The following is a 143714-nucleotide window of genomic DNA, read 5'->3' on the forward strand; positions in this document are numbered from 1 at the left end:
AAGGTGCAAGCTCCAGTCTTGAGTGCTTGCCTTGTTATGCCTTATATTGGTCCTTTGTGTTAAGTGGCTTTCCCTGGCATTCTCATCAGCAGCAACTAGAGGATGCTGATGACGCAAGAGGTTCTTTACCAGTATGACATGATCTTTCTCCTGTCTCTTTGTAATTGTATAAATCATCCCTAACTGCATTATTGAGTACATTCTTTGTATTTTCTTCTTGTGGGGATTTTTGGTTGGTTGGTTTTGCTGTTTTTAAGACAGGTTCTTAGGTGCATGAGTCCTGACTAGTCTTGAACTCACTTTGTATTGGAAAATGACCTTGAGCGCCTAGTCCTTCGGCTCCCAAATGCCAGGATTGCAGTGAGGTGCTACTATGCTCAGCAGAAGGTAATGTGATGAATTCCTGGTAGTGGAATGATTTGAAAATTACTAGTCAACAAAAGAGGACGATATAACCAGAAAGGTTCAGTGAAATGCATATTTGTCATTCTTTAGTTACCATTTTTTGGGCATGCGGTGCATCCCATGCCACAGCATAAGAGTGGAGGTGAGGGGACAATTTACAGGAATTGTTTCTCCCTTCTACCTTGTGGGGAATGAGAATCAAACTCGGACTCCAGAGTAAGTCCCTTACCCAGCAAGCCATCTTACTGGCCCTGCCATTTGTCATTCTGGCTGTCCTATTTGTAATCTCTTGAAAACCCTTCCTGAGTTTGGGAATTTTCTTTCAGTCCCCCGTCCTAAGAGAGACACTGGCTTTCCAGCTTGCCTGCACATTATATCAGGGAGAGAATATGGAATCTTCCCCTTAGCTTGGAACTTCAGCTAGGAAAAGCTTGGGGAATTGATTCTCAACCTGTGGGTCTCGGCCCCTTTGTAGAATTGCATATCAGATATTTACATTATGGTTCATAACTAGCAAAATTACAGTTACAAAGTTGCAACAAAATTTTATGGGCATCACCACAATGTGAGGAACTGTATTAAAGGGCTGCAGCATTAGGAAGATTGAGAACTGCTGCTCTAAGGCATCTATCTTCGCTTTGACTTGTAAGAAGCAATTGACAGCTAGAATTCCAAATGACAAATCCTGAAAGATGCAGGTGAAATTAGCAAGGACTCACCTTCCCTAGCCTGAAAATCCGGTAACCCCAGTTACTTGGTCAAACATTTAGCCAAACTTACTTTACTCTGAAGTTGAGAAGAGAGTAGTGTTGGTGTGTGTTGGACTCAGACTGCAGGGCTCTCTCTGGTCTGCTCACTGTTGCCTTACCTGAAAATAATAGTCATGTCTGCTTAAAATTATTAGAAGGATTCAGTAGGTGATGTATTCTCATAATCTGTTTAAACAGTTAAGTTTTGCTTTTCCTCATGATTCTGGAGGTGGAAATATAAGGCCAAAGTGCCAGCTTAAGATCTGGCGTGGCCCCGTGTTCATCCGCGGCTGCCTTCTTTGCACATGTGTGAAGGACTAGCATTATATATCATTCTCCATTACATTCTGGGATTTCCCCAGCCCCCATTTACTCACATTAAGTGCATTAATCGTTCTGTGAAGTTTTAATGGGCTCTGACAAATGTTCAGTACTGTGTATTCATCATTGGTATACAGACTCATTTCGCTGCCCTAAAAAAAGCCTCTGCTTCACCTACTGTTTTCAAACCCAACCCCACCTCCATCCTGGTAATGACTGATGTGTTTACCATGAATAGTTTTGAATTTTTTGGGGTGCCATATAATTGGAATCATATAGCACATGCCTTTTTCATACTAGCCTCTCTTACTTAGCATTGTAAAGGCTTGACATGTGTCAGAAATCCCATCTCTGCACTTGGGAACAGCCTGGACTGTATAGTGAGATTCTGTCTTCAAAAATTCACCCATATCTTTTTGTGGCTTGATAGCTTGTTTATTTTTGTTTGCTGTTTGTTTGTGACAATGTCTGATAGAGCCCAGCTGGCCTTGAACTCTTCCCGATCTATCTCTGCTTGGGTTGCTGGGCTAACAGGAGTTGTCACCAAGCCCTGAACTAATTTATCATGAACTAATTTACATCCTTTGTGTAGCCTACACTGTACTCACCTGTTGAAGGACGTCTTGATTACTTCTGGTTCTTGGCAGTTACCAAAAAAGCTGGAGGTTTTGTTGTTTTGGATTTACTTATTATGTATACAGAATTCTGCCTGCATGTATGCCTACACACCAGAAGAGGGCACCAGACCTCATTATAGATGGTTGTGGTTGCTGGGAACTGATCCCTGGAAGAGCAGCTGGTGCTCTTAACCTCTGAGCCATCTCTCCAGCCTCCAAAGCTGGGGTTTTTTAGGACTGTGATTGTCAGGCTATGTTGTTAAGACTGTTTCTCCGTTTTCACTCTGGGTATATACACATACCCAAGTTTCACCAATTTTTAGCAGAACCCATTTAGAGGAAAACTCTTGAATTTTTAGCTCTTTTAAGTGTCTTTTCTTACCCTCTCAGAATCATCTATTCCCTGCCTGTCTTTATTTTTGATTGCCTCTTCTGTTGTATTTGGTTACAAATTAAATGTCTTCTCTTAGGCCTAACAGAGCCCGTTTATTTTAGACCATTTATGGCCCTTGATGCCCTTGGCCACTCCCTCCTTGAGGTGTGACCTCTATTCCTGTTACTGTGTCTGTCACCGTTGACCCCCTTTCCAGTGCTTCCACCTACTCTCCTGACCTTCAGTCTCACTTATCCAGTCCCCCTTACAGAAGGAGGACTGCACCGTAGACTTCAACCCCTCATTAACTACGTCATGCCCCACACTTGGCTAGTTTTTCTCTTTATAAGCTTCTCGTAAACTCTAATTTGGAGAAAAGCATCTCTTAATCTGAGAAACCTAGGAATCTTCCTAGAATCTTCCCTTTTATCCCAGTCCAGGTGGCAGTTGAGATACATTGCTTTTCTTTCCCATCTTTCATGTTAACCCAGTGGAGTGCTTTTATTGCAGATCCTCCTCATCTCTGGTCTTTGGCCAGGCATCGGCCCAGAGCCTCTGCTGCTCTCCCTGTTCTAATATTACACTCCTCCAGTCTGCTCAAGGGATGCATGAGCCGTTCAAACCACTCCTATATATAAGAATCTCATTCTCCATAGCCAGCTCTGGGTGTACAGACAGTGTGAATGGAGTGCTTCTCACTACCCCTGGCTTATTTATTTCTGTCCTGTGACACCCTCACCTTCAGTCTGGCAAGAAAAACCACTGGCTATTTTTGGTCATCCTTCCCTCAGCCTAGGATATTATTCCTTCCATTTTTCCATCCTGTACCTAGGGAGACCCTACTCAAGGGTTTTGGTAACACAAGCCTCATAATGAAGAAAGTCCCCACCCTGTACTTCCCCACTTTTAACTTTTTGCTGGATTGCTTCAGACATCTGCCTCTGTGTTTCTAAGTCTGTCCTTGTGAGGCTTCTGCCTCTTTCTGAGCAGGTGTCTAAGGTCCGTCTGTACTCAGACTTCATTTCTATTCATGCTTCAAACCAGTACAACCCAAAGAGTAGATCCAGAAAGAGACATTGACTCAAGAAATAGGAAAAGGAATCCCCAGCATCATGTAAATTTGTTCAGTTCAGAAAATGATCTACGAGAGCCAATCTTTAGTTTTGAAGGAATGAATTTGTTGAGTATACAACAGGCCTTTAATCCCAACACTTGGGAATCAGAGGTAGGCAGATTGCTGTGAGTTTGAGGCCAGCCTGGTCTACAGAGTGACCTATTACGATTAGCGATTAGTAACTCTTTAATAAACTTCTTATATCCAGCAATCTTACTCCCCAACAATCTGCCTCCTGTTCTTTTGAACACGCCCCTTCCCAGCATCCAGAGCCTTTTAATTTTATTTATTTATTTATTTTTAGCCTTGTTGCAAAATACACTCTTGAGCTGGAGAGATGACTCAGTGCTTAAGAATACTGCTCTTACAGAGGTCCACATTTCAGTTCCCAGCACCCACACAGTGGCTTCCAACCGTCTGTAGCTCCAGTTCTACATGATCCAGCACCCTCTTTGGACCTCTGCAGGCAACAAGCACACATGTGGTACACAAATATGCATATAGGCAAAACATTCATACACATAAACAAATCCTTTTTAAAAAAGTACTTGTCGGGCAGAGACAGGCAGATTTCTGTGAGTTTGAAGCCAGTCTGGTCTACATAGTGAGTTCCAGGCCAGCCAGGACTGTGTAGAAAGAGACCTTGTCTCACAGAAACCAATAAATAAATGAATACATTCTTTGGACAAGTTTGGAAAGAAGGAAGGTGATTTCTTAGCAACATATACATACATGTGTGTATATATGTATATATAATGCCTCCAACATCCCGTATATGTCCACTTTAAAGAAACCCAACTGTGACTCCTTTGTCCTGTCAGGTGACTCTCTCTTGGAGCACCTTTCTATTTTCAGTAAACCTAACGTGGCTCATCCTGAAATTCCTGTCTTTGTCAAAGCCACAAACCTAAGTCTTGCCTGGGTGGAGGCCTCTGAAATTCGCACCTCATGTCAAGCGTGGTGGCATTTAATTCCAGCACTTGGGAGCAGAGGCAGGAGAATCTCTGTGAGTTTGAGGCCAACCTGGTGTACATAATGAGTTCTGGGCCAGCCAAGGCTACATAGTGAGACCCTGTCTCAAAAAGAAATAATTAATTTTTTTTTTTAAAAAAAGGCAGCTTAGGCAGTTGCATGTGTGCCAGTGTGCCATTGAGCTGTGACCCTTGCAAGTGACATAAACTAAAACTTGTTTTAATTGGCAGCAGAGAAAGATCAGAGAAATATTTCGTGTGTAGGATGTCTTGGGTTTGTTGCAGTTAAGTTCTTTTTTTTTTTTTTAAAGAACTGAAAGACAGGGAGGGAGACAAAGCAACAGTTAAGATTATTGGCAAGGAATACAAATTCCTTGAGCAAGAAGGGCCCCAGACTGGGAATCCACTGATTGTGATGTGGGATCCGGGTTTTTCTTGGGTTCAAGTTCCCACTCCTAATGACCTATTGGTCCTCAGGTGTCCTGACCGTCTCTGGTTTGAGGATTGTGTCTCCTGTTTCCACTTGTGGCTGTTCAGTTGCTAGTACAGCTCAGCCCCCATCTTGGTGCATGAACACAAACAGCTGCTGGTTGATTGGGGTTTGTCACTAATCTGGGTGGACCCCCAACCTCCCTTTTCCTTATGGTGTAATGGGGAAAGAGAAATTTGCTACAGGGGAAGAAAAATTTCCCTGCCCCCTGCCCTGGGGCCTGCAGCTTCGGAGTCACACACAGGATAACAGAAAGACTGTTATATTCATGTTCTTTTAAAAGTTACATGAGCTGTGATACTTTTAATGTTTCTAGGGTACAGGAACTTCTGGGTTTGATAATGTTTGGGCTTTTTTTCTTTCGTGATCACCTTTTTCCTGTTCTCACACAATATTCAAATACCTATTAGTAAATTCTATTTTCCTCTTTTCATGCTAGTGTATGTTTCTCAAATACTTAAATTTCTTTTCTAAGAAGAGAACCATTTCAAAGGTTCTGAAACACTAAGATAGCACCGACCCATGGAGAGGTTTGTAGCAAATCCTCATGGGTCCCTGGCTTGCTGATCTTAACTGGAAGACTGGAATCCAAAAGCTATGTGCATTGCTCCTTTCTCTCAGAAAACTAAGGAACAAGTGGAATTAAATTCTGATACTTTGTCCCCTCCTCCCCCCTCCTCCCCCCTCCTCCTCCTTCTCCCTGGAAGAAAACTAAACTGGTGAAGACATACTTCAGAGTAACTTGCAATCCCAAGGGTCAGTCAGGAATCAAGAAGCAAAATCATGTTGATGTCAAATCATTTCAGAAGTAAACCGGTGACAGTTGAAACCTCCTGCCTCAGCACCTGTAGAAACTAGAACTGCAGGAACATGCCTCCACCCAGCAATACACCTTTTGTTTATTTTATATTTAATACATAGCTCAAGTTGACCTTGAACTTGTAACCCTCTGACCCAGTCTCCCTGTTAGCTATGATTATAGGTATATACCACCATGATGGATTTATAGATTCTCCGATGGTATTTTATGCTTTTAATCCCAGCACTTGAGGCAGAGATGGGAGGACCTTGAGTTCAAGGCCAGCCTGGGCTAGTTATGAGACCCTGTCTCAACTCCCGCCATAAAAAGGGTCTCAGGTTCCCTATGGGCCTCGTCATGGGGAGATGCTTGTGATGCTCAGTTCAGGTGGTGTATGATTCCCACTTTTGCTGCAGTTTAGCAGCCATACTCTTTATAACAAGGACTGCAGGAAAGAGGCAACACTCCTCACCCCACCCCACCCCACCCCCAGCATTCTCTTTAAACCAAAGTAGGACTTCCTCCTTGTGTCCTTCAGGCTTCCCACCAGTCACCCACACAGCCTCTTATTCTGAAGCAAGTTCCTTCCTGCTGATGACACCTTCGGGGGCAACCCTGAAGATCTTGCATCCCAAGACTGAAATAGCATTTTTAATTGAGCAGTGCCATTGCATTTGCTGTGCTGTTCAAGGGCTTAGAGCAAGCTTACGTGTGCTGAGAGAATTCCTCCTTGCAGGGTGCAAAGAGGAAGAGGTTGCCATAAGACACTGAATCAGTTTTGAAATGAACGTGAAAATACCGGGTGAGGGGGTCGCCTTGCAATCTGCTTTATCTAATGTTAGCAGATGCCGCACTGAGGACAGATTTCCATGGTAGAATTCCTACCTACCGTATGTATAGTCCTGGATTCAAAACTTGAGGAAGGATAGGGGGAGGAAAAACAAAAAGAGACGCTAAAAGAGGCAGGAGGATCTCTGTCAGTGTGAGGCCAGCCTGGTCTAGAGACCTAGTTCCAGGACAGCCAAAGCTACAAAAAGAAACTCTGTCTGGAAAAAAAAAAAAAAAAAAAGAGAGACCACAATTTTGGTGCTCAGTGAGTAAAGGCACTTGTTGTGAAATCATGAGGATCTGAGTTTGAGTCCTCAGTATATTAATAAAAAGCTTCGCAGGGCCGCACATGTGTGTACACCTATAACCCTAGCATGGTGGAGGGTAGAGAGGGTGCTAACTCTGTCTTGCTGCCTGCCAGCCTAGTTCTAGGTCCAGTGAGAGATCCTGTCTCAAGGGAATAAGGTGGAGAGTGACAGATGGGACACTCGAGAATACACACAGACAGACGGACAGACAGACAGGTGGCATCTCTCAACCTGTCTACGAAATAAGGAGTTCAAGGTTATTCTCAGTTACATAGTCTGAGGTCAGCCTAGGCTATAGAAACTCTCAAAACACCAATAAACAAAACAAAAATGAAACAACAAAAAAGACAAAAGGTAAACTTGAATAAAGGAGTTTAGAGTGGAAATTGAGTTTCACAACCCTGTCCCTATCTACCTCTTTGCATAGAACATTGTCTCTCCTAGTGGAAAACAAAAAACAAAAATAAAAAAACAAAAACAAATTAACACCTCTAGCTAGAGAGATGGCTCAGCTGGTTAGAAGCACTTGCTGCTCTTCCAGAGTAGACAGGTTCAAGTCCCGGTGCCCACATGGTGGCTCATAACTTTCCACAACCCTGGTTCCAGAGGCTCCAAGATCCTCTTCTGGCCTCCTTGGGTAAAAGACATGCATGCATATACAAAAAAAAAAAGTCTCAGCACATTATCCCACTCAACTCAAACCCCTGCCTGACTGGGGGCTGGGCCAGCTTCTCCTGTAGACTCATGATCCAGTCAGTCACAGCTGAAAGGCTTGTCTGTCCCCGTCACAGCAAATAAAGAATGATGACCTGTCACCCACTCTGCCCAACTGGCTCCATAGTAGGACACTTCAAGTGGCTGTTCTCACCTCTTGCAAGTCTCCATATCACTTAGACTGCAAACCAAGAGCAAATAATAAATCACCCAGCAAGCTTGGTGGTGCACAACTGCATGCCAGCACATGGGGGCTGATGCAGGATTGCTGTTGCAGGCCAGCACATGGGGGCTAATGCAGGATTGCTGTTGCAGGCCAGCCTGGGCTGTATAGCAAGACCCTGTCTCAAAAAAAAAAAGAATGAAACAGCAATGTGTATACATTTTTCCTACTTTATAGTAAAACTGTAATGCCTTTGGTGAGTGGGTCTTTTAGCAGGTGATAATATAAGTCATTATTTACCATCATATGGCCAAGACCCCTGATTTTCTGGTTGACTGCCTCCACTCTGCCTCTTCCACAGTCTGTTCCACACTTCAGGGGCTGTTCTCCGGAGCCCCCCATTTACTGCGTTTATTCATTTGCTTTGTGTGCATGTGTGTGTCCATGTGTGTCATGGTGTGCATGTGGAGGTCAAAGTTTAGGACAGGGAAGATCACAAGAGGTGTGAAGAGCGCTCTTGCAGTCCCCTGCACACTTCCTAGCTCTAGTCTTCATGCTCTGTTCATCTCATTTCATTGCCTAACCCGTCTTAAACTGTGGGTGTACATGGTCTTGTGTAACTGAATGTAAGAAGTGCACAAAATAGCAGTAATCAATGGCCACTGACCACTCAACAACCAAAAATGTATTTAAAGTCGAACTTGTAACGGATCTGAGGGGTTTCTAGCAGGCTTGTTGGTGTTGCCCCACACAACTGCTCTGCAAGGTTGATTCTGACCACCACAGTGTGCTCAGTTTGCATAGATATGCCCTCACACCAGCCAAGACAGCCAATGCTGCTGCAACCCTGTAGCTTAGAGTTAAGACTATTGTATGCTATGCATTGCAGTGTTTACTGTTCATGGGAAAATTCCAGCTCTTACAGTAACATAATCGTTACATTACAGCTGGGTCTTCTGCAGGAGTAGACAGTGCTCTTGACCTCTGAGTCTCCTCTCTCAGGCCTCTAACCATTTCTGAAATGACCCTAAGCATTCTTCTGCCCTTAACTGCACACTCATGCAAAGCAGCTTTCTCAACATCTCTAATTATCAAATCGAAATACTGATTAACTCTGAAAAGCATTGAAGATGCTCTACTCTCTACAGTATCAAATATGCAGATATTTAATTTTTCATTGTAAAATTAAGTTGAAATTAGCACACTGGTCTCATTAGTATGCAAATTTACTCTTACCTTTAATAAAGCATGAATTTATGTATATATAGTGTTTATATGTGTTTTAAAATCTCTTATGATTTATTATCAGTAAATGTTTGATTTATTTCCATATTTTATATACCTGTATATCTGGCGTTGTGTGAGGAGTTCTTAGGTAGAAAAGGGGTTGTGAATGGGAAAGTTGAACTGGTCCTGCTCCAGTCAGTGAGGAAGGGTACTCTCCTAATTCCAGATCAAAATAGGAGAATATTTAGACAGAATTCAGCTTACCTAGACTTTTGGCAATGACTTAATTATGCCAGGCTTTATTATAGGTCTGTAGCTACTGGAGAAAGGTGATTGGGCACTAACTGAAATAGCCCTGTGGCAAGCAAGCATGGTTCAGTGTGAGCCCTCACACTCGGGTGCTCTCCAGAGAGTTGCTGTCAACAGTTCATCTCTTGTAGCATGTATCCAGGTCTTGTAGCATGTATCCAGGCACAACCCACACTGGCTAAGACCTGACCTAGTGCCTAGTGAAGTCAGCCAGCCTCATGAAGGTCAGGAGGCTCTGGAAGTAGCTGGGGTTTCTCCATTGAGTAACAAGAACTCCTCAAATGGACTGACCCAGGGTCTTCTAATATATAAGAAACCGAGCTCTTGGGACAGGACCCCCTCGCTTTCTGGTCATAATGGGATTCTTTCTTTCTTTTCTTTTTTGGTGTCTTGAAGCAGAGACTCAGGTAACCTCAGATGGCCTTGAACTCTCAACACGCAGGGTGACTTGCCAGTACCTCCAGAATGCTGTCCACTACACCTGCTTTCTTCCTCCCCCCCCCTTTCTTTTTAATGATTCTAGGGACTGAACCTAGAGCCCAACACATGCTAGACACGTGCTCTACCACTGAGCTGCATCCCCATCTCGTACTTGCTTCTTTATTGGGTAAGAAGTTGCTTTTGACCCTGCAACATTTCCTTTAATGTGGAAGAATGTGAAGGAAGCTCATAGTTTTGATATTTGAAGGCTAAATTTATATCTTGTGTGTGTGTGTGTGTGTGTGTGTGTGTGTGTGTGTGTGTGTGTGTAGCATTTTAAGAAGTTGTAGCCAGATGATGGTAGCACATGCCTTTAATCCCAGCACTTGGGAAGCAAAGGCAGGTGGATCTCTGTGAGTTTGGGGCCAGCCTGGTCTACAGAATGAGACCTTATTTGAGAGAGAGAGAGAGAGAGGGAGAGAGGAGAGAGAGAGAGAGAGAGAGAGAGAGAGAGAGAGAGAGAGAGAGAGAGAGAGAGAGAGAACTTGAGTATGCAATGGAAGGCCTTATGGTCATATTTAAATTTAAAATATATAACTGGGTAACTGATGTAGATTTTCGATAAAGCTGAAAAGTTCAGATCAACAGTATGGAAAAATAAGGAGTTAAAATTCCCTGTAAATATTTAAGAATGCTTTGAGAAAAAGTATTTTTAGAAATTAATTTTATGTTTTCTTTAAAATTTTAAAGGAAGTTTGTTGACTATTTTTTTTTTTATTTAGCCCAGCCTCATATAAACTTGTTTTATAGCTGAGGATGACCTTGTACTCCTGATTCCCCTGCTTCTACCTCCTGAGTGCTAAGGGCTCTCTCTCTCCCTCTCTCCCTCCCTCTTTCCCTCCTTCTCCTGTAGCCCAGGCTGGTCTGAACCTGCTGTGTAGCTGAGGATGACCCTGGACTCCTGATCCTGTCATTTTCCACGAGCTGGGACCAAGGGCATGCACTACCCCATAGGACTAAATAACTACATTTCTCAATAGGACTGTTCACCAATGTCTTTCTTAATAGCGACTCTTAAAGTTGTTTTTAATGTACTGGGGGTTGAACCCAGGGCCTCACACATGCTCACTAAGCATACTCAGTGATAAAATGTTAGCATTTTCTAATCAAGTTATTTCTAATCAAGGTAGAAACATGGAGTTCAAGTCAAATGTAAAGGCTTAAAATAATCACTGCATTGAATTTGAGTAAAGTGAATATTAACTGGATGAAACTAATCCTGAGCAATCTTGTCTACATAAGGGCCACCCTCTATTATTATAATGAAAATTATAGTTTAACCCGTTTAGATGTTTTAAAAATAACCTGCTCATGACATGTGACTAGTGACAAATATTCTTTGCATCTTATGGGGAAAGAAACACTGGTAAATTTAGGAAGAAGTGACCACAGCAGGGGTCCCAGGAATACCCCCTAGGGCAGTGGTGCTCAACCTTCCTAATGCTACCACCTTTAATACAGTTCCTTGTTGTGATAACCCCCACATAAAATTATTTTCATTACTTACTTCATAACTGTAGTCTTGCTACTGTTATGAATTGTAATGTAAATTTATGTTTTTCTGATGGTCTTAGACAGCCCCTGTGAAAGGGTCTTTTGATACCAAAGGGGTTGTCTACCCACAGGTTGAGAAACGCTGCCTTAGGGCATACCGATCTTGTCACCAGAATGGACTTGGTCACAATCTTTCCCCCACTGGCTTGATTCTCTTGTTTTCTTTCTGTTTTGTTTTGAACCGGTCTCATGTAACCAGGTTGGTCTTGAACTCCTGATCCTCTGGATTCTACCTGCTGAGTCCTGGGATGACAGACATGAGCCACATGCCTGGTTGGTATGGTTTTTATCTGTCAGTTTGGCCACTGAAGTGTCCTTATTAGGGGTGGGGTGAAACTTCGCAATGAAGAGTTGTCTTTTCCTCGTGGAAATGATGAGGTGACATGAATGAAGCCTGCGGAGCTGTCCTCCCCAGAAGCCAGGCAGCAGACAGGAGCAGCCACTCCACCCCTGAGATGGTGAGCCTGATTTCTGGGAAAAAGGCAGCGGGGCTCCTCAGATGTAAATAGGTCATTAAGACTCAATTTGCTAAGACTGAAGGCTCTGGGTTCCCAGGGGGACTAACCCCAAAGGACTGTGACGTCTTTACCTTAGCATGCGGCTGGAGGAGAGGACAAAGTGCCCCAGAGAAGGATGCTGTGGTAACAGCAAGCAAACAGACATAGAGGTGGGACTCTGCTGTGCCCTTGTCTGGCTTAATATCTAGGTCAAGTCATTCCTCCAGTGGAGGGCAGCTCTGTTGTCAGTGAAAGTAGGATGAAGTCTTGCCTCTGAATCAAAAGTTGTCAGGGCTAGGTTTCATGGGGCAGACTTGTAATCCTAGGCACTTGAGAGCCGCTGCAGAAGGGTCAGGAGTTCAAAGACTGCCTGAGTGACTTATAAGTGCCTGTCTCAAAATTTGAAAAAGAGCGGGGCAGTAGTGGTGCACATCTTTAATCCCAGCACACGGGAAATAGAGACAGGTGGATCTCTGTGAGTTCGAGGCCAGCCTGGTCTACAGAGCGAGATCCAGGACAGGCTCCAAAGCTACAGAGAAACCCTGTTTTGGGAAAAAAAATTTTTTTTTTTCAAAAGGAAAAGAATATAGAGGATGTAGTGTAGGGCTACAGTTCAGTGGGAGAAACCCTTGTCAAAGCCCTGGGGGTCCTTATCACGATGAAAACACACACACACACACACACACACACACACACACACACACACACACCAAAAAATAATAATAATAATTATAATTTTTAAAAGTTGTTGGGATGCTATGAAAGTAACCCTATGAAGTCTGTAATCTTGCACAGCAAAGGAAACAGCCAAGAGGCAAGCCATACAAGAAGAGGAGGTAATGCCAGTGACATCTCATCAGGAAGCAGGTATCTGAATATAGAAGGAACTCCACAAACTCCACAGCAAAAGCAAGCAAGCAGTCAGCCGACCAACAGTGGACAGACAGTAGAGCTGGGAGACAGTTCTCAGAAGAGAACAGACAGATAACCCACAAGTAGATGCGACACATTCAACATCACCTTAGGGAGATGAATTCAAAGCCACTAGGAGGCACCACTTACCCCAGTCTGAATGGCTGTTATGTGTGTGCCTGTGAGGACGTGGAGGAAAAAAAACCCTTCAGTGTTGTTAGCGGGAATATGAGTCAGCCGTTACGGAAAACAGTGTGGAGGTTCCTTAAAAACTAAGAATAGACCTGTCACATGATCCAGTATTCCCACTACCAGGTATATCTAGTCTATGAAAATAAAAGCAGTATATATGCACTGTGTCTTACTTTGTTGTTTCTGCTGTTTTAGATAAGGACTCGGTATAGCCCAGGCTGGCCTCGAATTCCTTATTGTAGCTGAAGAGGACTTTGAACTTCTGATCCTCCTGCCTTTACCTCTTAAATGCTGGGTTGCAAGCAGGTGCCACCATGTTCCATTTATGTGATATTGGGGGTAAACCCAGGGTTTGGGGCATGCTAGACAAGGATTTTACCAACTGAACTATATAGTCCAGGCCTTATTTGTTTTTTGAGACAAACTTAAACTATGAAGTCCAAACTTGCCTGGAACTCACTATGTAGTCCAGACTAACCTCAAACTCTTAGTGATCCTCCTGCATCAGCTTCCAGAGTGTTAGCATTATAGATGTACTATGCCCTGTTGCAATCAGTATTTTTGTTGTTATTTTCTGTTGTTGGTGATTTTTTTTTTTTAAATTTTTGAGACAGGATCCCTCTCTGTAGCCCTGGCTGGCCTGCAACTCACCATGTAGACCAGGTTGACCTTGAACTCACAGAGATCCACGAGTGTCTGCCTCCCAATTAAAGGCATGTACCACCACTCCTGGCTCTTGGTAATTTTTTTTTTTTGAATAGGGTCTCATGTAGCCCAGGCTAGCCTTGGACTCAATAGGCAGCCAGGGATGGTCTCAAACTCCTTATCCTGCCTGTACCTCCAGTGCTGTGGTTACAGGCACATGTCACTATAGCTAGTTGAAATTAATATATTTTAATTTTTAAAAAGATGTATTTATTTTTATTTTATGCATGTGAGTGTTTGCCAGCATCTGTAAGTTACACATAGTTGTGAGCCACCATGTGGGTGCTGGGAACAGAACTTGGGTCCTCTGGAAGAAGAGCAAATACTCTTAACCACGGAGCCATCTTTCCCACCTTTAAAATAAATAAGTAGAAGAGATAACTCACTCCCCTGTGCTCTCTGCAGTCCTATTTCCTGTAGACATTCAATGGAAAGAACTTGTCAGCTGATGAGCACATAACAGAAATGTGGTACAGATCCACAACTGAATACTTTCCAGCTGCGAGGGAAGAGATGGGAAAAGGCTCATCAACATGAAAATAATAGTTAGAAGCAAGAGGTTCTGGTCTGTGATTACATCAGTCCAGTAACAATGACTGCACCTTTCATAAAAGTTTTCATCACAAAGAAGTGTTAAGTGGCTGGGCACACCAGCCCATGCCTTTAATCCCAGCAAGGAGGCTGGGGTGAGTGGATCTGTGAATTCTAGACCAGCCTGGTCTACTGTAGTGAGTTCCAGCCAAGGGTACATAGTGAGACTCTGTTTTAAAATAATAAAGGAAGGAAGGAAGAAGGAAGGAAGGAAGGAAGGAAGGAAGGAAGGAAGGAAGGAGAGAGGAGGAAGGTGAGGAAGAGGGGGAGGAGACAGAAAAGGAGGACCCAGACATAGAAGTAGATGCCTGTAATCCCAACACTCAGAAGGCCAAGGCAGAAGGATTGCCAGGAGTTTCAAGATATTCCCCACGGAACTGGCAAACAGAAGAGGAGGCATTCACATTAAACCTGGGGTAAGCATCACACATTGTATGTGTGGGTCAAAACATCAAGTGACCCCATTAATATGTGCAATTTTTATGTTTTTATATTTCTGTTCAATGTTGATTCATAAATAAAGAAAAAGAGAAAACTTGATTGCATTCTGACCTAAGGAGGGTTTCCTACAGTAGACGAAGTTGAGCCATGAGTCTTGTGTGCTCTACTCCTCCCGTAGCTCCATCTCTACAGTGGCTCCATCCTGTCACCTGGTGAGATTCAGAGGTACCAGGGAAGCCTTCTGCAGGTGCCCTTTCTCTCTGAAGCAAGTGTGTGGTCTAGGGGCACACATTTCCAGAAGCACAGCGTTAGGCTGCACCTGCAGGATCTTAGTCAGGCAGTTCCCGGCACCCACCTCAGGTGACCCTCCAACTCCCAAGGACTCCCTGCATGTATGGGTTGCACATAAACGCATGGCAGGCACACATACATACACACAAGTAAGTAAATCTTGGAAAAAAAAATCTCTTTCGAGACCAAATCCAATGCTGACTTCAGCAGAGGAGGAGAAAGGATAACTAATTGAATCCTTCCCATCAGGGATGTACATAAAAGTTGATATGGATGGATAGAGATAATATGGATGAATTGATTTACTGAGACAGTCCCAAAATGCATCCCAAACAGACCTTGAAATTGTTATGTAGCCCAGGCTGCTCTCACACTCATGAGCCTCCTACCTCAGCCTCCTGAGTATTACAGGTATGTGCATTACAGATATGAGCATTACAGATACATGCATTACAGATGTGCATTACAGATATGTGCATTACAGATACATGCATTACAGATATGTGCATTACAGATACGAGTATTACAGATATGTACATTACAGATATGTGCATTACAGATATGAGCATTACAGATACATGCATTACAGATGTGCATTACAGATATGTGCATTACAGATATGAGCATTACAGATATGTGCATTACAGATATGTGCATTACAGATACGAGCATTACAGATATGTGCATTATAGATACGTGCCACTACACCAGGCTCAGGATTTGAATTAAACAGATTATTTGCAGAGAAAGGATATGCGATTTGTGAAGCCAGGTCAGGCTGGCTGAGGCCATGGACACGCCCACAGCCATTGCTGCATTAGGCCCATCCCCTCCCAATGCAAACCAGCTGCCAATTGATCGCTGATTGTTTTAATAAATCACTAGCAGAAGAGGGTAGAATTCTAATAGATGCTCCACATTCCCAGCTCTTGCATACAAATCAACTAATTTACAGGGTTTTGCAGATGTAATTAAAGTCAATTAAGTAACAATTGACTTTAAGATTGTCTGAGGCAGAGGGCTGGAGAGATGTGAGGGTAGACTGGGGATATAATATTATATATTATCAGTTGGTGGAGTGTTTGCTTAGCAGGAACAAAGCCCTGGGTTCCGTCGCCAGCACCTCATCAACTTGGTATAGTTTGCCCATGTCTGTAATCTCAGCACTTGGAAGGTAGAGGCAAGAAGATCAAGTCAACTTCAGTGCAGGAGGTAGAAATGAGTTGGAGGCCAGCCTGGGCTACAGACTCTGTCTAAAAGGGGAAAAAAATGTTGAGGGGAGTCTGAGTCCCTTAAAGCAAATTTTTTTCTAGAAAATGTCAAAGTGTAAAACCCCTGGATGAATTCAATCCCTGACCCTGGCCACCAGAACACCACCACATGGTGGCAAGAAACAACTTCCAGGGGTGGCGTTGGGCTGACGACATGGGAGAAGAAGGGTGAGGGAAGTGAGATGCTCTTCTGTTTCAGCCAAACGAATCTCAGGGCTGTGCTCAGTTATGTGGATTAGCTCACCCAAGCAAGGGATGCCCTTTAGAGGTGATCAAGAGTCCCCCCCAGTCCTCTGTGTGGCCTAGAAACCTCACCAGAAGGCTAGGAATGCAGATACCTGGTGTGTGTGTGATCCAGCTACCTTTAGGGAGTTAATTTAAATGTCCACCCAGATTGAGAGACCCTGTAATCCCAGCACTTGGGAGGCTGGCGAAGGAGGATTGCAAGTTTGAAGCCAGCCCAGTTTGCATGGTGTAAGGCCCTGTCTCAAAACAACACCAAAAACAAAATCACGAAGGATTAGGGGTGTCGCTTAGTTGGTAGAGTGCTTGCCTAGCTCTAGTATGTGCAAAATTGATCCTAACACCAAATAAAGAGGGTGTCGTGGCACTTGCCTGTAATCCCAGTGTTCAAGAGGTGGAGGCAGGAGAATCAGAAACTGAAGGTCGTCCTTGCAACATAGCAGTTTAGAGAAGCCTGGACTATGTCTCAAAACAAAACAAAAAATTATGGCCCTCAGGGCACACAATGATTTCACCGAAGGTGACAATTTTGCAGTGACAGACAAAGAAAAGGTGGAGGAAGTCTGGAGCCTGGCCGTGTCTCCTCAAGATCCCTGGCAATTAGGTTAGAGTTTTAAAACACCGCTGTGGTGAGCCAAGATCGCCCGAGGAGCCTTCTAATCGATACGCATTAGACGGGGCCGATGAGGCAGCGGCCCAGTTGAAAGTTTAGTGAGTAATGATGAAATTACATTCTCTGACTCATACTATATTGTCAAGGCCTGAGGACATCGTCCCAATTAAAAATGGCTTCAGATCCATTCTCCGTGTCTGAAAATCCTCACAGGCTGTGTTCCATACTTCTGCTGCCTTCCTCCAGTACTGGCCATGCTAACTTTGTTCTTCAGCTCTGGATGGCTCAACAGACTCACCCGTCCTTGGCCCACCCCATCATCAGGAGTTTCCCTTCCTCCCTCCTTCCCTCCCTCCCTTCTTCCCTTCCTCCCTTTCTCTTTTCTTCTCTCCTTCTTCCTTTCTCTGTCTCTTTCTGACTCTGTCTCACATAACTAGGTTGGCCTTGAACTCACTGTGTAGCCAAGAATGACCTTGACTATTGTCCTGTTTCTGCCTATGGAGTGCTGGGATTACAGGTGTTGGACACCCTGCTTGGGTTTTATTGTTATTATTATTATTATTATTATTATTATTATTATTATTATTATCATCATCATTTGTTTTTAAAGATTTATTTATTTATTTTGTACTCAGTGTTCTGCCTGCATGTATTCCTGCAGGCCAGAAGAGGGCACCAGATCTCATCACAGATGGTTGTGAGCCACCATGTGTTTGCTGGGAATTGAACTCAGGACCTCTGGAAGAACAGCCAGTGCTCTTAACTGCTGAGTCATCTCTCCAGCCCCTGTTTGTTTGTTTTATATGCTGCTAGAGATCTAACCCCAGGGTTTGTGTGTACAAGGCAAGCACTTTACCAAGAGAGCTCCATCCCCAGTCATCACTGGGTGTTTTCCCACCAGCCCCTCCTAGCAGGTGTCTTGATGCTTTCTTCGAGGACACACCAGAAGCACCCTGAGTTATTTAACACTGCCAACCATCTTTATTGGCCGATTCCAGTTGGTAGCAAGAGAACAAATGTTCCCAGGATTGTTAAACAACAACTGAAATCAGGGGGTGCTGTCGTTACTTGAACATGGAATGGAACAAAGCCAGCTGTGGTGTTCTGTGTCTTCTGTTCCCAATTAAACAACAGAAGAGAGGTCAGAACATGTCAGTCAGACCTGTTTTCACTCATAGGCCTTCGCATACTAATTGTGTGGGGGCTCCCCTCCAACAACTCAGTCTCCTGTTCTCCGGACACCAGATGGTCATCCTACGATCCTGTCCCATTCTGACGGAAGCCACAGTTTGAGAGGCTCAGCATAAGACCCAAGAAAGTATTACAGAATGGGGTGGCTGGACAGGTGGCTCAGAGGTTGAGAGCACTGGCTACTCTTCCGGAAGACCTGAGTTCAGTTCCCAGAATCTACATGGCAGCTCACAACCTTTTGGAACTCCAGTCCCAGGGTAGCTGACATCTGTCTTCTGGCCGGTGTAGGCACTGTAAAAGGTGGTGTACAGACAAGATGCAGGCAAAACACCCACGTACATGAAATAATACAATTTAAAGAACTTTAAGGGTTGGAGATTTAGCTCAGTGATAGAGCGCTTGCCTAGCAAGCACAAGGCCCTGGGTTCGATCCTCAGCTCCAAAAAAAAAAGAACTTTAAAGTATTTGAGGCAGTGGGTAAAGGCACATACTATCTGGCCTGATGACTTAAATTTTATCCCTGGGCCCCATATGGTGAAAAGAGAGAGCCAACGCCCACAAGCTGTCCTCTGACCTCCATATGTCTGTGGCATGTGTGTGCCCACACACATACACACAAACACAAGTAAAATAAATGTACGAAGGAAAAAAAGGAGAGTGTTGAGTATCTAGCTTATCCGTACTTCTGTCCAAACTGGCTGTAAAATCAAATGCCTTACCCTTCTTAAACTCTTGCCTTCATTTCCGGGTTCAGTTACTTACTAGAATAACTCAGAACTGGAGATGGCCATTTACTTAGTATCACAACTTCTTATTATGAAAGGTTTGAGTCAGGAGCGGCCACTGGGAAATGTATAAGGATAGTTAAGTGTGTGGGGTTGCAAAGAGCTTCTCTGGGCTTACCAGCTGGGAATCAAATGGAATTTGATTCCCCACCCCACCCCCGGAGCTGAGGACCGAACCCAGGGCCTTGCACTTGCTAGGCAAGCACTCTACCACTGAGCTAAATCCCCAACCCCCATCCTAAGCCATTTAAATGGAGGCTTTCTTGCACTGCCATAGTTGATTAAATCATTCATCGTGGGTGATCAATTCTGCTCTCCCCACTGGTCCCGGGACTTTGGCTGAGGGTGCCAACCCCCTAATCATATCTTAGACTTTCCAGCCCCCAGCTCCCAGCTTGGAACCTCAGTTCCCAGCTATCTCATTGGCATATAAATGAACTCATCAGCCTGAAGCTCTAGGCTAAGAACTTAGATGAAAGACCAAATATGTATGTATGTATGCCTTACAGTGTGGCCATCAGCGATGGAGTCTGTAAATGAATGAGTTCACTGGGGTAGAGGTGCCAACAGGAAGGAATAGTGCATCTCAGCAGACACCTGCTCTGTCTCTACTGCAGCAACTGGGATGAGACACCTGACGTGTGCATTCTGTGTAACAGCCTCCAGACCTTAGCAAAACTGACTACATGATGGAAGTACCATTCAGGCTGTAAAACACAGCACACAGACAGCACCACCAGCCAAAACAAAAACAAAGTCCTATCCATCACCGTCCATTCTTCTGGGAACGTCTCTAAATGTACTAGCCTTCCTTTTTTTACTTCTGTAATTCCACCTCTCGCTAATTATTCTTGTTAACTGAAGTATGTCAATGCAGGACATGTTTTTTGTGCTTAAAAGCTCACCCTGAGAAAGGCTTGGAGCTACAATAGGATCCTGAACATTCAGTGTTGTTGCTGGGAGGCTAATAAAGACTTTCTATTGGCTTAAACCCTTGTCCAAGTAGCCTTCTCTGGTGGATACCCTACAACAGTCTATCTGTCATACTCTTTTTTAAAACATTTGGGGGGTGTGTGTGTAGAGGTCAGAGGAAAACTTGTGGAAGTCAGTTCTCTCCATCTACCAAGTGGCAGAGATCCAACCTAGTAGTCAGGGCTGGCAGCAGGTGCTTTTATCCCCTGGGCCATCTTTCTGGCTCTTGACATACTCTTTATCTGGATCAATTGGCCTTAGATGAAGTCTTCAGTGACAACCAAGTCCATGAGGCTAAGTCCACATCCACTTCACATCATAATCACAGCAGGGAAAAGGTCAGAGGGAGTAGACCGTCACCCATGGCCCGGAAACTGGAACTCTTCCCATAAACCTCAGCTCCCTACTCCTGAGACAGACTGGAATCCACATTTCCAACAACAGTGGTCTGAGAGCTCATCACCTGTTCTCAGGCGAGAGAGATCCCTTTGCTGTTGGTTGAGAAAGTTCTACAAGTAGGAACAAAAAGGTGAGAGCAGAAAAAGAATCATCGCCTGCAGTCGTAAGGCAAGCGCAGGAATTCTTCCCAGAGCAACAGGATCCTCGAGCAAAGCAAGTGTGGAGGTTTACCCAAGGGGCGCACATGTTCAAGAAAGGACTTCATGAGAGGCTCATTCCTGAGCATGCTCCCAAAGGTCATAGTTCAACCAGGGAAGATCATGGACATGCATTTTTGGACATTCTTTTTTTTGTTTTGTTTTGGTTTTTCGAGACAGGGTTTCTCTGTGTAGCTTTGCGCCTTTCCTGGAACTCACTTGGTAGCCCAGGCGGGCCTCGAACTCACAGAGATCTGCCGGCCTCTGCCTCCCGAGTGCTGGGATTAAAGGCGTGCGCCACCACCGCCCGGCAGCATTTTTGGACATTCTTAGTTTAAGGTCTAGCACAGATATTTGAAAAATTCTTAGTTTAAGGTCTAGCACAGATATTTGAAAAATTATTCTGGTGCACAGGAGCACATTTGGGCATGCTTAGCTCATATTGTAAAGATGGTGGACGGTGCCCCCACAGGCATGCGCAACTCAAACCATAACATTCTAGGTAGAAAAAAAGGAAAGGGCACTTTGAAGGTGTATTTCTGTAAGACTGCCCTTAGAGGTGCCTGTCTCATGAGGCTGCTAACAAACCTTCATTTGAGACTCGCTCCTCATTCTTGAGGGGTTCAGGATAGACGTCATTCTTCTGAAAGTACTTAGCAGTGGAGGGGAGGGCCTTGTACATTCATAATGAATTAAATGTAACGTGTTTTCTGAAGTTACACATATTTATTTGTATATGTGTGGGCAAGTGTGCCAAGGTACATGTGCGGAAGTCAGAGGACAGCTTTTGGGAATTTGCTTTCCCCTTCTGGAATGTGGGTCTTGGGACTGAATTTGGGCTGGTAGGCTTGGCAGCAAGGCCTTGACCCTGGAAGCCACCTCTGTCCTAAGTTAAGTATGCTTTATCGCTGGCTCCGTTTCCACATCAGCATGTGCTTTAGAGCGTGTTCCCTGGGGAAGGACCTTCCATACAGCATTTTAAAAGGCTGGAGCTTGAGTTTCTCTTTGGGAGCAGCTCTGCTGCGAACTAGAGCAGGAGATAGAAGTGTTAATCAATTTTCATGAGCTTTTTGACACAGTTTGGCCATTGTAACCTTACATGTACAGTTGGCTCTTTCGGCTCTGCCGGATGACTGAGGTCTCCATGTCGTACGTCACCCCTGTTTTACTCCTGGAAAAAAAATCCATAAAATCGAAGAGATATTAAATTCTCCTGGGGCAGATGGCAGGACTGTAAACACCATGTGTCAAGTTCTTTCCAGGCAGCATGCCTTTGGCTTGCATTGTCTCTTCCAACGGGTACAGGTGGCTCACTGATGTGTGCTAGCAGTTTGGGTGTGTGAGCTTCGCTCTGTTCTTCTTTAAATGTGACATCTTTATTGCTCCAAGAAGCTGGCCGTGCAGGGTGTCTTTTCTGTAGAAGTGGACCTATAAGCAGATTTAACAATTGCTTAGGCCAACCTTTCTAGCTTACCTTGATCTTTTTGCCTTTACTCTATCGTCTTTTCTGTAGGATGTAGCAAACTTAGAGAGGCAGAGGTATACACAAAGGCAGCTGGAGAATTTCTCCAGTCCCAGCTGCATGCTTAGTGGCATGGTCTCTCATTATTTACACTTTTCTTTATTCTTGAACAACGACATGCGATCATTTCTAGTGTTATTTCCAGCCTCCGACTCCCTTTTTATCCCCACTAGACGTCCTCTTCCCCACCCACGCCTTTTCTTTTTTCTGATAACCCACTCAGTCCAGTCAGCGCTGCCGGTGTGTACACAGGTGTGGGACTATCCCCTGGAGCCTAGGAATCCTCCCAGTGACGCTCCCCCAGACAGAAGGAGTCTCCCTCCCCAAGCAACTGTCAGCTGCTGGTAACTCCTCATTAAGGAGTGGGGCCTGAGTATGATCTCATCTTCCCAGCTGTGCTGGAATTTTGGCTGGTACTTGGGTCGGTCTTGTGCAGGTAACTGAGTTTATGCGTATAACAGCCATGTTGTGTCCTGAAGGCAGCATTTCACCATGCTCTTCCCCATCCTCTACTCTTACATTCTTTCTACCCCCTCTTCCTCAATGTCCCCCAGATGATGGTTGAGAGGAGGTCTTCTCATATCAGTTTAAGTCTCCCCTCTGATGCCTTTGCCATATCCAGCTGGTGCTTTCATGGTTCCTTAGTGCCTGGAGCAGTAAGGACCTCCTTTTCCTTATTCAGTTTCCTTCTGACGGCACTAGGAAAATCTGCCTCTTTCCAGAATGAACAGGAACCACAAGAAAGTATATCTACGTCTTCCTATACAGTTAATGCCCTCTCTTTTCTTAATTCTGGTGCCAAAGTCAGGTCTGTTACCTCAGCTGAACAGAAATTCGGTCAGATCGATGTACTTGATGTTTACCATTAGCTGTGGAATTGCACTTGTCAACACACCACGAAGGACCCTTTGGCTGGAGTGTGTCTAAATTATTAGCTCCAAGCATTCTTGTGTTAGAAACTCCGTTATCTAACACATACAAATTTAGAGAATGATTAGATTAAGTGTCTGGCAATGTGCTTAAAGTCAGATGGTACCTATACCTGGTCTTATAACATTTACCTACTAGATGGTTGTCTTTCTTCAGAAGATTGGGAACCTGGCTTGGGGTCTAGATGGTCAGTGACTGTCCTGTAGTGTAAGTAGTAGATCCATTTCTTTTTTCTTTCTTTTCTTTTTTTTCTCAAGACAGGGTTCCACTGTGTAGGCTTGGTGCCTGTCCTGGATCTCACTCTGTAGACTAGGCTGGCCTCGAGCTCAGAGATCTGCCTGGCTCTGCCTCCCGAGTGCTGGGATTAAAGGCATGCGCCACTGCTGCTGGCCAGTAGATCCACTTCTAAGACGGGAATAAGATACTTACTGATTTTGGTTGGTGTACTGCTGTGAGTTTGAGGCCAGTCTGATCTACAGAATGGGTTCCAGGATAGCCAGGGCTACACAGAGAAACCCAGTCTTGAAAAACAAAAACAAAAACAAAAAGTATTTGGCTCTAATATTCAGTGAAATTCAGTATTTCTCTCTAGCTATAACAAAGGTAACCCAAGGCTCTTCATGGGAAATCTAGACTATACTAAAGGGAGCAAGACAGGGTGTGGAACCTTTTAGGCCACAACACAAATGCAAAAACAAAAACAAAAAGGCTAAGAAAAAAACAAAACAGCCCAAGAGAGAAAGTCCATCTGTTCGTCCTTCCTTCCTTCCTTCCTTCCTTCCTTCCTTTCTTTCTTGTTTTTTTTTTTTTTTTTTTTTTTTTGCTTTTCGAGACAGGGTTTTTCTATGCAGCTCTGGCTGTCCTGGATCTTGCTCTGTAGACCAGGCTGGCCTCCAACTCACAGAGATCCACATGCTTCTGCCTCCCAAGCGCTGGAACTAAAGGCGTGCACTGCTGCCGCCCCCACCACCCAGTGAGAAAGATTTCTTACTAGCAGCAGATAAAGAACACTTGAGGGTCATTTCCAAAGCAGTGCCCTCCTTGAAGAAAGGAAGCATGGGGACTTGGGACAGAGGTTTTGACCATCTTCCTGCCTCAACCTCCCCAGGGCCAGGGCTGAGTAGTCTATATACTCATATAGGAAGGCACTTTCAGGGCAAGCACACTCCTGAGCATTCTCAGTTATAGGTTACAGTCTTGAACATGCTCAGTTTAAGGTCATTGTTCAAGAAGTAAAGATGGTGGACACATTTGGGGTGCATGCTTAACTCATGGTAATGGAGCAGATGTTCAAAAGCATACAATGGCAGCAGGAATACTTTGGGGACATAAAGGTGGCAGACGGTAAAGCCTTTGGGCGTGCACAGCTTTCATTGTAAAGATTTAGTTGGAAAGAAATAGTACAGGACACTTTGAAGGTGTATTGGTTTAAGAATTTGACCCTGACTCACTTACCTACCAGGGCAGTGAGTTTCCACCTCAGGATGGTTACTTCCTTCTGTGTGGCATTTTCTTTCTTCAAAATGAAGGGTGGCGTTTCAGTGAGAACCTGTGAAACACAGCAGACTAAGACCCTGATTCTAATTAGAAGAAGAAAGGAAGAATGGAAGGACACCCCCATACTCACTCCACCCCCCCCCCCACCCCCAGCTGGTTGGAATTTCAGCTCACCTGGACAGGGCTGGTCATTGCTTGGAGAGGCAGCCTCTTGTCATTTGAACGAATATTTTAAACACTAGAAGTTCAGGTGACTCTTGCTTTCTTCAGAGTGAAACACAAAATAACATTTTCCAGCAAGGCGTGGTGGTGCATTCCAGGAATGCTCTTGGGAGTATGAGACAGGAGGAGCAAGAGTTCAAGGCCAAGCCTGATCTACTAGAGAGTTCAAAGCCAGCCTAGACACAGGAGAACCTGTGTCTCAAACAAACAACAGAAAAAGGAAGGGAAGAAGGAAGGAAAGGAAAAGAAAAGGAAAGAGAAAGTATCCCGATTCCTTTGACAGAAATTAACTTTCTGAGGTGGAGTGTCTCACAGGCTGGTTTTGAACTACTGGACTCAAGCCAGAGCTTTCTATGTGCTTTGACTACAAACTGAGAATTAATTTTTTTATTCTTTCTTTTTTCCTTGTTTGTTTTACGAGGTTTGCTTGTGTAGGCAAGGTTGGCCTAGAAGAGGCAGTAGTCCTGCCTCTGGCCCTCAAGGACTCGGATTAATTACCAGCCTGAAGACACCATACCAGGCTTGATTAGTAACGAAAGCCTTAATTAACCAAAAACAGGATCCTGCTTTGGGACATTTGGATTGACCAACTATCAAGGCATTTGCCTTACTGTCGACCTCCCAGAGGCAAAATGTACTGAATAAAGCTGCCTCCTCCTCCTTCTCCTCCCTAAGCGACACTTTCTCTTGACAGATTATCAAGTGGTGGGTGAGGAACTGTTTCAGACTCTGGAGAAACAAACCATTCATTCACCCCTGTGGATCTTAAAGATGGACACTTTCATCGGGTGTTCCGGGTGTAGGTGCTGGGGGCAGGACGCTGGGGCAGGAAGGGTGCTAAACTAGCTTAGTACGAATACTGTTAAATATGAGTTTGTCTAGGTTGCTCCTCTCAGCCTCTATTTAGTGTCTATACAAGTCAACCAGCCATTTGAACGCCTCAACTTTATTAAGGCAAAAAAAAAAAAAAAAAAGATAAAATTCCTCCAAGTCCCTTCCTTCCTTCCACAGCCCGAAGGAGCTGATGGATGAGCTAATTGTCATCCCCTTCCAGGTGGTTTTCCTCCATGCTTGGCATCTGCATCGGCAGGCGGCACCTCCAGGGCTCTAGGCTCAGGGCGGGACCCGGTCGCCCACCCTGGCCTCCCGGCCGCCGCCCGCAGGCGCCCAGAGCGCACGGGTGACGCGACTCCCGCGCTTCCTGCTCTGCGGCGGGGCCTCCTCCGCACTGTGACGTGCCAGGCTGTGACCAAATATGTCCCTTTCCCCTCCCTCGCCGGCCCCATCGCCCGCAGGCCGCCTCGAGCCTCGGGGCTGCCACTTGGACGTCAGCCTGCCCAGGTGTCGCGGGCCAGCCCCCCCGCGCAGCGTCCTCGGCGCGATGCCCTTCAGGAAAGGTAGGGGGTTCCCGGGTTCTCCCCAGGTGCGGAGACCCTTGTCCCCTCGGGGATTCCGCCTTGCCTCCTCCCATCCTGCACTGGCCATCCTGCCGCGCGTTACGCCCCTTCGCTCGGCGCTGTCCCCTCCAGCCCTGCGCTGTCCCCTTGAGCCTCGTAGTGTCCGCGGCTACACCACGTGGATGCGGGAACCCCCGCTGGGCTGGGAGGCGGAGAGCGCAGTGCTAGTGGAGGTACTTCTAGCGAACCCCAGGATCCTACGGCGTCCCAGCCCCGGAAAGCAGGCAGAACAGCCAGCCGGGAATTTCAGCGTTTGTTTCTGGGAAACTTGGGTCATTGTGATGGCCGGAGCTCGGCAGCCTGGGGCGGATAGGAGGGAGACTGCAGAGGGGAGGAGGCCGCGGCGTGTGCAAGGCAGATCCCAGGCTAGCTCTGCCTTCGCATTGTCACCCTGGGGAAGTCATTTTTTTTTACCCCGCACTTTCAGTTTCCTCCGCGGCAAAATGGGCACAGGAAGAGAGCCGGCTGTGGGAGGACCGGCAGACAAGTATACAGAAGCAAACCGGTGCCCCGCTGAGGTCGGTCTGGCAGCCACACGCAGTGCCCGTCTAGGCTTTGCAGGCTCTGCCCACTGCCACTGCTGCATCTGAGCTCATTCACCTTGGCATTCTGCCCCGGAGGCCAGGAGATTCCCATGGCTCACTGCGGGGGGTCGCCAGAGTATTTGGTCCCATTTTACAGGCAGGGCTATGAAGGCCCAGTGAGTCTCCAAGCCACTGTTTAGAGCTGGGCGGGACCCCGGGCCACGATGCTCAAGTCAAAGCCTTGGAATGGAAGTAGGGGCTGCAGAAGGGTAGAGTGACTGGGAGACTTTTCAAACTGGGACTCTCTGACCTCTGCAGCTTGGTGGCACGTGCCTGTAATCCCGGTGCTTGGGCTGATGGGGGAGGGATGGAGGCAGGAAGATCAGAAGTTTAAGGCCATCCTAAACTACAAAGCAAGTGGGAGGTCCCCTGGGCGACTTGAGACCTTGCTGGAGACAAACAAAAACCGCCTAAGGCTCTCCCACTGGGCCTGCGGACTTGTGGGTAGGGACGGAAAGAAAGCCTGGCTCGCCAGGTGCTGGGGCTGTCTAGTGTGGCTCTCCGCCTCCACCCACCTTTCTTGCCAAGCTTCTCTTCTTTCATAATTCAGGTGAATGGGCAGGTTATTTCTGTGGTTGCTGGGAGGCTATGGTGGCCTTTGTCCCTCATAAGCACAGAGTGCTAAGGTACCATTCCCAGCTCCGGGCTGTGAAGGGGGCAGGCTCACACTCCTATGCTGCTGGAGATAACGTAAAGGAAAGAACTCGGTCAAAGGGCAGGAGTGATAAGTTCTCTCTGGTCAGCTGGTGATGTAAGCCCACAGCCACTGTCCTCAGGGTCTCTGTTGCCCCATGCATAATGTGACCACTTTGTCCCCGGACCGCCTGTCTTGAGGGTGTCAGAGTCCTTATCTCACCTCATTAACTGCAGTGCGAAGAGTCATTGATGACACACTTACTCACTTCTCTCATATTTATGACCTTGTGGTCTCTGGTGGGCAAATTAAAAGAAGGCAAAGGTGTCTGTTAGCCGTCACAGTGCTTAGGGGATGGCCTTCCAAACGGAAGTAATTATACTCTTCAATTTTTTTGGGGGGGAGGATGAGGGAGTGGGTCGAGATAGAGTCTCACGGTGTAGTCCTGGCTGGCCAGGAGCTCAGTATGTCGACCAGGCTGGCCTCGAAATCGCAGATATCTACCTGCTTCTGCCTCCCAAGTGCTGGAATTAAAGGTATGAGCTACCACGCCTGGCTCTCAGTGACTTTAAAATAAGATTTTGCTTTATAGCTTGTTGTGGTGGTACATGCTCATTACCCTAGCACTTGAGAGGCAGATGCAGGATGAGCAGGAGTTCAGATTTTTAAAGATAGGATAGCGTGTAGCTCAGGCTGGCCTCACACTGGATACACATCGGAAGCAGGCCTTGAAATAATCCTCCCACATCCCAGGTGCTGGGATTTGCAGGCATTCAATGCCATTCCCAGCTAGCAGCTTTTTTTTTTTTTTTTTTTTTTTTTAAGAATTAGCTTATTTAGTGCATTATTAGATTATAAAGGCAAACTATTTGTCAACTGCCAACCAAATTTGGCTCTACATTTGTTCCTAGTTTTAATCTGAAGAACCATTGCCAAACTGTGAGGAAAGTATCACTTTCCCATTCCATGATTACTTTCGGAAGGTCCCAGTGTGTGAGAAACTGCTTGGAGGCCATGCTGTCTGGATCTCCCAGATGCTTGGATTTGAGCCAAGGCATAGACTCCGGTGGGCTTTGAGTCTGAGGCAGAACTTCCTTGCATGTTAAATTGTGAGCTTAAAATGTTTAAATTTTATCTATTTATTTTGTGTATGTGAATATACAAATACACATACACCATGGCACACATGTAGAAGTCATTTCAGGAACCAGTTCTCTGTCTACGATGTGGGTGCTGGGGGTTGAACTCAGGCTGTTAAGTTTGGCTGCAAGCATCGTTACCCACTGAATAACTGATTTGTAAACCAGTTCTAAGTTATAAACTCTTAGCAATATCCAACAAGTAGGAATCGGAATCTCTGGGAGCCGGGGTGTGGTTTGTGTTGGCATCCTGATTAACCATGCTCTGTGACATGGTCAGTTAGGAAAGGGACCGCTGATACTCATCCCAACCCTGGCAGACATGGGAGAACATATGTGTGCACACATACCTATGTTTTTAAAATTCTGAGCCATCTGAACATATCAACTATTCAGAGTACAGTTAAAATTAAGACATGAAAAAGTCTTTGCTGTTTTCCACCCTAAGCCAAATGCAATCAGATAGAGGAGGAGGTTTCTTCTGTGGGCCGGATGGAGGAGGCTTCTCAGTGAGCCAGAGGCTAGGAAGCCTATCCTTTGATATAGTTCTGTCCTTAATATTTATTTTTTATTATTGTGTGTGTTTGTGTATGATGTGTGTGCATAAGTGTGAATGTGCATGGAGGTCAGAGGACAACTTTCAGAGTTGGTTCTCCTTCTCCTGAGGGTTCCAGGGACTTAGCTCAGGTCTTCAAGTTTGTGTGGTAAAGTGCTTTTACTTGCTGAGATACATCCCTGGCCCCCTTTTTATGATTGACAGTCATAAGGCCTGGGACCAGCACTGTAGGGGCCTGGAGGAAACGTAAATCAGGTAAGTAGAGGAGAGTTTGGTAAAGAGCTTTCTCTGAAAGATTGAGTAGGATATAGGAAACCCCCAGAGGTTAGCAAGAAGGCTATGTATCCACCTCAGGCCCAAGATGTTGAGGGGGCAGTGTGGCTGGCTGACTGAAGTCCTGGCCTCTTGTGGAGGATGCAGGCATCTGGTGGGCTGCAGAGAGACCCTGGTGTCCTCTGTCTCTGTTCTCATGGCACCGACAGCTATGAAGCCCGGAGCCTGATGGTACTGTCCCTACAGGTCAATCTGCCTGGCTGCAGTGCAGGGTAGATGTGCCCAGTGGTGGACAGTTGATGTGTTGGAACCACACATATCAACCTTAGGTCCTGGTTTTACGCCTCCCCTGCAGGAAGCACACAGTAATATCGCCTGAATTCCATTAGGGCAAGGTTCAGCAGTCCCATGCCAAGTCATCCCTTCATCCTTGACACTGTGTGCCAGCATTTTCCAGGTAGTAAGTAAACAGACAGACATAGGGCTCCCTCCCTGGAGCGCACCTCCTATGATATCCAGCAAGTGCCAAGAGGAGAAGGTCAGAGATTGGCACAGGGCTATGATGATAGCTCTGTTGGTAGAATTCATGCAGAGCACGCACACACTAGGGCCCGGGTCCAATCTCTAGCGCTACAAAAACTGAGTGTGGTAGTCCACACCTGTAATCCCAGCACTGGTAGAGGATCACACAAGATCATCCTTGCCTAAATAGCAAGTTCAAGGCTAGCCTGAGCTGTCTGAGACCCCATAGAAGGAAGAGAAGGAGGAGGAGGAAAAATCCGAACACAGATTGAGGTGTGGTGACAAATGTCTGTAATCTCAATACTCAGGAGGCTGAGGCTGGCAAATCTTTGTAAAATCAAGGCCAGCCTGCATTACGTAGCAAGACCCTGTCTCATAAAATTAAAACCGTGTGTGCGGTGGTGCAATACTACAATTCTAACCCTTGGGACGGATTTTAGCAAGTTTGAGGCCAGCCTGGATTACATGAAGCCCTGTCTCTAAACCAACAAACAAATAAAGGAGCAACACTCTGCTGCCTTTCTCTGCTCTCCTTAACACTACCTCTAATGTTTAAAAAAAAATCCAGCAAACAAGTCAAATAAAAAGAAGCCCCAGCAGAGAGCCAGTTTTGAGTTTCTGTTTTTGAAGGATGAAAGCCCTCCACCCTCACCTGACACCTACTAAGGAAATGAGACTCTGGACAGAGAGGGCTGTGGCCTGGCCAGCTGCCGTAGATGAAGACGCGGCCTCTCCTTGGATTTGGTGTTGTGGTGGTAGTGAGGTACTTACATCTGTGCATACCTCCTTTCTGACGTGGACTCCAGTGGATGGCGTGTTGTTGTTGTTGTTGTTTTGGCACTTTGTAACACAGGTGGAGTGACTGGTGAAGGGGAATACCCCCTAATACCCTCTGTGGCTCGGGCAATAAACGACCATCAGGATGCTGGCATTACCTAGGCATCTTGTCTCTTGTATGGTCTCCGGGGTGACTGCGGCTGTGGTGAGGGAAGATTTTCAATCCCAGGACTGACTGAAGAAGCAGGGCTGTAGAAACTGGCTTGAGGTTGGCTTGAATAAGGAGAAGTTAGGAAACATGAGTGCTGCAAGCCGCAATAATATGAAGTAGGATTTCAGCTGATATGACAAGCTAATAATACCTGGAAGAAGCCAAGGGCCTTCCAGAGGTCAAGCTGGGGCTCAAGGAGTCTTGGTGATATTGGCTTTTGATTTTCAGCCATTTCTTGCTATGAATTTCTCATGTGCTATTGTAGCTTTTCCATCATTTATTGGGCACCATTTCCCTTCTACTAAGGAATATTTAGATAACCTTCTGTGCAGTAACACAGCCAGGATCCCTAACTTCAGGTCTCTCTGTAATTATCGTCATTAGCAGCATCCGGCCAGGACCACCCCGGACGGACGAAAGTATCTTATCAGAGATACCTTTGTACTCTCTAAGAACAGACTTAAGCATCCAGACTATCTGTTTGTGAAGGCCTGGCAGATGTGCTAATTAAGCTTAACCTTTCCCTTTCCAAAGTCTTATCTCTACTTTTAGATCTACCTTTAACAATTAACTCAGAGCTAAAGGGTTTCTACTTACAGGTCCATCAAGCTGACTCAGGCTGCCCAGCCACCGAGTGCACTCCCCCGCCCTGCCAGAAAGCAGTAGTCAAGATAGCTGGGACAGATAAGGGGCCAAAGGAAAAGAAGGCAGTTTTATTTTCACTCGTTGCTGATAGACTCCTAACACTTTAACAAATCACTTCTAAGAATATAGTTGAGCACATAAAATCCCCCTTGCTCAGATATTAACCAAATTTAGCCCTCAGTTGATTCTACTCCTCATTAGTCACTTCCCTTTGGGGTTGCAGCTGATGGCTGGCAATTACTGTTCTTGTGTGTGGATCTTATTGCCCCTCCTTTTGACCCTGAGGGAATTCAAGCCTGGTGACCTTGCTTTAACCAGAGTGTTGCTATTGCATGGGTATAGAATTGTAAACCTCAGAGACTTGAGAGGACCAGACAGTGAAGAGAAAAGAGAATGGAAGAACTAGATGGGGAAGAACTGGATAAAAACGAACTGAGATGGGGAAGAACTAGATTGAAGGGCTAGAAGAGAGTACTAGAGGAACGAGATGGAAGATGAGGAAGAGCCAGATGGGGAAGAACTAGGTGGGGAAGAACTAGGTGGGTAAGAATGAGATGAGAAAGACCGACCGAGATGGGGCAGAATTAGATGAAGGAATTAAGATAGTCTTAGAGGGAACAGCAGAAAGATGTAGAGAGAATCAGGCAAGAAAGGAGCTAAGTGTGAAAGCAGAAAAGAAGCTGTGTAGAGAGAGAACTGACCCAGAAGAATAAAGTGTGTGGATTAAAGAGTTTCGTGTACATAGATTCATTTCTTGTCATCAAAGATTAGATTATCAACTGGTTGTAGATTCTTCCTGGACCCTGGGAGAGGGCTGTCGAGGGGCTAGACCTCCATAGTCCCCGTTACATGAGAACTGAGCAAACAAAAAGGGGGACAGGAAAGCCGTCAGCTAGACACAGGGAGGAAGTCAGAAAGTTGTGGTTAAGTCAGGGAGCCACTGTGGAGGGAGGTGAGGTGGCATTCACTTCTGCAAGAACTTGACACCTTCCAGGATGGGGAAGTTGGTTATATAGCTCAGTAAGAGAGTGCATGTCTCACATGCAAAAATCTCTGGGCTCTGGGATTTCATCCTCAGCACCACAGAGGAGATGGGTGGGAGGGGGAGGAATATCTGAGTCTCATAGATGACAGGGTATGGCTTAGTCTAGAGCAATAGTTCTCAATCTGTGGGTCGAGATCACTTGAGCTGCATATCAGATATTTACATTACAATTCAAAGCAGTAGCAAAATTACAGTTATGAAGTAGCAATGAAATAATTTTATGGTTGGGGGTCACCACAACATGAGGAACTGTGTTAAAAGTTCGCAGCATTAGAAAGGTTGAGAACCTGGCCTAGAGCCTGGGTTCTTGACTAAATTCCCTTTCAGGCCTAGTGTCCGTCAAACAAAAGTATTTCAAGTATTCTTGCCTGGGCCCGTCATCAGAAGGGACAACAAATAGCAGGCGAAAGTTCCAATAGCAATGATGGGCTGGGGACCTGGCGCGCTGGTAGGACACTTGCCTGGAAGCCTGAGGCTGGGGTTAGATCCACAGCCGCACGAAAACAAAACAGAACACTAGGCGCAGCAGCTCACACCTGGAATCTCCAGCGCACAAGACACAGAGGCTGGAGGATTGCTGACAAGTAGTGAGGTTCAAGGTCAGCCTAGGCTACAGCAGGAGACTCTGCCAAAACATAAAACAAACAACAGCCCCCTAAATAAAAACATGGAGATGGCTCAGTGAGTAGGGGGTCCTTGCCACACAAGCCTGGTGGCCTGAATTTGATCTCCAGGAACCATGTACATAAAGGTGGAAAGAGAAAACCGACTTCACAAAGTTGCCCTGTAATCTCCACACTCATGTCACACATATACATCACACACACACACACACACACACACACACACACACACACACACACGGGGGGGGGGGGGGGGGAGAGATGCACACACGCACACTAATTAGAGTTAAGGGCTGGGTCATTCAGAGCATTCATTCCTCTTGCAGGGGACTTTGTCAGATTCCAGGGGGATCTGACACCCTCTCCTGGCCTCTATGGGCTCCTGCACGTAAACTCACACAGACAAGCATGCTAAGTAAATCTTACAAATTAGAACTGTTCCAGACACGGTGGTGCACACAGGGAGGCAAAGGCAGGCAAATCTCTGAATTAGAGGCCAGCCTGGTCTACATAGTGAGTTCCTGGACAACCAGGGCCCTAGGACACCAGAGAGACCCTGTCTCAAAAGGAAAAAAGGAAGGGGGGGGGCGAGAAAAGAACTATGACCACCTCCCCCCAAAACAAAATCAAAGGCTCGACATGTGATTCACACCTTCAGCCCAGCGCTCGAGACCAGGACCCAATAAGAGAACAGGACTTCAAGATTGTCCTCAACTGCATATCCAGTTGCAGCCTGGGCCATATGAAGACCCTGTCTGATAAAGTTCAAAACCAAAACCAAACCAAAAAAAAAAAAAAAAACAAAAAAAACAAGCAAATAAGTAGATTTTTAAAAACCACACCAAGTGTGAACTCTTCTAAAAGCAAACGAAAGGGGAAACAAACAGGAACCCCCAAACTCTCCCAGCTTCTTCCCAAGTGCTGGGAACTAAACTTAAGGCACTTTGTGTGTGTCCATGATCCTCATCTCCACCCTCAGAGACCCTGATATTAGCATGACTGTTTGAAAGATAAACAAGAAGAGGCTGAGAAGGGTTAGGTAAATTGCTAAAAGCCTCGCAGCAAATGTGAGAAGAGAGCTGGGGCAGAAACCTCTGCCTTCTGCCTTTCCAAGGTGGGCCAGAACTGTCACATGCTGTGTAGTGTGGCCTGGCATGGTCTGATCTGGTATGACATGGTACGGTGTGGTGTGCCATGTCAGGCAGACCCAAATGGTGCACCAAGCCTCCATTAACAATCAAGTTCTTTTTTATTGTTGTTGTTTTTTCGAGACAGGGTTTCTCTGTGTAGTTTTGGTGCCTGTCCTGGAACTTGCTTTGTAGACCAGGCTGGCCTCGAACTCACAGAGATCCACCTGACTCTGCCTCCCGAGTGCTGGGATTAAAGGCGTGCGCCACCACCGCCCGGCTCAACAATCAAGTTCTTTATACAGAGAGAAGTAGAGAAACAGCGTCAGATGCTGGGTCCCTCTGCATCTGTGAGAGATGTGTGCCAGCCCATGAGAGGTGCTTATGACTCTGTATCCCAATTCAGGACCCCTTCTTTTGTCTTCCCAATATGGTCCAAAGAGCAAATCCCAAGACATCCTTAAGGAGGGAGCTGTGTTAGCCATTGAGTCTCTCATCCGATCCTGGACTCCAGTGAAGTGCCGTGTGCTGTCCTCCACTCAGGGCTCTTTAGGAGGATGCATTCAGGGAGCTCTCTTCTTTGGTGCCTAAGAGCCTTATGGGTATGAACTGAGCTCCCTAGATGTGTGTGTGTGTGTGTGTGTGTGTGTGTGTGTGTGTGTGTGTGTGAGAGAGAGAGAGAGAGAGAGAGAGACAGAGACAGAGACAGAGACAGAGAGACAGAGACAGAGACAGAGAGACAGAGAGACAGAGAGAGAGAGACAGAGAACATGCTCAGTGTCCTTCCTCAGGTGCTGACCATCTTCATTTTTGAGATGATTTCTCACCAGCCTGTTACTCTCCAAGTGTGCTAGTCTGGTTGTCTAGTAAGCCCCACAAAGCTGCTTGTCTCTGCTCCCCACACGCTGGGATCACAGCTATGTAGCAGCCTTTTGTTGTTATTTAGAAAAAAAAAAAAGGTGGTTTCTGGGGATCAAACTTAGGTATCCATGCTTGGAGCTACCCCCCTAGCCCTTCCCTGGCCATTTTCAGAGACTGTCTCTGACACCAGCTTTGACATGCTTCCCCCAGAGAAGGAGTCTGAGGAATGACGTCAGCCGTGGGAGGACCTGACATGACAATGGCATCTACAGAGTTCACATCTGAGAACCACATCATCAAATTAGGAAAAGAAATAAACGTCACAAGAACTCTCACGATGTTTTTAGTTAGTTTGTGATCCTGTGTCCAGCTACATTCATAGTGATCCTTGGCTGCATGTGGAACATGGGCCATGGGTTGGACACACCTAGTTCTTGGAACTCATTCAGGTAGGTTTTCTTCTTGTAGAGAGTTAAAATACCAACTGCTGATAAATCCTGTGGGGGGATTGTGGGCCTTTGGAATTTCCAAGCTGCCGTGAACTGAGTCTTCCTTTCACGGTCCCAAGCCACTGAGAATATCCTTCAGGAGAGCCCTTTACTCTCTCCATCCCAGCACTCAGCACAGACACTCACAGTCTCGCCATTGTCTCCATATCTGTGGCAGGTGCCCCTCACCATGTGTCCTCCTCTCCTTATAGGGGGCTGATGAGATGGCCCAGTGGGTAATAGTTCTTGCCACCAAATCTGACAACTTGATTTTGAGCCCTAGGATTCACACAGAGAGAACTGGCTCCTGCAGATTTTGTCCTCTGACCTCCACACATGTATCATGGCGCTCGGGATGTAGTTCAGTTGATACAGTACTCACTTAGCATGCATGAAGCCCTGGGTTTAATTTTAGCACTCAGGAAGGCAAAACAGGATGGTCAGAAGTTCAATGTTATCCTTGACTACACATCAAGTTCAAGACCAGCCTGGGATATATGAGACACTCCCCCAAAAATAACAGCAGAGAAGGAAATCACAAATAATCACAGATGTCATGCAAGAAGAGCAGGAGCAGGCAGGTGAAGACTCTCCTCTTGCCTGACATTCTGCAGGAGCTGTGTGGTCGGAGGGAATGCAGTAGCTCCATGTCTGTTTTACCGTCTACTAACCCAGCCCTCTGACATAAGGGTTCCTGAGTGACCACCTAGAGGGACCACTTATTCCACAGGCTGATGGACATGTTTACAGACCAGTCAGTCTGTAAATATGCTTTCGTCATTTGTGGTCCTGTGAGATGGTTCCGAGACCTGCTTAGGCAGGAAGAGGCAGTGGAGTGACCGGGAAACTAGACCGACAGGTCACCTCAATCAGGAGTCATCTCAAGAAAGCCACTAAGATCACCGGACTCCGTTTACCTAACTGTCAGAGAAGGAGATGTGCTAATGTGCTCCCAGCCCTGATTCTGAGGGCAGTGTTTTCCAGTTGCTTGGATGCTTATCACATACATACACCAAGTGTTTGTTTGGCCTTCAGAGCTTACTGGCTAAACTGAACACAAGAAGAGAACGGAGAGACTCAGTCGGTAACGGAGCTCAATTGGTAGAGTGCTTGTATAGCACACACAGAGCCCTGGGTTTGCGCCACAGTGCCAAGTGTGTTGGTGCTTATCTGTAATCCCGGTGCTTGGGAAGCAAAGGCAGGAGGATCAGGAGTTCAAGGTCATCCTTGGTTACAAGAAGAGTTCAACATCTGGCTGAGCTACTTGAGACTGTCTCAAGGGGGTGGGGGGCAATTCCATTTGCACTTTTGTCCTCCAAAGATTTTGTGCTGGATGTCTGTCAGCATCTGTAGGTGAGAAGCTACGTTTTCAGACAAATGTCATACGAAAGGTCCTGCTTCTGGTCTCTGGATTCCTTTGGCTTTGACTTAACAGCTGCAATGTATGTCGTGAATATACCTTCTCCCTTCACTGAGATTGCCTGCAGCTCTCTGTCTCTCAGAGCAGGCTGCCCTGCGCACAGGTCTGTTGTTACTTCAGGTGCCTGCGGGACAAAGCGCTCTTTGATAGGGTTCCCACAGTCTAAAGTCCCTCCTGCCGTCTAGGGAGAAAATGACTATGCATTTTTAAACTTGGCTGAAAGGTTGGAAGCCCTCGTGTTTTCTTTATATGCCCGATGGCAGGCAACTTGAAATCTACAGAAAATAAGAAAGAAGACAAAACTTGTCCTCGGAAGAAATCAGTTGCCAAAGATTTCCTGCTTGGGAGCGGGGCTAAGGGTGAGAATGTAGCTCAGAGGTTAGAGTGCTTTTTTTAGGACGTACAAAATCCTGGGTTCAGTCCTCAGCACCTCATAATCTGAGAGTGGTGGTGTATATTTATCCCAGCACTTCAGGGATGGAGGCAGGAGGGTCAGGAGTTCAAGATCATCCTTGGCTACATACAAGGATTATTATTATTATAATTATTATTTGAGACAGTCTTTCTGTGTAACCCATGCTGTCCAGAAACTCACTGTGTAGATCAGTTTGGTTTTGAACTCACAGGGATCTGCTGCCTCTGTCTCCCAAGTTCTGGGATTAAAGGGGTGCCACACCATGCCCCCAACCTACATAGAGAAATTGAGACTAGCCTGGGCTACATGAGATCCTGTCTCAAAACCCAAGAAGCTAACTAACCCCCACCCCCTTCCCTCCAAAATGGACTGTGGATGGGGGGGAAAGTGAGAAGAGGCTGGAGAGGAACAGCTCAGGTCTGCAGAGCACTCTCTCCTCCTGCTGACCTGTAACTGTATATACAACACCCCCGGGGGGGAGTGTGCGGGGTGTGGGTGTGTGGGTGTGTGTGTGCTGTGTCTAAGCAAGGAGGCTTGGCTCCGGGGTGTCTCATGCCTGGCAGTCAAGGTACTTCATAAGAGTAGACAGGCTTAGAGTTATCCTGCCCGCTCCTGGAGCTCCTCCTCCAGGTTTCTTCAGAAGTCCTCCTCATGGACCACTCAGCAGACAGCCTCCATCTGTATTTTTTCAGGTACTCTGTCAGAAGGAAGACTGTTTTGACCCCCTGTCCCGAGGAGGATTTTTCAGAGGCTCCAGTGCCCCTGACGCTCAGAGACACTGAGATACCAAATGCTTTGAAGTTAGCTGCTCTTTCCCACGGTGGCATTCGAGACTTTCTGTAACCTCTCTCCCTTAGGCCAATTTGGCCATGCTAGGGGTTCATCCAGTTGCCCTGCACGGATGAGAAAGGGCTAGGCAGTTAGTGGGAGGCAAAGGGGAAGTTGGGAAGATACCTCAAAGGAAGCGTGGACTTTGAAACCGGAAGAGAGAAAGTGAAGGTCCGCTGTGGGATACAGACAGGCTCCAGGGAAAGGCTGCCCTTTGTACTGAGATCTGTGCCTGCTGGGAGCCGGATGCCAACTTAGATCAGTGGGCACTGAAGCATTGGTAGCTGAAGGACAAAACTGCACCCCTGATGGTTTTGTTTAGTTGCACTTTAGAACTAATTCAGGCAGTGTCTTATGTAACCCACGTTGGTCACAAACTTAATACATATTAAGGCTGCCCTAAACTCCTACCTCCTACCTCCCCAAGAGCTGAAGGCAGAGGCATGTGTCACCATGCCCAACTTTCCTGGGGGAACTCTCCTTTCTTTCCTTCTCTCTCTCTTTCTTTCTTTCTTTCTTTCTTTCTTTCTTTCTTTCTTTCTTTCTTTCTTTCTCTTCCTTTCTTCCTTTCTTTCTTTCTTTCTTTTCTTTCTTTCTTTCTTTCTTTCTTTCTTTCTTTCTTTCTTTCTTTCTTTCTTCCTTCTCTCTCTCTCTCTCTCCCTCCTTCTCCTTCTCCTCGTCCTTCTCTTCCTTCTCCTTTTCCTCCTCCTCTTCCTTCTTCTCTTTCTCCTTCTCCTCCTTCTCCTCCTTCTTCTCCTCCTCATCCTCCTCCTTCTCCTCCTTCTTTTTGGTGCTGCTGGGGATGGAGCCCAGGCCCTCAAGCATGCTAAGAAAGCATTCTTCTACTGAACACGTCTCCAGTCCTCATTTTTACTCTTAAAAATTTTGAGACAGGGTCTCACTAAGTTGACCAGGCTGCCCTTCCACTCATTCTATGGGCTGGACAGACTTCGTTCTCACAATCTTTCTGCTTTAGCCTTCCCTCAGAGCTGGCATCATAGGCTTGTGCCATTAGATTCATCTTATTGCAAAGCTTTTTAAAAACATTTTCCAGGCCAGGTGTGGTGACACACGCCTTTAATCCCAGCACTTGGGAGACAGAGGGAAGTGGATCTCTGTGAGTTATAGACCAGCCAAGGACACATAATGAAACCCTGTCTGAAAAAAAAAAAAAACACGTTTTGAGATTCATTAATTTATATTAAGAATTTTTTTTTTTTGAGGCAGGGTCTCTCTACATAGCCCTATCTGTTCTGGAACTCACTATGTAGACCAGGCTGGCATGGAACTAACTGAAATCTGCCTCCCTTTGCCTTCCAAGACTTTTGCCACCATACCTGGCAATTTAATTAAAAAAAGCCACTTTGTTGAGATGTTATTTATTTTTCTTTTATGGGTGTCTTGTGTAGATGTACATCTGTGCACTGTGTACAAGGAATGCCCAAAGAGACCAGAAGAACATGTCAGATCCCCCTGGACCTGGAGTTGCCATGCGGATTCTGGAAACCAAACCTGGGTCCTCTGAAAGAGCAGCTGGTATATTATTACCCACTAAGCCACCTCTCTGGCCCCTGTAATTTAAAATTTAAAACATTTAAACATTTTGTTTTATGTCTATACACCACATGTGTGCATTACCTGCAGAGGTCAGTAGAGAGCATTGGATCCTCTGGAACTGGAGTTACAGATGGCTGTTAGGCCCTTGTGGGTGGCTGATGCTCTTCACCAATCAGCTGACTTTCCAGCCTTTAATCAATCAATCAATCAATCAATCAATCAATTAATTAATTTTTGGAGACAGGGTCTCACTTTGTTACCCTGGCTGGCCTGGAACTCATTTGCCATGTACACTGGGCTGGCCAGGAACTCACAAAGCTCTTCCTTTGGCCCTCCAAGTGCTGGGATTAAGTGAATGTGCCACCATTTATTATATTGTTCTCTGTGTGGATATGTGCAGGAGGGCCAGGAGAGGGCACCAGGTCCCTGGAGCTAGAGTTACAGGGAGTGGTGAGCAGCTTGTTGTGGGTGCTGGATATTAAACATATAGCCTCTGGAAGAGCCAAACACACTCTGTATTCCTGAACTATCTCTCCAGCCCACTGCAAAACTTGTAAAAAAGCTTGATGCCCCAGAAATTCCGATGAATAGTTTTGTTTGCTAATTTGGAAAGCTGCTTCCTGAAACAACTTATCCTTAGGCTGTATGTACAGCACATCCTGCTATTTTCTAGTGTATTCCGTTTCATTGCAAAAGACTCTGGTTTTGCGCACACACGCGCGCGCACACACACACACACTTTAAAATAAATTTATGATACCCTTATAAGTTGATTGGCCCATGCATTTTGTCACAGAGATGAAATGAGTAAGTTGATTCCACGGCCACAATCGTCTATAATCCATGATTTTGAGGTCACTCTTCCATGTACCAGATTATCTGCAGAGGTTGGAAGTGTTAGCTCTCCTCCCTAGCTCCCTTGCAGCTAAAGTTCTGGGTATGGCTTAGGTACTGTGGAGAGTTCTATGTAGCCCAAAGTAAATGGTCTCCTAATGCCTGTATTTTGAAGGCTTGATTCCTACCTTGTGGTGTAGTGATATGTGGCACAAAGGTATTGTTATTATTATTATTATTATTATTATTATTATTATTATTATTATTTATTATTATTATTTGCCTTAGTGTTTGGCATGCATGTGTGTCTGTGTGAAGGTATCATATCCCCTGGAACTGGAGTTATAGACAGTTGTGAACTGTCATGAGGGTGCTGGGATTGGAACACAGGTCCTCTGGAAGAACAGCCAGTGCTCTTAACTGGTGAGCCATCTCTGCAGTCCCAAAGGTGTGGATCTTAATGGCAGGAAGTTAAGTCACTGAGGGCACACCCTTGAAGGGGATATTGGAAGCTCAGCTTCTTCCACCTCCTCTCTTTGCTTTGTGGTCACCATGAGATGAGTCATGAGGCTTTGTACATCATAAGCAAGAAAGCAACCGAACCAACTAATTGTAATCTGAAACCAAAATAAGCCTTTTTTCCTTGTGAATGTATAATACAGGGGGTGGGGGTGAGGCATGGACAGGTGTGTGTGTGGGGAGGTGGGTTAGAGAAAAAGCTTAGCGGTTAAGATCACTTTTTCCTCTTCCATTCCCTGCTCCATTTCAGGCACCTCAAAACTACCTCTAACTCTAGCTCCAAGAGATCCATCACCCTCTTCTGGCTGCGCGCGCGCGCGCGCACACACACACACACACACACACACACACTTTAAAATAAATTTATGATACCCTTATAAGTTGATTGGCCCATGCATTTTGTCACAGAGATGAAATGTTGACTAGCGCACTGAATGACTAGTAAACCAGTGTGAACTGAAGGTAAATGTTGAGGATGCAACAGTGACATGTAGCAGGCTAAACTCATACCTGTGGAGCTTACATCATGACAGAGCTGGAGTGGGAACAAGATCCACAAGAAAACAGGTAAGAAAGTGAACACTGAGGTATAAGACTCTCTCCTGGCCTTCTGGTATACCTTCAATCTCCTGCACATACCCACACACAGGACAACATAATTTGAAAGACCAGGGGGTGTTACATGTGGGGAAGCACCAGGCAGAGGCCTCATGGCTGGAGTGGGCAGCTGAGCACTGAGGAGCTATGCTGCTGCAGAGTGGGTATGGGAGCAGAGCAGGGGTGGCCTCGGGAGGCAGTGGGCAGCTAACATAGGTTCTCCACGACCACAGTAAAACCTTCACCTTTTGTGTACAAGGAGATATGAAGGCCTGGGAGGGTTTTAATGAAGGCAGGTGTGGTGGTTTAAATGAAAACGGCCCCGTAGGTTCACACACTTGCATGCTTATTCCCTAGTTGATAAACTGTTTGGGAAGGATTGGTAGGTGTGGCCTTATGGGAGGAGGTGTGTTGCTGGGGGTAGGCTTTGAGGTCTCAAAAGCTCATCTCAGGCCCATCATCTCTCCTTTTCTCTCTGCCTATGGCCTGTGGATTGGGATGTAAAGCTCTTAGCTACTGCTCCAACGCTAGGCCTTTCTGCTTCCCACCGTGGTGATAATGTACTAGTCCTGGGCAATTGTAAGCAAGCTCCCAGTAAATGCTTTCTTTTATAAGAGTTGCCTTGGTCATGGTGTTTCTTCACAGCCATAGAACAGTAGCTAAGATGGGAGGATTCACTTGAAGTTGTAAATATACATTCGGTTGGGAACCACTTTCCTGAGTCATAGGGTGAAGCTGTTCAATCAGGTAGGTGTTTCAGGCACAATGCAGGCAAGCAGATGATGGTTAGGCCAGAGATGGTGGCACTCGTTGATGGATCTGAGTGGGAGAGAGAGAGAGTGAATCATCAATCCCTCCCACAGTTGCCTCCTACCTGAACTTTAGAGGTGTTGGGGCCACTGTTTTCTTTTTTAGCAGCTGCGCTGGAGTCGAGGTGGTAGACTGCAGTGTGCTGAGTGAAGCCTTCACCACAAGACAGGCACCTACTGTCTTCAGGCCCTCTCTGGGGTTGCCTTCAGTCACCTGTGTGAGGTCACCATGACCTCTCTGAGTGGCTATGCCTCTGAGGTCCTATGTCTGATAGATGTTTTGAACAGCCCACACGAGGTCACTATAACCTGCCTGAGCAGCTTCAGCTTGTGGTCCAAAATGACGGAGATTCAGCAGATAGCCTTCCAGAGAGAACTGTTATGCTTTGAGTCAATTACCATGCAGACTTCTTTTTGTTGGCATCGTTTTATTCTTGTCAAGTATATGTGTGTGGGGTGTGAGTACATGTGTGTTTACATATGTGTTGGTGCACATGTGTGCAGGCACGTATGCTTGTCCACAAGCATGCATGTGGGGGACCAAGGGTGATGTCAGGAATCTTCCTTGATCACTCCACCTTACTCATTGAGGCCGGGTCTCACAGTGAAACCCAGAGCACTCTGGTAAGGCTGGTCTCCATAGCCAGTTTGCTTTGGGGATCTTCTGTCTAAGCCTTTCGAGACCGGAATTATAGCTACGATGCCATGCACACCAGGTATTTATGTGGGTGCTGCATATCTGAACGCTCATCCTCTTGTGTGTGCAGTAAGCGCTTTAACCACTGATTACCGCACTTAGTCCCTGGCCTCCTTTTAAAGAAGAAACTGGCTCAACATGGGGATGAGTGCCTGTAAGCCTAGCACTTGGAAGACAGAGGCACACATAAATAGATAAACAACAACAAAATCAAAACAAGAACTTTTTTTTCATCAACTTGTCGCCTGATAATTGCCTTATAATAGCGGCTGGGCGTGGTGTCACATATCTTTAAAGGCGGATCTCTAGGAGTTCAAGACCAGCCTGGTCTACACAGAGAGTTCCAGGCCATCCAGAGCTATACAGTGAGACTGTTTCAAACCACAGTGACAAAATAACCCTCTTAAAGGAAACTCAGTGTGCACTCTGCCAGGAGTCACACTTTCTGTCACGTCATTTGCGGTAGCTGCGACGTCCCTGGAGAGTGCCAGAGGGAGCCTGTTTCTAGCAGAGATCACGATTTTGTTTGATGCTGCTTTATATGAAAGCTTTGTTACTAACTCGTTAGACTGAACAAAATGTCATAGTCAGCCGGGCAGTGGTAGTGCACTCCTTTAATCCCAGCACTCCGGAGGCAGAGCCAGGTGGATCTCTGTGAGTTCGAGACCAGCCTGGTCTACAGAGTGAGATCCAGGACAGCCAGGGATACACAGAGAAACCTTGTCTCAAAAACAAAACAAAACAAAAACAAAAACAAAAACAAACCCCAAAAAACAAAAACAAAACAAAAAACAAAACAAAACAAAAAACACAGTCACGTGGCATCTACTGCTTTATAGGAAACTGATTTATTCTCTAACCTTATAAAAACTCCCAAACCACTCAATTCAGAATGAATTCCCATAAGTAACAACACGGGCTCATGTTAGGAAACTGAGCAAGGAGACTGTCCTTCTTTAAAATCTGTGGCTGTGTACTTCTTGGCTTCTGTCAGAAACAACTGAATGACCGATAAGACCTTTAAAAACCAGGCTCTAGGCTGGTGAGGTGGCTCTGTGGGTCAAGGCATTTGCTGCTAAGTCTGATGACCTGAGTTGAACCCCTGATACGCACACAGTAGAAGGAGAGAATGTTGTCCTCAGACCTTCTTGTGTCCTTTGGGCACATTTCTCCTGACCCCAACATAAGTAACAGTTAAAGAACACAAACTCTTCCCCAGTTTGGGTGGTGTGTACCGGTAGGCTATGCTGAGGAGGCAGAGGCAGGGCAAAAATCACAAGTTCCATGCCAGGCTACACCTTTGGAGGAGCTGAGAGCGAATAGGATCAGAATGACCGTGATATGAAATGCTCAAAAAATTAAAAATCATGCTGTGTGATCTGGGTAGGGTGGTCCATGCCTGTAATCTCAGCACTCAAGATGAAGTAGGAGGATTTCTGTAAGTTCAAAGCCTGCCTGGGCTACATAGCAAGTTCCAGGCTAATCTGACTTTTGTTCGGCAATGGCACTTATTTCTGTGGAATTGCTAGTTTCAGGGTTAGCTGTAGGTTAGAGTCTATGAGATTGCATCAGGCCTCTGATACAGATGGAAGTGCTGCCTTCCAAATAACGATTTAGATGTGCAGTGGTTGAAAGAACATCAAATATTCATGCTGGTATTTCCTTCTAAACTTGCCTATCTCATGGTAGCTAATACATGTAATCCCAGAATTTAGGAGTCTGAGGCAGGAGGATTACTGGTATGTTCAAGGCCAGCCCAGCCACCATGGCCAGACTCTAGCTATTTTAATTAGGAAAATGAGATTCCTAATGATAACATCTGATGACCCCCAGGAGCAATGGCATTTTGTTAAGGTCACTCAGTGAGGTCAAATACCAGTTCCTGGGCCTCAGAAAGTATCTACACAGATAGGCAAGTTTAGAAGGAAATACCACCACAAATATTTAATGTCCTTTCAACCATTGCCCAGTGAGCATGTACTACTACTTTAAAAAACAGAAAGTAATTTTTGTATCTGGGCATGGAGGTGCACATCTATAATCCAGCACCAAGGAAGTTAAAGCAGGAAAACCTTGGTTTGGAGACCAGCCTAGGCTACATAGCAAGATCCTGTCCCCACATAAAGATAATAATAATAGCAAGGCATAATGACATATATGTATGAAAATGTCACAATGAAATCCATTATTTTGTATGTTCACTAAAAATTAAAAATCTAATTTTTAAAAAAAAAAATTGTTTTTTTTGAGGAGTCTCATGTAGCCCAGACTAACTCACTGTAATATGGTCCTGAACTTTTGATCTTCCTATCTCCTTCTCCCAAGTGCTGGGCTTATAGTTGGGGACCACCACCACATCTGGCTTCCAAAAATTAATTTCATTTGTTTACTTATTCATTTATTTATTTAGAGACAGAGTCTCACCACCTAACTCGGGCTCATCTGGAGCTCCCTATGTAGACCAGGCTGGCTTCTAACTCCTAGAAACCCATCTGTTTCTGCCTCTAGAGAGTTAGGATGAAAGGCGTGTCTCGTTCAAAAAGTAACTCAGACGGCAAAAACAAAACAAACACATTTGTAGATGGAATGTCAACGCATGGAACACTTTTATTCTGCCTATGTTTTCCGAGAGTAGGTATGGGGGTGGGGGCGATGAAGAAGGTTGGTTTATGTCCTGAAGTGGTTATAGGGAAGAGAACCCAGGAGAACCGGACGCCCCAGCCTGGGGTAGGTGAGGAACTCGGTCTCAGAGACCCCATACAGGGAGACAGGGACTCGGTCCTCCACCGTATTCGCCTCCAGAAAAGCGCTAGGCACCACTGCACAGGCTAGGTAGAGAGCGTCCCTGGCCCCAGCATCCCAGAGGGGTCAGCCGGGGACTCCCAGAAGTTGGCAGAGAAGGGGCGTGGCCTAGAGGCAGGACCGCGGGGATTGGCTGCGGCGCACGGTGCACGGCCCACGGCCCACGAGCTGGTCCGCGCACGCCCCTCCCCTCCGGGGCCGAGCCGCACGCTGAGTTCACGTGCCCCTCGGTGCTCTCAGCTGTCTCACGCACGTGGGTGCGCGCCGCGGGGACCGAGGGCTTGCAGCTTCCCGCCGCCACTCGCAGGCTGGGTCGCTTTCCTAGCAAAGAGTTTTCCGAGAAGCCCAGGCAGGGAGCGGCAGTGCTTTGTAAATAACTGGAGGAATCCCGGAGCTGGGTGCGGCCGGGGTGGGCGTGCAAACCCCACAAGAGGAAAACAGTTACCGGGAGAGATCTTTTTTTAAAAAATCTGTTTCCTTTTTTTTTTTTTTTTAAATCTTGAACTTGGGCGATTGCCTAAGAGCACAAGGTGTTTTTAATCTTAGACAGTAGTACAATTGCTTGGCAGCAGGGTGTGCCAACCCTCCTGATCACGGACGCGATGTTCTGCAGAACATTTGTGTAAATAACCCACGGAAACCGCTGTAGGAAGACGGCCTCCGACCATCGATGTTCATTTTGGACCGGAAACGACAAGGCCAAAGTTATCTCTAGGGTAGGGCATCAGCTCTGGAGACCCTGAGAATGCCCCTTACCTTACCCTCTAGGTTCAGAGGTCCTAGAATGCATTGTGTCTGTGATTACACACAGCACTTACCTAAGAGGACAGGAAGAGTTGCTGAGCTGGTGAGGGTGGAAATGTCATTTGAGGCTCCCTTATAAGAACTGAGGATGTTCTGCTCACGGCAGGATAGGGGAGGCACACGACTTCTATCTGCTAGTATTTGGCAGCCTGTGTAAATAGAAGGTTTCGCTGGTCTTAGATGTAAATTTATAGAAGGCAAATTTGAGGTCTGTTACAGAAAAGGATAGGTTTCTGTTCAGGAACCAGGTCCAGCTAGATGTTCACGTTCATTCATGAGGGATGGGTAGCTAAGACTCAGTTTTCATCTTCCATACCCCAAGCCTTTGTGTCTTCATAAAACATCTATCTTTATAGAATAGATGACCTTGCAAAAAGCAATGTTGCCAGGAGGATTTCTGCACGGATTTATCGCTTTGGCCTGGAAGGTTTGTCCAGCCCTCTTGAGCTATGCGGCTGATCTATTTACAGGTGGAAAAGGACTGCCCAGTGCTAAGAAAGGATGCACATCTCCGCTTCACCAGTGATAGCCCTCTTCTGTGGTGGTTTCTCAGGTCACTGCCCTTACACTTACTGAAAGAATGATCCAGAGTGTGGGTTTAAGGAATATGATCATGATATCCACAGCTGTTCACTGTTCCCACTAACCCCTAGCTTTAACTTTCTACCGCTTCACTCCACACAGCTGATGAGATCTGGAAGAGCTGGGGCTGAAGGAGGAGTGACTTTGACCTGAGTGTATGTTACCTGGAAGGCAACACCAAATCCAGTACTCTAAAAAGTCAGGAGGGAGGTGCTGGTCTGATTCAGCTCTGTGGTCCCTAGGTTGTCCGTCGTATTTCAGACTTGAAGGGATATCTAGGTATGATGGTATGAGTGTATAATCCTGTCAGGTAGTCAGGAGGGTCAGGGGTTCAAGGCCAGTCTTGGCTTCATAGCAAGTTAGAGACCAGCCTGGGCTACATGAGACCTTGTCTTAAAAAGATGTACACATACATAAACACAAACAGGCCTGGTCCTGCTCCTGTTATCCATGGTCTCAAGAGGCAGAAACAGGAGGATTATGAGTTGGGGCCAGTATGGGCTACAAAGTGTGAATTCAATTCCTGGGCTACAGAACGAAGCATGAACGTTTAGAGGTGCCAAATGTTTTAGATAAATTTTTCTTTTCGTTCTTTTTGTTTTTAAGACAGGGACTCATGTAGCCCAGACTTTTAAACAATTAAGAACCCATCCTGAAAATACCAAAGGTATTTTTAAAATTTGTTTTTTGTTTTGTTTTTTTTTTTTTGTTGTTTTGTTTTGCTTAGAAGAATTTACCTGAGGCAACATTTATACCTGGTTGCTTCTCTGTACTGAGTACTGTTTTTGTTTTTTCAAGACACTATATATCCTTGACTGTCCTGGAACTGTAGACCAGGCTGCCTGCCTCTGCTGGGATTAAAGGCGTGGGCCACCATGGCCTGGCTGAGTACTTTTTTTTTTTTTTTTAAGAGCCCTGGAAGTAGTGTTGGCCTGTTGGGCATTAGATGGGCCTTAGGGAGAATATATTTTTCATTCTTACTCTTGGACCTGGAAAAGTTAATGTGTCTCCAGGGTTCTAAGTAGAGCAGGACCTTAGTGAGTGGAGGGATATATAGGCAGCTCAACACTAAGCCACCATGAGGTCATTGGGAGTCTAGGAGACTGGTATCATCGTTGAACATAGAGTAGACCTTTGCTTGAGAGACTTGATTGTATTGAGAGTGAATGTGTGAAACTTCTCACTGGTGGCTTGGAGTCATGGTGAGAAGAGAGGAGGGAACTGTTGGGATCTGTAGAAAGCCTTAAAGATACCATGTGCTTTTACTTGGGATGTAGCTCAGCTGCTAGAGTACCTGCCTTCATGAAGCCCTGGGCCACATCCCTAGCACTACTACACCTGGGAGTGGTGACACTTGTCTATAAAATCAGTACTCTGGCGGATCAGGTGTTCAAGTCACCCTCAACTATCTTGAGAGTTTGAAACTAGCCAGAGGAGAATGAGACCCTGTTTTAGAAGCAAACAGCTGGGTGTGGTGACACACACCTTTAATTCTGGCACCTGGGAGGTAGACACAGGTGGATCTTCTGTGTAGTGGTGGCTGTTCTGGAACTTGCTCTAGAGACCAGGCTGGCCTCAAATTCAGAGATCTGCCTGCCTCTGTCTCCTGAGTGCTGAGATCAAAGGTGTGCACCACCACCCTATGTTTTTGTTGTTGTTTTGTTTCTTTTGAGACAGGGTCTCTTTATGCAGTCCTGGATGTCGTGGAACTAGATGTGTAGCCCAGGCTGTCCTGGAACTCACAATTCATCTGCTGCCGTCTCTGAGTTCTGACAGTATGGAAATGTGCCAGCATTATCCGTAACTCATCTTTTTAAGTTTGGTCTTTTTCAGCGGTGAGGTTTGTCATATACACAGTCACTTAGTGCAGTAGCACACATCTTAGTGGAGGTAGCAATTTGTTATCAGGAAAGATCAGATAGCCTATTCAAAGCAGGGATGAGATAGCAAAGACAAGCCAGCACTTCCTGAACCGGAATGTGTGGAAATCACTCGTCTATCATTTCAACTGCAAGTGTTCCATAGATCTGGCTGGAGCCCAGACTTCCCAGAGTTGGAAGGCTGACTCAGAAAGCGTGACTTGGGTACCTTTGCCTCTTCTGCCATGTCCGAGTCATTGAGGGAAACCTAAAAACCACTGGGTGTCAGGGACAGGTGCTGTGATGTCTGCTGGAACACCGTGGTCCTGTATTTGAGACTGTAAGGAAGTCCCTGCTTGCTCACTTTGTGAAATCATCAGCACATTGCTGGGACTGTTCCCATCAAGGATGTTTCATGTATTTCCCAATGTTGTTTTGCATCATGGTCCAGATGGTTTCTGTAGCCCACTTCAGCAGAGGGGAAGGAGCTCATGCAGTCAAAGAGAATTGAACTCTGCTACAGGGAGAGGAAGGAGGTAGGTATGGGCTGTCTCCTTGGAGTAGTGTAGCACGAAACTTAGATGGTCTTATTAATAAAAACAAACCTGGAGCCAGGTATTGGGGTGAACGCTGGAAGATCAGAGAAGCAGAACAAGCCACAGCCACCTCACTTTGCCAGTTCCCCAGCTGATCCTGTTTATTCAGACTGGAAGCCTCTCAGTCCTCATCCAGAATGAATCTCAGCTGAACTGTGCTGCTCAAAGCCTAAAAGCTTAACCAGCAAAATGCTTCTGGTTCCTGGTCCTCATGCCTTATATATCTTTCCACTTTCTGCCATCACTCCCTGGGATTAAAGGCGCGAGTCACCATGCCTGGCTGTTTCCAATGTGGCCTTGAACTCACAGCAATCCAGACAGATTTCTGCCTCTGGAATGCTAGGATTAAAGGTGTGTGCTACCACTGCCTATCCTCTATGTTTAATATTGTGGCTCTTCTGTTCTGTGACCCCCAGATAAGTTTATTAGCATGCACAATATTTCGGGGAACATAATACCACCACAGAGTAGAAGCAGAGAAGTCAGGAACAAAATGGTGTTCCCCTTACCAGTCTGTGTTGGGTCACTTGGATGCCTTGTTTTTCCTCTCTGCCGCAGAATCAGCAAGAGAGTGTGAGAAGACAGTAGAATGCCCACTGCTTCCTTTGGCACCGACATTGGGAGTGCATGCAAACACTGTTTCTTCGTTAATGGTTTTCAGATGATACTGAGATACTGAATGCTTAAGTGGCTTATCTAACCGCCAAGTGACACAACAGTGTTGTGCGAAGTGACTTTTCCTGGGGACACAAAACACACTCACCTACTTACTCCAGAAAAGGAACCCACGACAGACCAAAGTACTGGTACCACATAGTCCAACTTGGTGAACCCAGAGTTTTATTGGGGTTACTTACAGGAGTGTGGCTGAGGGGTGACTTACAAGAGCAGAAACGACTCAAAGACAGCTGCATCATCAGAGCCCACCATCATGGGTCACAGGTCATGAAGGCTGAGAAACGGGAGCTCATTGCACAGGCTGCAGGCCGCTCAACAGGTCTGACAGTGTCCTACCCAGCCCCCCCCCCCCCCCCCCCCCCCCCCCCCCCGGTGCTCTAATCGCCAGGCTGGGCTGCTTTCTGAGGCTTCCAGGCAGCAGGTCTGGTGTGAGAGTCGTCTTTGCCACTTTTCTTGTCTGAGAGTGTCCTCTGCCTGGGCTCTGCTTACTCTAGCATGGTGGGGCCTAGTGAATCGGGTCACTTTCAGAGAGTTTTGTAGCTGTTGACAAATTTGCTTAAGGAGTTAAATGTTAGCATCTCAGAGGAAACTGTTGTACAACAAACAGGCACAAATCATTTGATCACTGCTTAATCTATTTTAATTAATTGTGAGTGTGCCTCTGTGTGTCTGTGTGTGCATGCATGTGTGTGTTGCCTGTGTGCATGCTTATGTGTGTGTGTGTGTGTGTGTGTGTGTGTGTAGGCATGTACACACCAAGGTGCTCATGTGAAAATCAGAGGACAGCTTGGGGGAGTTGGTTCTTTTCTCTCACCCAATGGAATCCTGAGATGGGATTCAGGTTGTCAGGAGCCCATACCCTCCAGCTCTGTTCCCCCTTCCCTTTCTTTTTAAAACAGGGTCTCACTCTGTAGCCATGGCTGATCTAGAACTCTCTGTATAGACCAGGCTAGACTTGAACTCAGAGATCTGCCTGCCTCTGTCTCTGTGCCAGGTAGCACAAGCTATCACACTTAGCCTAGATGTAATAGGCATCTCTTTGGGAATTCTGTTACAAGGCTTGATGTAGATGTAACCAACCTTCTTATTAAATAAGAAACACAGAACCAATGCAAAGAAGAAAGCCAAGAGTTCAGAGCTAAGAGCTAAAACCTTACCCTTCCTCCTGCGGTAGTCCTACCTCTCCGAACCAGAGCTACTTCCTGTGTTAAAGTCCTTATACAGAATTTCTGTTCTGCCTTCTCATTGGTTGTAAACCCAACCACATGACTGCCTCGTCACAGCCTGTCTGTATAGACCTCCAGGTTTTCTATGATTGGTATTGAGATTAAAGGCATGTGTATCCAATACTGGCTGTATCCCTGAACACACAGAGACTTACCTAGCTCTGCCTACCAAGTGCTGGGATTACAAGCATACGCCACCACTGCCCTGCTTTCCTATGGCTTGCTAATAGCTCTGACCCCCGGGCAACTTTATTTATTAACATACAAATAACATTTTAATACAAATAAAATATCACCATATTTCCCCTTTTCTATTTTAATAAAAAGAAAAAAGGAAAAAATCTTATAACTAACATAAGAGAAATTATATACAAAAGTACAATAACTATATACAATATATACAAGTAATAAATACCTAAACAATGTCTAGTTCATTTGTATTTGACAAATTCAGAGAAAATAATTCCATTATCTATCCTATTGTATCTAATTCACTTTCTATCCTAATTAATCTTCAACTATAACTAACTAATCTTTAACTCCCTCAGAGACCCAAGAAGGAAATAATATTAGCTAACAAAAATAAAAACAGGAAGTACATGCAAGCAACTTCCAAAAAATTGTGAGTTGACAGAAACAGCCAGCTGCCTGGACAGTCACCTGAGGTTTCTCCGCAGTGCTGGGGCATCATCTTCAGCCTATAGGCTTAGCATATCTGACAGACTCATTTGTGAAGTAGGATGTACACAGGGTTAACAGTTCAACCTCACATTGGGTGAGAACAGTCTGTATACCAGAAACACCTGAATTCCACTAGTGTCATGTCATGATTCAGGATTTTAAATTCTGGAAATTGTTGATATTTTTTTGAATTCAGCTGTCCATTCTTCTTGGCTATGTGTGTATGTGGCTTCATCTCAGCATCCCGTTCTTCTCCACATCCCTCTATTAAGTGCCATTCTACTATTGAGAGGCATGAGCTTAATTACTCTTCAAGAATAACTGTTTCAGCTGCTGTTCCATTGTACATCAGAAGCCATTGGCCCACTGCCTGTTCAGCTGCCTTCGAAGAAAAGGGCACTGTACCTTTTCCGGATTGCGAAGGCCACTTCAGGGATGGTGCCATATTGTCCTGGCCTCAGAAGATGCCTTTTGATAAAGCCATAACCACACTTGTTTTGACAAGAATCAGTAGTCCTTTGTTTGGTGTCCTGTCTGTCCTGTTTGTCAGTTGATTCTAGGATACTTTGTTGTCCAGTGGCTAACTTTTGCCACAATGAAAGTTAACTCCAATTGCAGTTTTTTCAATGCCCATATTTTCTCTGAAGTAGATTAGTACTGCCAGGAGCCGACATGTCTCATAGTCATAACAAAAAAGAAAAATTTTCTAAGTTATTAAAACATTCTAAATGCCATATTCTGTAGATCTCTGAAGGGTTTGAAGATAACCTGTCTATCTAAAATATATCTACTTAATCTTGAAAACATACCTAATATGACTACAAGTTCTATTATAATGCCTAACTACTAACTTTCATTTCTTTATATCCTAATAGTTGGTAATAACATTCAAGGATCAGAAAATTGCATTACATTGTTAAATGAACGGTATAAGTACAATTAGAAATATACATATAGCATTTTCTAACAATAGCTTGACTTTTAGATTTGGGGATTTAGCTTAGTGGTAGAGGGCTTGCAAGGCCCTGGGTTCGGGCCTCAGCTCAATAAAAAAAAGAGTTCTAATTCAGGCATGGTGGAGGTGGAAGGAGGATTTTCATGAGTTCAAGGCTAGCTTAGGTTATAGGATGGGAACTTGACCCAAAAAACAAAAACCAAATAAAGAAAAGAATCAAGGTGGAAGGCAAGGACCAACACTTGAGTGTTGACCTCAACATGTACACCACGGACAGACAGACAGACAGACAGACAGACACACACACACACACACACATTAAAACAAAACAAATAAAAATTTAAAAATACAAATTAGGAAGAAGAGAATTTTGAGACAAGCATTGGCACATTACTCAGAAGGCTGAGGCAAGAGGTTTAAGAGTTCAAAGCCAACCTGGATTACATAGTAAACCCCTGTCAGAAAAAGAAAAATAATTCACTGATGAATATGACACAGACCTTGGCTGTAAGAAACTCATGATCTATGGAAGGGGAGAGATGAGTAAACTTACTAGACCGTTGGGTGCTGTGGTGGGGTAAACCCGGGGATTCTTAGGATTTCATCACCCTCAAGGGAAGTTTAAGAAGGTTAACTGGTAAGAATGTAGGGGGTGGGTGGTGGAGGTTGTGGTGCTACTAGTTAGAAGTCAATATGTAAACATCAGAAATAACTCAGTAAAACCAAAACAAGAATGATACTACATCTGAAATTGAGTAAAGATAATTTCAATTGCTTATGCTAGTGAACTGTTAGGTCTTCAGAGGACACAGTCTAGAGTCCTCTGAGAAGGAGGTCTCCATTGAGAGACTGATAGAATAGCTTGTGGGGATGTCTGTGGGGAGTTGTCTTGATTGTTAGTTGGTAAAGGAGGGTCTAGTCCACTGTAGGCAGCACCATCCCCTAGGCTGGTGATCCTTGGCTGTGAGAAAGCTAGCTGAGCATGAACTTGTGAACAAGCTGTCAGGCAGTGTTCCTCCAAGGTTTTTGCTTCAAGTTCCTGCCCCGATTTCTCTCAGTGATAGACTGTCACCAGCACGTGTAAGCCAAATAAATCCTTTTCTCCCCTAGGCTGCTTTTGGTCTGAGTGTTTTATCAGTGTAATATTGATGCAACTCCAGGCAGCCACTTACCACCAAGTATCCCTCTTTTAACTGGTAGATATTCTTCTGAAAATTTCTTTGCTATTCATACAGTGACTCCTTTTTCTGTTGCTTAGCATTATATGGTATTTTTTTCATCTATTTTACTTCAAAAACTATCTCTTCCTATCTAAAGTATGTTTTATACAGTTAGACTTGTTATGAAAACTGTGCTTTTTGGGGTTTATTTTGAGATAGAGTCTTTTTTTTTTTTTTAACTATGTAATTAGGCTGATGACCTGGAACTCAGTATGTGCACAGGCTGGCCTTGAATACACAATTCCTTCTGCCTTAGGCTCTGACTGCTATGATTACAGGCTTGTTGTCACCATATCTTGTTCAGATTTATGTTTTTTAATTAGAGTGTTTAGATCATTTATTGATGCATTTATTAACTACCTTTAAATACACAAAACCTCAAAGCTCTGACTGTCCTTATTCTTCTCAGAGTGAAATGTGTCCATCAGTCTGTTCTGAGCCAAGTTAGTCTGAGTTTAGCTATGGCTTGCTCCCTGAGGATTTCCTTGGTGATAGGCCCCGGAGTGTGGAGTTGTGAAGGGGAATCTTCAGATTTGGGGCACTGGTCATCCCAAATCTGTACTCCCCCCCTCACCCCCCACCCCCCAGAGCTGAGGACCGAACCCAGGGCCTTGCGCTTGCTAGGCAAGCGCTCTACCACTGAGATAAATCTCCAACCCCCAAATCTGTACGTTTTAAGGGGCTGGGGAGATGGCTCAGTGGGAACAGGCATGTGGACCTGGGTTCAAAGCCCTGGAATCTGCAGAAGGAGCCGGGTGAGTCTCAAGTGTGCCTGTAACTTCAGTGCTGTGGGGAGTGGAGACAGGGTTGCCGAGGCTTGCTGGCTGCTGGTCTAGCCCCACTTTTGGCTAGAGACCTTGTTCCCAGTAATAAGGTGTAGGGGTAGAGCAGGACACCCACTGCTCTGGGGCTGGTACTTGAGGCATGGACTCCCAGCACTTAGGAGGTAGAGACAGGGGAAGTTCAAGGACAGGCTTGGTTTCACACTGAAGCCTGAAAGTTTGGGCATGACTTTATTCCCAGTACTTGGGAGGTAGAGGCAGATGGAGCTCTGTAAGGCCAGCCTGGTCTACATAGCAAGTTCCAGGCCAACCAGAGTTACATAGTGAGGCCCCATTTCACAAACAAACAAAAACCAAAAACTCCAACAAAACCAGGGCTGGGGATGAAGCTCCGTTAGTATAATGTGTGCAAAGCTAGTGTGAGGCTCTGGGTTCCATTCCCAGCACATAAACTGGGCAAAGTGGCTGAGGGCTGTATCTCAGAGTCAGGAAGCGGAGGTAGTAAGATCAGAAGTTCAAGGTCATCCTCATCTACATAATGAGTTTGAGGCCAGCCTGGCTATATGAGATACTGTTTTCCCATTTTTTTTTTTTTTTTTAAAAAAGGGTGTATATGGGGAGGGGGTGCTGCTAGTAGTTAGAGTGAGCCTTGAGAAGACCTGCCCTGCATTCATACCCCTGACCTAAGACAGGGCCTCAGGCCTTTCTCCTCTACTCTCTTTCTGGCCTGGTAAAGCACACTGACACCTTGATGACCCCTGAAGATAATGAGAAACTTGTGAAGTTCCAAGGGATTTACTGATACACTGTCTTATCTCAGTGTGGCTTCCGCAAGGCTGGAAGAATGCTGGCAGGCTTGACAGAGCACCAAGAGAATCTCAGCACATCACTTTTCATCCCTCACCCATCCCCGGCTTATCCTGGATTTGGGAAATGTGACTCTCCCCTTCTGTGTTTACATCATCCGGATGAAGGCATTCCCCGGGTAAACACCTGAATGCCCTGCCACCAGGCAGATCTGACAGTTCCTCTACCAACAGGTTTCTCAGCTCCCGCAAGAGACCTAGGAGTCAATGGGAAGGGACTTCTTTGTGAACAAGCCCTGAGAAGCCCAATTTCCAGCATAATGTATTGCAAATGCAGCAGAAGTATAGGGATCAGGGACATTATTACGTCATGAGTCACCTGTTCAGATATTAAACCATAAGCAGTTCTCTTAAAGTCTCCTGTGGTCTGTTGGAAATGGGATGAGAACATTCATTCATCCAAAAAGCTGAGGTTGGGGCTGGAGATGTAACTCCCTTGATACCTGTCTAGCACATGGCCTTGAGTTCCATCCCCAGCATTGAATAAACTTGAGTATGATCTCAGCACTTGGAAAGTGGAGGCAGGAGGATCAAAGTTTAAGGTCATTGTCTTAGTCACTGTTCTATTGCTATGAAGAGACACCATAACCAAGGCAATTCTTATTTTTTTTTAAAAAAAGCATTTAATCAAGGGCTTGCTTACAGTTTCAGAGGTTTAGTCCATCATAGTGCAGGGAGTATGGTGGTATGCTTGGAGCTGGAGCAGTGGCTGAAAGTAACACTGTGATCCAGGAGCAGATAAAGAGACAGACAGACAGATGGACAAGACAGACACAGATAGACAGACACTGGGCCTAGCATGGGCTTTTGAAACTTTAAAGTCCACCCACAGTGAAGCACTTCCTCCAGTAAGGCCGCACCTCCAGATCCTTCTCAAATAGTGCTGTTCCCTCTTGTCTAAGCATTCAAATATATAAGCCTGTGGGGGTCATTCTTATTCAAGCCACCACAGTCATCATAATGAGTTTGAGCCCAGTCTGAGATAGTGAGGCCATGTTGCAAATACATAAATAAAGGGCGAAGGTGTTGGGAACTGGAGCAACTGATTGATAGATCCCCATGGTGTGACAGTGATGTTGGGACACATGTGTCTGGTCTCTCCCTGAAACAAGCCTGTGTAACAAGCTCCTGTACCTTCCTACCTATTCAGTCCCACTGAGACACTTAACGGTCCACTAGTCACCATCCACTGCAGCTGTTCCCACGACCCTGACACTACCTTTATGTTTTTGCTGGGAACATTCTCTCAATCCTATCCTTGCCATGCTTCTGCTTACTCCATCTTTCCCAACTCACCTCACAGTACATCCCTCAGGAAGCCTTTCTTGATTACTCAGGTAGAGGAGCAACATTCTCAGTTGGGACTACACAGGGAGGCTCTGTCTCAAACATAAAATGGAATAAGGAGTGGGGGAGAGAGAGTGTAGGAAGGCAGGTTTGAGCATCCCTTGTAGAGTCCATCTGATGAACACTGAAGTTTCACATTGGTGCTGGAGGCAGTAGGGAGCCAGTGTTAGTTTCCAGGACATGAGAAGGAGAGACAAGGCTTAGGAACTTAGACTGTGTGCACAGAGACGAACTGGAGAGGCCATAGAGAATGTGATGGGGCGATGGGGAGGCTTTCAGAGTTAAGGTCTGAGCGGACACCTGGGAGCCTGAGGTGGAATGATTGTCAGTTCAAGTCCAGCCTGGGCTTCAAAGTGAGACCTTATTAAAAAAAACCAGCAGTGTGCCAGGTGGTGGTGGCACACACCTTTAATCTCAGCACTCGGGAGGCAGAGGTAGGCGAATCTCTGTGAGTTCAAGGCTAGCCTGGTCTACAGAGGTGGTTCCAGGACAGACAGGGCTACACAGTGAAACCCTGTCACAAAACCAAACCAAACCAAAACAAATCACCACAGCATGGAGACAGTCGAATATAGATAATTTATGAAAGAAACTTATGAGCTAAGATTTGGTGACTTTGAGAATGTTCCAGAAAAAGCCCCAGACTTCACCAGGTTGACTTTTCTCCAAAGCACCATTTTTTTCTGGTGATTCCTCTGATCCTAATATCCTCATTTCAAAAGTGAGGGTTGGTGCGGTTAATTCTGGCGTAACACATCTCTAGACAGACTGCTTTACTCTCTGAGGCCTGTTTACAAGAGGGAACTGACACTTGGCTGGCTTGCCCTGTCTCCCCTTAACTTGTTTCTTAATCCAGAGTCAGTGTTCTTAAAAAAGCCATCGTCAGTAAACAATAAACAAGTTCCATTTCCCTCGGCCTCACAATGCTGGGTGCATTTGGCTGAGGACATCACACCGGGCGTCAGGGGACACCCGGCATCCAGCTCAAGTTCTGCCGGGTGAGGGATTCCGCATCCTGGGCTCATCTCCCAGGCCCCTTGGCCTAGAGCTATCTGTGGCTTCCAGCCAAGGCCCTGGCCTTGTTGGGCTTGTTTTCCAACCTAAGATCTTGGTTTCCCTGCAGACATGGATAAGAGCAGAAGCCTGATGCTGGTTGTGATGGCGCAGGCAGGAGGATTGCTGTGACGTCAAGGCCAGTCTGTGCTACAAAGTGAGATTCTGTCACACTTCTCTCCAAAATAAGCAAGCAAGCAAACAAAAAAACAAACCAATGATATAACAGCAAACAACAACAAAGAAAAGAGCAGAAAGAAACCGAGCAGGGCGTGGTGGTGTAGGCCTGTAATCCCGTACTCGGGAGGTGGAGGCAGAAGGATCAGGGATGTAAGGGTGACCTTGGCTCAGCTTCTTTGAGCTCTGTGCACACACCAGCTGTGTCTCTGGTTCCCAGGCATAAGGTAAATGTGTCTTTCCAGAGAGTACAAATACAAGCTGCTCTTCCTATGGTGATAATTCCTAGGAGATTGAGACCCTTCATTCCCCAGCCCACCTCCCTCTCTCCCTTCTTTCTAGTTTATAATAACTTTCTGTTTTCTCATTCTTCATTTGTTCTTTGAGAATTTCATAAATCCAATGTATTTTGATCATATTCACCCTCTCCTACTCCTCTCAAATCCACCTTTACCTCTCTACTCATCCAACTTTGTGTCTTCTTTTTTTGTTTGTTTGTTTGTTTTTAAACACATGGAGTCCAGCTGGCACTGCCCATATCCTCTTGAATGTGTATAGCCTTCCACTGAAACATGGTTGACCTACTAAGAAAGAGCCTTGCCCTTAAGGAAAATGGACTTTCCCTCTCCTGGCAGCTACCATTTATGTAGGGTGGGATTTCATGCTCACATTCCTTCTCCATGCTGGGATTTGGTTGGCTTGAGCTTGTGAAGGTCTTGTATATGCCATCTCAACTGCTCTGAATTCCTATGTGCAGTTGCCCTGCTCTGTCCCAGAACACTGCTTCCTTGTAGTCCTCCACTGCCTCTGGCTCATAGAGTCTTTCTGATCCCTCTTTTGCAATGATTCCCAAACCTTGGGAGGAGGTAAGTGATATAGATGTCCTTTTAGGGGTGAGCATTCTACAGTCTGTTATTCTCTGTACCTTGACACACTGTGGATCTGTGTTAATTACCGTCTACTACAGAAAGAGTCTTCCCTTATGAGAGTTGAGAAATACACTCATCTGTGAGGATAGGAGTCAGTTTAGTACTATGCTCATTTACCAAAATAATAGTAGTAGGTTCTCCCCTGGGGCCTATGACCTGTCTAGCCACAGGTTCTTTGACCTGACAGCAGTGCCAGATATAAGTTTTATATTGTAGATCAGGTCTAGACAGGGTCTTGTTCTATGGTCTTGAACTCATGGCAGACCTTCTGCCTCAGCCTCTCAAGTGCAGGATTACATTTTTGAGCCACTGTGCCTGACTTTATCTCTTGGTCATGCTGCATCTACATGCCATGCTAACCTAACCTCCTCTCCATCGCAACAACCTCAGCCATTTCTATATGCTGTGCCAACATCCTGTGTGCCTAAGGAGTGCCTGGAACTGTTGCAATGGAGAAAGGACTAAGTATTTAATATAGGAACTCACTCAAGTGTAGGGAATTACAGTGTTGTTGGCATCATCTTATTTTAAGATGTAAGAACACCTAATAATTTAGCAACTGGGAGGTGTTGGTAGCAGGATCTGTAGGAGGCAAAGGCCATCCTAATCCCTCCTCCCCTTTTTTTGAAAGAAACAAAACCCACCTTTCTGATGTATATCAGATGTGTTCCCTTCTGTGCTGAAAGACTTGGTCTGTAAGAGAAGGAACTAAGGACAAGAGAATGCTGGGAAATTCCCTACTAAGTTCCCAGGGAGCAAATAGGAGGGATGTTACTGTCCCTTGAGGACAATTAAGTGGCTGCAGCAAAGTGGCCACAAGAGGGAGAAGAGAAAGAACCCATCCCCAGACCTCCATTCTGCACTCCGAAGAGGCCGATGGAGGAGCGAAGGCCACTGGGAGAGACAGGCAGAGACAGTGTTGTCTGAGCTCGTGGAAAGCAGTCCAGCAGGGCTGGCGATGTAGCGCCGTTAGCAGAGTGCTTGCCTAGCACCCATGAAGGCTCCAGTTAAATCCCAAGAACTGCATTAACTGGGCGGAATGACACTCACTTGTCGTCTTAGCCCTCAGGAGGTGGAGGTGGGGGATCTCTCTCTCTCTCTCTCTCTCTCTCTCTCTCTCTCTCTCTCTCTCTCACACACACACACACACACACACACACACGCTGCAGGCTACCCAAACAGGCTCAGAATCCTCTACATAGAAGTCTAGGGCCAATGAAAGGCGCCAGCTTCAAGGGGCAGAGTGCTCAAACCCAGTGTTTGTTCTAGATTTCTAAGTCCTGAGATAACTGCCAAGTCACTGGAGTGACAGCCGGGCATGTGACCAGGCATGAGAACAGGATATGTAATTCAGCTGTGAGGAATTTTGAGAAGTACCCTGGGTTCTGTCACTAGAACTGGGGGCAAAAACCAGCCTCTTGATGGTCAACCCATTCTCCTTACTCAGCTTTTAAAAACAATTGCATTGGCATGGCGGTAAATGGTGTGTCTGCTCATGACTCTTGGGAAGGAGACAGGAGGTCAGACTTGAATAAGTAGGCTTTACTAGCTGCTTTTCTCACTGCTGTGATAAATGACAAAGTCAAAACAAGCAAGAAAAGGTTTATTCAAGGCTTGAGGGCCATGGCTAAAGGTGTGTGAGATGGTCATGTTTCATCTGCAGTCAGAAAGCGAAGAGAGATGGATGCTGGCTATTGACTTAATTTCCTTTTTTAAACTCAGTTTAGGACCCCAGCCCATGGAGATGGAGCCACTCACACTCAGGGTGGTTCTCCCACTCCCACACTAAACCTTTGGGGAAACATCCTCACAATGTCTCCATGGTGATTCAAAGCCAGTCAAATTGATAATGAAGCCTAACCATCACAGCAGGGCTGGAAGGGGTAAGGGTAGGGGTGTAGAGTTGGATTGGGGACACAGTGTGAGTTGGAAGGAAGATGGGTAGTGGAGGTAGTTGTTGCAGAAAAATGTGAATATACTCAATGCCACTTGGCTGTGTGCTTAAAGATGGTTATAACAATAAATGTTATGCCTGTATATTCACCCATAACAAGAATCACAGCAAAATGGAAGATGATTTTAGACTCCTCACTAAGCATGCTGGTGTGCCCATAATCCCAGCACTAGGGAAGCAGGGTTGCCACAAATTCTAGGCCATCTTGGCCCTATATAGTTCATTCCAGGCCAGCCAGGGCTTGATAGAGAGACCCTGTCTTAAAAGAACAAACAAACAAACAAAGCAAATAAGCAAAAGCAGTCTTGGTTCCTAGCGTCTGGCTTCCTTACATCTTGCTTTTGGCTCTGCCTTCTTCCTTCAAGGGTGTTGTCTCCCTGGCCAGAGACCAGACAGTCCTCACTCCTTTCTCCCTTGTCCCTGAATTTCTCCGTTCCCAGCACACATACAGGTGTCCGTGCATACCTCCCCGTATGTACAGGCTGAGGCCGTGTGTAGACAGGCATAGGCTCACAGGTCTGCAGTGTAGAGCCAGGCAGGACAGGGGCTGAGGCTCGTGGTGAAGAAAGGAGGGGCAGGCAATGGTCAGAAGCAAGCTGCTTTGTAGCCAATGCTGGACAGGAGCAGGGTGATTGGGACGGTGTGGCTGGCAGCCTGTCTATCTTAGTGCTACAGCAGGGATAACTAGGAGTCTCCTAAAGGGTAGACCTTCACCTCCCTAGGTTCCCACAGGCTGGGACTCTATGCCATGGCTCTGTGTTCCACTTGGAAGCACAGTGGGTAAGCAGGGCAGCAATTGCCAGTCTGGAGCCCAGAAACTCAGCCTTGGTTGTATGAGGCAAGATGTAGCCCATCCGGGCCTTTGTTCCTCCTCTGTTTCTGCTGCCACAGGCCAAAAATAAGAGCCGTGGTTTCGGGGAGAGATGTCAGTCTGGCTCAACTGGATCATGCCCCAATCGGGGTGAAGTTTGCTGCCAGGTCAGCTGTCTGGGGCCAGGGTAGGAGGACAGAGGGTAGATCTGGTGCCATGCACTCCCTACCTCTCCAGGGACCCCACTCGGTTTGTGGCGGGTGCAGCCAGTGCACTGTGGATTCTCATGGACCCACTCTGTGGTTTCAGGTTCTGAGTGTGGAATTGCAGAGACCCTGTGAGCACACACACACATCCATACACCAGACATGCTCAGACAACCCCCTGCTTAGGAGATTATGTCCTTCCCAGCCATGCCTATTCATCCTCTTGGGGACTTCCAGTGGGTCAAGCAGCGGGGAATTTCTCTGGAAACTCCCAAGGAACTTAGTACCCTAAGAATGTGTCTAGTCTCCTCACAGGTCAACTCAGCTTTAGTTCTCAAAACCAACCAACCAAACAGCCATTTTTCTTTTGCAGACAGGGTCTCTTGTAGCCTAGGGTAGCCTTGAGCTGAGTATAGCTGAGGGTGACTTTATTACAGGTCTGGACCACCACGCCTGATTTATTTGATGGGGACTGAACTCAGGGCTTTGTGCATGCTAGGCAAGCACTCCACAAACTGATTTATATCCCCTGCCCTTCTGATTTGGATTTTTGAAACAGGGTCTTGTTATGTAGCCCAGGCTGGCCTTCAACTCACAGCCATCTTCCTGCCTCAACATACTGGTTCCTTGGATAACAGATGTGCACCACCATGCCTGGATAGATCTCAACTTATTGAGACTAGAACAACCACCAAAAAAAAAAAAAAAAAAAAAAAAAAAAAAAAAGTGAGTAAATGGGCAGGAGGCCAAAGTCTTGCTTCCTAGCAGGTGTCTTGTGAGAACTCAGATGACTGGAGTATAGCTTGTGGCTTTCCTGCTGATCTGTGGACACATCGCTATCAGCAGCCCACAAGGCCTTTCCATTCTTCCCACACTTCCGTTGAGTCTGCCAGTGTTTGGGCGAGGATTATGGAGACAAGTTCCAGCCCCCTCAGTAATCATCTCCGGAGGCATCCAGGTGGGCTGCTCCGGTAGGCAGCTAGCATGTCTATTTTCTAAGTGTTATGTGGGGCTTTCTCCCAAGATGTTTACCAATCGTAGATGATTTAGCAGGAGTAGGGCTCAGACTGTTTTCTGAAAGCATACTTTGACCAAGATTGGAGAGCAAAGATATGGCTCAGTGGTAAAGCTCTTTGCCTAGCAGGTATGGGGCCTTGGATTTGAACTCCAACATTGGAAAACAAAATAAGACAACAACAATAAAAAATCCAAGCCAAAATATGTTTAAAAATGACCATAATGAGCCAAGCAGTAGTGGCGCATTCCTTTAATCCCAGCACTTGGGAGGCAGAGGCAGGTGGATGATCTCTGAGTTCGAGTGCAGCCTGGTCTACAGAGTGAGTTCCAGGACAGCTAGGACTGTTACGTAGAGAAACCATGTCTTAAAAAAAACAAAAACAAACAAACAAAAGACCATAATGACATTTAACATGAGTCTTAAAAGGTCTTATTAATAAAAACAAATCCAGAGCCAGGTATTGGGGTGAATGATGAAAATTCAGAGAAACAGAACAAGCCACAGCTAACCTCACCTCGCCAATTCCTCAGCTGATCTCATTTCCTCAAACTGGAAGCCTCTGTGTCCTCATCTGAATGGGTCTCAGCTGAACTGCTGCTCAAAAGCCTAAAAGCTTAACAGACTCTAGTTCCTGGTCCTCACGCCTTATATACCTTTCTGCTTCCTGCCATCACTTCCTGGGATTAAAGGCGTGTGTCACCATGCTTGGCTGTTTCCAGTGTGGCTTTGAACTCACAGAGATCCAGACAGATCTCTGCCTTTGGAATGCTAGGATTAAAGGCGTGTGTGCCACCATTTTCTGGCCTCTATATCTAGTGGCTGTTCTGTTCTCTGACCCCAGATAAATTTATTAGGGTGCACAACATATTGGAGAAACACAATATCACCACAGACGTACACTTGTAATTCGTGTGTGTGTGTGTGTGTGTGTGTGTGTGTGTGTGTGTGTGTGTGATGTAGGTACATGTGATATAGGTATGTGTGTTGTATGTGCAGGTGCACACCACTGTGCATGCCTTTAGGGGCTCGATCACTCAGATTGGCAGGTGGCAGACCCCCAGTGAGCCTCCTGTCTCCACCTCCCTGTCACTATTTTGGCCACACCCTGCTTTTTATGTGGATGCTGGGATTTGAATTCACATCCTCATGCCCACTCAGCAAGTGCTCTTATCCACTGCACCATCTCCCTAGTCCCCACATTTATAATTCAAATTGGGAGGTTGAGGCAGAAAGATCAGTAGTTTGAGGCCAGTACACAGTGATACATAGTGAGCTCCAGACCGCCGGGGACTACATAGCTAAAACCTGCCTGAAAGCAAATAAACAAATGTCAATTCGATAAATAGTCTTTTACATTTTAAAGTCAACAACAAACAAAAATCCCTCACATGCACACAGAACAACTTAAAGAACTGGGAAGAATGAAATACAGAAGTAGAGGCCGTCACAGGGCTGAGGTGGTGGCTATTACGCTTTCTGTGGCCTTCCCTATCGTCTGTCTGTGGTCACTAGACCTATGGCGGGTTTCAGAGCTCAGCTAAAAAACTGCATGGTGATGAGCAGTGGTGGTGCACGCCTTTAGTCCAGCACTCGGGAGGCAGAGGTACGCTGATCTCTCTGAGTTCAAGGCTAGCTTGGTCTACAAAGCGCAGAGAAACCCTGCCTTGAGCCAACGAATGAACGAAAGAAAGAAAGAAAGAAAGAAAGAAAGAAAGAAGAAAGAAAGAAGAAGAAAGAGAAAGAGAAAGAAAGGAAGGAAGGAAGAAAGAAAGAAAAAAGAAAGAAAGAAAGGAAAGAAAGAAAGAAAGAAAGGATAAAGAAAAGAAAACAACAATAACAACAACAGCAAAACTGAAGCTGCATGGTGTGCATTGGTGGTGACCCGTGTTTATTATCTCAGTGCTTCAGAGGTGGATGGAAGAGCAGCAGGAGTTCAAGGCCAACCTTGGCTGCATAGTGAGTTTGAGGCCACTGTCTAAGAAAAGAAAAGTAACCCCTAAACCAACAAGGTGGATGATCTGGTAAAGGCTTTTGCCCTCAAGCCTTACTACCTGAGTTCCATCCCTGGAATCTATCTGGTGAAAGGACACAATGGTTCTAGAAATTTGCCCTCTGACCTCTGCAATATGGACTGTGGTGGTCACTCCCCAGCCCCCCAAACTCCCTTAGATCATTCTCACTTCCTTGTACTACATCAACAGTGCCTTCCTTCCTTTCTCCAATTGTTAATTAATTAATTTATTCATTCTTGAATCTCAACACTGTAGCTCAGGCTCGTTCCAGAATCTAGTATGTAGTCAAGGCTGGCTTCAAGCTCACTATGTAGCTGAGGATGACCTTGAACTTCCGGTCTTCCTGACTCCGCCTCTCCAGTACTGGGATGACCGGTATAAACCATCGCACCCAGTTTATGCAGTCCTGGAGAGCGAACTGAAGGCTTCAGGCATGCTGGGCAAACATTCTCCCAGCCGAGCCACCTCCCCAATCCTGTCACCTTCGGGTTTTGTGCTGTTTTATTTTTTCAAACAGGGTCTCACTCTGTAGCCCAGGCCGAACTAGAATTCATTATGTTCAAGGTGGCCTTGGACTCTTGGCAATCCTCCTGCCTCAGCCTCCAGAGTGCTGAGATTTCAAGCATAGATTTCTTTCTTTCTTTCTTTCTTTCTTTCTTTCTTTCTTTCTTTCTTTCTTTCTTTCTTTCTTTCTTTTTCTTTTTCTTTTTCTTTTTTTTGGTTTTTCGAGACAGGGTTTCTCTGTGTAGCTTTGCGCCTTTCCTGGGATTCACTTGGTAGTCCAGGCTGGCCTCGAACTCACAGAGATCCGCCTGGCTCTGCCTCCCGAGTGCTGGGATTAAAGGCGTGTGCCACCACCGCCCGGCCTTTTTTTTTTTAAAACACACACACACAAACATAAAAATGCAAATAAAATAACAGATCAATAAGACAAAATATGCAAAACAAAGCAAAATGAGACAAAAGGTCTACAAACATACCACTGAGTTCATTTTTTCCCCTTAGTTTTTCAAGACAGGGTTTTACTGCGTAGTTCCTGGCTGTCCTGAGACTCTAATCTGTAGACCAGGTTGGCCTCAAACTCAGAGATCCACCCTCTTCTGCCTCCCTAGTGCTGGGATTAAAGGCGGCTACCACCGCCGCCACCACCACCACCCAGCATCACTGAGTTCATTTTGTGTTGGCCAACTACTCCTAGGCATGGGGCCTGTCCTGAAGTGTGGCTAATACACCCAGCAAGAGTCCATAGGAAGAAACGAATTTTTCCTTTGCCAGTGGGTATCAATTGCATATAGTTTCTTGGTTAGGGGTGGGGATCCATGTCCACTTCCCCTTTTCAGTGCTGGGACCCCGTCTGTCTTGATCCTGTGCAGACCTTGTGAAAGCCGCCACAGTCTCTGGGAGTTCGTATGTGCATCAGTCCTGTTGTGTCTGGGAGTTACTGCTTTGGAGTGGAGTCATCCGTCACCTCTGGCTCTTACCATCTTTCCACATCCTCTTCTAATGTAGATCTCTGAGCCCTGAGGGGACAGCTCTGATGAAGACATCCCATTTAGGACTGAGTGTTCCAAAATCTCCCAGTCTCTTCACATTTTCCAGTCATTGGTCTCTGTGTTTGTTCCCATCTACTGCAAGAAGCTTCTCTGGTGAGGGCAGAGTGAGGCAGTGACCTATGGGTGTAACCATTTGTCATTAGGAGTCCTTATTGCTGTGTTTCTTCAGCAGAGTAATAGTGTTAGGTTGTGTGTGTGTGTGTGTGTGTGTGTGTGTGTGTGTGTCCCCCGCAAGCCCATGACCTATCTAGGCTTAGGTTCTTGGCCACTTTAGCAGGGTTAGGTGTGGGTTCCATCTCACGGAGTGGACCTTTCTTTTGGTGTTTGTTAAATACTTTCTTATAGGAAAATGGTACTGAAAGAGACTGCGAGCATTTACTCAGCATCCATTCTCCCCCTTTTCCATAGTAGACGAATTCTGGGCAGTGGGCCAGCTAGGAGGCAACTTTTGTCCCCTTATTTGCAGCTAGGTGTGGGCTATGACTCAGGTTGGCCAGGGGAATTGAATGTGAAAGCCTCTCACTGCCAGAAGCACAGTTATCTATGCTACCCAGCTTATATGGTGCAGCATAATAGTCAGGGAATGGTGAAATGGGACCATGGTGAGAAGTTCCCTGCCACTGTGGTGGGAAGTAGACACCACTGGTTTCATTCATTGAAGGTCTTTTATTTATTGCTGTCAGCAAAAGCCAAGTCCAATGAAATGTATTAATGATTATCTGTCACATTTTGTTTTTAGTGTTAAGGATTGAATCCCTTGTACATGCCAACCAGCCGCTCCAACATTAAGATACAGACTCAGTTGTTTTGATTTTTTTTTTTAAAACAAGGTCTCATGTAGCCCAGATTAGCCTTGACCTCCTGATTCTTAGGCCTCAGCTTCTGAGTGCAGGACTTACAGATATGCACCACTATGCAGTGCTGGAAATGGAACCCTGGGGCTTTTTGTATTCATTCAAGCACTCTACCAGCTAAAATACATACCTGGCCTTGTTTGCTTTTGGTCTAGACATGGCTAGCTTGGAACTTAATATTTAGCCCAGGATGAACTTAAACGCTGTTCTATGTGTATTTCTATTGTTGCAATAAAAGATCTTGACAAAAAAGCAATTTAAAGAAGGGTTTATTTGGCTTATGGTTTCAGGTTACACTTGATTATTGTGGGGAAGTTAAGGCAAGAAGTAAAGCATCATGTCCACAGTCAAGAGCAGAGAGAGAATAAATGAATGGATCCTTGCTTGCTCTCAGCTGGATTGCTCCTTATTCTGGACTCTGTGTAGGGGACTGGTGCCACGCACAAGGGGCTGCATTTTCGTCTATCAAATAACAATCAGACAGTCCCCCCGTCATACCCATGGGCACACCTGATCTAGATAATTCCTGAAACTTTCTTCCCAGATGGTTCTAGGTTATGTTAATTTGACAGTTTAAACTAACCAGCACAAATGCATAGTAATCCTCCTGTCCCAGCCTACCAAGTGCAGAGATTACAGGCTTCATGGTTGACCAGAGGTATCTCTGTTTATTGTTCATTCATGAGCCATAAGAATTCTGATCAGATCAAAGGTATCCCAAGTGGAGGAAGAGCCTCCTGAGGGGAATGTGCGGAGTTTCTGACATTTTATGCTCCACATGAACTTTAACATTTTCAAGTTTTAACTTTCCATTTTGTAATAACTTCAGATTTACTGAAATGTTGCAAAATAGGACGAAGTATTTCTGACAGCCTTTACCCAAATTCTACAAATATTAGTATGCTACTCTTACTTTTTAATGTTGTCTGTCTTTTTGTCTCTCCATCTGTCCACCCACCTACCTATCTCTCTGTCCGTAAACACTTAACAGCATATTTCTTCAGAACAAGGAGACGGTTGAGCATGGGAGCTCACACCTGAAATCCTGTCACTTTGAAGATGGAGAAAGATTGCTGGGAGTTAGATGCCAGCCTGATGTATGTACTGAGTTCCAGGGCAGCAAAGGCTACAACGTAAGAAATGGTCTCATAAAACCAAAACCAAAACCAAAAGTGAGACCAAACAAAAACAAAGCATACAGATAGAAACCAGGAAAGGAGTCTTCTCCAGAGCCCTTATCTCACAGGCAGACTTTGCTGAAGTTTCCAGTTTCCCACCATTGTTCTGTATTTACAGAAGGCAAACACATTTCAGCAGATGTGGGACTTTTAGCCAGGATCACAGTTTTGGGGAACTCATGTCTTTTTGTAGAACTAACTGTCTTTCCTCTCGTGTGGGTCTCACACCCTTCGTATTTAAAAAAGTATTACTATATGTTTTAAAAAGAAATTTTAAAAGTTTTATGTTGTGGTGAAAACATGTAATACAGAATTGTCCCCTTTAACATTTTCAAGTGTTCGTGTCAATGGAGTTAAGTATATTTACCTCATTGTGCAACAGAGCTCTAGAATGTTCTCATCTTGCAAAACCGAAACTCTCTCCTTATTTTCTCTCCTCTCTCAGATCCTGGCATTTACCACTCTGTTCTACCTTTTTGCCTTAACAAACCAGACTACTTAAGTATCTCAGATAAGTGGAATCACACACACTTGTGATTAGCTTATTTTGTTTAGCCTAATGTTCTGGAGGGTTAGCTAAGCACTATTCTTTTGTGGGCTGAGTAATGTTCTACAATCTCCATATATCACATCTTATTTGTTTATTCATTTTTCAATGAACACTATGCCTCTGCCTCCTTGTTATTCATATGTAAGACCTGTGTAATGGTGCTTTGAATATGAATGTGCAAATAGCAAGTACCTCTTTCTCCCAGTCTCCCTTCTTCCCTCCTTCCCCCCTCCCCTCCCCCTTCTTGAGATCAAACCAAGGGCTGTGTATGTATTGAGGTAAGTGTTCTCCCACTAAGATACATCGCATCTCCATTTTTTTTTTGTTATTGTTGTGTGTGATTAAAAACTTTGTGATGGTTAGTGTTAGCTGTCAACTGGACAGATACAGAATCACCTGGGAAATGGACCTTTGGGCATGTCCATGGAGGATTGCCTTGATAGTGCTAATTGAGGTAGGACAACCTGCCACTGCGGTGGTACCGTTCTCTGGATGAGATCTTGGACTGTGTAAGTGGAGGAAAGGAGATGAGCAGAGGTATGAGCTCATTGCTCTTTTCTTCCTGGCTGTGGACATGTGACTAGTTCCATCAAACCCCTGCTGCCTTGACTTCTCTGTCATGACGGACGGTACCCTTGGATGCTCAGCCAGAATAAAACTTTTCTCCCCAGGTTGCTTTCGGCAACAGGAAAACAGTTTAGTCAGGGACTGTAATCCCAGCAGTTGGAAGGTGGAGGCAAGATGATCTGGAGTTCAAGGCCAACCTAGGCTACATGAGATCTTGTCTCAGAAAACTAAAATAAATTTTAAAAATTAGAAATGGAAACTACTATTTCTACTTGGGGTATGAGCTCCATGCCTCTTTCTGTTAATTCCCACCTACCAGCAAGGATGGCTTCAGAGTCATTGCTTTTCAAAGGACTTGTCAAAGGAAGGTCTCCCCAGTGACTTCTATACCCTTGACTACCGAGGGAATCAACTGTGTTACTGTTGTGTCTGAATCTACACGTTCCCAGTAAGGCTCCTGTGTTAAAGGCTTTTTTTCCAGATGGTTAGACATCTGAAGGCTCTGACACTATCAATGGAATAATCCATTAATAGATTCATAATCCATTAATGGGAAATTAGGGGGTGGGGCCTGGTAGGAGGAAGATCACCAGGGAATGTCCTGGAAGGGTGTATCTTGTCCCCAGTCCCCACAGTATCTCTGTCTCTCTGATCTCTCTATGTCTCTGTTTATTTGTCTCTTTGTCTCCTGTCTGTCTATCATGGGGTGAGCAGTCCCGCTCCACCATATCCTTTTACTCATGGCACTCTGTCCCATTAGGAGCAGCGCTCCGTATTAGGCAAGGATCTAGCTGATCAGAGCCTAAAGTCTCTGGAACTGGGAGCTGAAATATGTCCTCCCCCTTTTACGTTGTTTGTTTGTGTCTGGTGTTCTGTCACGGAGATGCGAAGTGATGGACACAGTCAGTGCATGCTCAGTCAGCAGCTTTAGACCCGGACTCACTCTGGATTGCACTCATGGACTCAAAGACTAAAGAATTCTTGAGAGCAGAGATTTTTCTTGTTCAGGTCACAGAGTTGGTGAGAGGTTGAGGTGGAAGGGGCCACCCAAGAAATCACAGAGTCTCTTATTTTGTGGGGCTGGTTGGAGACCAGCTGCTTTGACTTCCATCTGCTGTATCTGTGATCTGGATGCCACGGGGATGGTGATAGGGTAGACGCCCACTGCTGCTCTTCCCCTAAATAAAACTCTCTGTACCTTCTAGCTAGCACTTAATGTCTGGTCATGGCATAGCACAATGGATACAGCTCCCTGGGGCTGGTCTGATGGCCCCAGATCAATCTCTGAAATCTGTGTTGGAAGGAGAGAACCCAAATCCCAGATGTTGCTCTCTGATCCCCACATTCGAAAGATAAGACCTTGAGTCTTTGTAACTAGCTGCTATTTTTAGCTATAGTCTTCTTCTTTTGGGGAAGTAATGTGTTGAGATAGGGTCTTACTCTGTAGCCCAGGCTAACCTGGAACTCACTATGTAGCCCATACGGATTCCAAACTCATGGAGATCCTTCTTTTTTTTTTTTTTTTTGGCTTTTTCGAGACAGGGTTTCTCTGTGTAGCTTTGCGCCTTTCCTGGAACTCGCTTTGGAGACCAGGCTGGCCTTGAACTCACAGAGATCCGCCTGGCTCTGCCTCCCGAGTGCTGGGATTAAAGGCGTGCGCCACCACCGCCCGGCCCATGGAGATCCTTCTAAGTGACAGGATTCCAGGCGTGAGTTACTAAGCTTGCTATGTAGCTAAGGATGACATTGAGCTTCTGAGTCTCTCGCCTCCACCTTCCCAATGCTAGGAGTACAAGCATGTGTCACCACGGCCAGCATCTACAGTGCTGAGGTAGAACACCAGGGCTTTGTGCATTCCAGGCAAGCACTCTACCAACTGAGCCACATGTTCTGTATTTTACATCTAGTTTTTTTTTTTTTTTTTCGAGACAGGGTTTCTCTGTGTAGCTTTGCGCCTTTCCTGGGACTCACTTGGTAGCCCAGGCTGGCCTCGAACTCACAGAGATCCGCCTGGCTCTGCCTCCCGAGTGCTGGGATTAAAGGCGTGCGCCACCACCACCCGGCCTACATCTAGTTTTTTTTTTTTTTTTTTTAAGATTTATTTATTTATTATGTATACAGCATATATGACTGCAGGCCAGAAGAGGGCACCAGATCTCATTATAGATGGTTGTGAGCCACCATGTGGTTGCTGGGAATTGAACTCAGGACCTCTGGAAGAGCAGTCGGTGCTCTTAACCTCTGAGCCATCTCTCCAGCCCCTACATCTAGTTTTTTATCTGCTCCTCGCAGTGAACAATCTGATAGCTCTACTCTGGAGATGTATTGATTTCTTTACACTCTCTTTACAAGTCACCATGCAGAATTGAACAGGCTCTTTCTTATCTCTGGCTATTCCAGACTGTCCCATTCTCTAATCTAAACATTACGTATCTAATACAGCCCAGCTGGAGTAAGTTTTCCAACATCTAGTTAGCATTGCTTTCCAAAACCTACATTTTTTTTTTTTTTTTTTTTTTTTTTTTTGTGATCCAGCTCTATTTTTAGGCTGTTTTCCACTGGGAGAAGTAAGAATTGTACAAGGGGAAGAGCAGGGGAAGGATGCCAGCCCTGTTTGTCAGCTGGGAGTTGCTCCACAGCACGTGTTTGCGCCACAGGCACAGGCAGGCCGGCCTTGCGACACAGGCCCTCCCTCCCCTACTTTCTCAATGCCAATCCCTCTGAGCCGCACTGGAACTCACTCTTCCCTACTCAGCAGAAGGTGGGATGTTTTGCAGTTCATGTTTTCCCCAGGCCTGGGTTGGCAGCTTCAGTTGACTTGACTGTGACTTCCCTTGCCCCCCAGTCTGCACTCATGCACCAAGAGTGAGTGAGTGAGTGAGTGAGTGAGAGAGAGAGAGAGAGAGAGAGAGAGAGAGAGAGAGAGAGAGAGAGAGAGAGTGCATGGGGGTGGAGGTAGGAGGTAACTTCTGGAGCTGGTTGGTTCTCCCAGCCACAGATTCAGGACCAGGAGTATAGAGCCAGTGCTTTTCCCTGCTGCAATGAAACACTCTACCAACTGGGGGTACCAAGTACACCTCCAACTTTAGTTCCCACTTTGTGAGCCATGTTCCCCATGCATCTCTTAGAGTCCCCTGCAACTGTCTCTTTTTAAGCTTGCTGTTAGAGGTGAAGACTATAGAGCTACTGTCTTCAAAGATCTACCTCAAACTTGAGAGATGGACTCAACTGTCCTCTCTCTAACTAATACCCACCCTCTGCCCTATCCTGGTGTTGGGTGACAAAACTTTTCCTGGGGAGATGCAATGCACAAATCTACTTACGCCACACAGGGAACTTTCCCATGACAAACCAAAATACAGATACCACCGAAGTCCAACTTGGTGAACTAAGGAGTTATATTGGGGTTACTTACAGACAGCTGTATCACCCATCCCAGCTTGGGTGACAGCTCACAAAGCTGGGAACCTGGAGCACACTGCATAGCCTGCAGGCGGTTCAACAGGTTAGAGAGTGTCCTTTCCAGGTGCCTCACTTGGTCTAAATCTCCTTCAGGAAGTTTGGTTTCTGCTTCTTCCAGGATGCTGGTCTGGTTTCCAAGTCTTCTTTGCAGATTTTCTCCTTTCAGAGTCTTTTATTTCTGCAAAGCAGCTTGTCTGTCTGAGTTCTGGCTAGCTGGGCCTACATAGTGAGACCCTGTCAAAAAAACCAAAGCGAAGCCCAGCAGTGGTGGCGCACGCCTTTAATCCCAGCACTTGGGAGGCAGAGTCATGTGGATCTCTGTGAGTTCGAGGCCAGCCTGGTCTACAGAGCGAGATCCAGGACAGGCACCAAAACTACACAAAGAAACCCTGTCTTGAAAAACCAAAAACCAAACCAAACCAAACCAAAACAAAAAACAAACAAACAAAAAACCCAAAAAACCCAAGGGGAAACACCAAACCTATCTCTTTGTTTTGGAATAACTATAGACTCACAAGAGTTTGCAGAATAGCACATGGAGTACCATGACCTTTATGCTCCGCTTCTTCTGATTGAGACATCTTATGTAGCTCTAGAAAAACATCAAAATGAAATTGACATTGGTCTAGTACTGCTATTTGAACTATACAACACTCTGTTTTGGAAAAGCATGACTATTCTGAAGGTATAACACCTTTTTTTTTTTCAGGGAGGAGTGTCAAGACAGCTCTGTTTAGCCCTGGCTGTCCTGGAACTCGCTCTGTAGACCAGGCTGGCCTTGAACTCAGAGATCCTCTTGCCTTTGCCTCCTGAGTGCCTAAAGGCATCAAAGGTGGTTGGCCACCACCACCCAGCCAACCCTTATTAACACAAACACTCCGTGTCTTGCGGCATGGTGGTGCATGTCTATAGTTACAACAACTCAGGGCCTGAGGCAGGATCTTGAATTCAAGGCCAGTCTGTGCTGCATTTTATGAGCTAATTTCAAAATGTAAAACAATACCCAGGCTCTGGGAATATAGCTCAGTTGGTAGAGGGTTTGTTTATTGTGTGTGAAGTCTTGGTTTCAGTCCCCAGCACCACATAAACTAGACATGGAGGCCTGTAATCTTAGTACTTAGGAGGTAGAGGCAGTAGGATCAGGCGTCCTGTGTCAGGGCTGGAGAGATTGCTCAGTGGTTAAGAGCACTGGCTGCGCTTCCAGAGGACGTGGGTTCAGTACCTAGTACTCCCGTATGTGACTAACAACCATCTGTGACTCCGGTTCCGAGGATTAATCACCCTCTTTTGGACTCTGTGGTCACTATGCACATATGGTGCACAGACATACATGCAGGCAAAATACCCATACGCATAAAACTGAGAGAGAGAGAGAGAGAGAGAGAGAGAGAGAGAGAGAGAGAGAGATCTGTAGTCAGAAGTTTCTGCAGTCCTGCCAGGCCCTTGCAGTGGCCTGTGGTCTGCTTATAAAAATAATCACTCAGAAGCTTATATTAATTATAACTGCTTGGCCATTAGCTCAGGCTTATTACTGACTAACTCTTATGCTTAAATTAACCCATAATTCTTATCTATGTTTAGCCATGTGGCTTGGTACCTTTTCTCAGTTCTGCCTTGATATCTTGCTTCCTCTGTGTCTGGCTGGTGACTCCTGATTCAGCCTTCTTCTTCCCAGAATTCTCCTTGTCTGCTTATCCCACCTATACTTCCTGCCTGGCTACTGGCCAATCATCACTTTGTCTATCAACCAATCAGAGCAACACATATTCACAGTATACAGAACGACATCCCACAGCAGAGATCGTTCAGTGTCATCCTCAGGGTATATAGAGAGTTCAAGGCCAACCCGGTCTATAGGAACCTTTTCTAAAAACACCAAATAAGTAAATGAATAGCAGTGTAGCAGAGTGGCATGAGGCAGTATAGACCTATAAGCCATCACTCAGGAAGTCAAGGAAGGAGAACAGAGAGATCCATGCTTGCTTGAGCTACACAGGAGAATATAGTCTCACAAAACTAAAAAATTTAGGCCCGAGAGTTGGCTCAATGGTAAGTACTCTTGTTCTCACAGAGGACCTGAGTTCAATTTTCAGAACCTACAGGGTGGCTCGAAATCATCTGTAACTCCAGTCACAGGGGATCCAGAGTCCTTTTCTAACCCTCAGGAGCACCAGGAACACATGTGGTGCATATACATGCATACATACATATATACATACATACATACAAGGAACTCATATATATATATAAAATAATAAATAAATCTAAAAACTTTAAAGAATAACAAATAAAACAAATATAAACAACAAAAGCCAGACATAGAGGCTCTTATAATTCTAGCACTTGGGAAGCTGAGGCAGGAGGATCAGCCTGGCCTCAACTACAGACTAAGAATCTGTCACAAATAACAACAAAACAAAACACACACACACACACACACACACACACACACACACAGGCCAAAAAACAAAAAAGCAAATAACCAACCCCCCCCACAAAAAAACCCACCCACTCACCACCACCACCAACCACCCCCCAAAAGAATAGCAATAAAAACAAGGAAACATTGATCAGGCAGAGGAACTTGTTGGAGGGTTTGATGATTCTCCCCTTCCCCACAGGTTAGGCAAGTGCTCAACCACTGAGCTATATCCCTAACCCTGGTAGGACTTGTGTAAGTTGTACAATCTGAATTGATTCATCCGGAGCCAGGAAGTGACCACAGTGGACCTTTGTCACTCTGTAATAGTGAGATATTTAACTCAGATGGGAGAAAAAGTAATGACATACACAAAAATAAGGAATTCCTTTTTAAAAATGGATTTCCCTCTCAGTGCAGTTTCAGGTTCATGGAGGAAAAAATAGATTCTCATTGCCCACCCACCTCCATCTATGTCTCTGTCTACATTTCTACTCAGCTGTGGTTGAAATCTTAGTGTGTGCTCCCCCCCATCCCATACAGCCTTTGAAACAGGGTCTCACATGGCCCATTCTGGCCCTGGACTTCCATATAGCCTCAGGAGACTTTAATTTTCTTTCTTTTCTTCTTTTTTTGAGACAGGATCTCTCTACATAGCCTTTCCTGGAACTGGCTACATAGACCAGGCTGGCCTTGAACTCACAGAGATCTGCTTTCCTCTTCTTCCCAAATGCTGGGATTACAGGAGTGTGCCACCAAGCCTGTAGGGAAACTTGCTGATCTCCTAGTCCCCACCACCTTGAGCACTGGGCTGACAGTAGTGGTTCCTCATGCCTGGCAACTTCCAGGTTTTGAAAATACATAAATAAACACATAATCTATGAAGTGTCCCCTGTGTCCTCTGTGCAGCTAGCCTCCAACCTCTATGTCTGTTCATATACAAGCCACAAATATTTCATTAATAAAAGTCACCTGCTAGGAGCTCTGGAAATCTGAGGCCAGCCTGGTCTACAAAGGGAGTTCAGGACAGCCAGCACTGTTAACATAGAAAAAAAAAAAAAAAAACCCTGTCTTGAAAAACAAACAAAAAGTCACCTTCCCTCATCTTTGGATGACGGAGACATAAAGGTTTGGTTTTGCTGTTTATTTGATGTTCTGCCTCACTCTGTCATACGTGGGATCTTTCAAGCAAGCAAACAATGACACTCTGGGTCTAATTAGCACCATGAGATTGCTCACAGCCTGCCAGAGCTTGTTACCTCCATCCCTCTTTCCCTGGGGAGGAGGTGTAGGCACCAGTGTGGTTTAAACGTTTAACTCTAAGTAGCTGGTGCAAGAGCAAGCAAATGGAGTTGCTTGTTGCTGTTGTAGATAGCCACATCTTGGCCGCACTGGTAAGGGTCGGGTGACCCTGGCCAGAGAATGGGAACAAAAGTTACGGAGGAAAAGTGCTTCCATGTCCTTTTTGCTAAGGCTAGACCCGACTCACTGACTTCACACATAGAGTACTCCATCCAGCAAGTGTTTGGTGGGTTGTGAGTATGAGGGTATCATTTTAGGTAATCGCCATGCTAATATCTCATGTACATTACGAGGCCTTTCTCTGTTCTTTCCTACCAAACAGCTTAACTGGCCCAGGTGAAAGTCTTCCCTTGCTTAGTTAGGGTCGTACTCAGCACCTTGGGTTGGGGTAGGTCTATAATGTGACCACCTGGGAGGGGACAGCTATCTGCTGCTGTGCCAAGTATGTGATCACCCTACACACACACACACACACACACACACACACACACACACACACTCGTGTGTGCACACATGCACGCACACAGGGCTGGGGATATAGCTCAGTTAATGGAGTGCTTGCCTAGTATTCCTGAAACCCTGGGTTCAGTCCTCAGCACCAAATAAACCAAGCATGGTGGCTCATGCTTGTAATTTCTTGGCTAAATGTGGAGTTCAAGGCCAGCCCAGGCTATATGAGATTCTGTTTCTAAAACAGAACAAACTGGCCACAAACAAACCATCTTCCTAACTGCTTCCTTCCTTGATCTTTGGCTTAATTCCTTGAACTTTCTAATCTCCAATCTCCCCTTTACTCCTTCCCATAAACAAGGGGTGAGGGGCTGTGGAATGTGGACTAGATTGTTCAGTAGTTTCTTTTGGCTTTCATGGGGTCTAGATTGTAACTCGAGTCTAAGGGAAATTGTCAATCAGCCCTACCAATTGGAGTCGCCTGACCGTAAGAAATCCACCTTAAAGAGTGTTCTAATTCTTGGCAGCCTCTTCTAAAGGGCTGAGTTCATAATATCCACCGTGGAGACCTGGGAGTTAGTGAAGCCCTAGGGGGCCACATCTGAGGTAAAGATAAGGGTGTATTAGCAGAACGGAAGGAAGGAGTCAGGAGGATGGCTAAACAACAAACCTACGGAGGCGAATTTTGGATGTAGTTGCAGCCAGCTTGTTCCTGCAGAGTATCATATTGAAGCAATTTTACCTTCCCTGAACACGCTCATTTACCTAGGGTTGCAAGCTGACCACTTCAAAAGACCCAACAAACAAGTGTGAGTTCAGCTGTGTCCTTCACATCCCATCTAGATCTAGCTATCTGGAACCCTACGGGGGTTAAGTCAACTTCCTCTTGCCTATCTGGTAGCAGAGGTGACTGGAGAACAGTCTTTGTTCTGGACACCCACTACCTTGTTGGCACCTGGGCAGGGAAAGTGCCCCAGTTGAGAATGCTTGCCTACCTCCTGCCTCGAGGGCTGACCTTAAAGGAAGAGACTTAAACATCTCCTCAGTCGCCAATCCGATCTGAGGGGATGGTCAGTTCAGGCCACGCTTCCACTGCTGCCAAGAGTCTTAGCTCGGGCCATCCTTGCAGACTCATGGAAGTTTCCCTTGCATCAGGCTTCTGCCTGACTCCGTAAAGCCCCCCTTTCTAGTCATCTCTCTCAGCACCGTCCCCCCTGCCCACTCCCCAACCCGATCCCACAAGTTCCCATTCCCACTGGCTCCCAGTCCAACCTGGAGATCTCCACTTCCCCTTCCCAGGGAGATCTGAGTGTTGTTACCTAGCCTCTCTGGGTCTGTGGGTTGTAGCACGGTTATCCTTTACTTTACAGTTACTATCCACTTATAAGTGAGTACATACCATGTTTGTCTTTCTGGGGTCTGGGTTACCTCACTCAGGATGATATTTTCTAGTCCCCTCCATTTACCAGCAAATTTCATGATGTCATTGTTTTTAACAGCTGAGTAGTACTCCATTGCATAAATGTACTATTGGTTGAGGGGCATCTAGGTTGTTTCCAGGTTCTGGCTATTAAGAATAAAGCTGCTGTGAACATAGTTGAGCAAGTATCCTTGTGGTAATGATTGAGCATCCTTTGGGTGTATGCCCAAGAGTATCACTGGGTCTTGAGGTAGATTGATTCCCAGTTTCTTTTGGTCTTAGCCATTCTGGCAGGTATAAGATGAATCTCAGTCATTTTGATTTGCATTTCCCTGATGGTTAAGGATGATGAACATTCTTTAAGTGTTTCTCTGCCATTTGAGATTCTTCTGTTGAGAATTCTCTGTTTGGGTCGGTACCCTCATTTTTTAGTTGGATTACTTGATTTTTTTGATGTCTAGTTTATTTGAGTTCTTTATATATTTTAGAGACCAGCCTTCTGTCAGATGTGGAGTTGGTGAAGATTTTGGTTGTCATTGGAGATCCTTCATCCAGTGATTGATGGAGGCAGATTCAGAGACCCATGGCCAAACTTTGGGCTATGCTCAGGGAGTCCTGCTGAGGAGACGGGGAAGGGATTGTAGGAAACAGTGGGGTCAGGAACATCTCAGGAAGACCTACAGAAAGCAATAGCCTGGCTCATGGGAACTCATAGAGTCTGAACCAACAATCAGGGAGCCTCCATGAGACTGACCTAGGCCCTCTGTGCATATATATATATCAGTTGTGTAGCTGGGTCTATGTGTGGGACTCCCAGCAATGGGAGCAAGGGCTGTCCCAGGTGCATTGACTGGCTCTTGGGAACCCATTCCTCATGCTGGATTGCCTTGCCCAGCCTGAATATAGGGAGAGGTGTTTGGTCTTAGGGCAGCTTGATATGCTGTGTTTTGCTAAAGAACATGGGAGGCATGACCCTTTCTGCGTGATTATGGAGGAGGAGTGAATGGAGGGTGTGAAGGGGAGGAGGAGGAAGGAGTGGGAAGAGAGGAGTGAGGGGAGGCTTCGGTTGGGATGTAAAATAAATTAATTAATTAATAAAATAATGAAAAGCAGATTTAAACGTATGATGCAAGCTATAAATAAAGATTGGTCTCTACTGGTGCCATTCCCACCCTGTTCTCCATGAACTCCCAGCAATCTGTTTCTAAGCTTTGAGGTGAAGGGATGCTGCCTGGCCACTGGACAGGCTTGTAGGTGTCTGCAAAATCTCAAGCGGGCAGCCAAGGGCATAGCAGAGGCCTGTAATACCAGGCTGAGAAGGAGCAAGCTCTAGGCCAGTTTGGACTACATGGGAAAACTCCCTCAAACAAAGAAAACAAACAAAACCAGTGGAAACTTTACCATGTGTCCAGGTGCACTATGGGTGTTGGGGAGCAGGAAAGGGGGGTGTCTCCCGGCAGGGATGCACCTTCACCCACCCCCAGCTTCCTGCTCTGCACCCTGCAAACCCAGTGAGGGGGACCCTTCCTGAAGACACGTACACTCGATATTTTCCTTGTCGAGTCAGTCCACTCTTATTTCAGGAGTGGAGACTCTCCCTTGGGCATTCTAGGGTGTCACCTCTGGCATTTGCTCTCACTGCAGAAAAACAAGTTCAAATGCAATGCACCGGGTTTCTGAACAGCTGCCTGAGCACAGATACCAGACGGTCAGCAAAGCTGGCTTGGGAGTGGGGGCAGGCTCTGAGGAGGGTGGCGGGGGAGGATGAGGTGCGGGTATGGGGGTCAGAGTCCGGAGATCTCCGGGGTCTACTAGCCAGGTGGGCGACTCTCTGTGCTTCAGGTCTCCTGGGCTCTCCAGGCTGCTGGAGAAGGCGGAGGTCCCGGGCGGGGCAGGCTGGGTTGGGAGCAGAGCAGCTGCGCCCGCCGCCTGGGAGCCGGCGCCCTCCCAGCAAAGCATGCAGGACGTGCGCGACGTGTGGCAGCCTCTGCGCAGACTTTTCCACTGCAGTGTGGGGTTCCGCGAGCGCCTCCAATCACAGCCCAGCTTCATCGCGACGTGTGCAGCTCGCCGCTAGGCAGGGCAGGGCAGGGCAAAGCTTCTGTGCAGAGGCTTCACTCGCTAAAGGCACATTTAAAGTGTCACGCCTCCTCGCCAAAAGACCCCCACATTGTCGCTGAAGGAATGGCGTGTGGCAGTTCACTGCATGCCTGTCATGTATCGCCAGCCTATGCAAAGTGCGAATATCGGGAAAGGAAGCGAGGGCATGTTCACATCAAACTAAAAGTGGCAGGGTGTGCGGGAGGAAGTGACATGAATTCAAGGATCTGGCTACCCCTCGACTATAAGCCTCGGGGCTTATGGTCCAGTAATGAAGATGGGAACGGGATCTACTTTTTATTCACTACTCGCAGAGAGAAAGGTCTATGGAATACGGCCCACGTTGAAAGGGAAAATAAAGATACCAACTACTCCCCTCTACCCCAAAGTTTATTTTCTTTACTTTTTTTGTCCCCTCCAAGCGCCTAGCAACGGGGGACTGGGTGAGGGGTGGCAAGCATAAGTTTCTAAGGGACAAATGTTTCAGAAAAAAATACGTGCCCGTGCCCGGAGGTGGCAGTGACAGCAGCGGCAGGGGACGTAGTGGCTGAAGACACACAGGTGTTAACAGGAGGCAGTTCTGACCTGGGTCTTCTCTTGGACTGTGTCGGCCCCCAAAGCTTGTAACTGTGATGTTCGGTGTTGGGGCCCCACTGCTTGAAAGGCCGAATTGGGAAGATACTGTTTTAAATATAGTGTCTGGAGATGCTTTTACCTCGCACTTGGCTGTGTGTGTGAGGGGGTGGGTGGTGGGGCTGTCGACGGACTACATCGGACATTACCAGGTACCTGGTCCCTTCTAAGCACAGCTTAAGAAAGTGGCTCAAATTATTTGGGGACTCGGTGCCTGGTGCCCTTAGGGGATATATCGGCTTGGGAAAGTAAAAGAGGACGAAAGAACCAGACTGGGCTGCAAGAGCAGAACGTGCTGCCCTCGCCCGCCCGCAGGGGGCGGCAGCAGGCTGTTTCTTGGCCTTGCCCACCCTTCTCTCCACGTGAAAGGGGGCTGGGACGCAAAGAATGCGGCCCGCCCCGAGGCTGACGCGCCGCGCTACCGGTCAGATCTTAAAAGGCCGGGCAGTACGTGTGGCATCCCGATAGAGCAGGAGAGGAGCAAGTGGCAGTGCTGGGTGGCGGGAGCGCGGCTGTCACTGCGCTGGAGCATCCCTGAGCTTCTGAACAGAGCCGATCAGCCAGCCAGCCAGCAGTACGCACAGCCGCAAGCCCGCGCCGATCTCATCCGTCTCGTGTCTCCGCTCAGGCGATCCTCCAAGACTTCGCACAAAGCACATTTTCCAAAGCAGCGCAAGGGAGCGCCCAGCCGCGTGCAGGCGGACGCACCCTTCCTGTCCTTTGTTCCGGGGGGATCTGCAACTGCTCTTCTCCCCAAGTCGGAGCCTCCTGGGGTGGCGGGTCGCCGAGAGCAGCTACGAAAATGCCTTTGGAACTGACCCAGAGCCGGGTGCAGAAGATCTGGGTGCCTGTCGATCATCGACCCTCGTTGCCCAGAAGTGAGTGCAGCTGCGCGGGGGGCTCGGCTGCAGACTGCGCCGCGTGCAGAGCCCGGCCATTGTGTGTGCAGCGGCTTTGTGCCGGTTCCCCTCTGCGGGAAGCGCACTCGTGCCGGCCGGCGGGGCGAGGCGGGGGTGGCGGCGGGCTGCGTCTCTCGGACTGGGCTGCAGGGGCGCTGTGGCTCCGGAAACCTGTGTGCCCGGCCTGGCCGGAGATCACAGAGCCAGCGCCTCCCAGAGGCTGAAGAGACCCGGAGACCGACTGCAACTGGGGCGCGGCCGCCGTCGCCACCGCCCGCCCCTTTTCTTTGGGTCTTCTCAGTTTACTCTCTCCCTCTCTCCCTCCTTCATCTCTCTCTGCACCTCTGTCTCTTTCCATGTTCACCCTCACTCCCGCGATTGCAGGCTCTTGGTGTTAGGGATGGTCTTTGGGTTTGGTGACTGCACACTGGTGGTGTTTTCACAGGCGCACTCATTTACCCGGAGCACGGAATTTGCTGGCAGTTTGCCTTCGTGCCCCACCTGTTGCGGTCGGTAAACGATTTGGGAAGGTTTCGTTCAATTCCATCCCTAGCTGGGGAAAGGTGCATCCGGAACGGGCGGATGGAATTGCTCTAAGGCGATGTCTCCCTTCGAGGCAGCGTGCCCAGGAGCGTATGGGGGTAGACAGAAGTGAGCTGCCTAGTGGGCGTGTTGCTCAGGCCACGTTTGTAGCTTAAGATGTAACCATGGAATCCACTGGCAAAGCCGGGGGGGGGGGGGGGGGGAGGTGTTTTCCTGTCACCTTGGGGACACTTGAGCACCAGGCTGCAGGGTAGGTTTCTTCACTGCCACGTTTCACAGGATGGCCATCACAGGACATGACAGCTCTTTTGCGTGCCTGCGTCACTGGCTTCCCTGCTGACCTGACCCCAGCTTCCCTGTGGTGCAGTATAAGACACCGCCAGGAGGTCCTCTCTGCTAGACCTGAGGACGTTGGTGGGACCAGTCCCCAAGACACGTCTCCTTTTCTTTTTTGGACAAGAAAGTCAGAGGCAAGAGGGCTTGGCAGGTCTTCTTTCCCCAAGCCCTGTCACACACACACACACACACACACACACACACACACACACACACACACACACACGGACTGCCTTTATAAAAATGCTCCAGGGAGGAGCTAAACCTGGTGACACACCTATAATCTCATTGTGCTGTAACCGGGTAACCGAGAAGGCTGAGGATAAGAGAATCATGAACCTGGACTACAGAGTGAGACTTTGCCCAACAAATAAATAATAACAACAACCAAAACAGGGAAAGTTGATCAAGACCAAATTTAGACCCCTGTCCCTTCCGGACCTTTAAAATTATAGCATATTTTTCAGACTGAAATTGGCCACACAAAATAAGGGCTGGTTTTATATGTACGTGTAAAGCTGGGTGGTTTCATGTGTATGATCTTCCCTTGTTTGGGTCTTCAGGAACCATGGCAAGTTTTGCAAGGACCCTAAGTTCAGTGGGGCTGGCTCAGTAGTAATATTGAGGGACATCACGGTGCATCTGAGCATCCCTCCTCCAGGCTTCAGAACCTGATCATTAGCCTCCATGAGCTAGCACGTCTGTCACGGAGTTGAGAGATTTGCAAAGAATTGCTGTCAGAATTATTCAGAGCTTGAGGTGTGTATCTAAAGCTGACGGATTAAGGTGACCAGCTCACCCGCTTCTGGAATTCTTGTGTGTGGTACTGGGGTGTAGCCTTCACATACAAATATCTACAGCCAGGGTATTTAGTGCATACCCATATCTTAAGTGCTGCTATCTTTGCTGTACTCAATTGACAGCAATAGAGAAATTATTTCTTTTGTGCTGACATTTGAAATCTTGTGGACTTTTTTTTTTTGGAGACAAGATCTCTCTGTGCCCTAGCTGGCCTGGAACTATGTAGACTGGGCTGGCCTCAACTCAGATGGGATAAAGGTATGTGCTGCCACACCCAGCCTATTTTGGGAATTTTCATTCACCTAAAGCTTTTCTTATTTTTCATACATGATCTGACTGAACTCACAATGGTGTGGAGATGACCTTGAGCCTCTGATTCTCCTGCCTTCTCTTTACAGGTGCTGGGATTATAAATGTGCACCACCATGCCAGAGTTCCTTCATGCTGGGGATTGAACCCAGCACTCGGGAGGCAGAGACAGGCGTATCTCTGTGAGGTTGAGGCCAGCCTGGGCTACCAAGTGAGTTCCAGGAAAGGTGCAAAGCTACACAGAGATATCCTGTCTCAAAACCAAAAAAAGAGTTGCCTTTTCTGTTACCTGCACTGAAAATTTACAGCCTGCTACATAGTTGGGTGCTGTTACCTGCTTGGAACTCCAGTTTCCCCATTTTCAAGAAGATTATGTTTTTGTATATTCAGTGCATCTGGGCTGTGAGCTATCCCAGCCTCAGGCAGTATGATGGGTGGCTTGGGATATAGTAGATGTAGGTACAAAGGAACAAAGGGACATTATTAAACTTGACTGCACAGAGTTGCCTTCAACAGCAGCTACAGAAAGGTCTTCTTTAAAGAGTTTATTTACTTACTATGAGGAAGAGGGTGACGCATGCCATGAAGAGTATGTGGAGGTGAGAGGACAGCTCTGTGGACGTGGTTCTTTTATCCTAAGTGGGTTCTAGAGATTGAATTTAAGTCCTCAGGCTTGAGAGGCAAGCGCCTTTACCCACAAAGCCATCTTGCCCGTCCTCAATGTTTTATTTTTCCTAAATACAGGGGAGTAAGATACCAATTTATCTTTGATTAAGATTTGACTACAGCCGGGCGGTGGTGGCGCACGCCTTTAATCCCAGCACTAGGGAGGCAGAGCCAGGCGGATCTCTGTGAGTTCGAGGCCAGCCTGGACTACCAAGTGAGTTCCAGGAAAAGGCGCAAAGCTACACAGAGAAACCCTGTCTCGGGAAAAAAAAAAAAAAAAAAAAAAAAAAAAATTGACTATGTGTGAAGGAAGGTGGGTATGATACTCAAAATTTTATGGAATTCTATCTTGTTGGTGCCAGCCAGGCATATTTATAGCAGTCATTTCAGGTGAGTTATGTGGCAGCTCATTGTCACAATCAGCTTCTGAAGCATCCCACTATTGTATAGAAAAGGAAATGAAGACACCAAGAGATGAATGTGTCTAAGGTCCAAGGTGGTGATGAGGCTTGGCTTTTAACTCAGTGTACTGGACTTTGGGCGCTGCATGCTATATTATATTGTATTATCTCCCAAAGTTATCACTGAGTCACTAAGATACCCCATTGCAGTGTGTGGCAAAGATATGGGGTTGTGAATTCAAGGCCATTCATTGGGCATCAGATTATTTAGATATTAGGAGACAAGGGTTCCATGGTAAGCATGTACACTGTAACCATGAAGGAGAGCTGTTTGTTTGTGGGTTTTTTTTTGTTTTTTTTTGAGACAGGGTTTCTCTGTGTAGTTTTGGTGCCTGTCCTGGATCTCACTCTGTAGACCAGGCTAGCCTTGAACTTACAGAGATCCGCCTGGCTCTGCCTCCCGAGTGCTGGGATTAAAGGTGTGCGCCACCACTGCCCAGCAGGAGGTATTCCAGCTCGTCCCTTGCGGGTGGGAGAGCCAGGAAAGAGATACCATGATAAATGAAGACATCATGGGAATAGGGAGAAGCAGAGTGTTAGGGAGGTCCCCAGGAATCCACAAGGATGAATCCACCATAGACTATTGGCAATAGTTGAGAGGGTGCCTGAGCTGGCCTACTCTGGTGATCAGATGGCTGAATACCCTAACTGTCATCATAGAACCCTCTTCCAGTGACTGAAGGAAGTAGATGCAGAAATCCACGGCCGGGTCCCAGGCAGAGCTCCAGGAGTCCAGTCAATGGCAGAGAGGAGGGATTCTATGAGCAAGAGATATCGAGACTATGATTGGAAAAAGTACAGAGACAACTAGCCAAACTAGTGGACCAATAGCTGAGGAGCCCCCATGGTACTGGACTAGACCCTCTGGATAAGTGAGACAGTTGTTTAGCTTGAACTGTTTAGGGGGCGCCCAGGCAGTGGGATCGGGACCTGTTCCTAGTGCATGAGCTGGCTTTTTGGAGCCTAGTGCCTATGATGAGACACTTTGTGCAGCCTTGGTGCAGGGAGGAGGGGCTTGGACCTGCCTCAGCTGAATGTACCAGGCTCTGCTGACTCCCCATGGGAGACCTTGCCTTGGAGGAGGTGGGGATGGGGGTGATGGGTTGGTGGGGGAAGGCTAGGGGCAGGAGGAGGGAGGACAGGGGAATCTGTGGTTGGTATGTAAAATGAATAGAAAATATCTTAATAAAAAAATCAATTTATTTCCATGTAGCACAGCTTAAAAAAAGAGAGAGAGAGACATCTATTAACTGTATTTTCCTTGCTCCCACATTGCCAAGTACGCTCTGCTGAGGCACGCTCTCTTCATATTACCCCATCAGACTTGGAGGGTGCTACAGGCCGATCTGATGATGCCAGGAGAGATGCTTTCGTCTAGTGAACAACCATGTGGCGTGCATTGCCTCCTGTTGCTGGTATTTATTATGTTCCAAGGGCCAGGCAGGTTAAGCCCATTTTCCGAGAGATCTTAGTGTGGTAGTATACCTATACAAGTCTTCTGTACAGCTCCATTTTCCCTCGCTTGATAGAAGTAGACCGAGGTGGTTCCTGTGGAAAGACCTCACTTCTCTTAGGCAGCTGGGGAGATGGTCCCTTCGGGGTTCACAGCTGTCTGTCTGTCTGTCCTAAACAGATCCTTCTGTGTTTTTCCTTTGAGCTTGTAGGGAAACATAATGCACATGCTTACACAAAAGGATAGAGAGGATGTATCATCCTTTTCTTTTTTTTGGTTTTTCGAGACAGGGTTTCTCTGTGTAGCTTTGCGCCTTTCCTGGAATTCACTTGGTAGCCCAGGCCGGCCTCGAACTCACAGAGATCCGCCTGGCTCTGCCTCCCGAGTGCTGGGATTAAAGGCGTGTGCCACCACCGCCCAGGTATCATCCTTTTCTAGTGATAACATTTTGCAAACTGTCTGGGTAGAACCAAGTATGGATGAGGTATGGGGGCCACAGCTAAGGTTCTTCCCAAGTATATATTTGGAAAATAAGTTGTGGGCGTCAGATGGTGGGATGGTTGAAGTCGGCTGTCTCAATGATCTACTTGGTCACATGCTATCGAAGATATTAATCACTTAGGAAGAAGTGTTGAGGTTAGGACTCAGGTGTGCATCTGCCTCTCAATTGAGCTAGACAAGCACTGTTCAAGTTGGGGGTTTAACTACCTGTCAGGTTTTTTCTTCCCATTATTTATCCCTCTGCCACCCTATCCTGTAGCTCCCCAGCTGGTCTTCTGGTTTTCCTTTGTGTGCATTTACCTGCAGGAAGCTGGCATAAGTCGCGAGGCTGTGTTAAGAACTAACAATGGTGGACCTAGTCTGTGGATAGGCAGGTCTGAGCTCAAAGGGACTCCTCAGGAATGCTGGCCTCGGTTTGTCCACATGTCATCATCCCCCCAAGCATCCAGATCACTGGTCTCATGAGTATGTAAGCAAACAAGCCTAATGACATTGTAAAGTGCTGGCTGAGCTCTTGGGATGTGGTGGCTTTCTGTGAATCTTACTTAAAGAACCATGGCCTTAACTATGGGCAATACTTTTAGTATGAATCTTCCCAGACTGCCACCAGGGCCTAGCTCTCTTTAGACAATGGCTTCTCTCCCCACATACTGGTTATTTTTCTAATTGCCGTGACAAAAGCAACTTCTGGAAGGAAGTGTTTATTTTGACTAGTTTGAGGGTCCAGTCCACTGTGGCTGGAAGGTTGTGGTAACTGGACCGTGAGGCAGTCAAGTCTCTGCATCTCTGCCCAGAAGCAGGGATTTGAATGTTGGTGTTCAGCCTTCTTCCTCTTTCTTCAGGCCTACCCACACTCATGGAATGGTACCACCCACAGTTAGAGTGGGTCTTCCCACCTCAGGTAACCCAGTGGGAGACATTCTCATAGATAGCCCAGGGGTGTGTTTCCATGGTGATTCTAAATCTAGTCAAGTTGACAAATGGAGACCAGCCATCACACTTTAACGGAACATCTGTGTATTCTTTATCCTTATTTAAGTTAATACCGAGATTTATTGCTAAAAACCCTGGTACAAAACATTGAACATTTAGATAAAAGGAAAGGAGGCATTATGTTTGTCTTAGGAAATCCTATGTTGAAGTCAATATATTGAGTTGATTGGGGGAAGAAACATCCAAGTGAAGGATTGGATCCAGGGGATGTTGTGAGATGGAGGGTGAGGAGTCATGATTGGTGTCTCTTCTTCAATGGTAGAAATGTCTATGAAGAAAAGAACCTGGGGCCAAGGGCAGGACATTATTTGTTCAGTGAGACCCTTGAGCTGGGTTATGAGCTAAAAAGAGGCTGTGAGGGGGATACTAGATTCATCTGAAAGGATTTGTGCATCTTCCCATGCTCAGATGTCTGGGTGACGAAGCTACACTTGCTTTGGCAGTTCTTTTGAGCTCCTCAGCTTTGAGCAGATGGGAAGAGTGGCTTTTGCTTTGTCAGCTAAGAGAGTGATCTAGGTTTATTTGCACTTGAAATCCAGCAGCACTCTCCTGAGTCTACAGTATGTTTTTTTCCCTTCCAAAGTGTCTACTACCAGAGGAGAATTGTTCCTGTGATTAGTAGATAGACTTAATCCCTGATCTGATAACTCAGCCGGCTTCTGCCTCTGCTTCCCTGACACAGTTCCAACAGACATTGCCCATGGACACATGCATGTATGGGTACCTGTCTCCAGGCATCTCTGGATGCTTTCAGTAGCAATGGCTCAGTGGAGTCATAAGGGCAGGAGAAGCCACCATTAATTAGCTGGAAAGAAAGAACTTCTGTCTTCTAGGTATCTGTTCTTTCCAGGGCCTCTGGAATGTATTCCTGGGGAATGTTCCTAAGGGCTGTCTTTGGCTTCTGAATTCTCTTGTCTAGATAGCCTCACACCCCTCACCCAGGTCCCCGTTATCAAAGAGATCACTCACCCCTTACCATGCTTTCTTCTAATCAGACCTTAGTCTGCAGCAAAAGATCCACATTGGTGTCCCACTGAATGCTGAGACTTCTCATGAGCCTCTATCTAGATCTGACATCTGTCTAGGGTGGTGGCATGACTCTCATCTCTTCCTGCAGGCTGTGCAGCCTGTGTCTGGGATGGGAGAAGGCCAGGTGGGCTAGAGTTGGCAGGCAGCCTCTTTGGCTTGTAAGCTCGCTTGTCGCCAGGATGCAGGAGTCGCCCAAGAGACTCAGTGGCAAAGAGACAGACAGCCAAGGAAATACTGGAACTTTAGTTTGTCTAGCAGGATTCTTTTGGCTCCTTTCTGGAAACCTCTGTCCCTGGTGTTCCATCTTATTGAGATTCTAAAGACAAACGGGGCACTCATTCATCACAAGCAAGAGTGTCTCTGGGGAGCCTGCCCAGGACTTAGTGACCAGCTTACTTAGGACCCTCTGACTGGCCATTACCTTGGCAGACTCAGGCGTTCCTCTGAACCTGGCATCCATCAGATCTTGGCAGCAGAATGGAGGGATGGAGGAGGGTGGTCAGGGAGGATGTGAGAGGCACAGGCATGGTGCCCAGCCAGGGGGCCCAGCATTCTGGGTCTCTGACCTACTTTTACTTGATAAACTCTTACCGTTTAATTTTTTTTTTTTTTTTTCAAGAAAGTCTTTGGAGTTTAGCAAATGGGTTGTCTTCTCTCGGTTTCTGGGGCTCACTTCTGTCTGCTTCCCACCTGTTTGCTCAATTTACATACTGATTTAGGAAATCATCTCTCCCTGCTGCTAATTTTACTCTCCCTGGCCAATGTAATGGCATACACCTTTAATCCCAGCACTCGGAGGCAGAGGCAGGTGGATCTCTGTGAATTCCAGGCCAGCCTGGTCTACAAAATCGGTTCCAGGACAGCCAAGGCTGTTACACAGAGAAACCCTGTCTTGAAAAACAAACAAAACAAAACAAAACAAATTTTACCCTCCCTGGCATTAGGGTTCCATCCTTGTACCCCCAAGAAATGTTCTTACATTATTTTGCTAGGAACTGGAATCACCGTCTGGGGCTCAGTTCCTCCATGTCTGATTGTACATTTGTGTTTGGAACTGCCATTGCCAAATATTGCCTGAAAAGTGAGACTGAACTATAAGGTCAAGGGGTGTGGTCCCTAGGTGGGGATGGGGTGAAGTGTGTAGTCCCATAGGTCATCAGATGGCAGGGGCTTTGGGATGTGGAATGACATCATAACTTTAGTGCTATTCTTTTTTGTTGCTTTGAGATAGTTCACATTTTTGCCCAGGCTGGCCTGGAACTAACTCTTTGTGTAACCCAAGCTGGCTTGGAATTCAACTATGTTTGGGATCACCTAGAACACTCAATTCTTCCTGCCTCTGTCTCCCAAGGACTGGGACTACCATACCCAACTTTGGTCCCATTCTTCACAGTCTGTCTTTGGGTATGGGACTCTGGCCATTAACTTTTGCTCTTTGACTGATGACTTCTGGCTTGGTCTTTGCAGCCTGTGGACCGAAGCTGACCAACTCCCCAACGGTGATTGTAATGGTGGGCCTCCCGGCCCGGGGTAAGACTTACATCTCCAAGAAACTGACTCGCTACCTCAACTGGATAGGCGTTCCAACGAAAGGTAAGCCAGGACTCAAGGCTAACGGCTGGTATCCTCACGGTGGCGGCTCACAGGCACAACTGTCCAGAGTCACAGAGTCTGATCCTGTTTCCCAGTCGGGTTATCTCAACTTACCTTCACCTTCATCAAGCTCCCTGTGGTGACCTTGTTCTCTGCGGGTCTTTTTTCTTTTAAAGTCCCATCACGTGTAGCTGTAGACTTCCTTCGGTGACAGTCCTCAGCAGCTTCATGCTGCATACTATTGGTGACATTTTAATACACCTCTGCCCTGTCTTCCCGACTAAATGGGAAGTATCTTGAGGATAAAGATTAGCATCCCTCACTGTGCTGAGAATTTTTTTTTTTTTTTTTTTATAATACTAGTGTTTGCCTCTAGGTCTGCATGTGCTAAGCAGTAACTATTAAATGTGATCTCATCACCGTAGGTGTGCCAACAGGAATGTGGCTAATTTAGACATGGCAGGGGTAATTTAGAATTAATAGCTCAACAAGTAGGCTAGGCTGGCTGGCCAGTGAGACCGACTTATGTTGGGATACCATAGGTAAAAATATTTATTTTAATATTTATTTATTTCATTTTTTTTGTTTTTGTTTTTGTTTTTTCGAGACAGGGTTTCTCTGTGTAGCTTTGCGCCTTTCCTGGATCTCACTCTGTAGACCAGGCTGGCCTCAAACTCACAAAGATCCACCTGCCTCTGCCTCCCGGATGCTGGGATTAAAGGTGTGCGCCATATTTTATATGTATGGGTGTTTTGCCTGCATATGTGTATGTGTACTATAGGTATGCCTCATGCTCCAGACAGCCAGAAGAGGGAGTCAGATCCCTTGGGATTTGAGTTAAAGATGGCTGTGAACCTCCATGTGGGTGCTGGGAATTGAACCCTGGTTCTTTGTAAGAGCAGCATGTGCTCTTAACTGCTGAGCTAACTCACCAGCCTGTCTTGTCTTTATCTGTCTGTCTGTCTATCTATCTATGATTTTGAGACAGTGTTTCATAGTTCAGTGGTCTCCAATACAGCTACTGAGCTTCTTATCCCCCCTGTCTCTGTGCTGGGATTACAGGCATGTACCATCATGCCCAATGTTTTTGGTTGATGCTGGGATCCAGCCCAGAGTTTCCTCTATGCTAGACAGGCACTCTAACAACCGAGTTACATCCTTACTCCTACAGTTGAACTTCTTTTTCCTGGATTTTGGCTGTTCTCAGAGTCTGTTTCTGGTTAGTCACACTGGGAGGCTGGGATTGGAATCTGGTCCCTAGGAGACAACTTCAGGTACAGCAAGAGTGATGGGTGCTGTCCTTTGGTCTGGACCCTGTTTCCCGGACTGTTACCTGGGAATGACAAGCGGGAAGTCCACACTGTTTGCATATGAGATTCCTTATTCAGATAGGGATTGGTGGGCTTTCTCTTTGGTTCCTCATGACTCATCTAGGACTGTCCTTGTCTTTCCTGTCTAGTGTTCAATGTGGGAGAGTATCGACGTGAAGCTGTGAAGCAGTACAGCTCTTACAACTTCTTCCGCCCTGACAATGAGGAAGCCATGAGAGTCCGAAAGTAAGCCTGAGCTGCCGTGTGTTTCCTGTGTGTGTCTGTGAGAGTGTTTGTGTGTGTGTGTGTGTGTGTGTGTGTGTGTGTGTGTGTGTGTGTCTGTACATTGTTTGGAGGCCTGAGGAGGACTTTGCATGTTCCTTGGATATTGTCTACTTTACAATAAAATGTGTATATACATATAGGTGAGTGTGAACTGGGTATGTGTCCATGTGTGTGGAAGCCTGAGGACATCAGCTATATTCCTGTATTGCTTCTCTATCTTTTGAGACAGGGTCTCTTTACAAAATTATTTTTATGTGTATGGGCTTTTGCCTGCGTGTATGTTAGTGCCTGGTGCCTGGGGAGGACAGAAGAGGGCATTGGATCCCCTGGTACTGGAGTTAGGGGAGGTTCTGGTCTTCCAGGTGGATGCTGGGAATCAGACCTGGGTCCTGGAAGAGCAACACATGCTCTTAACTGCTCAGTCATCCCTCCAGCCCTTAGACAGGGTCTGCTGATGAATCCGGAGCTAGCTTGGCTGGCCAGTGAGCTCTGCCTGTCTCTCCATCCCCAGTGCTAGGGTTACAGAAAGTGGCACCGTGCCTGGCATTTAGGTGAGTGCTGGAGATGCAAACTCAAGCCCTCATGCATGTGTACAGGCTGGCAGTGCCTTAGCAACACTGAACCAGTTCTGAGGCCTCTTTTTAGAGGTAGGGTCTGTCACTGTAGAGCTTAACAAGATTGGCTGGCTGCCAGTGAACCCCAGGGTTCTCCACCTCCCTGGCCCTGGGATTACAAGTGCACACCACCAAATCCAGCAGCTGCTGTTTCTTTTTTCTCCTCCTCCTCTTCTTCTTCCTCTTCCTTCAGTGTCGGTTCTGAGAATCCAACTCAGGTCGTTGTGCTCACAAGGCCAGCTCTTTACTATGAGCTAAGCTCTCTGCCCACCCTGGGCTTCCTTTGTTTTGAAGCCAGGTTCTATAAGAGGAAGAAAAGGTCAGTCTGCACGCTGGTTCTTTGTTGATGGCCATCAGACCTAGCTAGTAGTAGGACAACTCTCTTGGCCTCTCTGTGACTGGCTGCTTTGATCTGCTCCCAGAAGTATGAACTGAGCCACCCTGAGACAGTTCAGCAGCAGCCACATGCCAGGAGTGAATAAAGTCCCTTTCATTGGAAACCATCAGTTTCCATTTGCAAAAGAGTTCTTAAGCTACAGGTGACGGGTGGTGCTTTTCAGTTCCGCATGGTGCTGGAATCAGCTGGGCGTGGGAAGAAATCCCAATCACTGATGCCAGGCACAGCCCCAGGCATGCCCAGTGAGGCTCTCTGTGTGCTCTGGCATCCTTTTTTATTTTATTAGTACTGTTTTGTTTTAAGTTAGGGTCTTGTTATATAACCCTGGCTGGCTTGGCACTAACTTATATAGCTCAGATTGGCCTTACACTCAAATCTGTCTTCCTGCCTTAGCCTCCGGAGGACAGCTGTTAGATGAGTATGTGCCACCCCGTCTGCTCAGCACTGGTTTTTATTTTTATTTTTAAGTTTTGAGATAGGGTCTTAGGTAGCTGAGGCTGGTCTCAAGCTCTCTAAGTCGCTGAAGTTGAACCTCTGATCCTCTGGCTTCCACTCTCCAGTATGAAAATTACAGACTGTGCCACCAAACCTGGTTTTAGACAGTGCCGAGGATTGAACCCATGGCTTCGTGCATGTTAGGCAAGCACTCTGTCAAGTGAGCTATATCCCTTGCCCTTGGAACCCGTTCTTAAAACACTCCCCAGGTTTAGTTTTTAAGCTGAGCATGGTGCACAGTTTCTCTAATCCCAGCATTCAGGAGGTTAAGGCAGGAAGACTGCAAGTTCTAGGCCAGCCTAAGCTACAGAGTAGGTTCAAAGCCAGACTAAATAACTTAGTGAGACCCTGTCTCAAACTAAAATGAAAAAAGGTCTGGAGCTGTTGTCTTGTCATAGAACACTTGCTTAGCATGTTCAAGGCTTCGAGTTCAGTTCAGCAGTGCCACAAAAGAAAGACAAAGAACAAAAGATTAAAAAATTAAAAAAGAGCCGGGCGGTGGTGGCACACGCCTTTAATCCCAGCACTCGGGAGGCAGAGCCAGGTGGATCTCTGTGAGTTCGAGGCCAGCCTGGGCTACCAAGTGAGTTCCAGGAAAGGCACAAAGCTACACAGAGAAACCCTGTCTCAAAAAAACCAAAAAAAAAATAAAAATAATAAAAAAATAATAAAAAAAGAAGGCCATGCATGGTAACTGGTGCCTGCAATCTCCACATTGGAGAGGCTAAGGTGAGAGGATTCCTGGGAGTTTAAGGCCAGCTTGGGCCTACAGAGTTGAATGCCAGCCTGGGCAGCATAGCTAGACCCTGTCTGAAAAACAAAACAAAACAATCTACAGAACCAAATACAAATGTTTCTCAGGGACATTGATCCCATCGTGTTGCCGGGCATGATGGCTTCCTCCCTCAGCTGTGTAGAGGTGGGTGTCTGTGCTCGTCTGCAGGTCGGAGGCCTCTGGCCCTAAAGAGACCTGGATACCCTGAGCAGCTTGGGACTAGAGCTCCAGTGTGTGTCACGAGGGATGTGGCCGCTTGGCTGGGCCTGCTCTGACCCGTACTTTTCCTCCTGTGCGTTTGCAGACAGTGTGCCTTAGCTGCCCTGAGAGACGTCAAGAGTTACCTGACAAAGGAAGGGGGACAGATTGCAGTAAGTCTTGGGGAGCAGTGTGGAGAGCCCCTGTAGAGTGAGAACAGGGACAAATGCCTCTGAGGGTGGAGGGAACAAGGGCCCAGAGCAGCTCATGGCTCAGGAGCGTATCCTGGGATGGATGTTGGCACAGAGCTCTGCCACTCACCTGTGTAGTGGGCATCTGGGCACCACCTCTACTGCGTTGCTGCCAGTCACAGCAACCAGGCGTCATTCTTTGGCCCCTCATTGTATGTTACTGCTTGCTAGGTCCCTGGGTCCACCCCCACCCCCCACCCCCACCCCTGCTTCCCTGCTGTGCCAGAGAGAGCTGTGGACCGAGGATGAGGAGGGAGTCTGGGAGCACTGTGGAGAGGTTAGGGGACAGGACACAACTCTGTCTGGAAGAAGGAATTTGGGGCTTATTTCTGGAGACAGCAGATTGAATCCCTTGTGGTTTGGGTAAGCATCCTTACCAGTTTTTCTGAGCCGCTGCCTTCTTCTCTATCAGGTTTTTGACGCCACCAACACTACTAGAGAGAGGAGACACATGATCCTTCATTTTGCCAAAGAAAATGACTTCAAGGTGAGCCAAACCCACCGCCTCTATCTAGCAAGTTCAGAGTGGAAAACACCTTGGGAGCAGCTGATTGCCTGACTCTGGCTTCAGCCTCTCTCTCTCTCTCTCTCTCTCTCTCTCTCTCTCTCTCTCTCTCTCTCTCTCTCTCTCTCTCTCCAGTTGTTGAGGCAGGTCTCACTCTGTAGCCCAGGTTCATTGGAACACACTCTGTTGCCTAGGCTGCCTTCAAACTTGCAGCAATCCCTCTGCCTCTGTCTGCTAAGCGTTAGCATTGCAGGTGTGAGCCCCACCCACCCCACCCACCCCCATGGCTAGTTGTCCACGTTTTGGTGTTTTGAAACAAGGTCTTCCTTGTGGCAAGGTGCCTGGGGACAGTGGAGCCCTCCCTCCCTGGCACAAGGTGAAGGCCATGGCCATGCAAAGTGGATGTTTTATGGAGTAATACTTTCCCAGTTCTGGTCCTCCCCCTTATTAATATTTTGGTTAACAAACCAAGGCAAGTGCTTCTGGTGCTAAAGCACAAAAAACGGGTTTGACCGAGACATTTTCATACATGGGCATCATTACACTTTGTTCCTGTTTGCTCTCCCGTCTTCTCTTGGCCCCTCCTTTCTCTGACGTACTGGCCCTCGTCCGCTCCCCAAATAGTCCCTTGGATTCTGCTTTCATGGTACATGTATTCCATTCATCTGCCGTTCCCCACCCCTCCCTTTAGTCTTCCTCCTCTGTCATGATACCCACCCCAGCACGCATGAGCACGCGCGCGCGCACACACACACACACACACACATTTAAATCTAGATTTTGCATGTAAGAGGAAGCATGCAGTGTCTGAGTCTGGCTTACTTTGCATCTCCCCAGCCCCATCCTTTTCCTGCTGGTTTCCTTTCTTGTATCACAGCGACATCAAAGTTGGCCTCTTGTGGGTTGTTTTCACATTTCTGTCTTGCTTCCTTCCTCCAGGCATTTTTCATTGAGTCCATATGTGATGACCCTACTGTTGTGGCCTCCAACATCATGGTAAGACAAGTAGGAAGCCCTGTTTGTCTATGGCTGCTTAATACTGTGAGGTTATTTGCAGTCCTGGTGGGAACCCAGGTCAGGGACTGGATAGTAACTACACCCTGAGAAGCAAACACCCTGCTCCATGTGTGGTTGAGTGTCTTTAGGTGGATACTGGGATGGTAGAAGTACATAGGCATATTAACTTAGCATAGGCTGTGACCTGGACGTGCTCTTAAGTGACATCCAGGCCATTTCCAAGGACTTTGAGGACAAGCAGCTGGTATACAATCTTGGTTGGGATATGGTAGATAAAGGGGACAGACAGGGAGTAGTCTCACCTGTCAGAAGGTGATGATGGAGTAGCCAGGGATGAAGGGCAGCTCATCCCATCATACAGGGAAGGCCATCCAGATGTTCACTTTTGCTTCCCAGTCCCTAGTAGGGAATAATGCTTTTATGTTAACCAAGGCCTCCAAGGCTCACTATGCCAAAGATCTCACTGTGTAACCCAGGCTGGCCTTGAACTCAAGACACCCTGCACCCTATTCCCTGAGTGCTGGAATTACAAGTGTGTACCACTACACCTTGCCCAATATACACCTTACTTTTAAAGGGATACTAAACATTTTTGCTTTCGTTCATTGGTCTTTTTCTTCAAGACAGTAGGAGTATCTGCAAACATTTCTAAGAAACAAGCTCACACTTCAGGAAGAGTCTCAAAGTTTGAGAAATAGGAGTGCTGTGCTCACAGAGGACTTTGCTGTTTTTCTTTGGGTTTATTTCCCCTGATCCACTTGATAGTGAAGCATGGTGTAGCTGTGAAATCCTTTCCCCACTGTGTGGTCACTCCTGAGCTTAGGTAGGAGTCATCTTCGTAGTAGCTTTCTAGTCATTCACATAGTTAGCTATTGGCCTTGATCCTCTGTGTTCAGAAATCTTTCTCTGATTAAACCTAAAAGCAGTTTTGCAGATTAGGTCCAGGGATTTGTGGCCTATATTTATGTTTTTATTGTACAAGTCACATAATATGCAACTGACCTTTATAGCTATTTTTAGTGTGCAGTTCAGCAGCATTAAGTACATTCAGATTCTTGGGCAACTGTGTATGTGATGTGGCTCTATTGGTGTAGAGTGCTTGTCTGCCATCTACAAAGCTGTGGGTTCAGTTCCCTGCACTGCATAAATTGGGTGTGGTAGTGAATACTTGGTATCTCAGCATTTGGGAGGGAGAAGTAGGAGGATCAGAAGTTCAAGGTCATCCTTGGCTGTGTAGTGGGTTTAAGGGAAACCTGGGGTACATGGGAGCTTGTCTCAAAGCAAGCAAACAAAAGAAAGCCAAAAGCAAAAAAGTTGGGAACCCCCTAATGTCCTTCTCCAGGCCTGTCCATCTTCTTGTCTGCCTTATAGTTGTGGAAGCATAAGATTAAAACAGTTCTGAGGGCAGGCATGATGGTGCCTGCGTAATCATTTCAGCACATACTGGGCAGAGAGAGGTAGGAGGTTTTAGGAAGGTTTAAGGTCATCCTGCTTTACATAGCAAGTTCTAGCCCAGTCACAGCTAGACAGTAAGACAGTGCCTCAAAAGACCAAAATCAATCTGAGTTTCCCTAACATCCACCTGGGTTTCTCGGCATAATTGTCCAATTATAGGAGACTCTTTGTCCAAGAGGGGCACCTCTGAAAGGTCTAGGCACCAGGTCTACTTAGATGGCATCACACCGACCAGCACAGGTGGCTACTGCTTCTGTTGGAACAGGTGGAGAGACTCTGCCCAAGAGCAGCACTTAATGTGCCTTTTGTGACCAAAGGCCTGCTCTTGGTGTGCTTTTGTGGGGTTCTGCTGAATTGAGGGCCAGGCTGACTCAGTTATTGGACTCTCCTGCCTCTGCCTCCATGTATGGTCCAGATGTGTTCCTTATGGGATCTCTGTGGGTTTCCTGTGTCTGTCCTTCCTGGGCATCCTCCCTGTGTAACCATAAAGCCATCAGTCAAACCTCCTGACCCTTCCCCACCGCCCCGTTCTTTTTCTTCCTCTTAGATGCTGGGTAGGATAGTCTTTATTCTGAGAATTTCTGGGCTTTCCCCATTTGAAAGCCCAAATCCTGCTTAATCTCAGCAGAAAGCCTTCCAGTGTGATTCATCAGCTGCTCTTTGTGATGTTACAGGAAGTTAAAATCTCCAGCCCGGATTACAAAGACTGCAACTCGGCAGAAGCCATGGACGACTTCATGAAGAGAATCAGTTGCTATGAAGCCAGCTACCAGCCTCTTGACCCTGATAAATGTGACAGGTGCTTCCCAGAGCTCACCCCCTCAGTTATCCACACGAGGGCTTGAAATGTCGTCTTGATGGTCCCATAAGCAGCTCCCAAATATGTCTGCGAACTCTAGAAATGGCTTTGGGAGGGTCCCCGAGGCCCTGTCCTTTGACGGAGGAGCTATTGGCAGTTGTTGGTGGCTGAGGGAGGGAGGGTCCCTCTCCTTCGAGATCATGACCGCTGCTAGGCTGCCCATGCCTCAGTGGGTGGCCTCACCTCTATGTGTAAAGGGCTGCACTACAAACACACGAGATGGGGACATTTAGAGGAAGGCAGTCGTGAATGGGGAGGTTCAAAATGAGGGAGAGCTCAGCAGTTAAGAGCACATACTGCTTTTCCGCATGACAGGAGTTCGGTTCCCAGCAGCCACATCAGGCAACTCACTACCAATTGTAATTCCAGCTGCAGGGGAATCAGATGCCTCTGGCCTCCACAAGTTCCTGCACTTATGTGCACAGACCCACACAGATGCATGCATATATACATATACATATACATACATATATGTTAAATTAAAAATAATAAAAGAGAAGTCTTTAAAACCTATAAATATATAGGCCAGGTTGTGGTGGCACACATCTTTCATCCCAGCACTTGAGAGGCAGAGAGGCAGGTGAATCTCTGTGAGTTCGAGGCCAGCCTGGTCTACAGAGTGAGTTCCAGGATAGCCAAGGCTACACAGGAAACCCTGTCTGTTCAACCCACCCATCCTCAAAAAGTATGAATGTGTGAAAATGTTTTCTTCAACTACTCTCTGCCTTGAAAAGATACTTACTAGGTTTTTGCTTGTTCATTTGTTTGTTTTGACTGGGTCTCACTCTAGCCCTGGCGGGCCTGGAACTAGTTATGTAGATTTGCAGATCTGACTGCCTCTGCTTGCCCAGTGCTGGGGTTAAAGGTGTGTGCCATCATGCCCAGCTCGGTTTGCTTTGCTTTTCCCTGGACATCTGTTCATTTATTTATTTGCTTGTGTTGGTGCTTTGTGCCTGTATGTGTGCATGCATGCATGTGCCCTGGAACACATGTGTGAAGGCCAGGGAGGCCTTTTCTCTCCTCTTGACTTGTGAGCCCAGGGGATCAAACCCAGGTCATGAGGGTTGGTGGCAAAGCAACTTCACACTGAGCCGTGTCCCTGGTCTCTCCACCTCACTTTTTAACAGTCTTCACTGAATCTGGAGCTCACTGATTTGGCTAGACTGACTGGCCAGTGAGTTCCAGGGGACAGCCTCTCTCTGCCTCCCCAGCTCTGGGATTACAGACTGTGCTGTGCCTTGCTTCTTAAGAAGGTGCATCTGCACTTGATGTACAAATTTTGTGCTTATCCATCACTGAGGGAGCCATCTCTCTAGCTCCGATACCTTGGCTTGAACAGCCTGGCTGTGGAAATTGTTGCTTTCATTTACTCTCTGACTCCAGGGAAGACTCACAACGGTCACTGTTACAGGCCCCCAGGAGCAAATATTCCTGAAGCTGGCTAGGCCTAGGGTGAGGTCTGCTGTCCTCCAGGGCTAGGGAGACCTGGATGGTGGTCCTCAATGATGTTTCTTTGCAGGGACTTGTCGTTCATCAAAGTGATTGACGTGGGCCGGAGGTTTTTGGTGAACAGAGTGCAGGACCACATCCAGAGCCGAATTGTGTACTATCTGATGAATATCCATGTGCAGCCCCGGACCATCTACCTGTGTCGGCACGGCGAGAATGAGTACAACCTGCAGGGCAAGATTGGGGGCGACTCGGGCCTGTCCAGCAGAGGCAAGAAGGTAGAGGAGAGAAAACAAATGATGGGCTAGGGACTGACTGGAGGCCGGGGGGTGGTTGGCTCCCACCATGTGGTAGAGTAGAGGGGTCCTGAGGAGGGTAGGATGCTGTGTATTTTTTTGCTGTTTTTGCTGTGCTATACTGTGGGTGTTTGCATGTGTCTATATGTGTACATGGGAGTGTGGACTAGAAACGGAAAAGTAGAGTCAGGCCTCTTGGTCTCTGATAAGGTTTGAGTGGCATTGGAAGTTTGGAATATACCATAACCTATGGAAGGAGCTGGAGTTGGGGTGACCTCTGTCTCCTCTGTTCCCTCAGTTTGCCAATGCCCTGAGCAAGTTCGTGGAGGAACAGAATCTGAAGGACCTCCGTGTGTGGACAAGCCAGCTGAAAAGCACTATCCAGACCGCGGAGGCGCTGAGGCTCCCCTATGAGCAGTGGAAAGCACTCAATGAAATCGATGCTGTGAGTCACGGGCCTGCATGGCTGTGGGGAGGCCTGGCAAGGGGGTGAAGAGTTCTCTCGAGGGGCCTCTGGAATCCTTCCTGGTGGCTTCCTGAGACCCCTTTTTATTTGAGGTGGCGCTATGGGGGAGTTCCCTGGCATGAATGTTGGTCTCCCTGACAGGGTGTGTGTGAGGAACTAACCTATGAGGAGATCAGAGACACCTACCCTGAGGAGTACGCACTGCGTGAACAGGACAAATACTACTACCGATATCCCACGGGCGAGGTGAGCAAGAGACGGTCCATTCTTTTGTCTGTTGGCTTTTCTTTATAATGGTCAGGAGCTGCCACGTGTGTTGTGTATGGAGGTGGAACGAGAACTCTTGTGTATCTGTCTAATGATGTGTGTGATGTGGGAGAGAGCAAAGAGGATGGCTGGTGATTCTCTCCAGACCAAAGCTTTTTCCTGGATTCCAGGAGACACGGTAGACAGGCTGGCTGTGCGGATGTCACGCTAGATGGCTTGTCCTGGGTCTGGGCCGATGTTGGTAGAGAGAATAGCTGAGCATGCAGCTACTCTTGAGTTGGAATGAAGTGTGCTGAGCCATGTGGTACTCTGGGAGTTCAGCCAGGTGGCTGTGTTGACACCTAGTGGGTGTCCTTCTGAGCCCTTGTCAAGTTCCCATGCCTGGTGGGCCACCATGCTGCTTTCTGGTCTCACTCTGGTCTTCACTCACCGTAACTCTGGTTAGAAGGAGAAAAAGCATGGACAGTTCAGTGTGAGGAAGACTTGGGCTGCTTTTTTATGTTGCAGCTTTGTGTTCCTTGTGTAGCTCAGAAGTGCCTTGCTTGTAGTTCCTCCCCAGTGCTAGAGTCTGATCTTTCTCCCGCGCTCAAGAGGAAGGAGTTCAGACAGACAGGACTGTAGGCTTCCCTCGTGTTTCCTAGGAGTATTTCATTAAAGGCAGAGCTGAACACTTAGGAAGGATGGATGGCTGCATGTGTGGGGGGATGGGCTGTGAGCTGGTCTACGATGAGGGTGCAAGGGATTGCAGGACTCTTCCCTGCCTACCCTCTCCTAACGTGCTATCCCACCCCTTTGTTCTCAGTCCTACCAGGACCTTGTCCAGCGCCTGGAGCCTGTGATCATGGAATTAGAGCGCCAAGAGAATGTGTTGGTCATCTGTCACCAGGCTGTCCTACGCTGCCTGCTAGCCTACTTCCTCGACAAGAGTGCAGGTATTGAGGGCAAGCCATGCCCAGGAATGGGCCCTTGGGTGCAAGTGGGAGGGGACTCATCTTTTCTTACTTTGTATCTGAATATGGATCTGCCTCACAGCCCGCTGAGGGGTCTGTACCTGCTCCCTACTGAACAGTGTGGCGCTCAGTGGGCGTCGTCATGTCATAAACCAGCCTGAGAACCCTCAAACCTCCATGTGACCAAGGGCCTTTGGGTTAGGCGTGAGGCTCTCACAATGAGCCTAGGGATGGCCCCTGAGTGTCTCCCTTTGCTTCAAGGCTCTTATTTAACTGCGATGACATATGTCTCATTTCAGAGGAGATGCCATACCTGAAGTGTCCCCTTCACACCGTCCTAAAACTGACACCTGTGGCCTATGGTGAGTAGCAGCCCCAGCTGGGCCTGAGGTCTCCTGGGGGCTATGGGGCTGCCGATGAGGATGATCTCTCTAACAGAAGCCATCTTCCCCGCCTTTCACCTTCAGGGTGCCGTGTGGAGTCCATCTACTTGAATGTGGAATCAGTGAGCACACACCGGGAGAGATCAGAGGTGAGTTAGGCTCAGGTGCATGGGACCCATGGGAAACTCTGGGTCTGATTTTCTTCTGGAGGGTTCTCACTGAGTTTCTTTGAGGCCCGCTGGCCAGCTCCCATGCTCCACACCTCTGTTCCTAGCCTGTCTTTCCTGTGACTTCATGGGTTCTGTCCTGTTCTTTCTGTTCTCTCTCTGTCTCTCTGTCTCTGTCTCTGTCTCTCTCTCTCCCTCTCCCCTGCCCCCCATTTGTACTTGACTGGGAAGAGTGAGTTAAACAGGGAGTTACTTCCTTCTCTCAAATATTACCTAGTGCAATAGCTGTTGCCACAGCAAAAGCTGTGCCTTCTCAGGTACCAGGAGCCTGGCTCAGACAGGACGAGCCAGTCAACTGCACCATCTGCATGCATCAAGTTCATAGTTAGCAAAGGTTGACAGGAAGCAGGACTAGAGGAGGGAATCCCACGGGCCGCCGAGGAATGGTCTTCGGGAGACTGAGTACCCAGCCGCTGTTACTGTATTCCATATCAGGGAGGTCTGAGATTTTTGCGGGGAGGGTGTGTGTGGTTGTGTTGGATTCCTTACTGGGCAGATGGCTTACCTGTCCAGGTCTGTGTTGTGAAAGTGGGTTTAAATTTGCTTTATGCAGGCGGTCAAAACACACCACTTTACCAGTGTAGTCAGACCTTCCTCTTACACCGAACTTGACTTTCTGTCTGTGGAGTCCGCAAAACAGGTGACTTCCCCATTCCCAAGGAGCTTGGCCGTCAGACTTTGGTAGGAAGGGTACACGGGTGCCAGCCAGTTGACTTACTGCCCAGCTTGCACTGTGGACGACACTGAAGAGGACTGCGTCCCTGGGCTGCCTCGCCCTGTGTCCTGGCCCCAGCCCTCTGAAGCGGGGCGCCTGGAAGCTGTGCTCATTTCGCTGAGTGAGGACAGCTCCAACACTGGGTTTAGACATGAGATGGGTTCCCGGGGCCTCAGAATACCTCCTCGCTGAGTGCTGGGGCTGAAGCGGCCCTGGGCTTTGAGATGCTGGGCCATGCCATGGACCCCAGAAGCCCCCTCTTCTGTCTCGTCATCCTCTACTGGAAGGTTGACGGCTCGTCCTGGCTGACAGACCGCTGTCTGTTTCCTGCACCTTTGGTCTCCCGCTCTACCTCCTAGGCTGAGGCTGGGTACTGTTTCGGGGAGCACAGTGTATTCCACGGTGCTTGTGTGTGCTATAGACCCAGAGGGAAGGGAGTAGGCCCCGACACCTTTCCCCTCCCACACCTGTGATCTCGGAGCCAACCATCTCTCCTGGGCCCTCTGTCGGTGGGGTGGCTGGGAGTAAGGATCTTTTCTCTGACCCCCTTCTCTGCTGTGGTTGTAATTATTTTTTTTCCTCCCCTGCTTTGCACATAGCGAGAAGTTCTGTGGCAGCAACAGCTCAGGGTCAAGGCCACTCACCTGGGTGTCTCTCTGGTGGTACACATACAGATCACCAGAGGACTGTGTGTGTGTGTGTGTGTGTGTGTGTGTGTGTGTGTGTGTGTGGCTTTTGTCCCTCCCTACCCACTCCTTGTAACTGTCACCTTCTCTCTTTTGTCTTTGTCCGCTTAGGATGCAAAGAAGGGACCTAACCCGCTCATGAGACGCAATAGTGTCACCCCACTAGCCAGCCCTGAGCCCACCAAAAAGCCTCGCATCAACAGCTTTGAGGAGCATGTGGCTTCCACTTCTGCTGCCCTGCCCAGCTGCCTGCCCCCGGAAGTGCCCACGCAGCTGCCCGGACAAGTCAGTGATTCTGCTTTAATTACTCCCTACAGGGAAGAGTGAACAGGGGAGAGACGATCCCCAGATCTGGGACTGTGTTTGCGTTTGCAAGTGAGGATGTGTGCCTGTGTTTGGGGTGGGCTGTGTGTGTGATGTGCAGTAGACAGTGTTTGTGGGTGTGTAGTGTGTGTACGTGCCTTGGGCAGGACATGAGGTGCCCTCTCTGAAGATCTTTCCTGGTCAATAGTGACTCTGTCTATCCTTTCTGAGGTTATGGCTCTTATTCTTCATTGAGCAGAATCAGACAGAGTAAAAGAAATTGTAAAATATTCCAGTCCTGTGCACATTTGTGAATAGCAATTCCCAGTCAGGAGTCTGTACGTACCATGGGAGTGATGTCTTCTTACCCCAGAGCTAACTACTTTGCTATCACCTCTCTGACAGGAAAAAGCTGAGATTCCTACAGAAGAGCCTATTCCTTCTCCACAACCAGCATACCTCCCCTCTTAGAAAGAGCCCAGAGCTGGAGAGGCAGCTGGATTGATACAGCTCTTTCCATGCATCTGTGGTGACCCAAGTCCAGATCTCTAGAACTCAGGCAAAAAGCTGAGAGCAGAGGGACACGCCTGTAAAATCACTGGGGAGAGGAGAGGCAGGAACAGGTGGATCCCTGGAGGCTCACAGGCCAGCTAGCCTGGCCTACATGATGAAATCCCAGGATTGCAGTAGGAGAGCTCCTTTAAACAAAAGGTGGCAGGCTGCTGAGGATTGACATCCAAGGTTGTCCTTTCACATCCCTTCATGTGATGCTTGTGTTCATCTGCATCCCTGTACGTGGATGCATATGCGCACAGTACGTGTATACATACATACACAGGACCAGGCAGCCAGTATAGCCACCTTTTCACACAGCAGCTAGATTATCAGAGTAAAAGCAAACAGAACCCAGCAAGAGTCACTATTTCACTAGCTTGAAAGATCGAAGGCTGGAAGAGTTTGTCTGTTGAGAGTTGAAATTTGTTTTCAGAACACCAGTCCTTCAAAGATAGCCAAGAGCCTTTGCAAACATGAAATAAGAGACCTTACCCTTATCCCTTGCTGACTGTCGTCTCCATGCTAGGCCAACTCTGGCTGTGTCTGCGCCTCCTGGCACTTCTGCTGACCCCTGAACTTCAGTTTAACTTCCTGAGGTCTGGAATGTGGTGTGGAGAACCATTGAGGCCTCCAAAGCTCATTTAACTTCCCCAGGCCTCAGTTTCCTAATTTGTGGAATTGGGGAGCAATATACCCTGCAAAAAAAGTGGCTCGGACAAGGTGATTTGTGCAGTACATGTAACTTGGTCTGGCACAAAGTAAGGGTTGGGTCCAGTAGGATGACAGATGGGAGCTAGGAGACCTGGCTTTGATTGTAGCTCTGCCATTAGCATGAGTGTAGATTTTTCCCCCTCTTTGGCCACAAGTTCTTGGTATATAGTTCAGGCCGTCTTTTATGAACTTATGGTCGTCCTATCTGTGCCTCCTGAATGTAGGATTTTGTTTTTTTGTGGAGGACAGGGTCTCATGATGCTTAGAGATTGGCCTCAAACTCACTACGTAGTTGAGGATGACTTCGAACTCCTGATCCTCCTCCTTCCTTCTCCCAAGTGCACTACCATGCATGTCAAGTGTAAGATTTTAATGGCCAGTCTCTTTAGCTTTGGAAATGGGCACAGGACTGGGTGTGAAGACTCCGGTAAGATGTTCCTTTAGATCTGAGAGTTTTCTATGACAGCCAAGCAGAACTGACATTGATTGCATCACCATGCCCTCTATCCTGGTGCATTGTGCGAGTCTTCTGTTGTGGAGGCCTGAGGAGATTAACCTGGGCCTGGGGCAGGGACATCCAGAGCTAACCTGATCTGGTCATGGAGGATTCTGGCAAGCGCCCAGCCTTATCTCCCCCTTCACAGATGCTTCTGAATTTATTAGGACAGCCCTTCAGGATTGCCAGATCCTCAGGAACAGATGTCTGGGATCTATTGGCCGGGTCAGACATGGGAGGTGTGTGGGGCTCATCTCACCAGCTGCCATCTGGCCTCCTGACTGATTTTTTGTTTTTTCTCTCTCTCTCCTTACCTTGTCTCCCTGCAGCCTTTGCTAGGGAAAGCCTGTCTGTAAGTATTTCCTGCTCAATAATTCTGTCACTTGCATTCACTCTTGCTTGTTGCCAGTTTGTCTCCCGCCTGCTGAAGTATTTAGGATGAGGACAGTTTGGGTAGACTCTGAGGTTGTCCATAGAAGAGAAAGAGATGGGAGGAGAGAATTCCCAAAGTTTATAGAGAAGGGGTGCAGAAAGGGAATGTGTTGTGGCCAAACTAACAATGTTCAGCCCACTCCAGTACCATCAGCCATAGGGTGCTACTCCCCAGTCCCTCTCGGGGTTCTAGGTTGTGTCTTGAATGGTCCTAGGCTGGGACTTCACATGATGTTATTTCCTGGTTGGGGTCAGATTTTGATGGTGAGTGAAACTAGTGTTTGCTGTCTTTTCTTTTCACTCCCTTTCCCAGAGGAGCATCCTTTTATTCTGAAAGCAATTTTTATCCAGAGCCTAATAAAAAAGCAAACAAACATGGGAATCTGTCTTGATGGCCTGGAGGTGTGCCTGTCAGCCCTGCCAAGGGACAGTCTGTGGAGACTTCCGTGTAGAAACTGTCCTTGGGGATCCCACTCCACTGAATCCACAGCCCCGACTGCTGCCGTGTCAAGCTTGAGAAACAGGTGTGGGCGGGCATTTAGGAGAGCTGTGTAACTCATAGAGAATGGGACGGCCCATCCTTTGTATCTCTGCCCCTTAAATAAGAGATGGGCAGGGCAATCCTCATCCTGTTTAACAAGTAAGGTCAAGTGACCTGCACACCCACCCACTGGTAGGCAGTGGAGCCAGGCCTCAAACAGACATTGGGCTCTAGAGAGCTAGTGTCTTCCTCCTGGAAGCTTCTTGGAAAAGCCCAGGTGCCGTTTTTCTATCTCTGATTCTTGAAGCCTGAGGGGTACCATGAGCAGCCGCTGGTCTGTGGATTAACTAACTCCCATAGCTTCCCTTGCAGCCACTTCCCAAGGGAGAGGGCAGGCCTGGCTGTTAACTTCCCTCTCAGAAAGGGACGGTGTGTTCACCATCCTGTGTCTATTGTGGACTGCTTGAGGACCAAGGGTTCTTTCTCCTTGCAGAACCTTTGGGTTGGAACCTATGGTTCAGCTTGTTCATTTTTAATGTGAATCTAATAGTGTTTTTGGCTGGAATTTCTTTAGTTAAGCAAAAATGTAGTCTACAGACTCATCACCCCTGCTATGGTCAGATTCTATTCTGGAGACCCAGAATCTAGCCCAGCCCAATCCTGTGACCAAAATTAATCAATTATTGTTTTACTGAAATAGTATCATCTTAGTTGTCTTATTTAGCCTGGAACCTACTGTGTACCCCAGGCCTCAAACTCAAAGCAATCCTCCTGTCTCACTCTCTGAGTGTTTGAATTACAGGTATGCATGTACCAACTTACCTGGCTTCCAGGATTTATTTTAAAAGCCAGATCAAACCAACTTTGCCACAGTCTTTGGAACATTAGGGAAGTTAAACCAGTTTTATGACTTGAACTTCATTATGCATGTAACTCATGGCAAGTATCTGGCACCTAGGAGGGGCCTGGTGGGTGATGGCTAGAGTATCACCACTTCTGGCCTCTAGCTTTAAATGTGCATTTAGGTGGTCCTTTGTGCCCTCTGCCCCGTGCCATTGGATTTTTACTTCTCAGAGCAGCCAGAGCACTCAGACTTGAGCTGAGACGCCCCAAAGGCCTGATGCCTATCGTCTTGGTCTCCTGATAAAACTGAATGATACTCAGACACTGCTCTCTGTCCTTAGTATCTTCCTGGGAGCTGTTGCTATGCTTGGGATCAAGGGACCACCTGCCATTTTCAGTGCCTCTTCCATTTTAAAATCACAGATGCACACGAAAATGAAGAGACCACTCAGGCTGGCAATGTAGTTCAGTTGGTAGAGGGTTTGCCTAGCCTGCAAGAGGCCCTGAGTTTGATTCCCCCCAGCCCTGCACAAAGCAGGTGTGGTGGAATGCTTCTATAATCCCAGCACTCAGGAGGCAGAATCAGAAAACCAAGGTCATCTACACTACATAGAGTGTTTGAGGCCAGCCTGAGCCAAACGAGACCTTATCTCAAAACCAAACAGAAACTACTAAAAAAAGGTTTTGTTTTCTCCTTTTCCAACCTGTTTTGTTTTTCTCTTCCCCGCTGTGCTTGAAAGACGAACTGTCTGTCACATTTTTTCAAAGTTTTCTCCTTACTAACCTGGGAAAGGTAATTGAGCTGGTGCATGTCCCTGTGTTTCCTCCTGCATCTGAGTCATGGCTTTCAGCCCAAGGGCACTGTGGCTTGTGTACAGATTGGCCGTTGTGGAGTATGTGGCTCATGTGTCGGTGCTCGGTGGTCTTTCAAGCAGTGCCATTGATGTGGGGTCCTTGCCCATCCATCTCTGCCTCTGTGTGTTCCGAGTCAGGGGCCCCTGAGGGAACGATGTGGACATGACTCACCGTGTAGCTCCTCATTGTGACTGTTACATTGTCATCACGTGTGAATGCTGGAGGCCCTGGGCCTGTGGTGTGGCAGGAGAAATGATAACACGCACACACGCACGCACGCACGCACGCACGCGATCCAGGGCACTACCAGAAGAACCCCTATTTCACACAGGGCACTGCTGCCTGGATCCCCGAGTCTCAGTCAGCTCAGAACTTAGTGTCCCTTGTCTAGACATCCACAGTTAGGCTCCTTTATTCTGTGGCCCGAGAGTAGTTCTTGCACCCCTCCCTGCCTGCCCGAAATCCATCTCTCCATGATCCTGCCCCTGGAGTTTTGAGGGCCCGGATGGAATACTTTTATTGAACATTTCTGTTTTGAAGGGTTAGATATGCAGGTTTTAGGGGAGAGGTGGCTGCTGGCCAGTGGTAGTAGTCAAGGCAGGTGACTTAAGAACATTTTAAAAGGGAACTTGATACCAGCTGATGCTTTGTGAGACTTCTTGCTAGGGGTACATGGGTTAAGGCCTGGCAGACATGAATGACAGCCTCCGCTGGGCCTGCCTTGGATGGCCAGGTATCCCACTGTCTCTTGCGTTCTGTGGAGCTCTGTGCCCAGACTTGGGACCCCCATGTAGCTGAGCACAAGGCTCTGTTAGCTGATTCCAGAGAGGAGCTCTGCTTTTCCAGACAGTCCCAGCTGATTTTGACCTGGCTGTGACCAATGTTAGAAGGACGTGTGGCACGGAGAGTGGCCCTCGGTTCCGAAAGGGGAGGGTGCATGACTTGTCCTCTCTAAGCAGCATTGTCTGACCCCTGGAGCTGCAGGCTCCCAAGTCACCTGCCTGAGTTCTCCATGCCCTTCTGGCTGGAATCTAGCCCAGCGCCAAGCAGAATCCTGGCCCGTGTCTCTAGTTTCTTCTGTAACCTGGGGTCTTTTCTGTCATGTTCTGAGACCTACTAGGGCTCCTCTACATGTTTTGTGATCATCCTCTGCCAGGGGTGTGTTCTTTTGGGGGAACGGAGGGAGGAGGGTGTCTTGTGGCATGGCTTTGAGCCTTCTGCTCGAGAAGCACAGTCAGAACGCGGTCGGTCATGACTCTCCCTTCCTCTCTCTCCTGAAAATAGAACATGAGGAGCCCCCAGAGTGGCGCTGACCTTTCCCAGAGGCAATGAAGCTGAAGTGTGGGTTCCATTCCGTTTCTACAGCCTCCTTGTGCCCGCTCATCTACCTGAGTCCAAGTGATCCCAAGGACTTCTGGACTTGGGGAGAATGGAGGTCTGCTGGTTGAAAAGTAGGAGCACCCCCTAAGATGCTGGGGTGCCAGAGACAACTAGGAAATTGTACAGATCCCAGCTTCGCATGGCAAAGCTGCAGACCTCCCCACACTTGGTTCTCCTGGGACTTCCAGGGTGTCTGACCTCACAGACTCTTCTGAAGCATGGGGAGGACTACAGTTCTGGAAGAGATGACACCAGACCCCTAAGCGGGGCTACCGAATGGCACCGTGCTGTTTTGTTTTGTTTCTCTGGATCCTGGCCTGGCATGCTGATAGCCGGGAGAAGAGACTGGCAGAGAATCCTGAAATTCAGAGTGAGTTAGACCCCCGTTGCCAGAGGCTCAGGGATGTTCAAACACTCACGTGGCTTTTATACATCTTGGCCTGGGAAGAGGCCTCAAAGATAAGGGACTTGGACACATGCTGCCCTGGGTGTGGCAGTTCCCCTTCTGAGGAGTTCCTGAGCTGAGGCTCACTGGTCAGCTGAGCAATGACATGCCCTGGCTCCTCCACATGTCCACATGCCTTCTAGGTCTCGGGATTGCATCAGCGGAAGGAAGCATTTTGCTGAAAAAAAATCACCAGGGGCCCCTCTTCCCAGGGCTCTTAGCCTTCTGTTCTCCACCCTGGGCCTGGAGTTACCTGAGCATACCCTGTGGCTGGCTGTTTGTTTTGCACTTTCCCTCATTTCTTCCTCCCTCCCTCCCTTCCTTCACTTTTTTCTTTTTGGGCAGAAGTATGACCTGAAAGTCACATTTCCCTTCAGGAACTTAGATGGCAGGGTGTTGGCCCTTGGAGGCTTGGAGCTGTGAATGGGAGGAGCTGGAGTGTCTGTGAGATGGGGAGGCTCAGAGCCTTGGACTCCAACTTCACTCAGATTTCCCAAGAAGGGACGGTGGCCCAGGAGAGGCTCGGTGGCCCAGGAGAGGCTCATTCCAGGCCGCTTGCTCCTGGAGCTGCCTCCATGTTGTTTTAGCCTAGTATCCATTGTAGGCCCGACACCACCCTGCTGGACATCTCCAGGGGTTCCCAAGAGCAGACACTAGTCCGTGTTGGCTTCGTGATGTCTGAGACATTTTTGCATGGGTGAAAGCAGTGCTGATGTAACTACCTATTGTTCTTGTCTGCCTGTTTCTCCCCTTTATCCACCCAAGTTCTGGGGGGAGGGGAGGCCAGCCTGAGCCTAGAAGAAACCTTTTGGAAACTCAGTGGTTTTTTTTGCCCAAAGGAGCCTTTATAAGGATGCCCCACAGCTGGTGCCGAAGGTCCCTTTCCTTTCTGCCTTCTGCCTGTGAGTCCTGGGGAATCCTATCGTCCCCAGCTCAGGGGACAGGTCCTGGGGTGACACAAGGACTTGTTTCGGACGTTTTAAAGTCACTTTGTGTCTTTCACAGCTAACCACTCAAGTTCTCAGTCCAGCCCACTACCCTGTAAATCTGTGGTCACCAGAGAGAGGACGATGTACATAAGACTTGGACTGTTTCCTCTTAGTGACTTGAGTCTTGGTAAGGATATATGCAGTGTCCAGGTGTGCACAGGCTGGTAATACATTTAGACCTGGGGGCCTGCGGCATTGCATTTGGGGCGTGGACAGGATCTTAACTGTGTAACTCAAACTAGCCTCAAACTTACGGCGGTCCCCCGTCTCAGCCTCCCAAGTCCAGCATTGGGGTATTATAAGCATGAGCCACCATGCCTGGTAGTGTGGCTTTGCGCTTGAAGGTAGTTTTAGATATTCCCCTCCCTTCTGAGCATATCTACTGTCTAGTTACAGAACCAACTCTTATCACATAGAGGAGACACTTAAGGCTGAGACAGGTAGGGGTGGTCACCTGTGACTGAAGCCAGTCCATCAAGCGAAAGCTTTGCCCGATGTGACTTCACACTCTGTGAAGGTCTGTGGCTAAGATCAGGCTCGGGAGACCTTGAAGGGGTGGAACACAGCTTGATTTGAAACGCAGTGACTGGATGAATGGGGCGGCATTACTCACAGAACTTCCACACTCCCACCCAAAACCACAAAATAAAACGGGGACCAATGTTTTTAACTTTGCATATTTGTTTTTGGGGGTAAATTTCTCCCATTCCCTTCAACCATGGGCAACACCCTTCATCTGTGGGGAGAAGAAAAACTGTTGGAACCACACCAATGATATTTTCATTTGTAATACTTGAAATTTATTTTTTTATTATTTTGATAGCAGATGTGCTATTTATTTATTTAATAAGTATAAGGGAGCCTAAAAATAGAAGAAAGCTGTATAGATTGGGTTTAATTGTTCATTGGTTTGGGGCCTTTCAATGTGATTGACTTCTTCGTGTTCTGTGTAATCGTCTCTCTCAATTGACCTGGGAAGAAGCTATGCAAGCTTTTAAACAGGATATGCCTTTCAGAAATTTGTAGATTTTGCAGTTGCTAGAACAATAAAACCTGGTTGAGATACACCGACGAGACTCATTTCTGGGCCTTTTGCAGGCACACGTGTCAGTTTTCTTTTTAAGCACTGTGTGCGTGTGTGTGTGTGTGTGTGTGTGTGTGTGTGTGTGTGTGTGTGTGTGCGCGCAGGAGTGCACACGTGTAGAGGGTAAAGGAAAACCTGGCAGGAGTCGGTCTCTTCCAGCCTCCAGAGATTGAACTCCGGTCGTTAGGTCTGTCAGCACCTTTACTTGGTGAGTCAGTCACCTTGCCAGGCCACACAGTGTCTTTAGCTGAGATTTGTGGCCCGTGCACCTGTCAGCCCCCACCCCACCCCCCGCAGAACCCTGTATTTTCCTTTCAACAGGACACAACAGATTGTCAAGTTTATACATTTGGGAAATAATAAAACATGTTAATTTTAAATTAATAGACTTGGTTGTTGGTTTAGTTCTCTCTCTCTCTCTCTCTCTCTCTCTCTCTCTCTCTCTCTCTCTCCAGAGTAATGTAATATATACATAGCTCAGGCTGGCATCAAATTTCTGATCTTCCTGTCTCCGTCTCCCAAGTGTTGGGATTATAGGCATACAATACCACACCTAGACTCCATTTAAAAAAAAAAAAATCCTGTGTTCATGTGTGTGTGCAAGTGTGAACATGTCCACCTGGAGAGGTCAGCTGACCACTCCAGGTGCTGATGATCCTTGCCTTCCACCTTGCTTGAGATGAAGTCTCTTGATTGCTGCTGAACATGCTAAACTAGCTAGTCTACAACCCAAGAATTCCCCATTTTCCCCCTCCCACCATCTCAGGAGCACTGAGACTCAGCTTTATGTGGGTTCTGGGAATCTGAACTCAGGTTGGTTTTGGAGCACAAGTACTTTACTCACTGAGCTATCTCAGTCCCTCCACTCTCTGTTCTAGAACTGGAGGTTAAAATCAGGGATTCACGAATGCTAGATAAGAGCTGTACCACTGATGCTTCCCACTGGGCTTGACCAGCTCCTGCCTACCAAGTTCTCCTCTGGCAGTATGCCTGTGCCCCTCTTCCCCCAAATAAATGACTTTTCAAACTTCAGCAACTTCTTTGTCCTTATTGATAGCCAAAAGTTAAGGGCTTGTTGTTGTTTTTTAACTACCAAGGGAAAAGGTCTTCATCTTTACAGATTGAGGGAAGCTGAAGACTGGATGAGGATGAATATCTAGTGTGAACCTTACATACCCCAGAAGTTGCCCTGATGTCCAAATACTTTCCACTCTTCTAACTAGCAAAGAGAACAGCCTTGGGGCATCTCCATGCTGGAGTGACTCCTGAGGTTGTCGTCTGGAAGTGGGACAGACAGCTGCAGACTTCCATGTTCTCTGGCTCCCAAGCTGCTCATTGGGTGTTGGATCTGGGGGATAGATAGAGCTTTGCAATCTGGTCCCATGGTTTAGGTTATCTTCCAGGAGAATAAAAAGACTACTAGGACTGTGGGTAGAGTACTTGCTTTGCTTCTGCAAGGCCCTAAGTTTAACTCTAGTGTGCTTTCCCTGATTAAATGAAGTTTAACATAAATTTAAAAGAGCGAAGTGTGATGCAATATACCAGTAATCACAGCACTTGGGAGTCTGAGGCAGGAGGATCATGAATTTAAGGCCGGTGTGCGCTATATAGTGAGAGTCTGGCAAAATAAAAATAAATAAATAACCTCCGAGAAGTATGGATAAAGAAAATATGGCTTATAGACCAAATGGATTTTTTTTTTTTCAGCCATAAAGACCAACGTTATATTGTTTGCAGGAAAAAGGATGCAGGTAAATAAAATCACATTAAGTGAATTAAGTCAGCCCCAGACATTGAATGTTTTCTCCAGCTTATGGATCTTAGACAGGCAAGTCTGTGGCACGTTTGCTTAATTAACGATCGATGTGGGAGGGCCCAGCATACTGGTGGTGGTGCCATCTCTAGGCAGCTGATCCTGGATTACATAAAAAAGCAAGCTGAGGGAGCCACGAGGAACAAGCCAGTAAGCAACATTCCTCCATGGTCTCTGCATCAGTTTCTGCCCCCCCACCCCGCCACCCCCGTTCCTGTTTTGATTCTGCCCAAATTCCCTTTGTGATGGATGGACTGTAACTGTAACCTGGAATAAACTCTTTCTTCCCTAAGTTGCTTTTGGTCATGGTGTTTTCTCATAGCAATAGAAAGCAGATGAGGATACAGATCATTATGGCAGCGTGCTGCACAGGTCAGAGCTTGGGGGAGCTGGATACGTTGCCTCTGTAGTCGAGAGGGAGAGTCAGATGCTTGCTCAGTTTGCTTTCTCCATTTTATTTAATCTAGGACCCCTGGTCCAGGAATTGGTCCCTCCCACAGTTAAAATGAATCTTCCCACATAACAAAGATAATCTCTGACAGACGTGTCCATTCTATGAATTTGACGACGCTAACCATGACGCTAAGGAAACAAAGAAAACTAATGGGAAGGTGACAGCTTTAAAATAGGAAGGTAAGGGGGGAAGGGGAGAAATATACTCAAAGTATATTATATGTTTAGATGAGAATGTCCTCATGCAACCCAGGACCATGTACTATGAATACATGCCAATTAAAATATTAAAGAACAATAGTCTGATACGATTAAAATAAAACCCCACAGGCACACCTTGATGTGTGTTATAAGATACTATGGTCTAGTCAGTGCTCCCTGCTACCCTGAATAGTTGACCAGGTTTTCCAGTATGGTTTGTTAAATAATTCCAAGTAAAGAGAGTCTCCGCTGCGCTTGGTGAAGAAAGGAAAGAGCGGCTGAAAGCCCAGTGAGGCACCTATCTTGCCTGGGGTTTCTCCCCAGCTTGGGGCAGGAAGCACTTGGTCTGAGCCATCTAGACTCAGTTCCCAGTAAAGTCAGATACTCGCGCCATTCCCCTGCAATGAGCATTTCTAGGCAGCCACATGCTTACTCCACACTCTTGCTCCATCTGACTCACTGAAGCCTTCACATCTTATTCTGTCAGCCAGAGCTACTGGCCATGGACACCAGTTTCTGCCTTTGGGAGTGAGAGTATTCATTGTTCTTTTGGCCCTGGTGATGTGTGCCTTGTCCTTTGAACAATGTGCTTTACCCCATAGCTAATGGGGCCTTGCTTGGGGACAGCCCTGACTAGGCCAATCCCCACTGATCAGCCTTTTTGACCTCTCTGCTGGGATCCCAGCCAAACTGGATTATGTCTGAGTGGTTAGATGCCACAACTCGTCAGTTTGAATTCAGTCATTTTTTAATCAGAGTTGCACAACACAGTTGCCTAGCAAGATCTCACCCTGGGCGATTTATGCATTTATTTATTTATTTACGTGTGTGAGTTTGTGTGGTGGTATGTACATGTGCACAGAGGTCAGAGGATCACATTAGGTGTCCTGCTATATCACTCTGCTTTATTTCCTGGAGCCAGGGTCTCTCATTGAACCTGGAGGCAGGCAGGGTAGCAGCCACCAAGCCCCCGTGAGCCTCCTCTTTGCCCTGTACAGTGTTGGGATTACAGGGTGCATGTGGCCATGCTCTGCTTTTTTTTTTAATGTGGGGCTGGGTATTTGAACTCAGGTCCCCAGGCTTGTATAGCAAGTACACTTATTCACTGAGTCACCTCTCCAATCCCTGCTGAAATTTATAATGTGAAGATCCAAAGTGTTCTGTGTTGCGGGAGGGTATGCAGTGTCCCGTGTGATTCTGAGAGAGACTGGTAGAGAATCACTGGTCCAGAATGAGCATTGTAGGTAAGGGAGAGTGGAGTGTATTCACCTACATAAGACATCTGGAATGATTCATAGAACATTGGTTCATGTAACAGAATGGTGATAGCCAGGAGCTGGGAGGAGGGAGCTATGGCAGTCGAATGAAGTTTCTATTGCAGAAGATAAAAAGTTCTAGAGCTCTGCTGTATGTCTCTGAAGCCAATGGTACAATATTGTATTTTTTAAACTGTATTTGTTTACTATTTTGTGTGTGTGTGTGTGTGTGTGTGTGTGTGTGTGTGTGTATGCCTGAGTGTATGTCTGTGCACCACATGTACACGGGAGCCTGAGAAGATCAGAAGAGATTTTGGATCCCCAGGAACCGGGGTTGGAATTGGTTGTTAACCACCATGTGAATGTTGGGAATCGAACCTGGGTCCTCTGGAAGAGCAGCCAGTGTTCTTAACCACCGAGCCATCTCTCCAGCCCCACACTGTGCACTTTTTTTTTTTTTCTGGAGCTGAGGGCGGAACCCAGGGCTTTGCGCTTGCTAGGCAAGTGCTCTACCACTGAGCTAAATACCCAACCCCATGGCTTGGGCACTTTAAAATATGTTAAGAAGATGGATTTCAAGTGAACTTCTTAATACACATACGAAAATCCTAACACAGAGAACATTCTGCAAAGTTCCCCACAAGGGCTCAAGAAAGCTTGAGAGGAGATGGGTGTGCTCAGCACCTCAGACAGGGTGATGGTACCAGGAATGTATGCAAACCTTTTGGCAGGTGGATAATTTCCTTATGTGACCCCAGCTGGCCTCAAACTTCTGATCCTCCCACCTCAGCCTAAGTGTTGGGATTTTAGGCGTACACAATCACATCCAGCTAAAATTTTTGGTATAGATCAATTATCTAGTTTAAAAAAATACTGAGACATACACAAAGTTTAAAAAAAAACACAAAACAACAATAACAACAAAAATGGACTCCGGGCTGGAGAAATAACTTACTTGATAATGTGCTGGTTGTGCAGGCATGAGAACTGGAGTTTGGTCCCCCAGTGTCCGGGTAAGAGCCTGGACCAGCAGTACCAGTCTATATCCCCGGCACCTGCAGACAGAGACAGATAGATTCCCAGAACTCAACAGCCAGTCACCCTAGCTGGACCAGTGACCTTCAGGTTCAAGGACAGATCCCATACCAAAAAACAACGTGGAGACTGAGGAAGACACCTGATGCCAGCCTCTGTTCCCTCCCCCACAACACAAGCATGTACACTCCTATATCACAGACATACACACATACAAACACACACACACACACACACACACACACACACACACACACACACACAAATTGTTAAACACCCACCAGATTCTCTTGCAAATGAGCACTCAGGGTAGAGGTAGGTTCTAATGTGAAAGATAATCTTCTTGCTCACAGGGCATAGCCTTCCATGAGAGGAGCTCATCACAGCGTAGACATGTTTCTTGAAAGGCCAGTGTGCCTCTTTCCACACAGCTCAACCTCATCCTTCTCCAGTGTCTGTTTCCTTATCACACGCATCTTGAAGTCAGGTGGTCAGAGATGCTTTTAAGCTGTAATAACCCAAAGCATAAAACCATCTTCCAGCCCCTCAGGACAGTCTCTCTAGGTGTCTTAAGTTCTTCCCAAACTCTTGAGTTCTAGTAATCCCCCTGCCTCGGCATTCTGAGTATGTGAGACTACAGGCACATGTCACTATTCTGCTTTCTTCTGGTCTTTCTCTTTTCTTAAATTTTTTAAATTAATTAATCAATTAAATTTTTCCTAGACCCATCACAGTTTCCTCTCCCTCCCTCCTCTCTTCCCAATCCTTCCCTCATTCTCCCCCTCCCTCCATCAATGCCCTCTCCCTTCCCTTCAGAAAAGTGCAGGCCTTCCTTGTATATCAGCCAGCCATGGGATATCAAGTTACAGCAAGACTAGGCACTTTCTCTCCTATTAATGCTGGATGAGGCAGCCCAGCAGGAGGAAAGGGTCCCAAGAGCAGACAACAGAGTCAGAGACACCCCCACTCCCTCTGCCAGGAGTCCCACAAGAAGACCAAGCCACACAACTGCAACACATGTGCAGAGAGCCCAGGTCAGTCCTATGCAAGTTCTCTGGTTGGCTGTTCAGGGTCTGTGTGCCCCCATGAGCCCCCATGAGCCCAAGCTGGTTGATGCTGTGTGTTTTCCCGTGGTGTCCTTGGCCCCTCTTGCTCCGATAATCCTTCCTCCCCATCTTCCATAGGATTTCCCAAGGTCCACCTAAGGTTTGGCTGTGTGTCTTTGCATCTGTTTCCATCAGTTGCTGGGTGAAGCCTCTCTGATAACATTTGGGCTAGGCAATGATTGATTAATGTAGCAGAATATCATTAGGAATCATTTCATTGACTTTTTTCCTTCTTTTTTGCTGGTCATGTTTGGTTCTATCCTAGGTCTCTGGGCTGTCCAGCCTCTGGATCCTGGTCCTCCAGGTATTGTCAGGGATGGGCTCCCTCTCATCATATGGGTCTCAAGCTAGACGGGTTATTGGTTGGCTACTCCCATAATTTCTGCACCACCTTTATCCCAGCATATCTTGTAGGTAGGGCAAATTATGGGTCAGAGTTTATGTGGCTGCGATGGAGTCCCAATCCCTACACTGAAAGTCTTGTCTGGTTACAGGAGATGGCTGGTTCAGGCTCTGTATCCCCCATTGCTAGGAGTCTTAGCTAGCATCACCCTCATAGATTCCTGGGAGTTTCCATTGCATCCACTCATCCCAGAGATGCCCCCAGTTCCAGTCATCTTTCCCAGTACTCTCTTCCTCCATCCTCCCCAACCTGATCCCTTCTGTTCCCATGCCCCCCTCATTCAGACCTCTCCCCGAGTCCAACTGTGATATCTACTCTATTTCCTCTTTATAGTGAGATTCATGTGCCACCTTCCCCCCCAGCCTTCCTTGTTACTTAGCTTCTTTGGGTATGTGGATTGCTGTTGTGAGAAATTATTTTAACCGTGTAAAAGTGTGTTACATTTGTTTATGCTGCATTTGTTTAATGATTTAAGGATATGTGTTTAATTATGTAAAGACATGCTGCATCTGTTTCATCTTGCCTACCTAAGGTGTCTGACTGGTCTAATAAAGAGCTGAACAGCCAATAGCTAGGTAGAAGAGGGGCAGGTAAGGCTGGCAGGCAGAGAGAATAAATAGGAGGAGAAATTTAGGCAAAGACAGAGGAATGAGAGAAGGAGAGGCGAGAATGAGGGAGATGCCCAGGGCCAGGCAGCTGCCAGCCAGCAGAATGGACAAGCAGTGAAAGTAAGATATACAGAAAGAATGTCAAAGCCCTGAGGCAAAAAGTAGATGAAGAGAAATAAGTTAATTTAAGTTAGAAGAGCTAGCAAAAAATAAAAACAAAAAACAAAAAAACAAAAAACAAAACCAAAACAAACAAACAAATAACAAAACAAAAACAAAAAACAAAAACTCGAGCCTAAGCTAGACCAAGCACTCATAACTAATGAGAAGTCTCCATGTCATGATTTGGGAGCTGGTTGGTGGTCCAAAAGAAAAAGCCTGGTATAGATTGTGGCATGGTTATCCTTTACTTTAAACCTAATAACCACTTATGAGGATATGTTTGTCTTTCTGGGTGGGTCTGGTTTACCTCACTCAGGATGATCTTTTCTAGTCCCATCCATTTGCCGCCTGCAAATTTCATGAGTCATTGTTTTTTCAACAAATGAGTAATTACTCCATTGTGTACATGTACCACAATTTCTTTACCCATTCTTCAGTTGATGGACATCTAGGTTGTTTCCAGTTTTTGGCTATTATTAATAAAGCTGCTATGTACATAGTTGAGCAAGTGTCCTCATGGTATGATTGAATATCCTTTGGGTATATGCCCAAGAGTATCACTGGGTCTTGAGGTAGATTGATTCCTAATTTTCTTCTTTTTTTTTTTTTCTTTTGTTTTTTTTCAAGACAGGGTTTCTCTGTGTTGTTTTGGTGCCTGTCCTGGATCTCGCTCTGTAGACCAGGCTGGCCCCGAACTCACAGAGATCTGCCTGGCTCTGCCTCCCGAGTGCTGGGATTAAAGGCGTGTGCCACCACCGCCTGGCTGATTCCCAATTTTCTGAAAAACAGCCGTATTGATTTCCAAAGTAGCTGTACAAGTTTGCACTCCCACCAGTAATGGAGGAGTGTTCTTGCTCCACATCGTCTCCAGCATGAGCTGTCACCTGTGTTTTTGATCTTAGCTATTCTGACAGGTGTAAGATGGAATCTCAGTTCTAGTCTTTTTCCTTGAAAATTATCTTTTGAAGCCAGGCAGTGGTGGCGCACACCTTTAATCCCAACACTCGGGAGGCAGAGCCAGGCGGATCTCTGTGAGTTTGATGCCAGCCTGGTCTACAGAGTGAGCTCCAGGACAGGCACCAAAAATACACAGAGAAACCCTGTCTCGAAAAAAAAAAAACAAATAAAAAATAATAATTTTTTGAGCAGTTTTGAATTTCCTGGGCAGGAACTCCCTGTGTTTCACAAAAGCATAATCATTGCTGAAAAGGCTCGGAATTCAGGGGACTTGAGGAAAATAATACTAGACATTTTATTCTATCATATCATATTATATTATCATACTAATGTAACTATATATACTCTTTTTGGATGAAATTTGAGTCTTCTACATAATAATTAACCTCCACTGAGAAGCCATCAACTCTACTTCAGTCAGGGGCCAGGAATTTGGGATTATTCCTCAATGTCAGTTTTTAATTCTACTCCACGTTCATTGAGGCTGTTGTCTTAGTTGCTTTTCTGTGGCTGTGATAAAATACCCTGACAGAAGCAACTTAAGGGAAAAGGGGTTTATTCCAGCTCATTGCTCAAGGTTCATAACAGGAAACTAAAGGGTCACGGGAGCTTGAAGCAAGCTGGTCACATCATATCAATGTTCAGAAAGCAGAGAAGGGAGAAATGAATGCATGCTCACAGCTCCATTCACTTTTTCTTCTTCATACAGTCCAGGATTTCCTGTTCAAGGAATGGGCCTGCCCACAACCAGAAGATCTTCCCACAGCAGTTCATGTAATCAACATAACCCCGATAGGCATGCCCTAGAGGCTCAACTCTCAGGTTAGGCTAGATTCTGTCTTGTTGACAATTAACCTTTACAGTTGCTTAAGGTAAGTCAGGCATGGTGATGCAGGCCTGGAGTCCCAGCAATTAGGGTGTAGAGGTAGGAGGATTAGGAACTCAAGGTCATCTTGAGTTACATATCAAATCTGAGACCAGCCTGGGCTGCAAGAAACCTTTTCAAAAAACCCAAATGAACAAACAAGAATGTAGCCTATATGTAAGCACTTCCCTGCTTCTAAGGTTACTGCCTTCGTCCATGACAGAGGTTCTCAGCCTCCCTAATGTTGCCATCCTTTAATCATGTTGTGGTAGCCACCAACCATAAAATTATTTTCATTATTACTTTATAACTGTAATTGTGCTACTGTTATGAATTGTAATGTAAATATCTGCATTTTCCAATGGTTTAAGTGACCTCTGTGCAAGGGTCATTTGATCCCCCCAAAGGGATCACAGCCCACAGGCTGAAAAACACTCATCTAAGACCTCACCACGTGTTCCCTGGACCATTGTCTATTCAGTCTTTTATTTTAATTTTATTTTTAGGCAGGATCTCACACTGTAACCTAGGCTGGCCTAAAACTGTCAAACTCATGACAATCCTCTTGAGTGCTGGGATTCTAGGTTGTGAATCACCACACCTTAATCTCCTGTTCATTCCTCCCTCTGTATCAACTGGTCCTCAGACCCTAACAGGCCCTCAGACCTTAGCACAACTGACTCCATGGTGGAAGAATCATTCAGGCCATAAAAGTCAGCACGTAGGCAGCACCACCTGCCACAAGAGAAACAAAGACCTGATCCATCAAAATCCGTCGTTCTGGAAAGTCTCTAAATGTACTAACCTTGCTTTTTGGCTTCTATAGTTCCATTTCTCACTAACTGTTCTTGTTAACTGAAGCATGTCAACCCAGAATATGGTTTTTGTGCTTAAAAGCTCACACTGAGGAAGGCCCAGGGCTACACTGGGATCCTGAATGCCCAAAGTAGTTGCTGGCTAGCTAATAAAGATTTTTCTATTGTGTCCAAGTAGTCTTCTCTTGTGGATACCCCACAACAATGTCTGTGGTTAACATAATAGCCAGAATGATCTAGAATGTGACATTGCTGGCTGAAGAGCCTTCCTCAGTTTCTTGCTCAGGATAGAGGCCACAGGCTAATTTAGGCTGGCCTTCCCGAGTCCCTCCACGTGGATTTGTGTCTGTGTGCTCTCCATCTCAGTTCCTCTCACCCACCTTGACTGCTCTGCTCTAGCCAACCTTGCCTTAGCCAAAGCTCAGGGCCTCTGTACTCCAGTTCCTTCTGCCCTGAGCTTCTCCCCAGATATCCAAGGCCCTCCTTCAGCACTTCATTTTAATCTCCACTTCAATGTCCGTCAATCAGAGACACCTTCAAAAACCAAATCAGGCTGGGCGGCGGCGCACGCCTTTAATAGCTACATCGGAGAAGCAGAGCAGGTGGATCTCTTTGAGTTTGAGGTCAGCCTGGTCTACAGAGTGAGTTCCAGGACAGTCTCCAAAGCTACACAGAGAAATCACGTCTTGGAAAAAACCAAACAAACAAATAACAACAAAAAAACCCACCAAAATCCAGATCAGAGCCACCCCCCATACACACACACACACACACACACACACACACACACACACACACACACCGAGAGAGAGAGAGAGAGAGAGAGAGAGAGAGAGAGAGAGAGAGAGAGAGAGAGAGAGAGAGAGCCAAAGTTATTTTTCAGACTTATAGAGAGGACTGAGTCTTATGAATGACAGGCTCTTGGGCATCTTCCTGCAGAGGCTGGCACTGAAATAATAATTAAGAACCTAATCATATGTGCCAAGTGCTTTCGGCCCAAGGTAGACAATTATCCTTTGAAAGACGGCAGTTGAAACTAGGTGGAATTTGTGATCCTGCTTTATTTGGCCTACCCATATCTGGTGGTAAATCCCAGGTCTGACAGGCTGATGTATTTCCAGGCAAATCACAGCCAGCTAGGCAGCACTCGGTGAGTCACCAGACCACAGGAATGGGAGCTGAGCTGCATATTCATTAGCAACAAGCTTTTTGTGGTGGTAGTGGGTGCTGTGGAGAGGCTGTCAGCAGCAAGGGGCCAAGATATTTTCATAAAGGAGTTATAAATCAGCACCCTCATGGAACCTCAGGGCCAGGTACCTGTTCTCAGTATTCCAGTGTGTTACAGACCCAAGTCTGTTCTGCCCCTCACAGGATGCCAGCCATTGACATGATGAGCCTTGCAAAGGAGAGAGAATCTATTCTTGAGGTTTGGGAAAGAATATGGAGGTGGAAAGCAGCCACCCTATCTGCCGGAGGAGCATTGATGGGGTGAAGAAATAGTGTTCTGAGGCATGAGGAGAGGTGATTGCGGGCAGAGAAATCAGGTAGTTGGTGGCCCATGCCATCAAGCTTCATGGGATACCTGTCCAGAAATTGTCAACATTAGCGTCTGATGTGGATGCAGTTTTGGTTTTCTATCAGGAGAAGGTCACCCATGGAACACTTTTACAGGCTGAAGCAAAGGACAGATGGTTTCAACAGTTTGAGATAGACAGAAATAGCCTCTATGTTCCAGAAAAACACCTTAAGCAACTGTGGTCTGACTGGTTCACCAGAGTGCTATCTGCCGGAGCAGGTTGATGTGAGCAGAGGAATCAGCCACTTGACCGCTTAACCTGGTGACAGAGCAAGGAACTAAAAGCCAGTGAAGGTAAAGGGTTTGCACAGGTTTGCCCTCCATTCCCTGAGTTTTCTCCCCTCTAACACCTCCGCAGAGCTTGGGTTTTCTAGGATGTTTTTCAGGGGTTCATCTGTAGAAGAGTATCCTCACCTTTTGAAGTCACCCCTTCCAAAGTCAGGCTGGGAACTTTACCCTTCATTTGAAAAGTCTTCCTCAGCTTTGCAAAAATAAAAAGTAAAAAAGGCTCAGCAGGTAAATGAGCTTACCACCAAACCTTATAAATTGAGTTCCATCCCAAGGACACACATTGTGTAAGGAAAGACCGGATTCTGCAAGTTCTCTGTTTTCCACACATGACTCTTTCCTCCCTCTCCCTCTCTCTCCCTCCCTCCCTCTCTCTCTCCCTCTCTCTCTCTCTCTCTCTCTCTCTCTCTCTCTCTCTCTTTCTTTCTCACATATGCACACAAATACAAAAGTGTAATAAACATTTGAGACAAACCTCACATTCACCCCAGAGGCACTAACTATAATGAACTGTTCCCAACAGGGGAGTCCCCTTGAGACAAACCTTTCATTATTAATTCCAACATTATTATAAATCTCAGGAATTTCTGTTTTCTCTTGTCTTCTTTATTAAAGACAAAGCCAGATGGTTTAATTGGGAACAACTAAAACAATAAAGCTTGTAGACGAATTGCTAAACGGTCTTATTAAATAAAAAACACGGAGCCAGATATTGGGGTTAAGGCCTGAGAGAGATCAGGGGAATAGGAAAATCCACAAGCTAATCTCACCTCACTGATACCTCAGTCTCCAAAGCGAGCTACTTCCTGTCTACCCACGCCCATATGCCTTTCTGTTCTGTTCTCTCATTGGCTCTCTCAGCCCAGCTACATCACTTCCTCTTCCTGCCAGCTCTGTCATTTCCTGTCTGTCTGTACAGACATCCAGACCTCTATGGTTGGTGCTCAGGGGATTAAAAGTGTGTGTCACCATGCCTGGCTCTGTTCCCCAGTGTGGCCTTGAACTCACAGAGATCCAGACAGATCCCTGCCTGTCAAGTGATAGGATTAAAGGCATGTGCTACCATTGTCTGACTTCTATATCTAATATAGTGGTTGGCTTTTTCCTCTGATCTCCAGGGAAGTTTTATTGGGAGACACAGTATATGGGGAGACACAATATATCACCACAAAAGCTAGTGCCTCAATTCTTAGAACTTTTGATGTGTAGACTCCTTATACTGTGTGTGTTGTATATACGTGTTCAAATGGATGTTGCATGTGTGGGTCAGATGTTGTCCTTAACAGCTATTTTTCATTCTTTTCCTCTCCTCTCCTCCTCCTCCTTCTTCATTTTTTGCTTGTTTATTTTTTTCAGACAAGATCTCATGATGGAGCCCAAGCTTCCCTGAAAATCACAGAGATCCACTTGCCTCTGTCTCCAAGAGCTGGGATTAAAGGCATGCGCCACCATACTCAACTTTCCATCTTATGTTATGAGACAGAGTCTGTCACTGAATCTATAGCACATAGGTTTGGCTAGACTGGCTGGTCAGTGAGCTCCAGGAATCCTCCTGTCTCTGCTCCCAGCACTGAGATTACAAATATGTGTCTCTGCACCTACCTTTTATCTGGAGCCCGGGGTCAGATCTCAGGTCCTAATGCTTACGGAGTAGGCACTTCACCACGAGCTTCTTGCCCAGCCCCTTCTTGCACTCTTAAGGGTTATTAAAGACCTTGAAGAACTAAATAAAAGTGAACTACTGCTATCTACATTTAGTGCATATGAAATTAAAATGACAAAATTTAAAAATCTACTCAATTATTATTTGAAATTAGCGATAAGCTCATGTGTATTAAATGCAACATTTATGCAAATAACCATGATTTTCTAAACAGAAACATGTGAGAAAAATATCATGGACACGTTTAAATCTTCCCCTGGTGGATTTCCACACTGATTTTGTATTCACTGTATTGTGATAAATGCTGGGGCTAAAATCAAAGAAGATCCCGCAGGCAGTTGGAAGGGGAGGAGTAGGTTAAGAGCTTTTCAGAATCTCAACTGAGCAAACTGCAGTTCTGTTTTGTTTTGAGACAGGGGAGCAAACTTACTATGTGTCCCAGGCTGGCAAGTTCATTGTGGCATTCCTTAGATGTAAAATGAAGAGATCAGAGGAGCTGAGTTTTTAAAAACCTTATTTTGAAATCCCCTTAGTCATCCAGAAGGGCTGTAAAGCAAGTAAGAATTCCAGTTTACCCCGCCCCTGCTGCACTTAATGTAAATGCGGTATAGAAAAGAGCGGAGCAAAACTCTGAGTTAACATTAGTGCAATCCTATTACCAACACTGTGACTTTATTCGGGTTTCCTGGATTTTCCTCTTTATCCTGTCCAGTTTCAGGACTGAGCTGTCACGTCTCTTCAGAAACCTTCTGTCACAGAAATGTGACATTTCTCAGTCAATCTTTCATGACCTTGCTGCTCTGAAGAACAGTCAGGCGTTTTGTATATTGTTTCTCAATTCAAGTTTTCTTCTCATAGTCTTTTCATGTCAGGGCGTAATGATGTTGTGTGGATTTTGGTGAGGAGAACTCCACAGAGGGGAAGTGCCATCTTAGGGTATCATATTTGGGGGAAAAACTCTTCACAGTTGATGTGAACTTCGATCATTTTTACCCATCTTTTCCTTTTTTTTTGCTATTGTAAAGAACATATTTTTCCTTCTGATCTTCAATTCTTTAGAAATGAAGCGTGTAGTTCAGCTTATTGTCAAGGAGAAAACAATTAATTCCACTTTCTGAAGACTGAAAACAGCGATAGCAAAGAAACATGTGCATGTATTTTATTCACTTTTTTTGAGACTGGGTTTCATGTAGCTCAGGCTAGCCTCAAACTTACCGTGTAGTTAAGGTTGGCCCTGAAACTCCTGACCCTGATGCCTATACTTCCCAAGTGCTGGGATTAAGATGTCCACCAGCTTGTCTCTGTGGACGTATTTTAAAACCACTATAGTTACACGTAAGTTTTTTTAGAGGAGACTTCTTTGAGGATATCCAAGTATCCTGCCCTCCATGAAGTCTCCCCTCTAATTTAGGTGTCTGTTAGCTATGTTCCTGCAACAGGAAGGAGGGGCCTTCTTATTGTGGCATTCCGAGTGATTTCTGTTTCCTTTTCCTCTTTTCCAGTTAGTGCTTGTAGTTCTTCTTAAGGGAAATAGTCTCATCTTTCTATTTGTTAATGGAAATGAATTAACCACGTCACTGTAGACTTGTGACTATTCCTTGCTGATGAGCTCTGGGACACCTGAATCAGCTCTGTGGCTCTCTGACTTCTAAGATCTCAGCTCCCACCGTCCGGAGTATTTAAGGTGTATTCCTGACTATGACAGGCCTGGCCAGGGAACATGGTCATCTCTTAGTGGGAAAGCAGCTGCCTCCATTTTGTTTTGATCCACAGACCAACAAAGGTCGGTCTCACTCTTATTTTCCTTCTGTGCTTAACTGTTATGACACTCTTGAACGTTGAGGTGGCCTGGTGGTATAAAAATAGTCTCACTAAAATGCCCTTAAATCAGTTGTTTAAGACAACAAAAATAAGCTGGAGAAATGGCTCAACTGTTAAGAACTTGCTGCTCTTCCAAAGGACACAGGGTGTAATTCCCAGTTCTCACATGGTGGCTCTTTGCTGCCTGTAACTCCGGTGCCAGGGGATCTGATGACCTCTTCTGACCTCCCTGGGCACTGCATGCACGTGGTGCACATGTACACATGTAGACAACACACACACATAAAATAAGCAAATCTTTTTGTTGTTGTTTTGTTTTTGGAGCTGAGGATCGAACCCAGGGCCTTGCACTTGCTAGGCAAGCGCTCTACCACTGAGCTAAATCCCCAACCCCAAAATAAACAAATCTTAAAACAACAACAACAAATCATCAAAGTGTGGTGAAAACCTCTGACAGCCTCATCACAAGAGAAGCAGATTAGTCAGACAGAGCTAGTCAGATAGAGGGTAGCCTGGGTCACATAGTGAGACATTGTCTCAAACAAAAACAAGAACACCCTCCCCCCACCCACACACACACAGAGCAAATTCAGTTACTGCGCAGCCTAGACGAGTGAATTTTAGTTATTCTAGTGAGACTTGGGAGGCTATTCCCCACGAGCAAGTATCTCTGGAATGCAAGTCATTGTACTAAGAATTAGAGGCAGAAAATATGAAGATACTTGGCAATTCCTTGTCAGAGCAGGCATCTAGCTGATTGACTGCAAATGTTCAAGTCAACAACCAAAACAGTTGTGCGAAGAAAACAAGAACTTCCGTCTCATTAAAGGAAAACAAAAAGCAGGTCACTTTAAAAAGGCATGTTATAGAACTCCAATTTGCAGTAAGGCTCGTTAAGGAAAGGAATGACTCAGTTGCCTTTAGCCTACTGGCTATGGGTGGGATAGGACCTCTGTTGGTCTTTTCTGTGTCGAACACACAGATTGCAAGCCCAGTGCCACTTTGAGATCTTTGGCAGCAGCTAACTCTGCAGCTCACACATGATTGAGCCTGTATGATGAGTATTCAGAGACGGGTAATTCCTGGGGGGGCGGTCACCAACCTAAGACAGAGCGCCTGTGTGGCGTGGGCAGGAGTCTCCATGACGGGTAAGGTGACCTGCTGATGTCCCACGCAACCTAAGTCAGAAGCTCATTTTTAGTAAAAGGGGGACCTGTAGGTCCCTGGCCCCCGTTTTGGGTAACTGTTGCCTTGCTTGCTGACCTTGAAATCCTCCCTATGCTAATTCCCTGCTGGGTTCCATCCTCCTGAATGCTTAAGAGAAGTTCCTTGTCTGTGTATCCTGCATAATGGGCGTTAACAGCTTAGATGCAAGATTGTAAAACATCTGTAGCGAACTTCTGCCCTCCGGGTTCTCCCATTGTGTTGTAAGCCTGTATTTAAGACATCTTCCCTCCTTCAATAAACAGCATCTGGCATAAAAAAAAAAAGCCATGTTATAAAGGGTGGGGGAATATAGTTCAGAGCTTGTCTAGCCTGTGGAAGGCCTTGGGTTCACTGCCCAGCTCTATGAAGAGAAAACAAAAATCAAACCAAACCAAACCAAACCAAAAAACAAAAACAAAAACAAACCCCAAAGGCTTTTTGTCTGACACATGTTGATACTTTGTACAAAACTTCCCAATAATTAGAGATGGAGCTGCCTTGGTTGGTCAATTCTTTGCAGTTAGTCTTGATACAACAAATTTAGCATCTTTGGTATAGCTTCAAGATTTGGGATAATGGAATTCAAAAATCCCATAATGCATCACTGGATGAAATTACTCAGGATTGAGAGAAACAGAAAGTGGTAAAACCAGGTGGTAACAGCTTCAGAAACACAGTCACTCTGAGCAAGCTCATCTGTGGGTGCTCTCACATGAATTCCATCAACCGGAGACAGTTGAGTCTTTTGAGGTTTTGCCTGAGGGCTGAGGCTTCTGCTGGGGTCCACTCTCTGGCTCCTCCTCCTCCTCCTCCTCCTCCTCCTCTTTTTCTCCTCTATGGTTCATTTTGCAGGTTTCAAATGGACTAGGCAAGATGTGGGGAGAGAAATCATTGTTAATGTCATTTTATAAATCTGGGGGCTTATTGTCTATTTATTTTGTCCTCAGCCGTGAAGGGAACAGGGGAGTCTTTTTCAGCTGTCTGTGCCATTCCAGGCCCCAGGTGGGGAACACAGAGCAGACAGTAATTCACATGGGAGGACTGTGGGTACACTCTGTATGGCAAACACAAAAAAATTCAGTGAAGACCAAGGTGTCTTTCCATCACAGGCTGCAGGACTATGCATTTGGTCAAAAAGTGGATGGGAGTGTCTGTAGACATTCTGGTCTTTCTGAACCAATTTCATGGCTTACTCATGAATATATATATATATATATATATATATATATATATATATATATATATATATATATTCAAGACAGGGTTTCTGTGTGTAGTTTTGGTACCTGTCCTGGATCTTGTCTATAGACCAGGCTGGCCTCGAACTCACAGAGATCTGCCTGGCTCTGCCTCCCAAGTGCTGGGATTAAAGGTGTGCACCACTGCCACCCAGCTTTTTTTTTTTTTTTTTGAGATTTTATGTTTGTGAGTGTTTTGCCTGCATATATGTGTATAAACCATGTGTATGTATGTGTGCATGTAGTGAGGCCGGAAGAAGGCATTGGGTCCCTTGGAACTAGAGTTACAGACAGTTGTTAGCTGTGGATGCTAGGAATCAAACCGGGTATTCTGGAAGAGAAGTCAGTGCTCTTAATGGCGAAGCCATTTCTCTAGTCCCATGGCTCACTCATTTTCAGAGAGATTTTAACCCTATTCCAATTCTGACCAGGTCTGCAACTGTGGGCACAGAACAAGCATAGGTTGAATGAAAACAGGTATTCTGAGTCAGGTTAGACTCTAAAGCATACTTTAGTCCAGTCAGGAACCTCAACTTTCTCACATAGGAACAAATGAATTCTATTGTAGATGTATCATATCTGGACAAGTGATTCTTGGTTCTTTAAATCAGGAGCTCACAAAGGGCTAGGCTCAAACAAGAAGATGCAGAGGGCAGTTCAAGCAAAGACATGTGAGTCTAGGAGAGATGCCTTCATCACTCAAAAGTGGTGCCGTCAAGAAGTCAGAACTGGGTTACCTCGGGTCCACTTATTCACACATTCAGGATTTATGGAGATCCTGCTATTGTCCACGATTGTGCTAAGAAATAGGAGCTTTTGCAAGAGATGAGAGAGGGCTTGGAGATGAGGGAGGGTCATTTGGTAGAGTACTTACCTGGCATGGATTTGATCCCCAGAACCTCATAAAACCAGATATGGGGGCATATGCTTATAATCCCAGCACTTAGAACATGGAAGCCGGAGTATCAGAAATTCAAGGTCATCCTGGGCTACATGACGCCCCCCACCCCAATGCATGAGGGTAGAAACAAAGTACCCATTCTTTCTTATTTTTTATTTTTATTTTTTGTGATACCTGATACATTTATTTGGCTTGTATATTACAATTAAAACAAGCCTTTAAAACTGATGCTTGTGCTTCAAGAAAGCCAAGATGGTGAACTTCTATCAAATGTTATGCATATGAGATTTAACTACTTAGGGCAATTTAGCATGCAGAAGTTACTTATTTTAAAATCTCTTAATTTTATACACAAAGGGACTGTACTTTTTCTGTGTGACTTTGAAGAATAGAATTAGAACCATCCACGGGGGTTTTGTGTTGGGCTTAATGTCCAAAAGGGTGCTTGAAGAAAAGTATCAACTCTTAACAAGGTGCACACACTCACGATAGGTGCTCCTTAGTCCTAGAAGTCCACATGGCTGGAAATGAGAGCGTCAGGATCTGTTAATACAATTCTCCCACTTGGCTGATGAGAAACGAAAGCTCACATAGAAACCGGTCAGATGTATGCACCTGTCACTGAACGACAACTCTGGATCTTCCCATTCTTGCTGAGCAGCTTTCCTGGAAACGGTATCCCATCCCACCATTGGTCAGAGGCTGCCACCAGCAGCAACTGCTATTGGCCAAAGAAGAGACAGCTCCCAATGCCTGCTTCTCATAGACTCTCCATGCAATAATCCCTTCAGCCTCCTCTTTCTCCCCTTTGGTCCAGGTTGCTTTTCCGTGGTGTCTGTCCACCTGGCTAGACCCAAGCTTGCTCAAAAATCTCTCTTTTAAAGAGTAAATGTGCAATTGCTTCCTGGCCTTTGGCTAGGGTCAGCTCTAATACCTGTGCTGTCTAGTTTTTCTGTCAACTTGACACAAGCTAGAGTCATCTGAAAGGAGAGAACCACAATTGAGAAAATGCCTCCATATGATCCAGGTGTAGGGCGTTTTCATAATTAGTGATTGACGGGGGAGGGTCCAACCCACTTTGGGCACTGCCACCCCTGGGCTGGTAGTCCTGGGTTCTATAAGAAAGAAGGCTGAACAAGCCATATGAAGAGACCCATTCCATGGTCTCTGCTCAGCTCCTGCCCCCAAGTTCCTGCATTTTTGAGTTCCTGTCCTGACTTCCTTCAGGGGTGAACGGCAATGTGGAAGTGTAAGCCAAATAAATCCTTTCTTCCCCAAGTTGCTTTGGTCATGGTATTTCAGCAATAGTAACTCTAAGTCACTACCTATTCTAATTAATCTAATATCAGTCAGATATAATCTAATATTAATTCTAATATCAGTCAGATCTGCCTGTTGTCCCAGGATAACATATTACTGTTTTTCAGACTGTGTCTCAAGGTAGCACAGGGTGGCCTCCAACTCAGGAATTGAAGATGACTTTGAGCTTCTGAGCCTCCTGTTTGCACCTCCAATTGCAAGCATTACAGACATGAGCTACCCATCACACTAACCTCATGCTGTGCTGGGAGTCGAACTCAGAGCTTCATGGATGCTAATCAAAGACTCTTCTTACTAAGCTACATCCTCAGTCCATACTAAATGATTTTGGCCAGGGAAATGGGACAAAGAGCTTGCTGTGTCCATTCCACACATTGACTTGGTATTGGAGTACTTCCCAGAACATTGCCCCATCTCAGGGGACTTAAAAAAATAAATAGTTTGCCATGGTACTTTAATGAAGAAACCTTGGCAGTTTTTCCTCAAAGAAAAGTCTGAAGCAGTTTGTGTTCACATGAAAACCACAGAACATAATCCTTTAATCCCAGAACAATCAGTTTTGACAGCAGCTCATCAGAGAAACATGTCAGTTTTGTGAGCTGGGTGCCAACTCCTGGGAAGGCAACAATTTGCAGATGAAACCCAAAGGCTGATGCCCATCTGGTTGTACAGACATGGAAACGTCATAGGTCCCACAGTAGATAAGGGGCCGAGGCAATTATAGAGCCACACCATGGGAAACATTGACTTTACTCATTGAATGGAAGATGTCAAAACAGCTGTGTTAGAGCATGGTGCTACCTGTCTATCTGTGGCATCAATTATCTTAATAAAGCTCTCTCCTGAAGGACATTCTATCTTTCAGAATAACTCCCTCTACTCCTCTGTCTCCTTTCTCTTCCTCCCTTCTCTACCCCAAGATCAACCAAGTCTTCCTCCTGTGCTTTTCTAGAAAAGACCTTATGTCCTGGTGTTTGGATGCTGGCACCACGTCATGGTGGCCAACATTTGTGTTGGGTGTACGACTTGAGTTCAGCTCCCAGGGGAGGAAATGTGGTCCTCGAACTTAAAAAGAAGTAACATTTCATTTCTTTTCTTTTCAGAGCCGGATCATGACCCCAGATGGGAAGACTTCATCTCTCAGGCAGGCTGATTTTAACTACATAACAAAGCCCTCTTCTTGTCGGGAAGAGAGACGAGGACTCCAACAATTAGCCCTCTAAAATGTTGCTCTATAAAAGCAATAGGGAGGAAATAGGCAGGGGCATCCATCTGCCCACAGCTTTTTGGCCAGCCCTGGCCAAGGCAAAACAAAAGCAGACACATCTATTTGGTTCAAGAGTTCAGCTCTCCCTGCAGTAAGAGGGAAGTCTGGCTTCAGGTGGCTTCCCTTTCCTCCTGGTCCAGGCCTCTCCATCTCCCACTGTGGTGTTTCACTTTCTAGACCGAATCTCAAGGCCCCCTTCTTACTCGGGGTGTCTCACGTGACCTTGTCTTGCCTTTTCTATGATTTGGAAGAAGTGGTTCTAAAGAATGAAAAAGAATAATAATAAATATCTGGCTGCCCACTAGATATTTTAGTCTCAGAACACCACGTTCCTCCCTCCCTGCAACCGTATGAGCTAATCATCTTGCTTGCTCGAGCCTGCTGTATTTAGGATATGACAAAAGTTAGGCTCAGGGGTTTAAAAAGCGTTGCTTCTGATCGAACACGTTATCACGGGCACATCAGTAAACAAACCATGACACCATAGCTACCAGGGAAGCATGAAGCCAACGTCTTTCTTGTTTTGCTGGATCTGATTTGATTAGTCAGTAAGTTTTCAGAAACATAATCCTTGGGGAGCAGAGAAACTGAGATGAGGAAACTGTCCTATTCTTTTGTCTTCATTATTGATTATTGTTATTGTAGAGGAGGGATCCCATGTACCCTAAGCTGTCTTCCAACTCACTATGTTGGATGACCTTGAATGTCTGATTCTCCTGCCTCCACCTCCCCAGTGCTTGAATGAGAGGCATGCACCCCTGGTTTATATGGCGTTGATGATGGAACCCAGGGCTTGTGTATGTTAGGCCAATACTTCACCAGCTGAGCTATACATACCCTCAGGCTTATTCATTCATTAAAAAAAAATTAGATTAGCACACAAAGTAACGGGTTTCATTGTGACAATTTTGTGCATCTGTATTCTAACTTGTCTCTCTCCTCTACTGCCTTCCCTGGGGCCCTGCCCTACTCAGGCTGTGTCTTCCTTTTCTCAATATTTCTCTGGGAATCATTCATTTCTAGTTTACATTCCAGGATGATGTAAAGGTGTAAGGTGTCGCCTTTTCTGGCTTGGAAATGGTATTCTCTCCTTTTATTTTACATACGTATTTATTATTTATTAATTACTTTTTTTTGAGGCAGTCTTACTCTGTAACCTGGCCTGGAACTCCTGGCAATCCTCCTGCCTTCTGAGTGCTGAGATTTTAAGCATGGGCAGCTACACTGGTTTTCTTTTCTTTTCTTGATGTATGGACTTGTAGTTTTGTTGTTGTTTTTTTGTTTTTTAAATATTTCAGCAGGACATGGTGGTACGCACCTTTAATCCCAGCACTTGAGAGGCAGAAGCAGGCAGATCTTTACGAGTTCGAGGCCAGCCTGTTCTATATAGTGAGTTTAAGGACAGCCAGAGTTACCTAAAGACTCTGCCTCAAAAACAAAACCACCACCACCACCACCACCACCACCACCACCACCACCACCATCACCACCACTACCACCACCACCACCACCACCACAACCACCACCACCACCACCACCAAATGATTTCATGTCTGTTACTGAGTACTTAAACACTGACTCTGGGGATGTCTTAATATCATTTATTGGATGCCAGCTACCTGGAAAGCATTGTGCCTCGTGCTGTGGAGGTGACAGAGAGAATCTAGAGGTGGCCTGAGGGACGGCATGAGTGAGCTGACCTGAGCTAGTTCTTAATTTTGGTCACACTCCAGAGTCAACTGTGATCTTTCTAGAGTTTGAGCCTTACCCACAGTCTGTCTGGATTGGTCCAGCTGACCCTTTGCTCAGGCTTCGTGGGTATTTAGAAGTTTCCTAGGTGATTTTAGTATGCAACAAAGGTTAACAACCATTGCCCTGAAATGACCTAAAATACCTTCCTGTGCTAATATTTTGTAATTTGAAGTCAGTGTGGGGAGACTTCAGATATTCAGAGGGCAGGGAGAGGGTTCTCCTTGAGTCTGTGGTAGGCCTAGTCATCTATACCTATCCCACTGGGCATTGCCTCAGGGAACAGCACATGACTCCCCTCACTTGGGAAGAGTACCCCCCTCTCTGGAGTTATCTGAATCCACCAATCCTTAATGACTTAATTTTTTTAAAATAAAAAACATTTTATTTATTCTGTGTGTATAGATGGCTTGCCTACATGCATGTCTGTGTACCATGGGTGTGCCTGGTGCTCATCAGCATTGGGTCCCTTGGAAATAGAAGTACAAATGGTTGTGAGCCATCATGTGGGTGGCTGGAAAGGAACCCGGTGCTCTTTTTTTTTTTTTTTTTTTTTTCCCGAGACAGGGTTTCTCTGTGTAGTTTTGGTTCCTGTCCTGGATCTCGCTCTGTAGACCAGGCTGGCCTCGAACTCACAGAGATCTGCCTGGCTCTGCCTCCCGAGTTCTGGGATTAAAGGTGTGCATCACCACTGCCCAGCCAAACCCTGTGCTCTTAACTGCTGAGACCTTCCCTCTAGCCACCCTTGCTTTGGATTTTTTTTATAGAGATAGAATCTTGCTATGCAATCAAGGTTGGCCTCAAACTTCCCGAGGGCTGGGTTTACAAATATAGTATAGATATATTTGAACAATTCAAGACTGGGTTAAAAAAAAAAAAAAGGTCTATAAGGCCAGATATGGCGACACATGCCCTTAATCCCAGCCCCCAGCAGGCAGAGGCAGGCAGATCCCTGTGAATTCATGGCCAGCCTGGTCTATGTAGTGAGTTCCAGGACAACTAGAACCACATAGTAAGACTCTGTTTCAAAAAACAAACAAACAACAGCAAAAACCCCAAACAACAATAAACTACAGCTAGATATGGTGGTCCATCTTTGTAATTCCAGACCTTGGGAGGCAGGGAGCAGAAGGATTTCAAGTTTTTGGGTAGCCTGGACTATAAGGAAAAACAACAACAACAACAACAACAACAACAACAACAACAACAAAAACCAAACCTCTTACCTGAAAAGAATTATGATTATAGTATGGAAAATTATATTACAGTTACAAATAGTGAAATAGACACACATGTTCAAATCTGAACATATCTGAAGTACATACTATTGTATAGGAGGATGCCATCTTCCTGTCTTCTTTACAATGCACAGCAAAAAGACTAGAAAGGTGCATAGTCCACTATCAGCAGAGGTCATTTAGTTTTGCCGAAGTTGGCCATTGTAACATCAGCCTCTGGTATTTTAAAATAATTTTGTGTATTATTTTCATACACGTCTGTAATATATTTTGATGACATTCATGACCATTCCTCTTATATCTCCGTCCCTTAGGGATCTGAATCTTCTTCTACCCAGAAGGTTTCCCCTCTTCCTAGTTTTATACCTGTTTTCTTCCTTTTATTTATTTATTTATTTATTTATTTTATTTTATTTTTTTTTTTTTTGGTTTTTCGAGACAGGGTTTCTCTGTGTAGCTTTGCACCTTTCCTGGAACTCACTCTGTAGTCCAGGCTGGCCTCGAACTCACAGAGATCCGCCTGCCTCTGCCTCCCGAGTGCTGGGATTAAAGGCGTGCGCCACCAACGCCCGGCTGTTTTCTTCCTTTTATAATCCACTGAGTTCAGCTAGGCTTGTTTGCATGTGCAGGGTGGGGGGTTATTTACTAAATCAGGGACAACTTAGCCCTGAAGAAAATCTTCAGCCCCAGCAGCCATTAACTACCAAAGCTCCTTAGCTAGAGGCCTTCTTGTTTTCTGTGAATTTCTCAGGATCTTTTATACTATGAACATGTACATCTGTTGTGTACTTAAGAACCATAGACTCTTTCATCTTGTGAAAGAGACTTGAACTACAGGTTTCCTTCTATGTATCTGCTCTTGAAGCTGGGCCCCTATTGAAAGCCAGAAAAGAAATTCGCTGTCTTTTTTTTTAGAAGACCAAGATGGTCTTAGAAGGCAATACTAGCTAGGCAGTTGCTCTTGGAGGTACTAGTTATCCAGTGAGGTACACATTTGTTAAGGTCAATAGTCTTGCCATCGTGGACAGCAGGATATGGTACCCTAAGGGGCCTGGATTGGCCAAGTGGTAATGCCATCCAACAGCCAGCTGGTGAGGGATGTTCTGGGCTGTGAGCTGGGGGTTCTCTACACTCTTCCGTCTTGGCTGCTGGTGTCTAGAAGAAAAAGGAAAAGAAATGTGGTCCAGCCCAGTGAGGGGAGTGGGGGCAGTGAAGGCAGTGTGTGGTATAGCTAGGCTGTCCAGGCATGTACTCCTTCCCAGCTTTTTAGGTGTGGGGTGGGATTGAACTCAGCCCTTCATGCTTGTACAATGAACACTTTACCTACTAGTTCACTCCCCGGCCCCCAAAGAGTAATTCTTTAGTTGTTTAGCATCCAGAACTTGGCCAAGCCAAACCTCTGATAGCTACCAGAATTGTTAGTGTCTGACCATGGTTAGGCCTGACAGCCTGGACTCAGCCACCCATTCTCAAGAGAGAAATATTATCGAAAAGCAGAGAAAACAGACTTATTCACTGTGACGACAGTGGGAAGAAGAGCAAATAAAATGACCCTTGAAGTCCATATCTGAGGTCCTGACATGAGATTTAGGTCTCAACAGAGGACTAGAGGTGTATTTAACAATCCTGGTCAAGTGTAGTTCTGTCCGTATGGACCTATCAAGATCATGGTTCCTAGTCTTTCCCGAAAGGTGTTCTGACAGGTTGCCAGGACTGTGAAATCTCTTTCTGGGTGGCGCTTTCCCTCTCTGGCTCACACTGGGTCCTGGGCTCTTCCTTGTGGTATCATGAGACTCGTGGAGAAATGTAAAGTTCTTGGGTCCATTGTTTCAGCAGTCTGATACCTGAAGGGAGAGGCACACATGTGTCCTAGCTCCTGTCAAGACGGCTGCGGTGGTGATTGATGGGACAGGCCTTGCCCTGAGCCGGTTGGGACGTACATTTGGGAGTGGAGAACACTGCGTTCTTTACATCAGCCATGCTAATGATGCTCCTGATGCTAACACGATGTGACAGCGTCCCTTTTTCTTCTTTGTCAGGGTCTCCAGGTTTAAAAAATTGACCGCAGCAGTCCAGCAGCAGCAGCAGCATCGTAATTAAAGAAGGTGTTGGCAAGGAGGGCAGGGCGGCCTTGACATTTAGTCTGTTGTCTTCCTGTGCTCTCTGTGTTTCTAATAACATTGGCTGCGGTGTTTTAGTGGAAAGAGCCCCAGGCCAGGAGTAAGGGAAGCAGGCCACAGCCTCCGACTTGCTAGTAATGAGCTGGTTTGGAGTGAGCCACGTAAACTTAGAAAAATTACTGGTCTTTCACTACCCCTCATCATGACTCAGTCTCTGGCTCACTTCTGAATTCAAGGGCCCAAGGTGTATGTACGTCCCTTGAACTCAGTTTGTTTCCTAGTCTCAGTATCGAGGCTGCGCTGCTGGAGGCTGGGGCTGAGGAGGGAGGCTCAGTCTGCAAAGTGCTTCTCTTGTAAGCACAAAGGCCTGAGTGTGATCTCTGGAACCAATGGGAAGGTGCTGGGCATGGATGGCAGGTGCTTATAATTCAGAACTAAGGAGGCAGAGACAGGAGGATTTGGGGATTACTGTCATCCAGTCCAGCCCAATTGGTGAGCTTTATGTCAAAGGAGGTGGAGGCCTTCCTGTATAGATGATACTCAGGATTGTTCTCTGGCCTCTGTGTGCACACACGTGAATACACACACACACACACACACACACACACACACACACACATCTGTAATACTTTTCTGGAGAGAATTTAATTCTTCTTTTCCTGGATGGCATGACCCAATTTCTCTTAAATCAGAGGATATGAAGTCCCAGGGACTAATTGAACCTTTTTTTTTTTCCTGATAGGAAGGGACGAACCCCTAGGAGACCATGAGACATGTAGGTCAGTCAACCTGTTTCAGTCTTTGTCATCCCTGATTGGAAAAGAAAAAAGTTGTGCATAATACACAGAGGGAATTCTGTCTCCTCCACCTGTGCCAGCCAGGCCCAGGATTATAGCATTGCCATCAGATTTGTAATGCCTTCTCATAGTCTGTCTCTCAGATACGCTGCCACATGAGTCAGGGATGGTGATAGTCACACCTCTTCTCTCACGTGATGCTGTGTGTTGTAAGTTGGCGGATGCAATCATTGCCCTGGAAAGGAAAACTCCAACAACGAGGTGGTGTTCCTCCCAGGTATATTTAATGCATGCAAAGCTGTTGTAATCCTGAAACTTCATAGAAACTATTCAGTGAGTGCAAATCTGTAGCCAGAGAAGGCTGCTCACACTTAGCTACCCATAAGGTGGGAAGTACAAAGTCAATTTATTGCATTAGATTCTGGGCCAGGAGACCCATGTGCAGGAAGCCTGGTGGCAAGACAGACGTAGACAGAGAGACAAAGAGAAACCACAGATTTCATATCTCTACTCCTCACTCAAAAATAAACACTGAACCTTTTTAGGGGCTGAGAGATGGCTAAATTGGTGAGTTCTTGCCCTGCAAGCATGAGGCGGGCCTGAGTTCCTTTTCTAGAACCCCCACCCCATTTTAAAACTAGGTATAGTGGTATGTGCTCATAATCCTAGTATTGGAGAGGAGACTGCAGATCTCTGGAGCTCACTGGCTACCAGCCTAGTTTAGTTGGTGAACCCTATGTCAGTGAGAAATCCTGTCATAGATTACAAAAAAGCTAGACAGTGGACGGTGCCCTAGGAAAGACACCTGGAGCTGGCCTCTGACTTCCACACGTATCTACACACGTGCACATGTGTACCAGCAACTACATTCCAACCCACTGCAGCGGGATCTGGTCTGTTGAGTCTAGAGTGTGTGATAACCATTGATTACCTAGGAATCCGGGACCAGGGTGGTTCGGGAAGTTGTGTGGGCTGGACTTCTTGATCTTAACTCCAGGAAAAATAAACCGAGCACACTGAGTCATTCATCTTCACCATAGCTAATAAAGGTAGTGGGTTCCTGGCAGCAGTGTTTACATTCTTATTTTGAAACTATGAAAGCAGAAAGCCAGATATGACTTGGCCATGCAACTCATTAGAGAGGCCAAGATGGGGTTGCAATTAAGGACACTTTTATAGAGGACTGTGTGCAGATGTGTGCCCAGCGTGCTCTAGGGTGGGGAGAGTCAGAAGCAAGCAAACAAACCGTTCACAGGATACCAGCTCTGTAAATCACGGCATGTCCTGTACATTCTGTATCATGGAATATTACACAGCTTGGGTCATCTCCCCAGACACACCTGCTATGAGAATTTCTGTGTACGTGGTTGTTATGGAAGAGTTCCCAGGGCAACCTTGTAAAGGCGAAGGGACGCAGAGCATGAAGGCAGAAGAAGCAAGGCAGCTTTGACATCTATCCAATCCTTTTGGGGGCTCTAGTACAAGCTGCATCCACTGGAGACCAGGAACTGTGTTTCCTAATCCTTCTGGTATGCCTAGGTCTTTGTGCTTTTCAAAAAACACTTCCAGAGGCCCAAGAGCAGGTCTTGAAAGAGCTGGGGGGTAGACAGAGCTAAAAACAATATCCATGAGTCTGAGAGGGACACGTTGAAATGATGGAAGGGTGGAGGGGACAGGGCAGAGTCTCTTACTATGTAACCATGGAGAAGTATGGTGGGGCTCTGAGAATAAGCATAGAAAGTGTGTGTGTGTGTGTGTGTGTGTGTGTGTGTGTGTGTGTGTGCTCTTGCATGAGAGCACACATACACACACACTCGGTGAACTTGGAGCTTGCTGTTTCAGCTGGACTGGCTGGCCAGTGATCTCAAGGATCCACTTGTCTCTGCCTCATCCAGCTGAGGTTACAGCCTGTACTGCCTTTTTATATAGTTTCTATCTGGCTTTCTATATAGTTACCAGGTCTCCAAACTGAGGTCCTCACGCTTACACAGCAAACACATTACCCACTGAGCCATTCCCTAGCCCAGGGGAAAACTCTTTATGAGCACTGATCAAAAACAAAGACTCACTGAGCTTGATCGTGTGTGTGTGTGTGTGTGTGTGTGTGTGTGTGTGTGTGTGTGTGTGTTTTGAGACAGGGTTTCTCTGTGTAGCTTTGTGCCTTTCCTGGAACTCGCTTTGGAGACCAGGCTGGCCTCGAACTCACAGAGATCTGCCTGGCTCTGCCTCCCGAGTGCTGGGATTAAAGGCATGTACCACCACCGCCTGGCTTGTTTTGTTTTTAAAATGAGAAATTTGTTACGTGATTGTGTGCAGGTTGAAAAAAAAAAAACCTGAAAGGAAACAAACCCCAATACTAATTCTGTTGTCATAGAAGGGGTTAAGGTTGGGGAATAAGAGTGAAAGTGCAGAGACATTTCGATTTCATTTTATAACTAGAATGAAAAGTAAAGCGATGCACATAGGCCCTGTCTCGTGATAGGACAATGCACCCAGGCAGCTGGTAGACTTCTCTGCCACTGGTCCTAACAACCAGACAGG

The 143714-nt window shown here is 46.4% G+C and overlaps 1 protein-coding gene across 12 annotated transcripts; it reads left to right on the plus strand.

Annotated features, from left to right (window-relative positions):
- The first annotated feature begins 26147 nt into the window (after window positions 1–26147).
- Pfkfb3 (6-phosphofructo-2-kinase/fructose-2,6-biphosphatase 3) lies at window positions 26148–112517 on the plus strand. 12 transcript variants are annotated; one of them, XM_059263501.1, is made up of 18 exons: window positions 26180–26290; window positions 85535–85656; window positions 87853–87987; window positions 92016–92141; window positions 93601–93697; window positions 96322–96388; window positions 96879–96953; window positions 97911–97967; window positions 100118–100242; window positions 101822–102029; window positions 102346–102492; window positions 102655–102759; window positions 103583–103712; window positions 104030–104092; window positions 104198–104262; window positions 104894–104980; window positions 105853–106026; window positions 111702–112517. In XM_059263501.1, the coding sequence occupies exons 3-18, from the start codon at window positions 87960–87962 to the stop codon at window positions 111747–111749; spliced, it is 1602 nt and encodes a 533-aa protein (XP_059119484.1). In that variant the 5' UTR covers window positions 26180–26290; window positions 85535–85656; window positions 87853–87959; the 3' UTR covers window positions 111750–112517. The 12 variants fall into 12 exon arrangements, with proteins under 12 accessions (XP_059119477.1, XP_059119476.1, XP_059119479.1 ...); XM_059263494.1 differs by lacking the exons at window positions 85535–85656; window positions 87853–87987 and adding an exon at window positions 108136–108158 and having other exon boundaries at window positions 26148–26290; XM_059263500.1 differs by lacking the exon at window positions 85535–85656 and having other exon boundaries at window positions 26174–26290.
- Window positions 112518–143714: the final 31197 nt, after the last annotated feature.

The sequence above is a fragment of the Peromyscus eremicus genome, chromosome 5 (genome assembly GCF_949786415.1).
Source record: "Peromyscus eremicus chromosome 5, PerEre_H2_v1, whole genome shotgun sequence".
NCBI lineage: Eukaryota > Metazoa > Chordata > Mammalia > Rodentia > Cricetidae > Peromyscus > Peromyscus eremicus.

What these genes read in the sequence shown, in the direction of transcription:
- Pfkfb3 (XM_059263493.1), top strand. Translation starts at nt 26,149, where the DNA reads ATGTCCCTTTCCCCTCCCTCGCCGGCCCCATCGCCCGCAGGCCGCCTC. An exon ending in ACCGATATCCCACGGGCGAG is followed by an intron (nt 102,760 to 103,582) that starts GTGAGCAAGAGA and finishes CTTTGTTCTCAG; the next exon opens with TCCTACCAGGACCTTGTCCA. An exon ending in CCACGCAGCTGCCCGGACAA is followed by an intron (nt 106,027 to 111,701) that starts GTCAGTGATTCT and finishes TCCTGAAAATAG; the next exon opens with AACATGAGGAGCCCCCAGAG.